This window comes from Pseudopodoces humilis, chromosome 1 (assembly GCF_049639895.1).
Source record: "Pseudopodoces humilis isolate 2021_Gansu_Grassland_sample_001 chromosome 1, ASM4963989v1, whole genome shotgun sequence".
Lineage (NCBI taxonomy): Eukaryota > Metazoa > Chordata > Aves > Passeriformes > Paridae > Pseudopodoces > Pseudopodoces humilis.
Window position 1 is genome coordinate 120,788,092 of NC_142200.1, and position 101,771 is coordinate 120,889,862.

General features: G+C 37.5%; 1 protein-coding gene across 1 annotated transcript; it reads right to left on the reverse strand.

Annotated features, from left to right (window-relative positions):
• Positions 1-4,593: 4,593 nt before the first annotated feature.
• Positions 4,594-79,891, reverse strand: LOC102108981 (dynein axonemal heavy chain 11). Its single transcript, XM_088054355.1, is given in 25 exon segments — positions 4,594-4,727; positions 4,730-4,799; positions 5,242-5,291; positions 5,294-5,401; positions 5,404-5,410; positions 6,034-6,097; positions 6,099-6,169; positions 6,689-6,755; positions 6,757-6,844; positions 8,146-8,266; positions 8,268-8,352; positions 15,518-15,640; positions 16,999-17,232; positions 27,721-27,806; positions 27,966-28,112; positions 36,534-36,680; positions 71,979-72,056; positions 73,432-73,604; positions 73,708-73,816; positions 75,946-76,083; positions 76,964-76,973; positions 77,646-77,788; positions 77,900-78,053; positions 78,887-79,047; positions 79,703-79,891. Coding segments are annotated over 25 exon segments (2,757 nt in total).
• Positions 79,892-101,771: the final 21,880 nt, after the last annotated feature.

A 101,771-nucleotide genomic window follows, 5' to 3' on the forward strand; every position in this document is an offset into this window, starting at 1 on the left:
ATTCAAAACTGTCCCTCACCACGTGGAAAAGGGAAAAGGGGAATGGGAGAAGAGTGAGACTTCCATGTCACATTACATGATTGCAGCCTGGCAGCACCTGAATTTTCATATAGGCTGCATCCATCCAATGCAAAGTGGAAGTGATTCAAGCCTTAATATAATAACAAAAAAACCCATTCAATATATCAATTATCTGAATATGAGATATTAATTATGAGTGACATAAGAGTTAAATTTGACAAAAAATTGAAGTCAGTCTTTCTTCTTCCAGTTTCTAAAACACTGTGCCAACTGCTTTTGCTAGATCTGAAGCAAAAGTAATTTTTAATGTATTTCCCAGGTCAGTTAGAATAGCAGGTATAGGTTGATTTGGTTTTTTCTCTTTAGTATCTAATTATGCATCCTCTAGCCTCCAATAAAATTCATAGTAAAATACTTCATCTTTTTGCTCCAAAATTTTTCTGAAATATAAGCTTACAGGGGTTTTGGGCCCAAATGCAGAAGACTAAAGCTTGAGAAGCACCGAGTGCATCCAAATCCAATAGTTTTAGATAGATTAGCACCATTTGGGATTTAGTCCAAAGTCCTTATGCAGTTTCCTTTCAGACTTCCCATAATCCTCCATTATCAAAAACCTTTACAGCAAATGGTTGCCTCTCTTTTCCTTCAAAAGCCAGGCATAACAGGCTGGAAAACTGAGCAGATCTGTAACACAAGAAGCTTCTCAGATGTTCCCCGTCCATCCCTGTGGCTTCAGACAAACAAACACTGCCTCAGCCCTCTCCTGTTTTTTCATTCTGCCCCCAGAGCAGCTGAGAACCCTGAAATCCCCCTGAAAACCAATTTGACTCTTCCCTTCACAGCATTTCTATGCAGGGCTGTTCTCAGACTGGCATGATTAGCTCACTCACATGAAATACGGTTAAACACACTTCCAGTTTCATGGAAGTTCATGTAAGCCAATGAGGGGGGGCAACTTGTACATGCTCCCACAGTGCCTAGCACACCAGGGCCCCTCATTAATCCCATGGTGGTTTTGTTTCGTCTGGCAGAAAACACTGACTCTAAGCCATCTCTTCATTTGTTGTGGGCAACCTGGTTGGCAGACAAAGCAGGCTGCAGAGGTTCAAACCAGGAGAGGAGAGAACCACCCCATTCCCATCACCACCTTAATGCCAAGGCCTGGAACGTGCATTTGTTGTTTGGATTCGGGGCTGACAGGTTGTCACATATAAACATTGGCTATTTAGCATGAAAAACTGGGGAAGGAGCATCTTTTTTCAGTGGCTTTTACAGTTGCAGTGCCCCTGTTCACTCTGTTACTGTGCTGGGAAGCCACGGCTTGCCAGGGCATCCCACAGATCTCTGTCCACTGCAGAGTGGGTTCTTGCTCCATACAAAGCTGGCCAAAGCCATGGCTGCTATCTCAGAAAAGCAGCACTCCAGGACTAATTATACAGCTTCCCCAGGGACAGTAGGACCCATTTCATTAAAGTCTCCATTATGGCCTGCTGAATGGAATAGGAGCTCTTAATTAGGCAGGGGAAGGGTGTGCCTGAAGGCAGTCCTACCCACCCACCAGGGGCTTTCTGTTTTATCTCTCCTGTTCCTCCTGGGAGAGTGCACTGTTCAGCAAAACGTGACATACAGCCTATTAATATGATGTTTATCCTGCTACAAACAAAAGCAAAAGCAAAAGGCACAAGATTATTAGCTGTCTGGAAGTTCTGCTGTAATCCACACCATATTTTGTGTTCTGGGAACATCCCTCCAGCTGAGGAGATTTTCCCCAACAGAGTGGCAGTTTGACACTCTTGGAAAAGAACCCAATGGCCATGTGAGCAGCTTTCTTTAGTGCCTTCTTTGCAACCATCTCCTGCTTTAATCCTAGATGTTATGAAATCTTCCAGAGTCTATAGTGAACTCAAGCTTTTTGCCTGCAATAGAAATAATTGGGGAAGGGTGAGTGATGGAGGGGGAGGAGATGAGAAAGTTAGCAGAGCAGAAAGGAAAAAGAGTGATAATGCCCCCATTAATTTCACTATCACTTGTGCAATGCGTATTACTTCCTCTGAAGCACTTCACTAAACCCTTACAATTTCAACAAGCAAAATTGCGAGCTCTCAACAGCGGCCTTATTGCTGGTATTAGAAAAAGCCTGCAGAAATCTGTTCCCTTGGTTTTAAGATAATGAACCTTTTGACATTTTGATAGATGCTCAGCATTGTTACTGAGCTTTAGAAACTCTTATGGGGGGTACAGAGCAATTCCCTCATGAAAAAGGGAGCAACATGTGGTAGATATCACATCAGTTTTTTAACTGATTGGTTCAGTGGGTAAATGCACAAGCCTCTCACCTTGTGGGGCCTGAGCTTAAATTGAGCACAGTGAGGTCACAGCTGTATTAACCTGGTATTCTCACTATTGTCTGTGGGGAATAGTAATCCTAAGTATAAAGCCACAGAGCCCTATACAATTGAATATAGTTTGTATAATGACCATTATTTAGTCACAGGGGGCACAAGATTACATGAGCATGGAGAAAATTGCCCTCTGGCCCTCATCTAGTCAAAAGGTAGAAAACAGTACAAAGGAAACCTGCATTATGCCAAGCAGAGGAATGCTCTAAAAATTTCTTCATACTGTTGTGCTTATGGCCTTACACTTTTCATCCACCCCATTGCCATGAATATGGTGGGGGTGGAAGAAACTTCGGAACTTGAATCTTCTGCTGAAAATAAAGTGTGCCAAATTTTCCCACAGCAAGGCATATTCCATCCCAGTGATAGATGAATCCAGAAGGCTTTGTTCTGTTCAGTAAAAAAAATACATCTACATATGCATGTGTAGAAGCACATACACACAAGCATATAACCATACATCAATCATTCCGCATTTCTACCCTGCATGCCCCATTTCACTTTCGAGCTCAAGTGTTCTTTCTTTAATGGGAGGACAGTTAAGTGGTCCTTGAACTAGAAGCAAATAGAAGCTTACGTATTGTCTCATATCTTCAAGTGGGTCTAGCCATGAAGACAGGATGAAAAACACAGGAGTGAGTGGCTGGACTGCTCTCTTCTTAGCATTTTGCTAAATCCATCCTTGTGCTTTTCACACAGCTTGAGCCAAGTTTTTTCTCCACAAAGTTCCTACACGTGACAAAATATCCATTAAACACAAAAGATGTGCCTTGATAAGTACTTCAGGTCTGCACCATTCTCAGACTTGAGCATCTGACCCTGATGGTCATTTCACCAGAGAAATCATCAGGAGAGTGAACTGAAGGCAAGAAGGGAAGCAGGTGGGGAAGCAAGAGAGAAGATGATCGTTCCCATTTCCCTGCAGGATAGTGGTCACATACAGAAAACAGCAACTTCTGCATGCAAAGGACCTCATTACATGCAGGCAATGCTGTCACATAAAGCTGGGGCACTTGGGCAAAAGAAATACCCAGAACCAAGCTTGCATTTTCAGAAATCATGTAAAAATGAATAAAACCAGTGGGGTGTGAAGAACAGGTCTCTAAAGCCATCTAAAGACAAAAACAGTAAAACTGGAAAACAACTGTGTCAGTATTCACAACTGAATATACACAGAATCTAAAATCATAATAAGAACTAACACTAAAAAATACAGTTTTATTAACAGAATAGCTTACTGTATGCTTATTTGTCAATGACTATTCTCCTCAGGTACCTATATTCAATCTAAAAGAAATCACAAGCACAGCTCTCCAAATAGGCTGTGACTCATGTCTTACCACACTACCTCTTCATAAACTTGTCACCAGGAGAAGAGGCTGGGAAGGACCACAGTAATTGATCCCAAATTCTGGTGGACACTCAGTTCTAGAAGTTATTTGCTTGCATCTTAAGATCTGAATTTGTCAGACACATGCAAGGCACCACCCTCACACACACTTGCCATGAAAAATGAACCCTCAGATTTCCTACCTCATTCTGTCCTGATGGACAGTATTATTAGTTTTTGAAAAGAGGGGGTTTTTTTTGTCTATTCCCAGGGGAATTTATCCTTTTCTGGATGCTTTGAGTCTGCCCAACTCTTCCATTCCTTGGTGGATTTTTAAATATCTTTATCTGTCCCTCTGAACACATCCATCACTGCCATAGCCTGGAAGCATGCCAAATACAGATGTCGTTCCCTTTGCATGATGACTGAAACAGGATGACACTGATAATTTTGGGGGTGTGTAAAATACCCCTAGTGCAACCAAGGCACTCAGGACTTGCATTAAAATACTACATTACATGTCTATACAGACAAGCGCACATACATAATAATTGTATTATTGATAAGGAGTTACTTTGGTTGGTATTGCCATTGTCTGCTCACTGTTAAACATCTAGATATGACAAACTGGAAACCCTGTATGGGACATTTACTGCACTAAGGGGTGGCATGGAGTTAAACTCTGTTCTTAGGGGAGTGGACAACTTATGGTAAAACGTAACTTCTTCACAAGATACAGTCAGAATGTTCTGTCTAAGGAAAAAGGCACTCAAATAGTGAAGAAAACTCCACTTTGAAAACATCACTAGTTCTATTAAAATAACCATGGCAGAATGTATGACTTTATGGGAAATTGTCTAGTTGAGGCACTGTGTCTGGAAATAATGACAAGAAAAGATCTAGAACTGAAAAGCTGTTTTCCCAAACTACTCTAATGATACTCCATGGCTGAGTAGTTAAAAAGTCAACTGGACTCTTTCATGTTCAACTCTGAACTGAAAAAGGAAATCCAGTTCAAGGAGTTCTATCTCTTTACTGCTTGGAAGAACCTTGACAGCACACAAAATTGAAAAAGGTCAACAGACTTGCTTCAGAGATACCTCTGCCTCCCATGACACCTGAGTCCTGACTTTTTCCAGGGTACACAGTCACTAAAATTAAAAGGAAAGGAACAGCCTGAATTTGGATATGTATTATTTACTCCTTACTTATATACAAGATCAATTTCAACACTAATTATCCAAGTGCAAGCAGCTAAGTCATGCTGTTTATCCTGAACCTAGCTTCATGAAGCCATTGCAGTATTTTAAACTAAAAGAATTACATGATAGCATCTCTGGAATTTCTGCAATTATTATTGATAATGAAGCAGCAGTCACCCTGTGTGAGAAACTGCACAACCACAGGGTTTGGGCACAGGCATCACCTTCCAGAGAAGAAACAAGAAATCCAGTAAATGTCATCATCACCAATATGAAAATTTTTCCTCACCTGAAAAGCCATTTGGACCAGGAAAATGAGTTTATAATTTTCAAAAATCCTTGGCTTGTGAAAAGATAGGTTGAATATGTGACAGCTTCTTTCAGGCTAGAGATAAAACATAGAATATCCCCTGATTTTGCAACCTGTTTAATTGCTTTGTGGAAGACGAATTGAAGGCCTGAAAGTCAGTACAATCATTTTTACGTATTTGCATTTGCTTTTTTTGCTTTACTACTCATAAAATAATTGGTTTCATGCTGTAGGCTCCTATAAAGAGCTGGCCTAATCAGTGTAAAATGCAAGAGGCTGAAAAGAGGCTTTTAGAGGAAACTTTCAGCAAACCAGGGTTGAGGGCTACAAACAGCAATACTCTTCTGCTTCCTTATTTAACTCAGCATGGAGACTCTCTCACTCGAGCAAGCTGGTAATTTTGCAGTGGGTGATCTCCCTTACTCACAGCATTAGATAACTCGGTAGATTTACAACGGGGAATTGTTTATACAGAATTCCTCCAAACTCTTCCTTCCTGGCCCTGTGGGATGGCTTAGCAGAAGGAAGGTAAACTTTTGCAAGCCCAGTCAGAAAGCGCTGTCAGAGTGGAGGCAGCCAACAAAGAGAGGCGTGGGGATGTACAGTGTTCCAGACCAGCAGGAGATCACATCGTGTTCTCCTTCCTCACACACGCAGCCCTGCCAGTGTAAACATCTGCTACAAGGAACAACTAATGGATCAGGCATCACTGCTGGAGGCAGAATTCTGTTTCCTGCACTTGGAGAAAAAGTCAGCAAGAGACGTTTTCACCTTCAGTGAAAACTGGTGGATGGGGTTGACACTGCCCAGGCTGATACTCCCAGGGTAAAGGAGCTCTTCTGGCTGTCAGTCTCTAATGCTCTCTTTTCGTGTTACCCTGACCTTCATTTTCTTTGGCTTCAGCTATCTCAATGATGACAGTTGTCCCGTCTATTTTTTAATATGTCATGATTATCCTGCACACTTACCAAAATATTCCTATCCATACAGAAAAAAAATATGGATATACCCTAGAAAACTGATATTATTTCAGACAGTAGCAAATATTTAAAGTAAGTAAGCTTCTTATCTTAGACAAATATTAGGGAATAACTGTCCTCTGCAGAAATATGCCTGTTTACCTGTGAAAACATGGCAATCATATATTAATACCTTTGTTCAAATATCATGTTGGTATTCATTAATTTTATGAGTACTAATTCAAGCACCTAAAAAAAAAAAATCAAACATGTGACAACTACATTATTGTAGACATGAAAATGTGAAAATGGACAGGACAGCCCTTTCTGGAAAGATAGCAATTTGACTATTCCTGTTCTAGCTCATAGAAATGTTACTCTTAAAATAATAATAATAATAATAGAATAATAAGAATAGACGTTTTACAGAGACTTTAAGTTGTTAGAAACAGTTCAATTGTTACTGCCTTGTGTTGTATTTCTGCTGCAGTTGACTTTGCTGATTTGATTTTCTTTACAAGTTCACTGTCACTAGCTGCCCTGGGCAGCTGACAGGCTGAGCAGCCTGTCATCCTCCAGCTGCCTGAGCTCAGTGGTGAAACTGTTCTGTTTCTTGCTGAGGACTGACTAGCAGAGGATTTTAAATGTTTTAAACAAATGTTTAAATTTAAATGTTTTAAATGTTTTAAACAAAAACACTGTGTTTAAACAACCACAGCAAGAAAAATGTTTTATAGGATTTGTGAGATATATTTTCTGTTTAGTTACATCAGTTGATTTAATTTCTGTCCCTGTATACTAGATCTAAGGTGCTGGACACCCAAAGTGAGAAGGTTTAGGTCATCATGGACTAGAACTTTATCTCTCTTCTAGTGTCCTTCCTCCTGAGATTACACAAAAGGACTGTGATCTTGCCAGGGATGGTAAGTGGTAATCTATGTGGCAGCTGAGAAAACCAGAGGATAGCACAAGGCTGAAGAACCTCACTTTGGCAGCAAACAGAGTGGGAAAGCATTGTCATAGTCTGCTCTGCTGGACTGACCTTCTGACAGTGCAAGAGCTTGACTGGTCTTGTGGGGAGCTCTCAGTCAGCCTCTGACTCACACCAAAACCCTGGGTGATACAGGCCTTGTAAGCATGCAGTCCCAGGTGGAACAGTGTGCAGATGCAGAGGTAAATGGACAGCTGTTTTCAGTTCTCATTCCCATGTATATGGCTTTCACTCTTCAAGGGATAATTAAACTCCCTCACCCAGTTTGCCCTTGCATGAAGCAGGAGTAACTCAAGCAGGTGGAGCAAACCTTTGCAAATGAAGTTAGTTAATTATATGAGATAACTGAAAAGACACACTAGAGAAACACAAGGTATTCTTGTTATTCATTCCCCAGCCCTAAGTATTTTCTCTTCATATTTTATCTCATAGATTAGTCTGCCCAAAGTCCTTCCTATAACCACATATAAAAGCATTTCTCCTCATACTATATATTGTTATGACTGCAGCAGCCACAGAACTGCATCCTTGCAGGAATAAATTGTGATTTATTAACCAAATGTCCTAGCTCCTAACAGTGCAGTTATGTCCTTGTACAGACTGGCATGGAATTTTATTTACACTTACTGGCTGAAGCACAAAGCACTGCAGAGGGCTTTAATCCTGCACTGTAAATTAAATGCAATGCACAGAGGAAACCAAGCAGTAGAAAGAAGTGTGGGAATAATATCACAATAAATCTAATTTCTAGCAGAGCTTTAGGTCACGACAAGCCCTTTGAGAGCACAGATTTTAACAAATCAGTAAAAGAGCTTGATACACTTTCCAGACTCTTAAAATCTTTCTAATATGGGCTATTAACAATTACAGTACAGTGGATTCACATAGGCATATTCAGAGCAAGCAACAGCCAAATCAAAGTATAGTCCTTACCTTATGTTTTCTGTGAGTCTTGCCTTTCAGCATTAACAACCTCAGGTAACAGCTGGTCTTCCAGCCTGTCCCTGGTGACAGTGAAATTAATGAAGGTGGTCTGAACAGGCAGTTCTGGCTTGCAAGTGAGAGTTAGCCAGATTAGTGTGAAGGATGAGATGAAAATTCTTGTTGAATTCACATTTTTTGTCTTCAGTCTTGGTACATCTGGGAAAGAATAAAATGCGCACAAGAATGGGGTTCTCACTAAATTAAAACCTCATAGGTATCTCAGATTGCAGACGATGGGTACTGTATGATCTTAGCAGCATAGCAAATTCATACAAGCCAAACTTTAGGTGCCTACAACTTAAGAAACAAAATGATTGAACACACCAAAAGTATATGAAGAATACACAGAGCGTTTATTAATTGTTGCAGTTTCATTTGCATATACAGCAGACACAGGGAGATTATTCACTGCTGTACTGAAAAGTGTGGCTTAGGGATAAATGTCTATCATCATTACTTACTGGAAACTTAGGAAAGTTTTCAAACAAATATCAGTGAGATAGTTCTTAGTTTTTACTCTCATTTCCTTAAATATGTAGCCTAAAAAACTAAGCACGGACATGTATTTATAACAAATGGATAGACTAGAGGACAGGGATTGGCTGGCAACTGAAACAACAAAAATAATGATTTTTTTAAGGTAATTTACTAAATTTTTTGTTCCAAAATAATGTTTTTTAAAGGTAATTTACTAAAATTTTTGTTCCAAATTAATTATTTGCTGGATGAAAGAACTAGTTATCCTAGGTTCACCTTTTATTTACTGAAATCCCTTACTGAAGAACTGTCATTTCCTGATCCTTGTCTTCAGTGAGGGGTGAAGCCCATCCCATACAGCCACTCTGCTACTGCTGATTTACCATTTTGGAGCCCAGCAGTGAGGCAACATGAAGTTCACCTTCCTACTGCTGTGGCATAGCACCAGAAAAAATTGAAAGGTTACTTGTAGACTACAGTGTGTGCCATGTGTCTGGTCTGATGTGACCCAGAGACACAAATTTGTCATTGACTTGCCCAGTGAACAGTCTGTCAGTTTCCAGGATTCACTTGCCACACATGAGAAGAAAACCAGTATTTTCTGTACAACAATGGTTTTGAATGTTCTCTGGCAAGAAAAGAGATTCAAATATTAGTAATAAAACTCTGTTTAAAAAGGGCAAATAGGGCAGTTGTAACATGGAACACAAACTCTTTTATAAAATTCAAATTGACAGTTGTTAACTCAATTTTCAAAGTGATTGCATTAACATAGATATGAAACACGTAAAATGTGATTTATGAAAGTCACATCAGAACATGAATAAAACCAGTACTTTCTGTAGGAATTTTAACATTGCTTTCTTCCTAGGCTATCACAGAACATTGCCAGAACATAGGTTTCCTCTCCTAAGATCCTTTCCTGCTTCTGACATGCCCTTAGCTATAAGACACAGCCTAAACAAAATGGTGTGCTGAGACCCTTCTGCATTTCACCAGGGAGAAGGAAGAAATGAGAGCTGCTTATGACATACTCCAAGTGAATTCTTTAAGGAAACCTACTATGTCTAGCACTGGGAAACCCATAATTCTACAAAAGTCAGCATCAGACATGTATGTTGTATAATACTGTCTTGCAAACTGATGGAGATGGGTTTTCCAGGTTTATGCTTGTATAATTGCTTCAGATAATCCTTCAGATTATCCAGCCTCTCTCAAATGGACATGAATTCACTGTCCAGTCCTGCAACATGGTCTCTCCACAGCCTTCAAAACTGGTTACAGCTGGAGGGAACAAAACTGTAGAGTTTGACATGGAGAAAGCAATCTTGCTTTGCTTTCAAGACACACACACAGAGATGAAACAAAGATCTGACAAAAGACAAGTTCTTCAGTTTGCTTTGTCTGAAGAAAAACCTTTGCTAAGGGAGCCACACTATGATTCAGACCATCTATGAGGTAATATAACAAGTTTTAGAGCTCTGGATTAAAATATTTCCTTTAGGAGTTCTCAATTCACAGAAGCAATAAATAACCAATTTCTGTGATTATCACCTATGAAAGGCAAAACCTACATAATGACTTTGTGGGTTTTATTACTGCAGCTGTTGTAGGTTTTCTGTTAATTACAGATTTGGGAAAAAGGAATGTTCTGTTATTGCTCTCGCACGGTTCAAGAGTATAAGCAACAACGATAAACAGAGAGGTGGAGAACCCAGTAGGATAACTTAATTTTTTTCAGTAAAATATATCTGTTTAGAGGTTAGCTCTGGATTATGAAGAAATACAGCAAAATAGGCATGAATAATAGAAGTCCATGACAGAATGAATATCAAAAAACAGTCACCAAAGAAATTTCTAAAGACAAGTTCTACTTTTGGCAATATTTTCTTCATAATGTCCTATTCCCTCAGCTGAGGCAGGCAGAATGGATGGAACTAATGCACCACTCTACCCAGGAACAGACATAGCATCTTGTATGTGAGTCCCAGCTCCCTGGTATTTAAGAAAAAACAAAGTAAATTAAAAAGAGATTGTTCCCCACTAGTTTTGGGTTTTTTTTTTCCTGTTGAAATTCTCATAGATTTTGAAATAAAGTAGATTAAGGGGTTCAAAAAGGATTTAAAATTTTTTTAAAAATCTGTATATGCCTTGAGTGTAAATGATTTTTAGCCAAAGCAAATATAAAACCAAATAAATTCTAGGAGGTAACATGAGCACTCAGCTATGAGAAGACCAGGACGTGTGTAACATCTTTTCTGATCTGTCAGACTTGATTGATTGACACAAAGACCTGCTATTCCCTTGTGCATGTTCTGCCTAAGGTAACAATGCCTAGGACTTTCAAAGGCAGCAACTCATGAATTTCGAGTATAGGAACATGACTTCATATAATGCAATGACTTGAGAGTTTACATGACGTCTTTCCTTATCAGACAATTTCATGCAACGCAAAATTAAAGTGTACCTTTCAGGGCAGATGTTCTCCAAAACACACCATAACTCTAAATGGTAGAATGGTAGGATAGATTCCTGTAGTGAGATGTTTTGGATCAGCTCAGCAAGAATGAAATATGTGATAAATTTTTGGGCAGGAAAGTAAAAGGAAACAATATTTTTCAGTGGGAAGAAAGAGGGATAAACATATTTTCCAGAGGAGCTTTCATTCAGCTCCTGCTGCTTAAAATTAAAAGCTTCTGGAACAGACTTGCAAACCCCAACAACTAATGTAGAGCATGAAGTTGAATAAATCAGGTGAAAACAAGCACAGAATGGAGCTGTTACTAGGCAATCTCAGTAGGCAAACTGTGCAAGTTGGTCAAACTAGTTCAGTGGGAAAAGCACTGCCTTGAAGCTGCACAGCTGACGAGACGTTCAAGGCAAGGAAAGCTTCTCCCTGTGGAGAAACTGAGTGAGTTTTCTTGCTGTTTCATGAATAATAGTCATGCCTCATAAGAATGGAAACTTGTTCATACAAGCTACATTTGCACATAAATCAAATTTCAAGACGTCTTAAAAAATCTCTTAATAACCTAATCTTGCAGCTGAAGAGACATGACTGCCTTTTTGTGACTGTGCAAAGGAGTTCAGCAAGGGTAACAGCTCATGCAAATGCAAATAGGAGCCTTATGAACAATCAATTTATTCCTCTGCCTTCTCTCCTATGAGCCAAAATAACATTGATCTGTTATAGTTAATGCTCATAGCCAGTGATTTCCAAAAGAGAGGTGCTGGGGAAACAGGATAGGACACACACAGGTAAAAATTAAAATATTAAGGGCCATCCATATCAAATCTATTCAATAGCAAATTTCTTTTATAGCAGGTGAAGGCCAAAACCCAGCACCATGTAGAGTTGGTACCTATTTACTTTTGTGTCTTGGTTTAACTGCTCAAAAAAAAAATCCAAGTATTTGCATAGTGGATAATTTTTACACACAGTGCTAATGCGTTGCACCCAAATTTTGCTTACTTTTTCTCTTGTGTACATACAGAATAGTATGTACTACAACTGATATTTTCTTAAAATTATTTTATATTTTTTCCTTTTCTCCTCCTTCTCAAAGCAAATATCTTGAAATATTTTAACAAAAAATCTTAGCATTTTAAAGCAATTTTGAACATAAGGCCGTAGTCTAAAGTGCGTTAGAAAAAACTGAGCAGTTTTGCCATTCCAAAATTAAAAATAAAAATGTACCCAAATTTGAACACCCAAAATTTGTTAGGCTTCTAAATATATACTAAAGCACTTCAGCATGAAGTCTGTTTTTCAGAGATAAAAAGTACCTTTAGTTCACCCTATTGTGACCTGGTTTTGAGGAGAATATTAATTTATTCATTTGAAGTTCTCTAAGGCTGAGAATTTCTTTTGCAGGCTTCATTCAGAATCAATACCAAGAGCTGGTGTTGCAGAATATCCAGGAGTGCAACATAAGAGCCACCTTGCAAAGAAGGAAGGGGAGAGGTACTTTTATGAAGTGGTTCACAGATCAGCAAGTTCTCTAATAAACAGGCTAGTAAATTTGCTTTGGAAAGAGTACAAGCTGATAAATCTCCCTTGCTATGCTTTCTGTCGATTGATATGATATATTTTACTTAAAATTAGGATTGTCTGAAGCTCAGTGGATTTAATTATTTGTAATTATCCAGTTGTTGTCAGTATGTGGCCATTTTATGACAGTGGTATCTACTGTGTGGGTCAGGTTCAACTGTACATCTTTTCAAACACAGAATTAATGTACTATTGATGAAACCATTACTAGAACCAAATTAAAGTCTGGGCTGATGTATTGGTCCATGGGGTGCTGTCAGACATGAAAGGAGTAATTAGTATTCATTACTTCATACTCTGCAACATTCCAATTATTAATGAACTTCAACTGCTGGACTGCACCATATCTATCACAAACAGTCTTTCTAGTCTTTCTTTATTAGGAAAAAAACATTCAAAGTACCCAACAGAACTACCAAAATAAAAAAAAATAACAGAAATTAATCAAGGATGAAGCAAACTCTGCTTATTTGGTAATAAATGGGGTATATATTGTGTGGGTATATATATAGTGGTGTATATATATATAGTGGCGTATTTATATATATATATATATATATATATATATATATATATATATATATATATATATATATATATATATGTAATTCTATACACAGACACACATGTGCCCCTCAAAGGTGACATGTGCACCTTCAGTTGGGCACAGAATGCCACCTCACATAATGCTGCCTAAAATATTGGGCAGAAGAGCCTATTTTTGAACAGCTTCATATATTTGCTTTTGTGTCCACATACACAGCTTCATTGTTCTATGTGGAAGCCTTTGCTAAATAAATTCAAAGCTATATTGCTGTGACCCTTGTCCTTTTCAATTCAACTTATTTCTGTTGTGTCATATCCCTTCACATCCTCCCATTCCTTAAAAGTCTGTTATCTTGTGAAAATTCTGATCTCTCTTTTAGAGAAGTATAATACTAGTTTTCAGCGAAGTTTCTTCACTCTGGATTCTGAAAAGCAAGCTGTATGCTCTCACTATGAAGTACTTCAAATGCAGCTATAGAAAGGTGCAACAAAGTGGGATCATTTCAAGGTCTCACAGCACAGGGCAAGAGTGCATCTTCCAGGAGCTTCATGTGTACAAGGAGATCTGAGCTGGTTTTCACTGCTTAGATTTACTGAGCAGGCACCAATGCCTGAAATACAGGGAGGGAAGGAGGGAAAAAAAATATTTGGTATCCTGTCTAAAATGATATCTTCTTTATTTATAATTTCTTTCATATTTTCACTTTCTAAAATGTGAAGCTGTGCAGGCACTTTAACCACTCTTTGACTAACATTTGAGATCCATCCAGAAATGCCCCAGGAGTATGTCTGGTATCTAAACATCATATTCTCCAACATGAAAAATCTAGCTTGTTGATGTGTTGCTTGAAAACAAGAATAGGAGGGAGGAACACATTCAGACTTAAAAATAAATTTACATTTGAGCAGAAACAAACTGACGTGGCATTTCAGTTCATTAGATGAAATATTTAATGAGGCTTAATAAGTTTACTCTTGAGCAACCACAAATCAGCATTATTCTTTAAGCTGACATCTGCATTGAGGACTCAACAATTTCATCCAATGTTTTTTGTGAAAAGTTATGGGAGACATTACAGACTGAAAGTCTCTTGCAGTAAGTACGAACTTCTTTATTTTTCCCCATTATTATCCTGAAAATGTGTATCTAAAAAGTATCTAAATAAGATCTTAAGAAACATTTTTAATAGTATTTTTAAAGTTTGATAATTTTTCAAAATATAGAGGAGAAAGAGGGCATGGGAATCAAAGATGAGATTCACAGACATCACTCCAAAAAGGTCAGAACATAAGGTTACCTTCCCTTGTACCATCTACCACTCCTGCCACTGCTGTGTCAGAACAGAAGAAACTCATTAGGTCAGCCTTGTGTCACCAGTTTGAGTCTCCTACTGGAATGGTGCAGAGCTCCAGGGTGGAGCTGCAGCCCTTCCCTTGGGAGGGAGCGCCCAGAACGGGCCCCAAATTTGAGTATTCGGAGCACCCACATGAAAAATGAGTTTTGGTGCTAGCAGACCAGGTTTAGGGGAAAACAGAGTGGGCATTAACACCTCCATGACATCTGCCTCCATGAATTCCTAACCAGGATCAGCTGGACTGGTTTGGTGCATGGGAAGTTGGCAGCAATATCAATGTAAGCAGTCCCCATCTCTGGCTGACTTATTTCTGCCCTGTGTCCAGCCATATCAGTTTTTCATAGTTTGTCTTACTTTCCAGGGTTTTTGTTTGTTTGTTTGTTTGGGTTTTTGTTTGTTTGTTTTTCCTTTTTAAGCTGCTTCATTATTTAAGAGGTGGGCAAAAAACCATAGTGAAGGCATGGTTTTCTTAAGCTGATATTGCAGCTGGAAAACCCTTTATTGTTAAATCCAAATCTAGCTTGTAATTTCCAATGCCTTCCCCCTTGCTATCAGTGCCTAGCATGGAAAGGAAATTTCCTTTCTTTTGAGCTGAATTATAATATATGCAGCTCCTTGTTTTACTCCTTTCTTTGAAGTAAAAAAGTAAGGCATTCCACTCAAGCAATATAGTATTTTGAGTCCAATTTGGAAGCTGAGAACATTATTTTGCTATCTAATATGATACAGATACTAACATTTTAAAATCCACTCATCTCCAGATTTTAGCCATTGCATTTTAAAAAGAAATCATTTGTTACATGAGGAGTTGAAGCACTAAGTAAAATGTAGCGATCAAAGCAATATAGATCCAGTTGTCATGGAAAAATTCTGATTACTCAAGCATACTCACCTTCCCTTTTTAACTGCATGTCTTCCAAGCAGATGATCAAGTATGGGATCAATACAGTCACACATGTTTTCAATTAATACGGTCTCATCAAAAGCTAAAGCTCTTTCAATGGTCTTCAGAAAACTTTACCTGAAAAATAAAATTCCCCCCTGCCCCAATATTAGATAAATGCTGGTTATAGAAAGATTTCCTTTATATACTATGAATAACAAAGCTTTTCTAAAAGCACATGGTTAAACCATGGAAAACTGCTCACAAAGAATTGCCCAGTGTTTAAGAGTTTGACAGTTTTGAGTTTAATATCTTTCTACCTATGCTCTTGCTAGTCGTCATATTAAAAAAAAAAAGTATATATATATAGCTGGGGCTTTTCTTATAAGCAAATCTGAGGGTACAGCCCCACATTGTGGACATTGGAATTGACATAGAAATGTTGGGGGAGCATATATCCATATCATCTATATCTATATCTATCTATATATCTATATCTATCTATACCTATATATATCATTTGTATCTATATCTATACCTATCTATATATATATAATCAATATCTATATCTAATCTATAGCTAATCTATATCTATATCTATATCTATATCTATATCTATCTGTCTATTCTTGTGTTACAGCTTTTGTTATTTCCTCATTTAAATTATAAACACTTAGAATCTGAATTACTTGGGAGAATTCTGTTTCGAGGGGCATGGTAAAAGGAGTAGATAATAATGGAAAGGTAAGTAAGTAATCAGACAATATAGCTTCACAGAGCAGGGTACTACTGAGTGTGAATGGAAAATCATGATTAGTTGTGAGGGATGGAAAAAGAATGAAAAGAAGACCGGGACAGGTGAGGGAAAAGAGCTGATTCAAATGAGCAGACAGGCTAGATAATTAAGATCTATTTTAAAAATCAGGCATTACTGTGATCATTTACTCTTTTGTGTAGTTGTGTGTTATATCTGGAATTTAGTAAAAAAATCTGAAAGCCCTTTGAAATGGAGAATTATCTCCCTAAATCTAAGCAAAAATAAGAAAATAAGCGAAGAGATCAGTTACATGCTAGTGCTATCAGCTATAATTCAGTTATAAGAGTAAGAATTAAAAACATGGTTGTTTACCAGGAAATGACCCAATATTGGCTTTTGCCTTGAATGCTGCACATGCATGTGAGGTGCACAATGCTGTGTTCTGCTGACTAAACTGTAGAGTTTAGGGCTTTGCACCTTACCTGTTGAAAAAGTGATCTGACCCTCACAAGAAGTGCACCTCAACCTCCATTTCCTCCTCATCACTTGAAAACAACGTAAGAAGGGTGTCTTTTCAAGCACCATTTTAAAGGGAAAATAATGCTATGGATAAGTGAGCAGAACTGTTGTAATATTTCAATTCTTTAAGTAAGTGCATTTCAACCAAAAAAACCCTTAGGAAAATTAGGGGAGCTTGAAGGCAGTAAACGCGAAAGCCAATTCTTCAGCGAGCACGTGTCCTTTCTGTCCTAGATGTACCACTTTAAGGTCAGCTCCATATTTATTCTTTATCCATTTAATTCCCTGTTGCTGGGGATCTATCATCAGAGGTCAGCACTCACAGTTTGTTAGAATAGTGGCATTTTCTGCTGACAGCCTATCACCCTCGTTACTCGACGCCACAGCCGGAGCATCATCTGTCAACGTGGCAATTGGGTCCAGGCCCTCCGCCACAGGAAAAGGAGCCCTAGAATCACAGCGCAATATAATCAGCCAGCAACGTTACAAAGAGGCACCACATGACTCAGTGAAATGCACAGGATAACTGGGGGGATATAAATTAAAGTAAGGCAGAAAAGTAAGGAGGATCCCTGTGGAGTTTCAGATGAAAAGAAAGTGACGAGAAGCAGTTTATCATATTTATAACAGATTTTTTAAAAGTGTTTTCTCTTAAGGCACTTACTTCATAAAAATATTTATAGTTCAATAAAGTTAAAAATGCATCATATATTATACATCTCAGTGTAGTCTGATATTGCAAATTCAATGCTTATGTATGCTCTTGAGCACCTATTTCTGGAACATAAATCAGTATTTATCCACAAAATTATGAAAGCAGGATTCCCATGGCATCTTATTAGTACAGCTCAGCCACCCTCAAAAGCCAGAGAATGGGGCCATCTCTGGGGGCAGAGGCAGGAGTGGGGCTCCCTGTGGGGCAGCAACTGCAGCCAAGCTGTGCTGTGAGTGTCCCTTCACCAAGGGGGGCTGTCAGAGCAGCCAGCTCACAGCCACGCTTGCTGGGTCCCTCACAGGTAAGGAGATGGAGTGGAATGTCTGAAATCAGTGCTCAGCAAACAGGTAGGGGTGGAGGGAGAAAAGCCTAATGCAGCACAACAGAATAAGAGAGAGTGAATAAATAGGTTGTTTGGAACAAGCAAGAGGGGCTGGTGGAAGCATCATAGTAGAGCTACACCAGATGCATGGAATTAATTTTTTTCCTTACTGTAGCAAAGGGCAAACCCCCACCAGTTCCTTCATGGTGTTATTCCAGGCTTCCTTATTAGTGATTTTTGGATTGAATTCAAAAGCCTTAAATAAAGGACAGCACTGCATCATCAGTATTAAGCCTGAATTATCTTGTCCCCCATTCAGAAATATCTCAAAAACTCTTCCATCAAAATTTTCCTTCTCCCTGGACATGTCTAGTCCTCATTGCTGGCTTTTAGACTGACAATTCTTCTAACAGTGTGCACTGAAACCAAAAACCAACCCCCATGTATACCTGACAGTTGTTTATAATGAAAAGCATTACATATATTTGAGCCAAATTTGCAAAATTGTTAATAATAAGAAGGGCACCATGCCCCTAGTGCAGCTTCTGTGGCACAGTTACCATAGTATTACAGAACACATACCACCTTAAATTGCCTAACTCTTGGTTCTGATCTCTGAGCCCAAAATAAACCTAACTTTTGATGCATGCTCTGAAAATGCAAGCACAAGGGTCCCAGCAGGCATACACTCCCCTCTGCAAGCGAGCAACTTATCTATCTCCCATGTGTAACACATTCATCTAAATATATCAAACGACTGAAAACATAATTTGTTTTATCTCTGGACTGTAAGACAACCAATACAATAATTTCCATGAGCTGAAATACTTCCTTGTGAAAAACAATACCACTGGGGTATTATCAGGATTCCTAATATTAATTTTCACACAATGCCAGAAAAATATCAGAGTATATAGGTATGTCTATTGTCACTGTATCTGCACAAAGCTGATACTTAATGACATAGAACTACTTGCTGTTCCTTCTATAGAGGACTATTAATAAACACCTATTTTACATAACTTTTCAAGTGTATTTGTCTCTAATTTTCCACTCTTCCTCACTTGCAGGAAAACAATCAAAACTGAAATGAGGTATTTTGTCTCACTGCTTCTCAGTGAAAGCATCTTATAAAGTAAAACATCACAGTATGGTTTATTTTTATTCATAAAAATGTTCAATCCAGTTCAGAAGAGTCTTAAAAGAGTTAAGAATGACATTTAGTTCCAGTCCTACTATTGAAAATATATGAGGCAATTTTTTCTACCTAGGCTGCAAGGTAGAAGGAAGTTTCTGAGAAAGGATTTTGATCTGCAAGCAGGTTTTTGGTGGAAAAGGACAGGAGAGGTTCCAGGTAAAGCAGAGCTCTAGACAAATTAGTGACTGTCAAACTCTAGCACAAAGCAAATGTCTACAATGAGATGTCCCCACAGCTCCGAGTGCTGACCTTGGAAACTCAGATTTAGATTTAACTGTATTTCCAGAGGGTCCTCATAACCCAGCTCACCTGCTGTGTCATAGATCTATGATTGAAAATGAGGTAAGTGCTGCCCATTTCACATATTTTTGAGAATAAATGACATTAATAATTATATAATATACATAAGAAATAGGAAACACATAGGAGCATTTGCACTAAGGAAGAAAAGAATGGTCCAAAGCTTCAAAAGTAAGGAGAGAGAAGGTTTTGCAGAGACAGCTGCAAGGATTGGAACTTCTATGCATTTAGTGAGTACTATCATGATTTCTTCTATGTGCAGAAAAATGGGGATGATCATAACTACATGCTTTTCCTGGAGCTGACAAGCTAAGCAGAATAGGTCTCTGTACAGTTCTATCATTTTTACAGCACTTGCTGTTACAAAGGTGTCACAAAGAACAGGCTTTGGCATTGAGAATTGGAAAGGGAACGGATATTCTTCTGCCAGAGTACATCTCTCTTTTTCATTTCCCTCAAAAGATACCTGTAATCTGAGGAAAGCATGCCTGTGTGCACACACACTGTGTGTATATATATATATGTAAGTGCATGTATATACATAGCCTGCAGAACAAATACCTTCAGTGAGTTATATTTGTTTATACACATCTGTATTTCAGATTTTACCTTTTTGTACCTTTAGAGAAGGAATCCAGAAAAGTCCCTTTGCCTCCTGGTGATATTGTTTTATGAAGGATCCAAAGCAAGACACAAATGCTGCTGTCAATAAGATGTTACCACATAAAAATTTTCTTCTGTGCTTTGAGGTTTTCAATGGACTGTCTCCAACAGGTTTTTGGACTGCAAAGCAAAATTAGAAAATGTTATCTCTTGAGCACCATGGAAGTGACAGAATGTTTAATCTCTGTGTTATTAACCAGAAGCACACAAAAGTACAACAGGAGAAGAACTCCATCCACAAGAGATACGCTTCCAAAGACTGCAAAGGCTGGAAACAATCCAGAATTTCTGGCGGTGACTTGAAACCTTTGAAGCTGTAAACAATAGGACAGAACACTTTGTCAAATGTTCTGTCTACTGATTTTTTCAGTAATTGGTGCTTTTGTCTAGATCAGATACAGCATGGTGGACACACTTCAATATTGGCAGCATCTGGTGTCCTACTGCCAGTGCAAGCATTTCCAGCAACATTCAGAAAATCTAAGGAAACAAGAATATTAGAAGACAAAAGAAGAAGAAGAAGAAGCTGTTTCAACCTCAATAAAGATGTCACCTCTATTTTTTTTTCACGCTTTTTTCCAAGGGGAGGAGAAAGGCAGCAGAGTTGGTATCCCTGCCAGTGGCAGGGGGTTTAGAACTTAGATGGTTCTTCAGGGTCCTTTCAAACCCAAAATTCTGTGAAGACCTGCAAGGTTTTTTGCACTTATTTATCTTTCTTCTTTTACCTACTACCTTACATCTTACTCAGCTAAAGCTGCAATGATTTGGAATTTTGACAGGAGAAAAGATGAGGGTGGCCAAACATACAGGCTGCCCAGAGAGGCTGTGGAATATCCATGGTCCTGGACAACCTGGTCTAACCAATCCTGTTTGATCAATGAGGATGGACTAGAACATCTCAGAAGGTTCCCTCCAGCTGCAATGATTCTGTCAAAGTTTAACTCTAGAACAACTTTATGAATTATTTTTTTGTTGCTGTTTTTTTTCCTACAGAGAGTCCTGGTTTCCCTTGTTCTTTCGCAGAGCTCATTTTTAACCTGGGATATTTAGAATGAATAGTCAGGAGTGGCCTCAGATCTTGATGATTTATTGCAAGCAGATATGTGGAAAGCTGTTATTTTATTCCAGTTATGTGTTAAGGACAGCACACCATCTAGCTGAAATTTAAGCTGGTTACTAAAACATTTCAGAAAATTAAAGCATCTTCTTTAAAGATAATGAACACTTAAGATATGGATCCTCTCTTTTCAGTCATGATTTGTGACATGGCATAAACCCCAAACTAGCAGTTTTGGCACATTATGCTTTGATTGTTCTGTGTGTACAATTCCCAGTAAAGGAATGAACGTATGCATAAATGCATGCTCAAATAACTTTGGCACAGAGAGGAAGGTGAAAAGTGATCACTCGTTAGAGTCATCTTCAAATGGATAAAAATCTAGGTGTAAGATAGGAATAAAGTGTCATAACCTTTCCTCTTTGTACAGTTTGAAATGCTGCAGATAAAATAGTTTCATAGTTTGTTTGCTTGCATTAGGGAAACCCCAGGAAATCATTCTCCAGTGAGTGAAGCAGAGAAAAGACCAGGATGAGAGAAGGAAAACACCTCAGAATTACTTATAAGGACAGCCATTTACACTCTGCCATACAGACAATTGTTTTTCAGAGCAATGATAGTAAGCAAATAATATTTTTCCAGTCCTTTACATGATGTAATCTAAATCAATGAAAAATCTCTGAATGGAAAATATCCTCTATGTAATTTGATACTAAATGTTTTTTTTTTTTCTGGTGCCATCTGCTTAAGAGCTTAAAAGAAAACTTTTAAATGTGGTCATTTTTGAAAGCTGCACAGATTATAAAATCAATCTCAAATAACAACTGACTCTCATTTAAAAAAATAATTTTGTATGTGTAAAAGACCAAAGCAATAAAATAATTGTTAAATTTTATATTCATGAAGCATTTTCCACTTACATTTTCCAGAAAAATCAGAATTACTTACTGAAATAGGTAAACATTCAATCCTAGGATGACAGACACTGAATTCAATGATAACAGAAGACTCAAAGTCTTTTGTTATGAAAGAGGAATATAGAAGACCCACTAAGAAAGTAGAAGTATCTTTAATAAAAGTATGCTGCTTAAAAGAGCTAGCATGTTTATGTTTCACAGTATAAATACAGGAATTTGGGGTGTGAAGGCCTCCTAAACCCCAGTTCCATCCATAAGAGATGCCCAACGACTGACAAGTAAAGGATCATTCCTGTTAAAATTTCTAACAGCAACGTTTGCAATGTAGCAGTTTTGCTTTGAAGCATTTTAGACATCCATTTTTGCCTAGAGAAGTCATTGGATTTTTCTTTAAATCATTAACTGAGGGCAACAAGACAATAAATCCTTTCATTTACAAGAGGGCTTTTTGATTTATCCATTCTCTCTTCTTGTCACTGATGGGTAAGTCATAAACAATAAAGAGCACCCACCTCATTCTCCAAAATAGCTTTGAAATTTGAAGATTTGCTAAACATAGAATGATTGTCTATTTAAATCTTCAGTAATTTTACCATACCAGCCAAGCACCATAAATCACTAGTGACATTGGCTAACAAGGGTTTAAGAGTTGGAACATGCAGTGTAATAAATTTCCAGACAGTTAAAAATCACTATAATTTTATTCTAATGCATTATAGATTGCCTGTAATGTCATCCTGGCTGGGGTGACCCATTTCTAATTTTGAACAGCTGTTCAGCTCGGGAGTTAGTTAATGATTAAATATAAATTGCCTGATTTATTAGTCTGAATGGCTGAGCTTCCAGGTCAATGCTATATAGACAAAATCATCAGTCTTGATGCTTTTCAGAAGTTAACTGTCTCCTGTTCTAGTCAAAAAGAATTTATTCTCAGAGGAAAAGACTTGACATTCTCAATTAATCCTTTCCAATATTTTCCCCCTTAACTTACACAATAAGATCACTAATAAAACCTCAAATTTTGGAGATAAACTTCCTTTAATTATGTGTAAATCTTCAAGAGCTGGAGACCAACTATGGGCTAAGGCTCCTGACTTGCATAGAGATTCCAAAAGCTTTGGAGGGCTGCAAGGCCAGGCTAGTAGGGACCATCTCAGGTGTCTTGGGGCAAACAAAAGTTTTCATATGCAGATAGTAACATCAGCTTCACTGCTTTTCTATCAGAGGAAAGATTATTTACATATTTTACATTTCTAGCATAGTAATTTTAGAATTAGAGAAAATATATATATATTCTGTTTTAATTGCATTGGGGTTTTTTGATTAGTTTTATGCTCATACAATATTTTTTTCCAAACTGATTTAATATTGATTGCTAGCCTCTGCTGAGATATTTGCAGAAACAAAAGTATCCACACTTTGACCTTAGACAGAAAGGTCGCAGGGATTTTAAGAAATCCAACTTAAAATATTTATTCAGACTGCCTTGGGAGCTCATGTCATAGTGTAAATATTTCTTGTACCTTCTATTTCCTGTCATATACACTTATTTGTCAAAAAAGGAGCTGCTAAAATTCCAGATGATGAATTGAGACAGAAAATTTCTGTAAAGACCTAGGAGAGGCTGCTCAGCAATGCTGTAGCTGACTCCAATGGTTCTGTTAAGTAGGCATGCGGTAGCTTTAATGATGTTTGTCTGCAAATAAAGCTAATAATCACACTGAAATATATATAATTTTAACATAAATACATTTCATTCTTATTTAAAAATTATTAGTTTCTGTAAAAAACCAAAAGCAAATAGCAAATATCTGACGGGTGCCTTCCACTTATTTGCAATCTAAAGTGCAACAAGGGCAGATGCAGGGCGGCTCCATCCTGACCTAGAGAATTATTCAGTCTTTCTGCTCATTAACCAGAGGCTGCCCAGGCTGTCACAATGTGTTCACAGTTATGTATAAATGTGGTGACTTCGTTATTGAGATTTCTCTCTAGCAATCTTGCCAATATCAGTTTCTCAGCAATACTTGATTTTTAGGAAATACAATTGTGGTGCAGCACGTTTTATTTCATGCCATTTTATTGAGAGTTTATTTGTGGTTTGGGGTTGTTAGGTTGGCTCTTGTTTTTTAGGTTAAAGGATTTCTAATAATTGTCATCTTGTCACCTTCATCCTCCCCTGTGCTCCCTCCACCTATTTTCCCCACACGATCTTCAAGTGTTCAGGCCTAGCCTCCTGTTCAACAAAAAAAATTTCAACAATTAAAAAACTCACACTGAGATGAACATTCATGCAAAATCTTTTTAGATGGGTCACTTAGCCAACCTGTTGGCTAGCCCAGTAATTTTGTTTATTCTGTTTACATCATCTTGACATAGGACTGTTTCTCCAACTGCTTTCTCCAGTGAAGATGTGAGCTTATGCAGGAAAGGGATGGGTAAATAGCATAGCTAAGATTTGTTGTTTGGAGGTTTTGTTTGTTTTTTAAAAGTATCATTATTTTTATATCAAATAATATATTTTAATGACAATAATTGTAAGCAGTAGCTTTAACTTTGAGGGACAAAAACTTCAGAGGAAATGTTTTGCTAAATTCTGTGTTTTATCCTACAGCTCCTTGAACACCGTAAGTACATTAACTAACAATTTAAACAAAAACAAAATGCAAGACAGAATTATTATTTTCATTTTGCATATGAGCAAATATGCAGAGCCTGGAGACACAAAAACATTCAGTAATTTGCTCATGGGCAGATTTTCTGCATTCTGATCTGCACCTTCAACCACACTTCTCTGCACTCTGCTCAGAAGGCAGCAACATCCCTGGCTTTGCGTTCAGGGTCTCACACTGCATGCTGGCCTCAAAACAAGTTGCCTCAAACCAATTTCTTTCTCTAGAGTAACATACAGAGCTAAGTGACTTCCACTCGAGGGCAAAATTTTCCTATGTGGGGTTTAATGAAAGAACAGCAGCAGGAGCAAGTTGTGCATAACTCTACAAAAGCTGGTTTTTACCATTTTCTTGCAGGATCAGAGATTTGGATCTCTTCTGTCAAGTTTGAGGCTTGAATTGGTGGTGTGCAACCAGGAAATTTATTATAAATTTAAAATAAGAAAATTATTGGCAAAGGGGAAAATGCATCTTATAGATTAATAAAGAAGGTTGATTTGATTTCTTTAGGGATAATGAGGCAGCCAATACACCTCTTATGGTGATGAATCTTAAATTGAGAGACTAATGAGGGCTTATACTCAATAAGTACTCAATAAGGGCATCTAACAGAGATGGGCTATAAGTAAAATTTCACCAATCTAGTATTCAAGGCATAAGAAGAACAAACACAGTAACAGTTCTCTGACCTTTTTCGGGAGAGACTGATTTCTAGACACCTCAAGTTTGCCTGCATGATAACGCAGAGCTGACTATAGCTCGAGTACACTCATCCATCAAAGGCTCAGGCAGTAAAGATGAGAGAGTGAGACAAACAGTAAGCAGTGCCTCAGTATCTGTGGGATTTGCTTTTTTGATACATAATAGTCTCCTTTATCACAGCAGTTCTTATCCTATGACTTCTGAATAGGAAAGTTGTCACTACAAAAACACACCATTCCCTTTTGTCATCTTTTCATAGCATGCAACATAAATAAAGCCTTGCAACAGCAGAATCACATATTGCATTTTATACCCCAGCACCCTAAATTCCATGGGATAAGCCATGTATTTTAAATACACTTGTTTTTGAGGAGCTGATGCCAGGAAACTGTGCTCCACAAATCACAGCAGAGAGCCATTACTCCCCATAGCAAGCCTGCTGGACTGTGCCCTTGTATAACCCTTGTCAGGCACAGAGTATATTTTAAGTGCTCTCATATAACAATGATTGTTGATAATGATAAATAATATAAATTGCATCACTTCTGCAAAAAGGATCAGCTTGCCCCAACTTTTTAACCTCAGCACTACTAAACTTCTCTTTTTTTTTTTCTTGCATAGTATAGGAATACTTATTGAGAAATATATATGAATGTAAAAATTGTAATTTTCACAAATATTTTTAGCAGATAACTCGCCTCATGAAGGATGGAAATCTGATTTATTTCCACTCAAAATACTTCTAAAATAATTTTGCTTGTGAAGAAGCAATGCTTTTACATATTTCCTAACTACTTTTTCATTCAATTTACTGCAATCAATTTATATAGCAATGGTTGGACTTGATGGTATATTAAAAATTTAACATACAAGAAAGGATTCATAACCATCATCCTCCAGAGAATGTTTTTTAATCGTCTTCAGAACACTGAAAATGTTTGAATTACATCCTGTATTTCTATTAGTACCAGCCTGATTGTATTTACCATCAAAAAAGATTACTGTAACAATATTTATTACAATGCTGCCCACAGACCATAAAATAATTTTGGTCAGCAATTACCTTTAAGATCATTGAGTCCAACTGTTAAGCCAGCACTACCAAGCCCACCACTAAACCACGTCCCTAAATGCCACACCCCCACATCTTTGAAATACCTCCAGGGATGGTGACTCCACCCGGCAACCCTTTTGGTGAAGAAATTTTTCCTAATATGCAATCTAATAATTTTCTGACACAACCTGAGGCCATTTTCTCTTGTCCTTGTTGCTTGGGAGGAGAGAGCCTGTCCAGTTCACTCTGCAGAGCCTCCCTACCCTCCAGCAGATCAATACTCCTGCCCCGCTTGGTGCTGTCTGCGGATTGCGGGGGCAGTCGATCCCCTCATCATTTCTCATTTAAAGATGTACTCTGGAGCCCATGAAAAGTGAAAGGAGGTCAGTCCAACTGTGCTGCCTCGACTGAAGGTGTGTTATTGATTACTAACAGCTGCACTGGTTATCATTGCTGAGAATTGCTGGCCACAAAACCTTCCATATGAAAAATATGGAACAACTCTCCTTCCCCCTCTCTCCTTGCCAACAGAAAGAAGCTGAATTATGACTCAGGGAGCACAGAATACCTGTGAATGCTGAAGCAGAGATCACTAGCATCTGATGCTCTGCCTCCAAGTTTATTCTTTGGAAAATTGATAGAGGGAGATGGAAGAGGCAAATAAATGACTGAGAGGGAAAAGGGCAAGAAATGAACTGAAGAATAGGGAGCAATCCCCTATCCTGACTGGATACAGTCAGCTGATAGCCCAGAGAGACAGGTACAGAAAAATGTCCATATATAGAGAGTGACCTTCCTTTATCATGAGAAGAATTGTTGTTTTTATGGACACAGCTCTGAGCTGTTTACTCACACAGCTCAGATAAGCACTAAGAGCTTTCTACAGACTGATGGGCTACACGGGGTTATCAGCCCCTAAGGTAAGTAAAATCTAAGTACCTGTTGCTAAGAAGTGTCTGCATGGTTCGTTTTTCTTTTCCCAGAATAAAACACAAGTTTGCCTTCCCTTTATATTAATTTCACAGACTTTCTTACACAGTGAATCTTACCTTTAAAAAGCCTGACATGGACCAGCTGGAACAGGTTGCATAGGCCAACATTACAAAATACTGAATAAAGAACTAAATCAAGCAGATCAAGAAGTACCATGGTTAGAAAAATGCAACTGCTGAAACTTTGCTAGATGCAAAACTCTCTAGAAAAGACAAAGAAAACTGCAGAATATGTCTACAGCATTTTATTCAAACTCTAAAGATGGATGACAGTAAAATGTCAATGTTTCATGCTGAATTTGCACCTTTTCATCAGCTAATTCTGGTTAATGGCACTGCTGTACATGACAGTCATCCCCATGAGCAGCGTGTTGCACACTATATCCTTCAGCATATGGATTAATGCAAGTTTCCGGCTGAGGAAGCCGAGCTGATTTTAAATGTAACATTCAACAGTGCAGTTCAGGATCATTCAACAGGGATGAAAATCTGCAGAGAAATTTATTCACTGTTGACCATGTTGTACATGTTTAGGTGGACAAAAAGGATGAGCCCAGAGAGCAAAGACAGGAAGGGATCCTGTACTCACCAGTCTGCGGACTTCATTCCATCTACTGAACTTTTCTAAGGAACTCAGCTTCTCACCATCCTCTAACATTTCACAGGTAGGAAACCAGGCACTAACCACCACAGCAACTGTATCTCTCAGCCATACAGTTTCCTGTAGGTGAAACTTCTTGAATTAACATTTTATAAAGTGGGTGTCTCATTCACAACTTGTCATAGTTCTGGAAAAAAATTTCCTTTTAAGCTTCATAGATGGTTTGAAGTTCTGGTGCCTGCTAACTTGCAATTTATTTTATTTTTTTTCCTTCTAGTTTCCAGTCCTGAGGAAGCTGTCAGTGTCTCTGACATGTGTCTTATGCACTACTTATAGACATTTTGATAATTTCCAGTCAGCCATACAGCTGATAAAATTAGACATGTAATTAAGACTAGGTTACTTCAATCACTTTCAAATATTTTCTTTAAATAACATTTTAACATTTTCTCTCCATTAACAAGACATTATATGGTTTGAGTACAATAGATAGAGAAATCATTATTAGTGCATGTGCATAGAAGCTGTTTGGATATAGCATATATAAGCAGTTTGTGGAATTCAGTGACTTCAATCACTTCACAAATGGAAAAAGGATGACACATTAGATAAGAATCCTATACCTATCCGGAATTTGCAAGACATTAGAATGAACAATATTTTTCACTGGTCTGTGCAAAGGATTGCACTGTAACTGAAGCTTTTGAAGTGAAGTGGTTGGAGGCTATAGTAGAGCACCTAAAAACAGTGACTGTACATTCTTCTGAAAGATTAATTTTATTTTTTCTAACAATCCTCAGTAAGGAAATGGTAGATAAAGACATGAATTATGTAAGTGTATACAATTTTTAAAGGTTTTTCATATAATAAAACTGAACCCCTTGGCATTTTCAAGTTTCTGGACTAAGTCACAACTCAGTTACAAGAAACAAGTCAAACCCAAGTTTTCCTGAGTGACATGTGCTGGAGTTTTACTAACACTCATTTAAATGTTACAAATACATCTTAGCATATATAGTATACACACTGCATAGACAGGTATTTTCTTTTTATTCTTCAGATTAAATTAATCTTGTAAAATATTACTGGATGAACTAAATTTCTGCTTACTTCTGGAATCATAAAATGGTATAGCTAGAAGGATCTTTGGGGGTAATCCACTCCTACTCTCAACTCAATATAGGACTGACTTCAAAGTTGTCTTTTAATTCTTCATGATCAGCCCCAATGTCTTTCTTCCCTAAGATACTAATAAACCAAGAGTAATCAAGAACTATTCATAGAAAGTTCAAATATGTATTATTTTGCATTTGTCAACAGTGAATTTGACCAACTGTAGAGTTATCCATTCAACAACCTCATGAGCTCTGGAGCTTATTATTGTTATGAGTAATACCTGCTAGAGAATTAAAAATTAAAGCTGCTGTTCCTTAGAACAGCTCATCAGGTGGATCAGCTGGGGTATGAAAATAATAGTTTTAATGAGATCCTCCCACCATGTAAAGAGAATCCTGGCTGAATATGCAGTATGGATTTTAAAAAGTATGGATTTTAAAAAGTAAAAACATGCATAGTAAATGACAGCATGACAAGTCTTGGCCTAACACAGGAAACAAATGCAAAGACAAATGCAGAGGAATTGCAACTTTGCCTGTAGTGCAGAATTCCTCCTGTTAGGAAATAAACATAGCTGAGAGAAAGACTGCTGCTAACAACCCTCAGAAAAAATGCATGAGGAGAGGAAAGGGGAAGTAAATAAATGTAAAAAAAATGATGATTTGGATTTGGAGGCTGATTGAATGCAAGGTCACCTAAACCAGGAAGAGGTTATTTGAGATACTGTCAAGCAAGGAACAGAGATGTATTGGTGCTTTTTTCAGAGGAGCAGATTAAAACAATAACAGATTCCATGAGTTTCAGGGGTGACTGCTGTATATTGAAAAATTAAAAAAAAAAAAACAAAACAAAAAAACCAACCAAAAAACCCCAAAAAACCCCAGCTTCCTAAAACAACACTAAAAGGCTATTTTTGTCCAAAAGTGCTTGTACTTAATAGACATACCTCAGTAGAGATGTGTGAAATAAAAAACCATGATACTTCCATAAAGATGTCTTTTAGTGCAGATACAAGCTTCATTAGGGCAAATTTTGATATAAATGGCAACTCCAAGGTCGTAAGGCTAAGGCTGATACACATGGAAGAAAAATACCTGCTGTAGCAGCTGCCAGGATTTTTGGGGTGGAGGTCAGAGGGGTCAGAAGGGAAAGTGAGATGGTAAAAGCTATCTTTGTTTATCCATTAAAACTGCATGTCCTTCAGAACAAGAAAAAAATTGGATATTAAAATAGCAGGAAGAAAATCAGGAAATTCCTGAAATAAAGAATTAAGTTCTAAAATACCATAACTCACAGGCTTCCAAGACTTTCCATAAAAGTGGATGTTTGTCATTCCTTTAAAATGCTAATTCCAGAGAAAACTGTGAGAATAAATGCCACATTACAGATTTGTTCAGCCTTCGTTTGTTGCTTGATATCTTAAACTGTGAGGTTACAGATCTAAATGTTACAACAAAAAAAGTCCTAAGCCAAGTCAAAGTCTTTTAAACCTAATTAATGTCATAGTTTTCTAAGCAATTGAAGATTTCTTTGCTAAATAAGGTTGATAAGCTTGCAGCAGAAATTCCTTCCACTCACCATCTCCCAAGATACCATAAGACATCTTTGTATCAAGAGTGCTTTGTGCAGCAGTTGCTCCATTAAATGCATACTTAAACAACAAATAATCCCTCTCAGAAGTTCAATAGGTACTTGATGACAAGTGCTGTCTTCAATTACATCATTAACTCAAAAGACACTTGTCAGTAAAAGACTAACCAGAGTTTCCTCTTGTATGTGTATGCGTGCACACATGTGTACCTGTGTTTGTGGGTCTTTCAAAAAAATCAGAGGATATTTGATGCTGTTTTTATTGCATGTTTAATGACAAAAGTTAACACAAACGAGCATGAGCTTCTAAAGCCCTTTCTGGAGGTTATTGCTGTACTGCAGAAGGTCATTACAGGTATAAAAACTTGGCATATATTCCTTGTAAAACTCACAGTCAGTTACTTCTATCAAGCACCATTTCAGTTGTTAGTCTATGGGTTATAATGTGCCTTGATGGCTTCGAGGAAATTCAGTCATTTTGGGTTAACAGCTTCATGTGCTGCCACCCAAACTGCAGAATGTTCTTCAGTACATTTTTGGGGATAATAGTAATAATCCCTATATGAGACCGTGCCTTTAATATTTAAACTAGATAGTAATAAAATCAATACAAATAAAACATGTTAAAATAAATAAATCAAAGAAATTAAATGGGCTCAAGGAGTTAGAGAATTATTAACCTAGCAGTACTTACAAGAAGCTTTTTCCTGCTGACTTATAGTTTTCCTGTAGCTGCTGCTAATTCAGTGTTAGCCTGAGCCAGCACACAACATTTTGGTTCTCTCTCACAATACACCTTGAAAAAGACATAGTGCATTGGTACATTACAGAGGAAATTCGTCTCACTTTATTACAAAAATTACAAATTACTCCTGATGAAAGACTTATGATTATCCTAGTTGTCCTTCATTACAAATCTTTGCTTTAGACCCATCTTTCTACACAACAGTGAGTCAGGCAAAGATTTCTCTCATTACCAACTACAGCAGATTTTATGATAGACTATAGAAGGATATCTTAAGCAGAACTGAATGCAATCGTAGTGGGTCCACTTTCCTACTAGAATTAATTTATATGTATCACTATCATGATTTTAGAATACAGCTGGAAATCAGACAGGCACTACACTTGGGTAGATTTCATCTACAATTGATAAGTTTTTTACTATTCTGTAACTAAATGATCATGCTATAATGCTAGGATGAATGGAGCAATCTTGCTGCCAGGTGCTCCAGGGAATCACAAGTGATAAGCCCTGTCTTATACTCCAGACAGCCAGACCCACGATGGATGTTTCAAGTGAAACGTGTACATCTGGAGAACATTTCCCAACTGTTGCATTATAATGACAATTGAAAAGCCCTGGACAGCTACATCTTTTTTACCTCTTCCTACTAAGAATAAATACATGCCAAATACTGAATACTTACCACTTTATCTCTGGTGGTTTATACATGCCCCCTAGAACACTGAGCTGAGCCTACTAAAATAATTAAAAATTCATTAACTGAAATTCCCCCATCAGGGCCAGTCCAAGAACTGATATATACATACTTCACTGAATTTTACTATATTGATGGCCCAGGCACAGAGACCAGCTGCTGCAAAGGATTTTGTAGGAACATAATTTGGGTTGAAGTCTGGATCCTTCAAGTAATGTTTCTTGGCGACCTTCAGACAGTTCTGAGAAATATGCTCCTTATCATGGTCGATTATATCTCACAAAGAGTCATCAGCATGTGAGAAGTTCCTGTGTATATAATGTTCAATTTTTTGAGAAGAAAAAGCTAAATCCTACTTTCATCTCAAAGGTAAAACTGGATTCCTGCACTAGCTAATTGGTTTAGAAATGTTATTCAGTAAAGAGCAAAAATATTTCCCCCAAAACACAGAAGTATTCACTGTCACAAGCACTATTTGTGATTTATGTCTTGCTTGAGATATTAGGGGAAGATAGGATAAATATAATGAAATGCTCTCCCTTTCATTTTCTCCTGGTTCTGCATTCAATAAATCCCAGTGGTGCTCAGGCTGGCTTGAGTTTGTCACCAAAGGTACACAGAAAAGAGAGATGCAGGGTTATATCTTCTCCCCCTAAATTCAAGCTGTAAGAAAACGAAGTTACGGTTTTCTTTCTTTTTCTCTGACTCCCTTTTTAACTATTCTTTTCTTCTTTCATCTCAGATATTATCTGATGTCCCTTTGATAATCACCTTTGTGGCTTTCCCAGGTTCCATCCTTGGGCCCTTTCCCTTTATATGGCAGGATGTTGGTTTTGGCTGGGGTAAAGTTAATTTTCTTCATGATGCCTGATATGGGGCTGTGTTTTGGATTTGTGCTGAGCACAGGGTTGATAACACAGAGATGTTTTTGTTATTCCTAGCAGGGCTTACACAGAGCCAAGGTCTCTTCTGGTTTTTGGACTGCTGTGCTGGTGAGGCTGGGGCTGCATGAGAGGCTGTGAGGAGACACAGCCAGAAGAGTTTCATGGCAGTGACACAGACAGTGGGATCAAGCTCACCGTCAGCAAATCGGCAGATGGTACCAAAGTGAGCAGTGTGACTGACATGCCTGGGGTTGGGGTGTTATCTCATAATGCAGGACAGGAGAGCAGGAAAGGTGTTTGTACAAAAAAGCTGGGGGATATTAGGGCACTCTGTTACTGCTGAGGAGTTGCTGAACACAGGGAGGAACTCTGCAGCCTATGCCATTGCCGGAGGTAAGCTGCCAGCCTTTCGTGATCTGGGTTCAAATGCAAATGCTGGAGCTAAACAAGACTTTTTGCTAAGATTTTGAGACCCATGAACTTTTTTACCCTCACTCCCCCTTCTTCCCCTTCAAAGGGCTTTCTTTCAGATAATTAGAAGAAATACCAAGAAGGCAGTGACTGGTAGTTTTGCACTGGAGCTTTCCCTAAATAGTAAAATATTCACTCCAGTTTTGATGTATAGGAAAACATATAAAATTTGTCAAACCAGCCTCTGTCATTTGCCAAATTTGTCTTCTTTTTATTCCTCAAGTCTGAAATCACAGGTCAAAACAAGGGAGGGAATGGGAGAAATGGAAATATACTGTATGAAAACACTGTACTTACTTAATTTCAGGTTTGGAAATTAAACAATCATCAGTTCAAACAGCTTTGTCAAGTCACTTATTTTGGCTTAACAGTGGCTTAGATCAGTGACTTTACATCAGTTAGCATCAATCCTACATGCAATCTGACTGCCTCCACAACTTTCTGCAACAATTTAATTGTCTGTTTAAAAGCAGATTATTATTTCATTGGTGGAAATTTATCTGGGAGAGTAAACCTGGGGGGCATTCTGTATCATCAGCAATTGTGTATTTGGCAGATTACCATACATTCTTTTAAAGATACATTGCTTGAGGCTGAAGTCAGTTATACTTGGTTCATCCTTATCCTTGTACCTCATGCTCATCTCACCGGCTCATTTCCTGTCAGGTCTTGCTTAAGCCTAGTTTAATTACAGAGAAAGAAGATATTACACTGATCAAGATGTTAATACTTGGATCAAGCACCCTGCATTGGCAGTAAAAAGCCTCTGTAAGAATTTAATATCCTTACAAAACCTGTTTCTACAATTGTCTGGGATATTTTCCATGTACACATTTATTAGATAGGACACACACAGCTGCTGTCTGTGGAAATAACAAATATTAAAAATCAATATGCATTAAATTACAAATAACAAGTTACTAATCAAGTTAAATATGTCCTTCATCTCCTGTGATGTAGCTTTTTGATTTGTTCCTAATCCTCAGCTAGTGTCACTGTCACACATATCACACCATGATCCGCACGTTTTCTGTCTTTGAAGGGGTAGGTCCTGTTTTAAAAGGCAATGGCATATGCACCTTCACATGTAAGCTGCTCTGTCTGACAACATTCAGTGCACAATAAAGGCCAGTAAAATTACAGCACTGTTACTGTCCACTATTTTAAAACCCTACCAGTGTCATGCTCATGGTAGAACCCTTGTTTATTATTGTACAGTTGTGTAGCCCTACCACAGTCATGCAGAATCCTGACTGACCTAATAAGTCTGATCTCAAGTGATTTCCATTTTTCACCTATTCTTTCTTAAGTAATACTTCACTCCAAGCCAATACCTCCAAGGTATTTACTTGCTTAAGGCTGTAAAACTCAAAAAGCTCTTGTAAACTCCAATTTGAAATCTATAGAACAGGAAAGCAAAAATAATTGTTTAAAGGGTGACATATTTTGATCAATTAGGAAGAGTCTTCACAAATTACTTAGCTAAGATGTATTCTCATTTGCTGAGCTTTTTTTGGTAACAAAAAAATGAGAGAAGATTAGTGTTTAGAAGCTATTGTTAGCCTTATGAAACAGTTTCAGATTAATGTAGCACAAAATGACACTTTCATTTCCAATGAAAACATTTCAGAAGTGCAATAAAGCAATGAACAGTGGAGTACAGTAATCATTAGTGTCAGGCACTGAACTTCATCCTTGAAACAAAGTGGCCCAAAGATGTGATTATCTCACAATAATCACTCTATGTGTTTCACCTAGCTGCTTAATGAAGTAATTAAAATTGTGTTAAGGGTGTATTTTGAACATCCAAATTTATCAGAAGCATATGGAACCAATACAGGAAAAGCATCACTGAAAAGTGTTTGGTAGACTGTTGAACCGTTGGATCCCATTTGTACAAGTTTAATTAATTGCACTATTTGGACTTGAAACTTCATAGCCATTTTTAAGTCCTATGTGAGATAAGGATCAGCAAAAGGCTGAAGTCTGTAGTTAGCATAATCCAGAGAAATATAAAGGTCCTGATCACGTCTTCATCTATCTCAGTATCAAAAATAATTTTTCTCTTAATAAAATTAGGACTAGACACAAGATTTTTGGAAAGGTATTAAATATCATCTAGTCGTAAGTATTTAAAAAATAATACAGAAGAAAATGAGAGACCATTTTTGAATGTTTAGACAGGACAGTCTTCCCTGCTGGTCAGTATCTGGAAACTACAAAATCCTAGGAAGCTTGAAGTCTCTATATCTCAAAATGAGGCATTTACATATATTACAAGTCAATTAAGATCTTCTCTCTGCACTATTGGATGATTACACAACGTACATGAGATTTTGTAGCAAAATGCCAGACTTGAATGGGCCTTCCAGACTTTAAAGGCAGAGGAACTTCACTTTACAGCACTCCACACTGCTGGTACTTTATTTCAAAAGCCGTGCTTGCAACTGTAGATGGAAATTTTAGACTCCTGATGAAATTATACATTTCATTCTGTGGTGAGCAGTAAAGCATGTGAGCTTCTGCATTTCAGACACAGATGTTGATAACTAATGCTAACAGACTAAACTGAGAGCAAAAAGAAGGAGAGTCAATGCTGAAGATATATATTATCAGGAATGCTATTATAATCTTAAGATTCAAGGTTTGTACTTTGTAAAATGGTGGAATGAACTTTTGTATCAATTGAGTTGTTCAATTTACCTAGAGTCTCAAAGCCTTTAGAAATGTGAAGTGCTAAGAGATGACTCTTTGACCTTTCCTGTATTACAAATAGGTCTGATTCTCAAGATCCACATCCATTAAATGCTTGAATGAGCTCAGTATTTATTGTTCTTTCATCTCATTAAAACAGCTAAAAGGTTAGGAAAAGGCATAATGTAAAGAAAGGTCAAGTGGTAATCATGGTGTGAAATGCTGTTACACGTGTAAGTATAATAATTCTTTAGATTTTATCCTCCCTGGAGAGGAAGTTGTTCAAAACTGTTCACCTAAGAAGGTTTATTTTGTGCTAAATATAGCTCAACATCAGTAAACAGGAGAATTAGACTGACCTTTAGCTCGTCTGCATCTGCAATGGCCTTTTCTTGGCTCAGTTTCTCAGTCTGAAACCCTATCATGGCAATCAAAGCTTCAGTATCTCGATTTCTCAGTTGCAGTGCTTCCTCCTGAGTAGCAAGTTTGGATTTTAGATCTTCTACCTACAGGGCAAAAGGTAATGCATTATTCAGGTCATTAGGCATGGTTCTGAAACCCAAAAGCTGAACTGAAACCAAAATTCATGTTTTGTGTGTCTCTAACAAGAAGCATTGTCTTTTCATTTTTTAGCCTTTTTTCTGTTTGTACCTGACATAATTTTGTTGACATAAATAATTTACTAATGACAGTCTAAGTGCACTCACCACAGACCCCACAGCTCACCTGAGATGCTCAGATGTCTGTCCTGCTGCTGAGGTTGGGGCTGCAATCAGGTGTCTCAGTGGGGAAAAAGAAGGGCAGCTGCTGCACGCAGCAAAGGCTCCAACCTAAAGGCAGAAGGATGTTATGAAAAATGCTTGGTATTCACTCTGAGCAGATAATTCCAGCAGAGCTTTGCTGTAAGGTTAAGGCACTCGCAGAGATTGATGAACAAAAACTACCCGCTAGATTGCTGAAATAGCAATTTATTGCCTACCAGTTGAGAAACTCATATAAAAATATCCAGCAACAATATCTTTTCACATGTAAAGGAATTGTTTCAAATAACTCTGAGTTTGGCAGGGTTTGGGTTTTTTTTGTTGTTCTGCTAACCTACCAATCATTTTGTCTGGCAGCTAATCAAGATATATTTTAACCAGAGGGACCTTGTTAATGTGATCTGGATAGGGCTGATAAGACAAAGTGGAAGACAAATATTAGAGGGCTTAAATTTTAATCACATGGAAGGTCTTGAGAGCTCTCCTGATTTGGTGGGCTCCTGAAATCTTACAAAACCTACAGAATTCACCTTTTCAAAATTTGACCATTTGATCTGACAAAGCTGTAATACTGAGTTTTAACAGATGACTACAGAGATCCTAAATCTCTCCACTCACTTTATTTTTCAGTTTGTTTGAGCTAACTTTATATCTTTTTCTTTAAGAAAATATTAAACAGTGCTTCATTTGATATTCTTCTGTAAAGCTCCAGAGTACAGGGTGAAAATGGCTTGATGTTCAAGTGTCTGGCTAGACAGTGCCTGGAGCTGGAGGTCTGTCAGCCAGCAAAGCAGGCAGCATATGAAATTGTCCAATTACCATTTGGTCCTCATCAAATTAAAAATCAGAGAAAAAGAGCATTTTAATAATTTACTAGCAGAAATAGGAAAAAAACAGACTTTAAAACCTTGGCCACTCTTGTCTGTTGACCATTTTTTTGGAAGGTCTTCAGCTGACAAAGTGGGAGTAAACCAGCCAGCTCCCATTATTAACCTGATGCAGCAGCATCAAGATGCAATGTTATGCAAAGGCTGCAGCTGAGCATTTGATTTGCATAAAAGCACACAGAAATTTAGTTTTTAATAAAGAAATCACTGGATTATGGTATGTCTTCAGCATTTGCAAAGGGGATTAGGGAACATGTGTGGGTGGGATGGGGTAAAGGCTTCCAAGCAGTTTCCTCTCCTTTCTGTCTTTGTGGGCTGAGCAACCACCAAAGCACAGCAAGCAGAAGCACTGACTGGGGGCTGTGGCACCAGCCTCACGAGCAGGTGACAACACCTCATGGAGAGGCTTCACCCATGTTCCTCCTGCTTTCATTACCCCTCAGCTGGTCACTGGCCGTGCACAACATCCACACATATGGAGCTGCCTTTTCTCTGTCCCTGGGTTCAGCTTTTACTGTGGCACTTGTTTCCTTCCCACCATTTCACAGCAGCCTCACTGCACTCCTCCTCCCTCCAGACTTTGTCCTTGTTTAAATGGATTGTCTCCTCTTTCCAAAGACAGCTAAATAACTCAAAGAGCTTCTATAAAAAAAAAAAAAAAACACAACAAAAAAACCCAACAGAACCAAACCAAAATAAAAAAAACCCAACAAAACCAACTGAACAGAAAAACCCCAACCAAGCAAAAAACCTCCCAACAAACCAAAAAAAACCATGCCAGTTTCAAAAATCAGGTAGTTTCAATGAAACACAAAAATGCCACTCTGCAACTCATCAGTGTAATGTAAAGGTGATGATGATTTGCAATAAAACAAAGATAATTTATAAAGAATGAAAAAAAAGGTTGTGACTTCCATAGTTTACCTGGAAATCTGCTGCCTTCCTCATTTCTGAAGAGAGCTTCTGCATGCCATTTACCAAGTGCTCCATGTGTCATGACAGCCTCTTGCTTTTTTTTGTCTAGGAGGATATTATAAAGCACTATTTGCTCCAGAAAACTATTTGGAGTGGTGTAATTGTACTGCCTCTTGTTATGATTGTACTTGGCACTCAGGACACTCACGCTGGTGTGGGCAGAAGCCATGAAATCAGCATAAACCATGGAGTCCTGCATGAGTGGCTGTACATACCCAAGGAAATGGAACAAATGGAAACACAAGAACAAAGAAATCCTTCCAAAATTCATTGTATCTGTGTAACTTAAGCACATCCATATATGTTTCTAAGGATGACTCATTCACAAAACTCTTCAGTCTGCACTAAATATAATGTTGTCAGCATGAAAAAAAACATTAAAGAAAAATGAGCCTTCCCCAACTGTTTTGCACATAAATTAATTAATTTTGCACTGGCATTCATCAAGTCTTCATTACTACAGAAGCTCAGTGCTTCAACATACTTTATTATTTCTTAATAAACACTCCTAGAAACTAGGAACAGAGATTAAATTAGTTCACGATACTGCTACATGCAGAGTTTATATTCCATGGATTTTCTACTTCACTTCTGGAACTTCTGTTGAAGAGAAATCCTCTCTAGGTTACAGAAATACAGTAGAGTGGTTGTTCTAATCACACTGGTCCTCACACACTTCATACATCATCAAATTTCTGTTTGGAGTTAAGTGCTTTCTTGCCATCAATTTCAGTTTGAACAGAACTGGACACCACAATTTAGATTTCCAAAGTTGTACCATCCCTGCTTATCTGTGCTTCTAAAAGATAGACTAAAAAAATGTAATGAGGGCACGATTTAGACCACTGTGGAGTGCTCCCTAAAGCTGAGCCTCTAGGTGTCACAAAATGTCAGAAAATCAGCAACATTTCTGAGCTAAAATTACCTTCTCTCAGCTTCAAGGGGTATTAACCAGAAAAGCAGCTATGACTTCATGGAGTTCAGACCCACTCCAGGCTGTGACAGTGGAGGGAGGCTCTCCCCTGTGTGCAGCCAGACATCAAACCACCAACCGTAACTCCAGCTGCAAGCAAACCTCAGCACACCGCAGAGGGGACCCCAGAGCACTACTGTGGCCCTGTGCTGGGTCCCACACAGCACCACCTGGGGTTCCTCTCTCATCACAGAGACCAGAATGCAGCTGGAGACTGGAAATTTCTCCTCACATACTACATAAAAATCAAAACAGGCCAGGCACATTTAAAACAGCTAGCAGATGGTCATTAAGTCATGTGTTTCTGAGAAAAATGCAGAGATAAAACGCCTGTCTTTATTCACCTCCGACAGCAAGAAGAGGGGGTCAGGATGGAAGTTTGAAGGTCCTTTTTCTAAATTTGGTGAAAACTAAACTAGCAAATACAAGATACCACTACAGTCCTTTGAATTAGAGTATACTTTCCCAGCATAAACAAGAACTAGGAAATCCCCAGAATTAATTTTTGTTTGTTTTAAAGGACTCTATCTACATATATTAATAGAATAAATTCATATACATGTCTAAGCAACAGTACTGTATGCAAAATTAAAAGAGAAATACTAAGAAAACCCATTTAACTCCATCACTGTAACTAACTTTCATTTTGTCCTCTATGACTTCTAGCACACTTAAACTTTATCATTTGTGGAGTCACATCTCCCTCATTTTAATGATTATTTATTGCATTCTGTACAAGACGAACCCAGTTCAATTAATCAAGGGAAGTCTAAAAATCAATTAATATGAATTAAATGAGCTACACCAACTCTTAGGAAAGTCACACATAATTTACCAAAGCATTGTCAATAATGCTTAGGGAACTTTGGGAAAATTGCTCATGAGTGGCTGTTGATGCAGTCAAATGTTTTAAGCCTACATCATTAATATTACAATCAGGTTGATGCAGAAAGGCTTTCCATTTTTCTCAGTAAGAAAACTCATTATTTTCTTGTGCCTTTTCAGAGCTAGTTTAGAAGAATACTTATTTCACCTACAATCAGAAAAACAGAAATTAAAGCAAGAACTAAATAAACAAAGATTTGCGTTGGGGAAAAGCAGAGGCAAATTGCTTTACAAATAGGAAAAACCAGAACATCATTAGTGGAAGCAAAGCAGCATAAATTCATCTTTTAAAAAACTGCTTGTAAAAGCAAGGCAAGTCAGCAGGAATAGACATTTTATGCAGATTTGAGAAGCATTTAGCTTCCAACCGAAATGCGTTTCAGCCCTTTTCTCCTTTTTTTCATTGTTTGTGACACACACGCACCCTGCAGCACAGCTCTTCCCGGTGAAAGACAACCTCCTCACACATGATCCTTATGAGAGGGCTCTACTCAGCAGCCCTGAAAAGCCCTCTAACAACAGTTTCATTTGGGAATCAGTGAGGGACGGAGCGGGTTCCGCTGGAGCTGGAAGTGGCCCGAGACAACTTGTCTCAATGGGGCAAAATAACTATTGTTATGGAGCTTAACAAAATGGCACAGCATGGGAGACACGCCGAGCCAGAGAGCAGCTGGTTGTAATTCACACTGGTTTTCAGAAAACACTAATCGTTCCCCAACAGACCTCTTTGAGGATTGGTCTTCCCTGCATTTTCAATTTGTCACTTTCTCTTATGATAAGGTCAGCGGTGACAGCACTTCCTGACATTAACAGCTGTGGCTTTTAGAAGGGTCATTGTGGAACTACTAATTGCAGTAATTTCATTAGCATAAATTATTTATTCTGCCATTCATTTATCTCCAGGATTTTTTTTTTTTTAATACTACATTGTACTTTTCAATATATGGCCATTCAAGGTTGTAGGCAAAGGAAATTATTATTGCTAATTTAGCCTTCTTTATGGGGGAAAAAAAAAAAAACAAGCAAAAAAGAGTTGACACAGTTACAAAATCTGATTTAACAGCAGTTTGCTAGAAAACATAAAGTAGCTTGAAGTCAACAATGAAGATTAGGCTGGTACAATTCAAAACCATTCATTAGTGCTAAAGACAACTGAGCATTAAACTTATATATATTTTGAAAGAAAATACGAGGATGAATTAGGTTCATTCTTACACAATCTCTTTACTCCAGGCCTTGGCTGATTGACTTTAAACATTAAAAAAACCCAAAAATCCCAAGGCAAGTTATGAGTAGTTTATGCAGGAATTTTACCTGCATCCTCCCTCTATCTTTTCTCAGGATGTGAAATAGTCATTACTATCAAATACATAAATCTTAACTCTTTGCAGTTAGATTGAGCTAGCTGAAACATGCCAAGCAAAGAACAAAAAAGACCAATATCACTGAAAATTAACACACGTGGCAGGCAATTATCAAAACTGAGAAAAAAAGCCAAGTCAGTGTTTGCTAGAAGGAAAAGGTAACTGGGAAGCTTGAGTGGGTGGACAGGGAGGAGTTTAAGAGGCAAGGAAAGAAAGCAAAATATTACTCCAGGTGACTTCTTTGCCACACTGAACATTGTAAAACACCTTGGAGTTCGATGAACTAAGAGCATAATGAATTTTTCCTTGATATGCTTAACAGTGTGTGCTGTTTGGTGCTAAGCAGCGGAAAAGCAGCATAAAAGACAGTATGAGAGTAGACAAGAAAATACTCAAAGATCATAGAGATGTACAGGGTTGCTGTTTTCAAAGAAGTGAATTAAAGAATACTGATCTTTTTATTCTGCACCGAGTGGTATGTGACACCAGATGAAAGTAAGAAAAGGGGGGTGTCTGTCATGCTGGATTTGGACACAGATTATTTTAAAATACTGTAGATCGTGTCTTACATCAAATGAGGTATAAAAGCACCTTTGTAAGTTCATGAAGTTCAGTACATGGATTTCAGAACTGCTACATCCTGCTCTTTTCTTGTGGTCTTTTAAAATGAGGTTTAGCAATTTCCGTACTGAAACAGAAGAGGGCTCTTTTCCTCTCCTCTCTCCCAAGAAATCAAAGACATCAGAATTGATTAATTTTTTGATGCTTTCCATTTCCCTTCAAATAGCTTTGAACTCCCTGTTTCTTGTCCTTAACCCACACATTGGCCAATGTCCTTCCAGGTGAAAAGTGTCTTGCAATGCCTGCTTCCAACAGGCAGCACGATTCGGGAGGATCACTGCTCTCTCTGTTCAGATGCTTTCACACAGGGTGAAAGGGATGTTCACAGCAGCACCCTCCACAGAACATACTGACCTGCAGCTCACCATCTCCCTGCTGAGCTCAACCTGACCCACTTCCTTCCCCAAACAAACTCTATCTTCCAGAAGGGTAGAATTGTTTTTTTAAAACAATGATATAGAGGAAAAAAACCCAAACTAAACCCCCCAAAACTTCCTCCTCAGTTCCCACAATCACTGGGAGCTTTTTATGGTTTTTCTTCACCATTTAAACACAGAAACTTTGCATTTTTTATTAAAGCCATATAAATAAGATCACATAGTTGTTTTAAGAGAAAATATCATTAGTACAATTTCAAGATACCCTAACTAAAAGTAATCTGTAATATTGTTATACAGCATTAAACAAAAAATCCTTTATCAACTACCATTGCTCAATTTTTTGAGAGTGTGAAAAAGACAATTAGGAGCTAAGTGTCAATTATGCCAAAACAAGTGCTCATTAGCAGACCTCACACTGCTGATCAATGATAAGGAACAGCAGGAGCCAGACACAGGTGAGCACTAGCTAACAAGATTTCTGTGCTAACAACAAAGGACTTTCCCGAAGTATCTAAAATGGAGCAAGCAAAATGACACATTAACACACCAGCACCAGAGAGAGAGAGAGGACACCACCTCCTATAAATCTTGGATGGAGAGGTGATGGCAGACTCTTAAGATTCCCTCTTCTTCAGGGTGGTCCTTTTCCACCCAGCCCTTCTCATTCTTTTGATATCCTAATACATCTCTGCAATTGTTCTGCTGCCCCTCCCTTTACTCCCTTGGTCATTCTCTCTTGACTTTCTTTTTACTCCTCCTCAGACCCTTTGCTTTACACCTCTCCCACCATTCTGGTTCAGTTTTGGTTTTTCTTCCTGCCTCCCCTTTCCTCCCCACCCGAAACACTGACATAGCTCCTCTTATTTCAATGCCTCTGCTCTGAGTACCCTTCCCTCATCACTGATGTGTACTCCCTCTGAGTACACATCCCTCAACACTTCTCCTGCCTCATCCTATTATTTTTTGGATTCTGCTCTTTGTTTTTTGGTCTTCCCATCGGCTGCACGTGAGTCATGCTACCAGTACTGCTTTACATACATTGATGACACAAACCTCTTAATTTCCTGTCAATAAAGTGTCATGTTATGTTTTTAGTTGACATTTATTTTATTTGCTGGGAATCAATCAGGAAAGATACTTAGCAGGAGCAGTTAACACCAATGATGAAAAAAGGAAACTCATTAACAGTTGCTAGGATCAGAGAAATCTTTGTTAATTATCTAAAAAGAAAAGAATTCTTGAGGAACACAATGTTTAAATTTTTTTTAAAAAATAAAAATCTCTTTTCTCCATGAAATCATACCTGCTTCTTTCAAATAAGAACTTGGTATCACATTAAAAATTAATTCAATTGGATATCCCCCCCCAGCTCAGCAGACAACAAATAACTATCCCGATGACACTACGAGTCTGTTGAGACAAAGCAGGAGCAGCTGATGGAGCATACAAGTGCCAGGTTGATTTGCAAACATCTCTCCCTCCCCCGCAGGCCTACAGGAGGCATCCGTGTGCCGCAGGAGCCCGGACCGGGAGCATCCCCGGGCAGGGCAGCCCCAGCCATGCCCTGCCCTCCCTTCTCCTGCATCTCAGCGCTACTGCTGTGTTCTGTATGGCTCCGAACGGAGGGACACGCTGCAAATCAGGGCTGCCTGCTGCTACGCTCAAACTAAAACCAGGCGGCACTTCCTTGGGATCTCCTGAAATCCTCAGTCTTACCTGGTTAAAAACCCCTACACTAATAAATGCTCTCAAGTGTAACAGCACTCGAGAATGAAACTTGTGCAATGGCAGTCTCTGAAGGAGAGTAAGCATTTTCCAGATCTACAGGAGTAACTCCAGCAGTCTCACTGTCAGCATCAGGTTGCTGTGTGCTGTTCCATGCTAGGAAAGACATCAGAGGCAGCTTGTTAAGACTCCTAGAACATGAGAATATTCCTTTCCCCTGAAGAGAAACTCACTAATGCATGTGGTTTTGTTTGGGTTTTTTTCCTGAAAACAAACATGTCACGCTCTGCATCAATCAGCAACAAAAAAAAGAATAATTTACCAGATATTAAAATGCTAAATGCATTTGTTGTGTGGTGCCATGGATTGTCTTTCCAGGGGAAATTTCTACCTGTCTTATTGCTGAATAGATGGAGAACTCTTTGGTTCATCTGAACTGTGCACAACAATATTTCAACCTTACTTGCTAGAGCTCTAGTGAATATGTTTAACTGCATGGGAAAGGGTTAAATAAACTCTGTATCTATAAGATCCTAAAAAGTTTTGAATGGAAGGATTCTGCAAAGACGGTGTTATGAATCAAGTGCTTCTCTTTCCCTCACTTCTCTGCCTGTGCTAGACAGCTCCCTTAAATCTCCTCAAGGAATCAGGCAGTGACATATTAAAATTCAACTTTTAGCAAGGCTGAACTTGGACAGCACCAAAGGCAGTAAGTGCAGCAAGGAGTAAAAAGAGGGTTGTTTTTTTTCCCAGCTTATTCAATTGTCGGTCTTTCAGTGATCTCCACTGCTTTCTTAGGAAACTGATGAGCTTGAAACTGTACCTCAACCCCCTCAGGTTCCTCAGTGAACCTCCTGCCGCTGGAGGGAAAGGCTTCCCATGGCCACTCATGAAGCTGGTCACTAGCACGGGAGTTAACTGCGCCAGGAAGTTCCCAGCTCGTGCTCACAGCATGGCACTGATGGGACAGGAACACAGGACAAACTGCAGAGAGGAGGGAGGGAACATGGAGAGAAAAGAACCACAGTGCAAGTAGAGGCTATCAAAGAGAGGCGTGCAATAAACCATGGTCCAGCAGCAGCCAGTACACAGCTGAGGCTCCAAGCCAAATTTGGCACCTGATAAACTTTGCCAGCAGCCTTGGGCAAGTAGGTTTTGCTCCTTTTCCCTTCTAAAAACATGGCACTTTTGCAGCTTCCTTCTGCTCTCTCCACTCTGGTATCAGTTAGTTTGATAGCTATAGGTGATAAGGCAGGCACAGGGACTGGATGGCATGCAGACAGCCAGAAGGTTCACTTGCAGCTGGTCATGGTGACAGAAACCCTGTTACTGAGTTTCTAAACCTATTCAAGCCTCTTTATGTGCATTGCGACCCCTCTAAAAGAGCAGGAAGAAAAGGAGATTTGGATCTTAGCTTGTGTGGGAATTTTAAGGGATCATTCTTACTAAGAGTGGAAAGAGATGTACAAAAAGGGTAGGGCAAAATATTCAAAGGAAAATAAAACTGTGACTGGGTCTTGATATCACCAGGTCTACACAAAGCAGCTTGAATTTTAGAAGGAGGGGTTATTCTAGTCCTCAGCCAATTCTGTGAACTTTCGTACTGCTTTAGCACACGCTTTGGCCATTGCATATGCTCTTGGCTAATTGGTAAAATGACAGACATCAGGCTGTTAAGACAGGAATGGAGTCTCTCCTCTATGCTTCTTACTAAAGGAGTTTTTTTATTGTCTCAAACCTCACATCACTGATGCTGTTAATTCAAATAATTACCAATTATTGGCTAATTGGTTAATTCCAATAAAACCAAAAGTTTTCAGAAGAGTTTATAATTTGTCCAGCAGCCACAAGAGCCAGGACAGAGCCCCATCAGGCATGCCAGGGATGTGACAAGTTTACTCTTCCTTTAGGCTGATTGAGAATTGACATTCTTATAAGAGAAAACTGGATAAAAAATGGAAAAAGAGCAGAAAGTTGAAAGAAAAGAAGAAAAAAAAAAAGGAGCGATGAAAGGAAGAGGTTGACCTGGCTCAATACTTCACTGAATTGTAAAGCAGTCAGATAGAAGAGGCAAAGTGATGAGGAGATACTAACAATGGAAAATAGTTAAATGGTATCTGGAAGGAAGATAAAATAATGATGAAGATGGAAAAGAATTGCCACTATCTCATAGTTTCTAAAAATACATCTCTGCACTAGAAAACACAGAGAAGAAAAGACAGGAATTTATGTAAATAACCTAGATAGTGGAACCAAGTCAAAAGAAGAATACCCAGGTTCTCCAGAAATGTTTACAAAGATGGGCCAATCAGCAAGTCGGCTTAAGGTACAGAAGAAATAATCTACTTTGAATATTTGAAGAGACAAATGGCAGAAATGCCCATGTAGAATTCCAGCCAAGTGAAAATTATACTGAAACAAAGTAAAAAGTACAAAGACACAGAAAGATCTTGTAATTTACTGCTGATGATAAAAATGGGCACACACAGAAGAAACAATCAAAGAGATACAAGAATAAATGGTCTCTACCACAAAACTCTGAATTAGAGAAGAAAAACAAATGCAGGGGAAGAATCTGCTAGGTCTGTTTCATGACTCGAGCGCTGTTGAGTTTTCTGAATTTGGCTCTTGGTTACACTATGTATCCTTCAGTCAGACATTTCTCCCTCGTGTCACCTCACTTTCTGAAAAAATTCTATGCTCAGCTGTAATACTAAGACTCACAGTGAGCAATGTTGAAGCCTGGGGAACCCAATTTTCTCTTCTTTATTCCTCTAGTGGCCACCTTTCTCAGATCTGCACACCATCCCTGCTGTGGTAGCAGCAGCAAAGGAGAGCCTGGAGAGATCAGTCCATGCTTTGATGTGCTGCCCACAAGTGCCCTTGCTACAGCACCGGTGCCAAACTGAACCTATCACACCTCCAAAGCTGCAAACCATACACAGACTTGCTTGAAGTTTCATCTTCTACACCCTCCTACGCTCCTCACATTGCTCATATTTGGACTTAACTCTCTAAGTACTGGACTGCAAGAAGAGTTCAAATCAAAGTCTTGCGCCGTTCACCAGAAAAAAAAAAATCTGAATTTAGTGTTTTCTTTAGTCTTATATCCCAAGTAATATTTTAATCTCCCTAAATATTGAATGATTTGTTTGTATGGGATGATTACTATTTACATCAATCTTATGTTGGGCTTTAGGGGAGAAGATGCTTTCCCTACCCAATGTAATTTGTTAGAAGTGATTTAGAAGAATTACTTGTGTATATAAGGAGCTGCATTAGTTTATATGAACTGCAGATCCCTGAGAAGGCAGTACTGGGCTCTTAGGATTGTTTACTTTAAACCTTACCCTAGCATCTAAATTCTAGATTTACTAAGTGATACCCAGAACTCCTCTGTTCTCTCCTTGCCTTGGCAGATGTATTCAAATGTGTAAGTACCGTTTTATAAGTACAGGTTTACAAAGTAACAGGTAACAATTGAATTAAACTGTTATGAAGGCTAAGACTTGAGAAAGTAGATGAATTCTGCAAAACTGAATTCTAGAAACCTTACAGGGAATGAGTGCAGTAATAGGTAAAATGAATTAAACAAAAATTTTGGAGATTATTGTGACAGGATGAAGTGTAGAAGAATAATTTCTCAATTATTTAATAAATTACTTCTTGAAATATCTGGTCCTAGAGCTCAAACTGTGACATACTAAATAATTTCCATTATTTTTCCTTAAAACACATACCCAAGAGATTCTTACTATACTGTATTGCTAGGCAGGAAATTCCAGCACAGCCCTGGATATAATGTAATATTAGATAACTATCAATTTGTTAATTACTTTTTGTGAACAAAAATATAGGATACAGCATATTCTTAAAAGGGTAGTCACAAAAAGAATGTAACCAGATCCTGACCACAGCATAAGCCTTCTTTCTCCTTTAGCTTTAGTGAAGTTTGGTAAATTCACACCAGGCATAGATTTGATATGGCATGTTTTCAGGGCTCATTTGCATTCTCCCCAGTGAATTCCCCATACTACAAAGAACCTTGTGCACTGCTTGCTTTGCACACAGAATAATGAAGATGCCATGTGATCTGCTAGCAAGAGAGCTGTGAGGAAAATTGAGTAATTATTACTGACTACATTTTGAACAATCTTTGCATAAGCAAGAAGGCCTTATTTTGAAAACATTTATCTATTGTCCAAGCCATACATTACAGTTTAATTTGACAGAGGGGAAAAAAACCCAAAGAATAGGAAATTCTCCATTTAAAAAATGGAGAATGTCTTGCAAGACAAAATATAAATATCACAGTGAAAATATTTCATCTAGAAATAGAAAGAGAGTAGTTAGTTCTTGAAGACAGACACATCCCTTTCTTTGAGGATTTTTGAGATTTAAACACACACAATGGAGTAATGAAGACAATCACTGTGGAAAAAAGAACTGTTATCTTGTGAAATCAGTATCAACTTCCATGTAGCATTCACCACACCTAAGAACACAAACCCCCTGTTTTCTTAAGTGTCCATCTGAGCCTCACACATGTCACTCCCACTACAGATGTGCATCTTACACTTATTTTTTTGGCTCAGCCTCCTCCTGCTCATCTCAAATACCCAAGCCCTCTAGGTTCACTAAGTGCTTCAAACAGAGCAAGACAGAAAAGTAAAGAGCACCTTGGCACATACTCAGTCACTGGTCTGGCAGGGCCCATCCTACTTAAGTGTTTGTGTAAACAAACAAACAAACAAACAAAGATGTAAAATCTCATGATTTTACCATATGAAACCAAGCAACTCTGTGGCAGGAGTGAGGAGCTGCACAGGCCAGGAATTAGTGCTGACCAGCTCTGTGCCATCACCATCGTTTTGTGAGCAGAGCACAGGAAAAGCTAAGCCATACGGATACCAGCCTTTTCATGCTACTAGTCCTCAGGGCCACAAAATGCCCTCCATAATTTTACTAATACAGATGTAGCCTTGAAAGTCAGCTCTCTGAGTGCTCAAGAAGATATGGCTGACATCCAAATCAGAGAAGCCTGGAGCTTTTCATACAGAAACAGGAACTCTGTAAGAGCCTGCCAACTGAAGAAACAGATGTTTTCTGTGTTACAGAACTTAGAAATCCTCGATAGCTACTCCCCACTGAATCAAACAAAACAGACAACAAAAAATAAACCCAAACCAAAATCCAAAACAATCTGGGGGCAGTGATAGTTTAACATAGAACCATAAACCCTAAAAACATAGTTCTTTTTGGCTGGCATTTAAGCACTCAAGCAGATAGATGTGTATTAATGCCCTCAAAGGAAAAACCATGAGACCTGGCCAAAACTGAGCTCTGATGGGGTTTCACAAGTTCCTCTCAGACTCACAGATAAAGACAGATGTTCTGCCAGTAGCAAGACAAACCACAAGGAAAAGGCTAATGTGTCCTAATGAAAGAAGATTTGGAAATGAAAGACAATAATTTAAAAGAAATCACAAAAATATGGACAAGATTGCCTGTGGCAACACAGGACACCCACTCTGCCTATGTTTGACTTTAATTCTGGTTGAAGCACAAAATTACTGTACTACTAAATTCAATAGAAAATGGGGAGCCAGGTAAATCCTGACAGGACTGTAGAAAGAGGAGATCATTATGAAGATGTGATGACTAAAGTAGTCATGCCAAGCTGGAAGGAAATTGGAAAAATGACATTCCCATAAAACTAGAAAATTTAGTTCTTAGTGCTGGAACTTCACAACAGCCACTGAGGGACTGTAAACTTTACATGAGGAAAATACACTGTGAAGAAACTTGCTCAAGGATGGAGGAGCAAGTATTTGAAGTACCCATCAGCAGCTCATGAAGAAAACTGGCTGCACATGGTGGCTGAATAACAGAGATTCAGTTCAAAAGAAAAGTCATTTAACATGTCCAACTTTGGAATATATAGTAATGTTTAAGAGCACTGAAGTTAGAACCTGGAAGTCATGCAAAGATGGATTGCTGCAAAGAGTATACTTACTAGAAAGAGTTCATTTGTGGGAATCATTGTGTAGGGCATGAGGGATGAGAGGTATTTAGGTGTGGTGTTTGCATCTTTGGGGAAAAGCTGAAGGTTACCATGACAAGTAAAGTAAAAAGTAAAGTAAAGTAAATCAGATGGAGCTCCAGAGACAGCAAGACTGATTGCATCATATTCATGCTTTTGAGAAATAATTGCTTCTTCTGACCTTTACTTTTCCAAGAAATTTTGGTCACGTGCAGAGTATTTAAGAGTGATTACTGCATGAAGATTTGGGATATTGAAAAAAATCTGGAACCCAAATAAATCACTGAGCTTCAGAAACGTCTCATCTTGTGTATGCATTAGACCCATCAGCACATTAACACTTACAGTGTTCATCAACTTTGTTTTCCTGAGCATCATTCTTCCTGTATAATTTGTTTCACCATTCCTTATGAAAGTTCTTGAAATTCTCAGGTGCTTATCTTTCCTCTTCTACCCTTCAGTTGTGGACCCATATTTTATAAAGATGCAACCCATTGTCTTCACCTGACAAACTTTCAACTCAGGTTTGCACCTACACACATGGCATGTTCTCAGTACACTGGCAGTAGAATTGATTGCAATGTCCAGATTGAAAACAAGCAAAACAAACCCAAAGAGATTCAAAGCACAGCACTGTGTCGTTTTGGTTCCTGAGCTGCAGATTCCTCAGCATAAACAGAACTGCAGGATGTAAAATTATAAGTGAGCTCAAGGGAAAACGTGGCTTAATGTAGGATGTTGATTTTTCTAAAATGAAAAGGAAAAATGAGACTATATCACTTCACTGAGCTTTAACATTATGAAACTGTCTAAATTCACCCTTTTGTTCTCTTTCACCTTATATTAGTCTTTTCTTCTTCAAATCTAAGGAAATGAGGAGGTGATAGGTTACCCTGCACTAACTAAAATTTCATTTAGATATCTACCAGTGTGTTAACTCACAAAATTTATGTCTACTTCAGTCCTATAATGTCACTACTTTGCTTCCCTGAAACATGAATAGGTATGTCCTGTTCTTGCCTCCAGAAGTGCTAATTTGCACAGTAGGGGACTGGTGAAATTGTTGCAAGGTAAAAGGAGTCCGAAAGCTGGCTTTCAAAAAGCCCTTAGAAAGAAAAGAAAAAAGAAAGGAAAGACAAAATTATTGTGGGAATAAGGAAAACATAAAGGGTAAAAACATGAAAGGAGAAAATGAAGAGAGATATTAGAAATAATTTTTTCCCTGTCCTTTCTTAAATATATATATATATATATAAACTCAATAGCAATGAAACAGAGTGAAATAGCACTGTCAGAAAGAAAAATGCAGAAGGTAAGCACCACTATTGACCATGTCACTGAAGTCTGTAAAACTGAAAATGATACAGAATATGTCACACTGGATTGTATACCAGTCTCCATTGGCCTTTAATTTGCAGAATAAATTTGTGGAATGAAGGAATAATGGCAACAAAATTAGAGTTAGGAGGGAACTTCAGCAAAATTTAAGCAGGATTGGAAAAAGAGAAGGGGAGGGGGGAAGAGAAAGTGGTATGTTATAAAAGCACAAGAACTTGATAAAAACTCAGCCAAATCAGAATGCTCTTTAGAACAGTAGTGGTTAAACACCTCAGAAATAATCTGGTATAGGAAGGTTCTTCTAATCCCAAATCAAGCAGATCATTTTAATACAAAAAATATGAGGCATATATCCCTTTCAAAACATTCTCTTTCTTAAGGGTTAATGGTTTTCAGACTTCTCATTTTCTTATCAGCTACATAGATGTTTCAGATGATGTGTGAATTGAAGCCTACATAACCTGAAAATTCCTAAAGATGCCACTGCCAAACCAGTTTTCCCAGCTACTGCTTTCCAGCTCTCAGGAGAGAACCACAGTTTCCCACCAAAACAGTGCCTCTAAAACAGAGTTTAGGAGAGACACTTGTTGCAATTATGATATCATATTATGTGTATTGCTGAACAATTTTACGTCTGAAAACACCTACATGGATACTTTAATTTTTCCAGTTTTATACGGCAAAGGAAAAGTAGAAAGAATTAACATTTTCTGTGAAATTTCAATCATTTGTGCAAAAGTTTAACAGTTGAGTATATATATATAGTATAATCAGGAAGAGTATTTCCAATTGCATTAACAGCACCACAAACCCCTCATGAGCACCTGGTTCTCTCTGAAGGGCCTCATGATGTCCAACACGTGAAACTAAGACACAGAGCAGATGTGTGATTTTCCTATGAACAGGCAGGCAGTCAACAGCCAGATCTAGGAGCAAAACTTGGTGCACACCAAGCCTCCACACAGGCAGGTTATTACAGGGAGGCAAATCTGGTGCCACACATCAGCAAGTAAGCTTTCAAGAGAAGTATGCCAACATATGCTGGGTTATGAGATAACTGAAATGTGTTGCTATTTTGATCAGCTCATCACTGTTTCTTGCCCCTGAAATATGTCTTATTTTCTACTGCACCACACTCTGAGCAATCACCTCCAGGAGTGTTCTCTGATGTCCATCAGGCCCAGGGCTTCTTTTCTAACTCCTGCAACTATGACCTTCATGACTGAACAGATCTGGAACCTTTCCTGTGAAAAGACAAAGGGGTAGGTAACAGCTACAAATAGTCCTCGAATGTCCTACATGGTATTTAGCCCAATGGGATTTAAGAAGATAACCAGAGCTATGGTATGATGCTACATATATCTAGCAACAAAAGTCTCCTCCTGTTCCCTATGTCTTTTTGCCTAGAAGGAACTTCTTTATTGTTTTTTATTTTTTTAAGGGTTAGGAAAGAACTTTGTTTTGAATTTTCCCTGATAGGAAGTTTACTTATAAATTATGTTCCCCTCAGAAAGGCTCTTTTTTCACAGGCTGTTGGTAAATTGTTTACTACTCTGGTTGCAAAAGCAAATATAACTTAAAAAAAACTCTTTCAAGATGCACTCCCAGCTGTGCAGATGTGCATTTTTGTTCTTCCATCCTATCCCCATGTTCAAAGTCCAGGTTCTCTAACCTTCAAAACATTCGTTGCTACATGCTACACTTGTGCAGTCATGGGGACATTGCTTGAAATTAGTAAAATCACACCAAAGCAAACACAGTGTTAAGTCAAAGGGGCACTCTCATTTCCCCCAGATCAGTGCACTTATGGATGATAAGCCTTAGCAATTTGTCTCCTCAATGGACCACGTTTCTTAACCAAGTTTGACTCAATGCTCAAGCTGGATGGCTTGACACAGATCTCTAAAATATCCCCTTACAAATACCTGAAAGAGAAAAAATCTCTTTAAAGTTCAATGAAAACACAGATCATTTGTCATTGGAAAAGATCTTTCAAGAAATTTGTTGGTTTAATCACCTGATGCCAACAAGTAATTAATCAGCACAAGAAAGCATTCATCTGGAACTTGGGCATCTGTCAGCAAAAACACTGTGGGCATGTTCTTGGCACCTGTCTTGATGTACAAACTGGCAAGATCTACCTGTAAGGAAAGGAGGCAATCACTCATATTCTGTTAAAACGTTGGTACAGACAAAGTGTGAAATACATGTTTGTGGTGGCAACACATTGCTGTCTTCTCCTTACGTTTTTCAGCTTATTTACATATCACTAATTTGTTGTATAACATCCAAAGAGAAATGCAGTTTGCCTTTCTTTTTTCCTGTATCAGACACTGAAGTTTTGACAAGACCTAGTGGTAAAGATTGAAGAAATCTCTCCATGAATGTACTTTGAAGCTATGAAAGCTCCCATCAAGAACAACCTCTACTGTACCAAAAATTGTGTGGGAATGGCATTGAAGAGTCAGATCCATTATAAATTCAGAAATTTCTGAAAGACCTTTTTTTATATATTTTGTTGTTGTTGTTGTTGGCGGTGAATTAATTTAGGAAAGCTTTCTTAGCTGCAAAAAAACCCCAACAAAACAGAGGTGTGCACTTTGCCCTGAAGAGACATGGTGTGGGAACATGTGGTATAAACATGGAATGCTTTTTGGCTTGTCTTTCCAGAAAGAAAACAACCCACATGGGTTGCATTTGAGTGTGACCACATTTGAAATACAGAATAAGGTCAATGCTGGCTGTTTTGACCAAGCTGTCACAAAATCTAGCAAAGCAAATTCTCAGGCTTGTTAACAGAGGCTTAGAAACTTTCCTGCTTGGAAACAGCAGGGAGGAAATGACCACCTAAGTCCACATCTTACACTGCACCTCGTTTGACCAGGGAAGGAGGGCACAAGAAGTTAGACACCAAGAACACACTGAAGAACACGCTGCATTTTTTAAAGCAGAACAGCATCCACCTCCCTCTGAAAACCAGAGACTGACAAAGCCTTGAGCTACACACGCTGTGGTAGTTTGGCCACGGACCAAGGTAACAGAAGGGCTTTTTGGGGACTGGAATCCACCAAATTTGGCCACAATCAGATCCTTATTCAGGCACATCTGAGATTCAGAAATAGTGCTTGTCCATATAGAAGGAAGACGAAAATGTTCCCTCTTCAGTTTTCAAAAATAGAGGTACAGCTGGAAACCACAGGAACCATAGGAGTTAGTGTAAATTCCAGTTTTGCCTGTGATTTTATCAAGCTTGTGCAACAACAAAACACATTCTTGAAGTCACGAACTCAACAGACTCAAATAATATCTATTAGTTTACCCTGAGGCCTTGGTTTCTTCTGTGTAATTTGGAAAACCTCCAGGGAGCAGATGCATCCTGCCAGTTCAGACAAGCTCTGTTTACCACCTACTCCAATCAGAAGTTCATAACCCCTACAAGTTTATAGGATAGGACTGATTCAGCACCTGATGACGAAACATCAATAAAGGAAAAGTAACATAAAGTAGCTTCAACAGCCATCAAGTTTCTCAATTCCTTTTTATTGCACAAAGCCTGCTTCCCACTCCCCCCATTCTTTTTTTTTTTGTCTTTTTTTGACATAATGTTCTCCTGGCATCTAAAGGTGAATTATCTTCACCTCAGAATTTGCTATTGCTTGCAATATTTGAGCAAGTGGAAAGAAACATTCTTTTCCTTTATCAAATACTGAAGGTTACCAGTGACCAGAGCTGTCTGGTTACACATTCTTTACATTGAATTGCTCCAAAGCACCCCACCAAGGTTCTGATGGGCCTGACTGAACTCAGAACAGAGACCTGGAGAACTTGAAGGGAGCTTGACTGGGCTGTAGCACACGAGAATTTCACATCTGGCAGTTTGCCCCACAAAGGCTAAAGGACAATGAATCACTTAATGACAAATTTGCATCAAACTTTAATTGACTCTTGCAATATCTCTCCCAGACTAATTAAAGCATATTGTTATGTCTTGATCATAGGACTTATCCTCATTAGAAAAATGAAAATTAGGAAAATTACATGAGATCTAATAATTGCTAAAATTTTGAAACGTAAGTTGAGGTAACTCCTCCCACAGAAACCTATGTTTGACACATTGAAATGAATCTCTTGTAGTTTATATTCTAGTAATTTATATGAGCATCTAAAGATTATTTTCAAAATTTTGTTTTTTAAAATCAGATGCAGATTCTAAGGGATGAAAAACCAGAGCTTAGAGACAGCAGGTTGGACGTTTTGCTTAATTTTTCCTACATGTATCAATGAAATACCCTCTTCATTCTCTTTATGTCTCATTCCACTGGAAAAAAAAAATTAAAAAAAACTTGAAAAAACATGGATGGGAACCTTCTTAAATAAAGGTATAATGTGCCTAATCTGGTTGCATCTAATAAAGTGCTAAAAACCTGTCCAACCAAAACATTACTGAGAGCCAATTCTCTTTGACTTCACTGTAGAACTTTGTCAGCCTTATTCATGATTTCACAATGGATCCATGAAAAAAATCCCATAAAAGGTGCAGAAAAAACTTACGGGGTTTAATTTCACAACCCCTTTTCCAGGACTGCCAAACTGTAAGCCTAAGACACCCCACCACTTTGTTTGCCAAACTGAGATACCACTCTCAGTCACCTCAGAGAGATGATAATAGCTTACCAGCATTTTCAAGCAAAAGTAGCGATACCTGAGAAGCCTTCTGTCTGCAGGTCTGATGATTATCACATCAACCTCTAAATCAGCCTAACAAAAAAATCTACAGTCCCTATGAAAGGTCCACATGATTATCTTTGAAATTTAAGAGTTTCTTTAATCCTTTTGGAGTGAAACTCCTACAATAGATTACTTTGTCAAGAGTGCCTTTTCTCATACAGTTCCTGTCTGATTATGTGTAAAGTGAAAAATGATGACACTGAAATCCCAGTACAACCCACTGAGAAGAAAAGTTTGTGTGTTAAACCATCTGACATTGCAAATAATACAAACAGCTTCAACAAAGCTAATCTCTGCCAGCAGGGGCCTCTGTCTCTTTCTGGAAATCACTGATAGTACACATGACCAGAGTGATGGTATCTGTTGAAGAAAGGTTACAAATAATGATAAGGAGCAACAATGAAGTCTGTGACTCACTTACTCAGCAAAACCTTCATCTTCTGAAAACTGGCTGATTTTCTTCTGGCTAGGAAAACAAAGCAAATGTAGTAAATCAGATTTTAGAAACAGAAGCTGAGATTTGAAGCCACGATGGTACTAAAATACTGCCTGACATGAAAAATACAAATTACATTAAACTGAGGTGAGGGAAGCACACATGAAAAAAATGGTATGGATAAATAAAATAGATCTGTGATAACACTTAGAAGTCTTGGCTAGTTTAGATATTAAAAAGTACAAGTCTAGGCAGCAAAGCAACTCCAGGTCTGCCATGCAGCCACATTATTTACTATTTGCTTAAGGTATTGTCCTTTCTTTGAACTAATTGAATTTTAAAAGCATTTTCACTTTCTTGGAAACAAAAGACAAAGATTGCTTTCCTTATAAGGGCCTGATACATCATTAACTAATTAAAAGAGAAGATAAAACTATCTACAACATTACAGATTATGTCTCCAGTCTCAGAAAATAAGTGCTGTTAATTTCTGTGGAGCGCAAAAAAACCTGGTGAATGTCTGTTCAAAGAAACAAAATGGAGGTTATTTTTAACACAGAGCCACAATCTGCTCTTCCACAAGGACACCAACAAAGCCTATGTACCAGCTCTATTGCTGCCTGGTGCCCTGCATAAACCTTCCATTAGGAGTGTTATGAGTTTGCACAGCAGCAACTCCTGAACAGCAAAAAGCAAAGACTTCATGCAAGCATAGTTAGCATCAGAATGGATTATATGTTCCCTTTATAGGTATTTCAGTTATACCCACTGCATGGAACCCTCAGACAAGACTGGGTTCACTGAAGCAGGCATGTCACTGTAGGATCCCTAGGAGCTCCTCAAGTAGCTCCCCACGGCTTCATAGAATTCCAATAAATAAGAGTTGTCACCACTCAGTTTTTAACTTGCTAGCACTAGGTAGAATACTCTCCAGCCACCAACATACCTTAAAATACTTTTCCATAGTGTCCATCACCATTTTATAACAGAAATTACAATCTTTGCTTTCCACTGTCCACAATCTTTGTTTCCACAATCTTTGCACTTTCCCATAGACATGTGCCAATCCATGATCTAGAGATAATGAATTTCATTTGATTGCTGTAAGCACTTGGGTGTAGTAAACCAAATGCCCTAAAGGTAAAAAAAATATTTTCTTTTGTAATGTTGTCATCTGGCATCAAAATAGGATGTCATAATGAAGACTGATATATTCTGCAAAGACATTAGTTACGCTTAATAAATATCCAGTAGACATTGTGCTTGAATCTATATATTCTTGAACATGAACCAGGATGTCTAAAATTAGCAAGCTCTCCAGCCAGTTGAACATGTAAAATACAGTTAAAACAAATGTCTGCTCTGCACTGACTGGCACACTTAGGTGGGCCCTTATGGCTTGAGGCTCCAGGGCAGTACAGGACACACAGAAGCATCAGCACTGCCAGGAGCTTCCATGGTCACTAGCCCTGGTTTTCAATACTGCTCAAGAAAACATGACAAAATTAGCACTTTCTCAGCTGCCGCCTCAAACTTCTTTATTTCACAACTTCCACGCCAGGATGGGTGCAGACATGCATGAGGGGCCAGTGCAACCCCACCAAAACAAGGTGTGTGGTGTAAAAGAGGACCTGACAAGTCCTTGCCTCCTTGCCTTCACAGTGATCCACGGGGTGGGTAGAACAAAAATATTTTGTATAAGAATAGAGCTGCACTCCAAGGAACAGGAAAGCAGATAAAAACAAACCAGGATCAGACTCACCTGATTTTACAACAGAGGCCAGCACTTGCTGATGCTATTATATCCTTCCCTCTGTCTTTAATCTCAGCTCTGGTGTTCAGCTACCCTTTGAAGACCCTGCTTCACAGAAAGGGTTGTCAAGCATTGGAACAGGATACCCAGGGATGCAGTTGAGTCACCATCCTTGGAGGTATTTAAAAAATGTGTAGATGTGGCACTTAGATACGTGTTTTAAGGGTGGATATGGCAGTGCTAGACTAATGGTTGGTGTCATTGATCTATGAGGTCTTTTGCTACCCAAATGATTTTGTGATTATATGATTATTGTTTCAGAACTTCCTCAATATCTGTTTTATTCTACCTAGTCTTACAAAAGTTGTTTTACCCTTTGAAATGCTGACCTTCTCTTCTCCAAAACCAACCAACCAAAAAAGTAAACACAGCAAACTTTGCCAACCATTGCTCTGTTTCCACTAAATACATTTTCTGTCTTGGCTTTCTACCCATCTGCTCTACCTGACCATGCTCACATTAGGGAAGGGACTATCTTCTGCTTTGTACAAAAAGTATCTGTTCTTCATCAGCCCACAGTTCAACATCCACCATTAGACTGTAAAGATCAGCAATAATAGTGTTGTCAGGTACATTAGCCCATGGTATAGACCTGAAAGCTGCTGGAGAGGTCTCACATATTAAAGATCTAATGGAGCTTTGTATCAGTTGGTGGGAAGTTTTGAATCCCTGCCTGGTGAAGACATATGTCTGCTTGTACTATGGCTCAAACATTCCTGATTACTGGTGGAACAAAAGCTTGTTGCTGCAAGTGGAAGCAAACTATCTTTCTGTAGATGGTAATCAGGGAATCTGAATTTCAATTCAGATTCCCTGGTTTCAGTCCAGAGCAAGTTGGAGGCAAATACTGCAAAATATCCCTGAAAATAAAAAAGGAAAAGGAGATGAAGATTCTCCAGCATCAGACAGCAGATAAGAGTCAATGAAGTGTTAAATGACAACACAGCCTGCTGAGCACACAGCCACTTGTGTGTCACAGAAAATACTTCATTTCTAGCCTCATCCTTGATGCAGTTCCACAGCAGTTGCATGTCTGGTTATGAGCCCCAAGGGCACATCTGACAGGTGAATGACCACAGGAGACTGCAATTCAGGGAACTCTCAATGCCATAATAAATCCAGTGTGTCTCTTTCTGTTTAGCTATAAGAACAGCAAGATTTTCAACCTGTACTAAATTTCTAACACTATATTTTCTCCTACTCCCTTTCATCTGCCACCTATTGTAGTGGAAAGCTAAATAGAAATTATTTCATGTATTAAATACAGGATTGCTATAATATGACATTTCAAACCCCAGCTGCAGCTCAGGCTTGATAATGAAGCTGTGAGCAGCTAGATTCATATAGACAACATACTGAAAATTATGAATTTATTTGATAGTTAGCTTCTGCCTATCATAATTGAGAAAGAAATTGTAACTTGATTAATATTAGTTACAAAACACTGAAGCACTGTACATTTCCAGGTTTAACCTCAGTTGAACAATCAACAGTTCTGTCCTACAGGAAATCTGGATTATAAATATCCATGGAAGCATCCAATTGGGATTGACATTTTAAAATTCAGAATAATCACACAGTTTCCATCAGATAATATTTTGTTCAAATTTTCTGTTGCAATTAAGATACCACATTTTTACAAAGCTTCTGATAGTAAGGGGTTTTTTGTAATCAAACTGGCTCCAAACACACCTGGAGATGAGTAAAGCATGGTCAAAAGAAGTACAAATCATTTTGAGAATGCACACAACCATCACTCATCACAGAGAAGGGGAAAATTAGCTCATGTCAATAAGAAAAAAAACAGAAAAGACCATCATGGAGTATAAGGGGGTGTGCTCCTCTGCTTGCTGCATTATCCAATATTCTTTCTGGCTCTCCATATGACACAACTGGTGAATTAAAAGGTGGCTACCTAAAAAATTTAAAAAGAGAGAGAAAAAGAAAAAAGGGCTCTGGAGTTGCTGGCAATTTGTATTCTTTTTGTCCAGATGGGAAGACAATCTTGTTTCTTTAGACTTTAGTGTACATCTCAACTAGGACAAGCAGGTCTTTGAAAGAAATACTGTAAAAGGAAAACTCATGAATAATGCAGTTACTCCCTACTCAAACCAACAAATTCTTTCTTCCCAGAACTTCATAAAATAATGTGTTATCTTACTTTCCATGTGTTTGCAATGAATTTTGCTCTATTTTAGAATTCTTAAGCAGTTATATTAAATTCCTGAATTGTAGGGTCAACATCTTTCTTGATTTTATCTCTTTTGTAAAAATTGAAATTTTGAATTTTTGGCTAGGTTTTGTTTTAAAAAATTCAAAACCATTCAAAAGAAAGAAGCACCCAACCTTTTAAGCACTAGGGATTTTGAGATCTTAACTCTGAAATCTTTGTTAAAGAATAAAAGTTCTCCTGTCTCAAAAAGAATATAGTTTTGGGAAGAAAACAGGAGAGCGTTGAGACATTAGCTTTGCACGTCACCAAATTAGATCTGACTGATTTCTCCAAGCCAGAGATGCTTCAGATTTGAGTAGTCACTTCCTTTTTTTTTTTTCTTTTTACATCTTTTTGCTTAACAAGGTATTCAGCTGATGCCTGGTGCCATTCCTTCATGAGAGGAAGGATGACCCAGTGAAAAAAATTATCCAATTCATCTGCATTAAAAGATGCAAGAACGGTACAAATCATTCAAATTGTTTTTTCTGTAAGTCACATATTTTCTTCATGTCATATTAGATGACATGCTTGTATCTGAACAAGAATCTAACACGTATTTATGATAACAGTGAAGTATTTACACAGAATATTGGTATTTCCGTAACAGAATGAACTAAAACACTAATCTGTTGATTTTGGACTGGAAACTTTGTTGTGGTGAAGGAATACAATATATTTCAATATTGAAATTAAAAAATTAAATTGTCATTTGGAAAGTAAGAAGGTTGTCACCTACTCTAGGCAGCGCTGCTTTGACATCTTGGACTAGATGATCTCCAGAGGTTGCTTCCAACCCTAACAGGTCTGAGATTCTGTGATTCTGTAACTATCTTAATCGTCCAAATCAACTGAATTATCCTTCAGTGGCCATCTTCTATGTTTTTATTCTCATGGCAGAAAAAGACTGTTCATTTGAACCAGTATCATAAAGTTTCTATGGATTTTGTCTGTTGTCCTTACAGGTGAAGAAAACAGGTGTTCCAGGTGAAACACCTGCAATTTAGGGAATCAGTTTCTGTATCTCAGCCACCCCTGCTCTCTATAGTCCATCAGTGGGGCCAATGTCCAGCAGCTCCATCAAAAGCAGCTGAAGGACACTTTCCTTCCAAGACTCCATAGCCCCTTCACTTTCTGCTTCTCTTTTCTAAAACAGTTTATAACCTCCCAAGAGCACATGCTTTTCTCTTTAATCAATTAATTTCAAAGCTTTCTATTTTCTCTGTGGTTTAGGGTTGTCATCACGGACCACAGCACAAAAATTATATCATAACATTAAGAAGCAAAAGCTCACCAGTATTATGATTAGTATGCTGACAAATCAATGCATGAGGCTGAACCATTCCATATCTATCCACTTCAGGCATATTCAAATCACCAACAAAATAGAAAAGTTTCTCATTGTTTTACTGGAACATAGGTATGACCATGTTCTTCCTCCAGCTTTTTTTCCAAACATCCCTCAAATGTAATAGAAAGACACAAGAATTATAACCATATGAAGCAACACTGAAATTAAATAAAATGAAGAATTCAAAATCATGCTGGCTAAAATTGATGGAACATTTCACCATGTACAAGGTTGGGGTTTTTTTTAACTATTGAAGGCCTTAGCAATCAGTGAAACTCACAGATAGTATTTGAGAATATATCACCCTGGGATTCTGAATCCCAGAAAAGTCGTGTTGATTTAGTTGATTGACTACTTCACAGCTTTTGAAAATTTCACAGCATATCCATCTGCATCCTTTGAAACTGAAATGCTTTGAGTGTGAAATCCCCAGGTATCCTGGCACTCAAAAAATTAATCAGTGAGTAGATTATTTTCTCCTTCTCCTGGGAAGGATTAAATAAGATCTTTACCAAAATACATAAAGTGCAAAAATATGAATGATAGATATCATTTAATCAGGAATCTAATGCAATGTCATCTCCCAGACAAAGGCACATTAAGGTGATTGTAATAAACTTCTGCCTGTTCCCCCAAATGTGGTGGTCACACGATGGTCACTGCAGACCATCAGGTTACAAATTTACTAAGACAGTGAACAAATTAACTAAAATGCCCTTATGTATTCATCAGAACTGTAAAATATTGAGACATAAACTTTGAGTTTTTGCAGTTCTTATCCAACTACACTGTTTCCCTTAGATGTGCAAGGGGAAAAAAATAGCTACAGAAAGCTGCTAAGTCATGTTGAAAACACAGAGGAACACAACTTTTGTTAAGCATTATTATAATGCTGAACTCTGGTACAATGTGATCCTCAACTTTTGCCACTTAGTGAAGTATTCCACAGATACCTAAGACAGGATTCAACATTCACAGAAGTCTGATTTCTAATTGCACTCTTTCAATATTGTGCATGGAAACAAAAACCTGCAGAAATCATCAGGAATTTATTAAAGTAGAAGTAGAAAACTAAATCTTCCTTCCTAGGTTGTGTATTTTTTTTGTTCAAATTATCACAGGAATATTTTGCTATTATTGCACAAAACAAAATCACAGTAATAGTTGGACTTCAAGGAAAACTGCAGTATGTGACTGAGGCTCTCACCTTCAACAAGCAGCCTAAATTCTTTGTCTCAGAGCTGGGATTTGAACCAAAGGAGGTTATGAAATTTAGGGAGTACAGTGGTTAAAATCCCTGCAGCACATCAGAGAATTTAATGCAAACTCAATACTGTTCTGCAAGAGAAAAGGTATTTCTCAAAAGTTTTGTACATCCAACCCAGATTTTTTTTGTTCAGTCAATAATGTAATGAATTTGGGATATACCTGCTATTGATTTTGAGATGATGAAAGCCAGAATTTAATAAGACTTTAATATTTGTCAATAAGAAATGCCTATATGTATTTAAAAAAAAAAAGATCAGTTCTATGTATAATAAGTAGAAGAGGAAAAAATGCACACTACAGATATTTAAAATTTTTTTTCTATTGCACTGTGTGTTAAAATACTTTGGGATGGCCAAAAAAAAAGAGAATGAAACATAAGTATATGGTTTTAAACTTGTCTTGCTTATTTAAAAACTGGGCAACGTGTTCATGAGAGTTTGTAGGAAACAGAAATTGCGCTTGCACAGGGATAGCTGAAAGCTGAACATCACAGCACTGCCACGGTCCTGACACCCATCAGACTTATTAGTTCCTTGGGCAAAGCAGGATAAACAAATACATCACTGCAAGCAGTTTCCAGAAGGGCTACAGAAGTATTGTCATAGATTTTGCAGTGAAATGAATCATCTGCAAACCTCAACAGTGATTTTGACTGGTGAACTCAACAAAGGTAGCAAGTGCTTCCAAGGCCATTCCTGTCTAGTCAGTCAGCTGAAAGGATGGTTATTGGCTGGAGAAGTAAAACAAGCAGAGAAAGACTGAAGGTGTGCTGGAAGACAGGACAGAAATGGAGAACCTCAACATATTTGAAACTGGAAGATCATAAGCTTTGGGGGGAAAAAGCTGTGGCTGCACTTACCCTGATTTCTTATCACAGAAGGGAAAAACTTTTTGCAGAAACTATGCGCATATGAAAGGCTTAAAGCCTCTTAATTGTATAAAAGACAATTTTGGTCTTTTAGCTCAATGTGTACCCATAATTTTAAACCCCAAATTAGGAATCATCCCTCTTGATCCTTAGCCTTATCTAAATTTTAAATAATGTCCAGAATTAGGAAAAAATATTGCACATTTTTATTCTCTGTGGCAGCGTTCCAGACTTCAGCATTATTGGGGACCCCAGAATTAATGTACCAATATTAGTTTGCATCAGAACATGCCTCCATCAAGCAACATTTTGAAATTTTCTGCTGTTCTAGAGGCAGAGCGGATGAGTCATATGCCTTGGGGAATGCTAAATAAAACCCTACACTACATGCTAATCTCACCCACTCTAGCAGATACCTCAAAAGAAGTTATGTGGCTATAGATAAGATGAGAACTGACAGAAAATACTGCAGATTAAAAGTGATATGATCAGTGAGAAAAAATCTTTTAACCTCTGAACTGTGGAAAGAACACAGCAATGAATGGTACTGAATCACTGTACTTTAACAAGTTCATCTCTTAAGCTCTTTTTTATGAACTAAGACTTAATTTAAATTGCTCATTTGTGCAATTTGCTGTGAATGACTCTCCATTATGAAAACAATCCACAATTTGACTGTTCCAAATAATTGCTTGGAGTGATGGCTTCAGATACATGAAGGCCCTTCAGTGTATCACTTGAATGCATTTTCCAGGAGGAAAATATCGGTGCACACAAACACAAAAATAATGCAAGGGGCCATCATTTTGATGTACACATGACAGTACAAAATCATTCTGTCACAGCTCACCGAGACAATGCTGTAAACACAGCAGGAAAGGAACACGATATACTTGTTTCTGGATCGTCATGCAGTTCACCTGGTGCGATTAGCAGAGGGGCTTGGTAGAAGAGCACTTAACAAGAGGAACTTAGCTGAAGAGCAGTGGGCAGAAGAAAGACAATGAGATGAATCCACTGCTTTGTATATGTCTTAATTTTTCTTAGAAGGAGCATGGCTGGCTTACAGAAGTAGCAGGGTGGCTTACAACACTGACTTAAAATGTGAAGGAATACTACTAAAATTTCACATCAAATCCTTACAGGTTCATAAACTTTCAAATTTTATGCCACAAGACTATTTGTGGGTGTAACACTCTTGGAGAACAAGCCTCTGTGATGTTGACTTCACATCTCTGGTTTATTTAAGAAGTTTCCTGCAAGAAGACACAGCCTTTGCTGCCCAGGAGCTCCTTTCCTCATCTTCTCTTTGCAATGGAAAGTGTTATGCTTTTGTACTCTTGAACCATGGCCATGGTTGCTACTGGAGTGGCAGTCATTAGCTGAAAAATCCCTCCCTGATCAAAAGAATTTCTGAAGCCTTTTAAGGCTGATTCCCCATTAAAGGAGCTATGACAGTGTACAACAGCTCATGATCTCACTCTGATGCACAGCAAATTTCTTTTCTCCTAATATTTGCATTCATTTTGATGGGCAAAAAGGCAATTAAGTTCTGTTAATGCAGGATTCGATGTTAATGTGAATTTGGAAACACTTCAAAGAATAAACTAAGGGATAAAGAAGACAAAATGGTCTTTATCTGACGTGAATACAGAAGAATTTAACACAAGACAAAAGAAAAAACATGGTGAAAGCTTATTCAATTAAGATTTGTTGATTTATACCTACCTTTTTAAAACAGGTAAAAATGTAATCCATTAGCAGCAGTGTAGATTGGCTGGAAAATTAGACAACTGATTAAAAAAGCAGTTAAATTACGTATCAAACACACTTAAATTCTTCTAAAGATTTTATCTGAAGACCTCTAAAATCATAGAAAGTTTTTTAAAACTGAAAATATCTTTTGGCATCTTCTCCCAGACATTTAAAAGGACAAGCCAATGTATTAATTTACTTCTCTAGTGTTTTTCATGGCATGAAAAGTTGTACTGCAAAGAGGGCACATAGGGTTTTTTTAATAGTTGTTTCCTGTTCAAGTTACAGGAAGGATAAAAAAGAGGGATGGCAAAGAGGGCACATCCACTGATAGCTGAGCTCTCCCTTGATGGTGTTGTTCATGAAGAGCAAAACAGACAGCTTTTATGAACCTATTTCCTTCCACCACCTGACTTCTTGTTCCAAAATCTACCACTAGTATAATATTTTTGTCCATACATACATACAGCCCTCTCCGTTTGTGTGTTATATTAACATTTCCCTTGATCTGCATCCATCTCATCTACAGAGACTCCAAACTCCACCAGACAGGAATTAACCCTCCTTGGATGTTTTATGGTACCTAGCAAAAGTAAACTCAACTTCTGACTGTCTGTTTCAGTACACCTACAGGCACCATGCAGAGATACCCAGGCTATGCTGAAGCTGGCTCAAGCCTTCTGGTGAACAGAGGAAATTCCAAATTTTCTCATCTGCAATCAGACAGCAGCTTTTGGGAGCACAGTCAGTTCCAGTTTGCATCAAGCAGTTTCATCCTCCTCTTTTCCCCTCGCCTGGCACAACTTTCAAAGTTTTCCAGTTTGCAAAGAAATGAACTTTGCAAAGTCCCAGACAAGAGCAGTAGCCAATGGTTGTGAAAAGACTCTAATCATTGTGGAATATATTTTATCACTGCTGTTGAGGGAAGATAAGTTTCTCACATCTGCATGGAACTTACTCTGGAGCACTGCTGGTGTTGTGTGGCAGTAGAATGAATTGTTGGTCTGGAGCTCGTCTTCAGAGACAGCACCAAGCCTATTGCCTACAAACACTGTTTTTCCTACTCCAGCATTTCCAGCAAGCAAAACTACTTTGCCTTTTATTGCGAGTAAATCAATAAACTACTGGAGATGTACAGTCTAAAATGTGTGAACAAAGATTGACTAACATTAAAAAGGAAAATATTCCATCAAATACATTACAGTTTACTCTTAAAAGGAAACTGTAATTTCTGTTTCTCTCTCTGGCTAGGACTAAATTCTAGAAAGTGATGAAACAGGATACACCATTCTTTAATTCTCAAAGAACTACTAAAATTTTTTTTTTAGTGGATAACTTTTTATGCAGTATTTTTACTTTTTATTTAGTATTTTTATATTTTATGAAAAATTTTATTCAACTTCTTCTAACAGGAAGCTTTTGAAATCTGGTTGTAGCTGAAACGCATTCGTTCCACCTCTGGCTTTACAGAACACAAGTCTCCCCATAACTGTAAGAAAAGCAAAGTCTGATGAAAGATGTAGGTGGTTTAATTTCTCAATTATTTCAATGTAATTTGTGGCCTGGCTTTCACCTTACCTAAAACCATTTGGACAAACAGCTGGCAGTAAACAGCTTTATTTACTGTGAGCACCTAAAAGCTTCCTTGCCTGATAACTACTTCATTTCTAAACTCTGTATTTTCCTATCATATATTAACCCTCAAAGGCAACAGGAGAGTTTATAATGGATTATATCTTTTGATCACCAGATCCATGTTTCTACATCCATAGACTCCTAATCTCCCCAGGAAAATTCCTACTCATCTAAGCATTAAAAAGTTGTACAATACAGGTTAATGCAACCATAACACCATGACTCACTTGAGAATATCCTATGCAGAACACACTGAAAAAAAGTGCAAAAATAACCATACTTTCAAACTGAGGCAATCTCAACTAACAGCTCATGCTTTCTATTCTTCCACTGACAGGTATGTATCTTACTATCATACCTTCTACAATTTGTCTTCCACAAATATAACTCTGCAAGTTGTTCAAGAGCATAGTGGAAAGGTGATGAAGTGATTTGCTTCCTCTAGATCTCATACACTTTGTTTGTGTAAAGCTAATTTAGTTGGAAAAAAAAAATTATCTGTGTATAAATGTGGCCATAGGAAAAGGTTAAATCTTCAGTTTGTGGTGTACAAGTTGCAGCGGGCATAATTCTCAATGATTTAAATGGACCTGGAGACTGAATTTCTCTTACTAAGGATAAAAGGTCCAAAAAAATCTGGGAAAGAGGGAGGAGTGGAAGGAAGGTATTTTTAAGAGTTGGGGTTTTTTTCCCACTACCCTACCCTGATTTGGTTGGTAATAAATAAAATGAATTTGTCCAGGATGAGTCTGTTGTGCCCATGACAGAGTGCTGAGTATTTAATTTCCCTGTCCTTATCTTAACCCAAGAGTCTTTAATCATATTTTTCTCTCTGTCCAGCTGATGAGGGGGAGTAACAGTGGCTTGGTGGGAACCTGGCATTCAACCAGGATCAGCCCTCCACACTACTGCTCTGATTAAGCAGGACACAGAGGAAAATACCCCACTTAACTGATGGCAAAATTCTCTGAAATGCCTATTTGAGGATATATGTGGCCACCAAATAAATAATAAATTACCAGAATAAAAATTAGAAGGAAGACCTAGTATAAATAATGGAGTTTATACCAATTAATCTTCAAATTGGATGTTAAAAATGCCAGCCAATATTATCAGATGCTTGCAGGTTCTATTCCAGGTCCTGGGGTCTCGGGAGATGAATACCAGCTCTGGATATTGTAGCTGGGGCAGCAGCTCTTAGACATGTACCTCAAACAGCAGCCACATTGGCAGAGTCATAGGCACACATGCATTGCTTGTAAGGGTCAGAACCTAGAAATCATCAGTAAACTTTTCAGAAAAACGAAGTTAAGATGTATTGTTTAACAAGAACGTGGTCAGCACAATCATGTTTATTACAGTCCCACAGAGGATTATCTGCAACACAATGCATACACTATTCCTTGAGCAAGTTAAACAAACACTGTTTGAACAAGCCTAGAGTTTTTTACCAGAATCACAGGGGACAACAAATTCAAAAGATTTTACTTGACCTTGTATGAGCTTGTTAGAGTTAAATTAATTCAAAGGGTGACGAGCCTGCTTTGCTGATGTGAGTTCTCCTGAAAGCAAGTAAATGCAGAGGAGGGAAAAATCTTCCTCAAGGTCAATGGAAATAATTAGAAGATGATTCAGAGCAGGACTCTAAATTTAGGTGCTCAAAAATTTTTATTGAAAAAGCCACTTTTTGTTTCTCAGATAAAGTTGGTTTATATGGCTCACTCCACCAGGCACCTTGCTGAGTAACCAGAGGGTTATTAGGGCTTAAGTTTGTAAGATAGGAAAGCATAAAACTCCAATCCCTTTCCAAGTGTTACACTCAGATCTCAGATTTGGATTTTGTTACATTACAGCATTTCAGAGGGCCCACAAAATTGGTTTAGTAGTATAATTAATAAGAAGGAAAGAAGAAGTCTGTATCCTACTGCACTTAGACTGACTGATTCAGGTTTTCTACACTAGCCTTCCATAGTACAGTGATTCAAGGACGTCAATCTTAAATGTATTTTACTGAGAGACTTTCCAAATACCAGTTTCAATAATCTTATCATTGATATCTTGAATTACATCAGCTCACATCTAGGAGGCACAATAAGCATTACAGTATTCATAGGCTAACTTAAGGCTTTTTGCGATGCCAAATAGGCAAGACATAAAAGCATTAATTAGCTACTAAAATATTACTTAGCAATAGTGAAAAGCAAAGAAATTATAAGAATAAAAGAAAAAGGGAATGCACACTGCAAAACTGTCACCAGAAAATAGAGGAAGAAGAAAATGGGAAAACAGGTAGAGAGGGAGCCAGTGTAACTGTGTCTCAACGGCTCACCTTGTTAGCATTCATAGCACACAGAATCTGTATCCCTATTTAAAACAAACCTTTCTGGCCCCTCATGGGTAATTCTGGCTTGTCCACTCGGAGAAGATGATAGGTGAACTGAAAATTATATTTCAATAGAATCTTATCACTTAAGTGCTTCAACAACATTGCACTGCAATTAAAACTTCAGAAGATGACACATCACTGAAACAAGAAACTTTTGTAACATCAAACCCATGTTTTCTTTGCTTATTAGGTGGCTATTTAAAATAACAAAAAATTCAGTGAACACTCAATACAGCAAAATTAAATACAGAAAAAAATATATTGCATTTTATGTAATAATGACCTATTTCTGTTTTTATTACAAGAGAGTTGCTCATTAGTCTTAATGATATGGGTGAGATAAGGGAGGTACCATGGGTCTGGGGAGGAAATAACAGGCCCTTCAAGGCAGCTGGATCAGCACTGTTCAGGTAAATACTTCCTGTCTACCAGCATCCTGCCCTCCAGCCTTTCCAGAGCCACCAGTGCTCTGCACTCACCACTCGTTACATCATAACCTCAGAAAAATGGAAGAATTCTGTCTCTTACATGTTTGTATTGTCCATTTTGGATGGAGAATGATATCCTAGCAAGAGCACATCTGTTTCTTGCCAGCTTTCCACTTTCAGGTTTCCTGGGGTATAAAGCCACACAGTTTATCAGCTGTCAGAACTTCTGCATTAACTTCATTCCAAATGGGCATTTCTTTTGTGTCCACATACATGTGATGATGAACTTTCAGAACCTGAAGAGAAGGAACAGAGTGAATGTTAGTGACACTAATTTCACCATTTTCACATAGTAGGAATTTTGGACTTTTTCCTGAACTGGATCCCTGACTGAATCCCTTCACTCAGCTGACAGTTTTATATTAATTTACTCTTGTCTCTGTGCTAGTTTAGTCCCAAATTTCCATTAAGCCTAAGGATAGGAAAGGAGAGTCCCAGTCTGAAATAGCTGTATTCTGCACTAAATTCTAATAGAAAGTGTTAAATGGAGAAGAAAATCTATGCAGCTGCCAACAGTTAGTAGCAGAAATAGGCAAGCATTATGTATTAGAATTATTTGTCTAGTGTTTTGGCAAGAAATTCCATTATGTCTGTCTAGAAGCCTAATTAAAACATCCTGCTTCTCCTTCCAGAACAAAGTATTACTTAGTCTATCTGTCAAATTGAATGTTCATTACTTCATGCCATGATTAACTGTCCTTTGGGACATGCAAACAACACATAAAATGTAGAATTTGCTTGCAACATTTGAGCTTTCTATTGCTCATCATATGGCTGACCGAGTGCCCTCAGCAGAGTGTCATTACCCTGCAGCCTCAGGCAAAGGCAACATGAAGAATTTTTTATGTGAGAGCTGTGGCAGTTTCTTTACAATGAGAGATGGAAAACATGCTACACAGGCAGGCAGGTACCTTGCCCTTTCCGTTCCCTGCAATTCCAACCACAAACACTGAGGGACACACTGCTGGCTGCTCCTCTAGCTGAGCATCCTACCATGCAGGAGGGACACACAATGAGCACCTTTCCTCTCCTGCTGTAGGTCTTATCACAGAGATAATTATTCACAAGATTTTTTTCACCCTCCACATTCTTATTCCCTTTAATAGGAAAAAATAAGCTTGTACTTTCTTGGCAGATTTGCCTCAGCAAAGCTAATGCTGCATCAAGCAACACAGTCTCTCAGAAAATGATAAGAGAGTTAGTGGAAAGGAGTTAAAGCAGTTACCTCACCAAGTGAGAACAAATCCTATTCTGCCAGACTGCCACACAGTCCAGCAGGACTGTGAAAACCCAAGTACACAGAACAGTTATCACAATTTTGCCACTGCTTTAGCAGATCAGATTCCACAATCAGTTGTACAGCTGTAACTCAGAAAAATACAAAGTCAGTCTCCTTTATGAGTCACAGAATAGAAATAGTTTGGCTGCTTGTGGATTTCTGTTTTGGTGAAGAATATTCTGTCTGATTTTCCAAAGCCTAACAGGAACATTTTCATGATGCTTAGTGTTTGTTTTCTGATTTACCCAGTTGGAAGGAAACAAAGCACTCTGTAGAAGGCTGATTGCAAAGTTCACATTACCCCAAGGCATACCTTTTAGTTTTTCACCCTTCTGTCAGCATAATGGAACAAGAGAGAGAAGACCACAAAATCCTTTATAAATCTTCTGATCAGTCACATTCAACCAGCCTTGTTATTTCCAACATACCCCAATAAAGGTAAGGGGTGTGCTGTCACACACAGCAGATGTGGATGTTCATTGAAGAAAGGTGGGGATGTATGCAATTTTTATTTGGTCTGTATACTAACCAGTGTTTCTATGTTTCATTTTTTCATCCTGTCTGTAATTAAACTAATTTAGTGCTTAAATTTAGCTTATGGGCAACTAATTCTTGTGAGTATACATGCATACATTTAATGTGTATAACACAACATGCATGATACTATACCTAAAAGCCAGAACACAAAAAAGTCACATGTAGTCATGTACATTCCAAATACACACCTTTTTATTTATGTTTTTTTTCCCTTGCTCTTCTACCTGACTAGAAATATCTGACCAACAATGAATTTGCTGCCAAATACAAATTTTTCTTACTGTGCACGAACATTTTTGTCACTCTAGATTGCCACTGTACACAGCTTTTCTGAACAGGACACATGTTTCCATATGGACATATTTATCATACTGAGGAACATTACTGCCACAATGAAATGCCTTTGAAATACTGACTCATTGAGAGACAATTTATCAGTGCTTTAATATATTCAAAAATAATCTTCCTGTCTAATACAACTAACCCACTGGCAATTATTTTGATCAAAAATCTTAAGGAGAATAATTAAAGACAACAAATTATTTTACTTTGAGAATAAAGTTCTCTTCTGGCTGCAAGTACAGCTCCAGGGTAGATTGTTTAACCATCTGCTCAAACTGTAGGTTCCTCGTCCTCAGAACATCCAGAGCTGGAAACAGGTCACTGATCAGGCTTGTGAAAATTGGGATATCATCTGTCACTATTTTATGCAAATTGAACTCTTAAGGCTCATATAAACACATGGAAAAGGAGGGTAAACAATGTATCACAAAAATATTAAATAATTTTTTTTAGGATTCTGTTTTTATTCAAAGGCAAAACACCAGAAACATATTTTACCCAATCTTCAGGTCTGTTCTTGTCTCCTTGTTTCAGGGACCCTGCAATTACCAAAACTGAATTGATAGTATGAAGTTCCCAGTGATAACAGCTCTACAAAAACATTTTAACCAGTCATGTTAGCACATGAAATAAAGCTAAATGGAAATGTTTGTGAAGAAAACAATTTTACACAGAGTGAAACAAGACATTTTTAGTCACAGTCTTTCAGTGGCTTTCAGTCAGCCTTAGAGATCGACTAAAAAATATGAAAGGCTGAAATATAGATATATCTGTATATCCATTTAATTTTCAGTATTCCAGAATTTGGTTCCCTATTCTTAACTGGCTACCAACTGGGTAAAGTTTGAAAACACATTCAGCAGCTACACCTAGGAGTTCAATATAAATATAGCCTATTAGTATTATCAATTTCCCACACCCTCAAAAAAAAGAAAGACACCCCCCCCTGCAAAAAAACCAACCAAACAAAAAAATCCAAAACAAAAACAGAACTGGAAGCAAATTCACAGCTTAAAATATACCATTTTAAGTTGTCAGATGCCATGCCTCTGTCCTCTACCATGACAGTGGTAACTCTGTAAGTGTGAATCAAATGCACTAAATACATCACAAAGAATAACTTAAAAAAAGTAATTTTCAAACTCAAGAAAACTCAATTTTCAAACTCAAGTTCATGATCAGTAAGAAAAAAATTTCTGAGGTAATAAAGATGCCAGTTATCTGTACTGAAAAAGAGTCTCCACATTTTAGAAATGGTACATCTGGGCAAAGAAGTTAAACAGAGTTCATAATGAAACCAGGAAATTTAGGAATAAAATGTGTTTAATAAGATTTTGGTTAGATTTAGGGAAGTTTTTTTCTTTTGTTTGTTTGTTTCCAAAATTTGTTGTTTTTCTGTCTGAAAGGGTGTTAAAGAGCAGGATATACATCTCAACACCAGCCTGGTTTGTGGCTTTTCCAGTGTACAAGGACTTTATTTGCCATGGTATGGCAGGACCAGAAGTCCCTTCACAACAAGGAAAGCCTTGATAACCCTTCTGCAGCAGTTTCCATAGGCTAGGATCCTCGTGCCCCAAAGGTATATTTAGAGTTCTGAAAGTCCCAACACTGGGGCAATACTCTCAGAACTGCTGGATATTTTGTGCAGAAGCCCAGAATTTTTTCTCAGAGATACTTGATTTCTCCCATTTCCATTAAAAGCAAACCAAATGAGAATTAAAAAGTAAACAAAGAACATTCCAGATTTTGCTTCAAACATTAATGTTAATATTATTATTATAACTATAATTAATAATGAAGTGGCAACCAATGCTATAAATTACTTTTTTCAATTCAGAACACGCCTCTGGGACAAAGTAATCATTAGACTCAAGGAATCCTTGTTCTAGTGAAGCAAACAGTATTAATTATCTTTAGATATGCATGGTTTAATTTCATTATCTCTAGAAAATTGCAAGAATGTGTCAGGAAATCTTCAGAATATTTAGACATAATTTCAAAATTATGCAGGCAGGAAAATCAAGTTGTTTCTTATTTCATAAAGGCTCTGCCTGCTATTTGAGTTTATGGCTTAAGGTTGAAGGGTTCTTCAAGTTTTTATTCCATTGATAAAAATGAATATTAGGAATATCTTGTGAAAAATTATACAGCTGGAGATGATCAAAACAGCATACATACATGGAAGAGATCAGAGTTTCTAGGGTTTGCATTTTTAAGGTAATATTTCTGAACACAGATTCTTTCTAGTATAATAATTAAATTATTTGGAAATGCTTTTCCACCCCTTTTTTTTCAAACAGTTGCCAGTGTTTTTACTGGGGAAAGTTTAAAGATATCTTCATTCAATTACAATATGCTATTTTTCAAAGTAATTTCTACTCTGTTATTTTCTTCTCCAAAAGATAGGTATTTACATGGGTATTACACAGCAGCACAATGTAGTCAGTCATCCCAGGTATGAAGCGGTGATGTACTGTTATTTAATACAAAATTAACACATTACAAACATCCAAAGGTAAGAAGAAAGGGCACTTTTTTCCAAATTCATGTCTGACAATTTATTAAGGATGGACATGTAATTTAAAGTGTCTTTAAGACAGTAAGACAATATGCATAAGTCCCTCCTATTATACAATAATATACTATTATACAATTCAGCTGCACTGTTATGGAGGAGTGTGTGTTAATGGATATGTGTCAAATCCAGAAGCCCAAAGAACCTTCAGCTGTTCAGGGAGCAGCTCCCTGCAGAGGGATTACGAGGTGATGAACTTCCTGGCTAACAGACAGGTGTCAATAAACCCTTCAGCAGTTAACATCATTTCAGAGACCAGCTCAGGGACAACCTGACACAGCTTCTAGGGGAGCAAGAAAAAAAACAACCCATAATACAAATACACAGATTAGTATATAAACATGGTAAGAATAAGTCAGCTAAATCAAATGTGTGCAAACATTTTTAAGAACAGAGCTCAAGAGAGTCACAATTAAGAGTGTCAATCAAAGCTGACAAGAACCTCAGTTCAAAGCAAAATGAGCTAATTAGGCACTGTTGATTGTTAGTATTCCATAACATTGCTGCACAAAAGAGGCATCTGAGAAACACAGGCAGGTACTGCCCAAACTCAGAGCAGGCACAGGCTGCAGTGGCGTCACTTGCCACCAATCACAGGGGCACAGCCAGCAGCTGCGCAGGCTCTGCAAGTCAAGTGCAACACCACCATTGCTAAAAATGCCATCCTTTTGAAAAGCACTTCAATTTTTCTGGGAGAGCTTTAGTGCTTTTATTTGAAGTCTTGGTTGCCTTTAGAAGTTTCACTGGTTTTTTTTTTTAAATATAAATGCTCAAACTTTTAGAACAAAACCCCAGAAATTTTAATGACACAAATGAAAAAAATCTCATTAAATCTCATTTCTAAAGGAACACAAAATCATAATGTCATTGCTAAACAATTTCACAATTTCCTCATTAAAAATCTTAAGTTACATACTAGCAAAGACGGGATCTTGAATTTCGTGTTCATGCCAGTTACAAAACAGCAAATTTGTCCCTCAGAGTTCTTTCTTATTACTGAAAAAAACCAAATATTTCTTTTTTCCCCCCTTTCAGAAATACACTGCTGAACCAAATGATCAGCTTTAATTTTGCCATATTTAAGTATGAATGGGGAACCTGAGGTTCTCATGTGGTTCTGTCTGACCTGAACATCCAGGGACAATAGTAATAAATATTCCAACTCTGTTAAATCTGTTAAAAGAACGATAACACAAAGAAGTGTTAAAAGAAATATACTACTTACAAAAAAAGAACACCTACTAGACATTATCAAGCAGAGGTATTTCACTGGTAGGCATCAGCTTTTAGTAATCTGTCTGGCATTGAATTCAGAAGGAAAACACTGGACTATTAGAGCCACAGAGAGTGCCTGCGGCTGAAGCATGTCAATAAGAAGAATCATCTTTTGAAACACAGAATAAAGGAGACTAGTAGGGATGCAGAGGGTTTGAAAAGGCCAGGAGACAATATTGAGTAAAAAAAAACGTGAATGGAGAAAAGCAAACATAAGACAGTGGAAAAACACTTCCCAGAAGTACTGGAAAGTCCTGAAATCACTGAGACTTGCAAAGTTGAATCCCTCCAAACTTCTCACCCATAGGATGCCATGATCTCACATGGTAGGACTTGAACCAGTTTCAATAGCAAAACTTAAATTGTAATCTAGTAGGACCAGGATTTACTCACATTTATCCCTACAGTTTGAAGAGAAAGGTGTTTTTGGGTAATACATTACACAGATGATTTTGTGTTACCATCTAGTCTGTCATTTACAAATAGTTTCACAGGAACTTTGGAGGAAGATACTATGGGTTCAGTATTTATAGCCTGCAAAGGACAAAGAAGCACTCCTAACATACTCACTTATTTTTCTTCCTAATTTTATCATGGATAGACGTTAGTTGTACTGCCAGTACTGACTAGACTTCTACCAAGAGATGATTGAATTCCTCAAAGCACCCTCAAGCTCCTGTCTGGACCAAACCTTTATAGATATTCCTTACAGACTAAAATTAAAAGATTTGGCATCTTTTTCTTGACAGCAACAGTTTCCAATGTAGTTCACATGAAAAAGAAGCTAAACAACAATCTCCATACTGCTTAACAGAATATCTCACCTTGTCATCCATGTGTTCTGGAGAGTTGAAAATTTTCACTGTCATACCAAGGGCACAGCCTAAATCTTACAAGGTCTCTTTATCTGTGCCAGCTGGTGCTGCAGGCGCACCACTCACTGCTAGGTGGAGAGCGTGGGTTGGGGTAATACAGCACCTTAACATATGAAAAGGGATTCTTCACATTGCAATGAACTTCTACAACATCAGGAGCATTTTTATAACTCTTATGTTTCATGGATAATTTATTCCAAGTCCACTTTCTCATTATAATTTAATGTCCTAAACCACAAATATATCTCTTCCATATTAATCTAAAATCATGGTACTACATGTACTACTAGGAAAGTGCTTATTTTAGAAAAGCAAACTAACTACAACATTTTTTATCAAGAAGGAAGATCCTATCAGTGATCACATAGGACAGGAAACAGGAGGCTGTAGTTGCTGCTTTGCCTATTTCAAAAACTTGAGCCCCAGAATTTGGTCTCCCAGCTGAGGGTTGTAAGCAGTAAGCAAACAATGATGCCTGAGTGTATCTTTTTGGATCACTTGTTTTAACAAGAAATTCCATATTGAAGCCAAAACATGCCCTGAAGAAAAAAGTTTCACTGTAGGTGATGTGAAAAAAACAAATAAACCGATGTAGACTTTCACAAATGAACAAAAAAACTTTGCTGAAAACTCATGATTAAGCTTGGCAAAGATCTGCTCATCATATTTTTCCCTTCAGACTAGACAATTAATGTATATATATAGCTTAGGTTATGCAAAAAATATTTCAGTTATTATAAATATAGTGGCCATTAAAATCATACCATTTCTTAAGTACACACACCTACGTGCACATACATTCTCAAATATGTTGTGTCTTGATAACCTCATAATATACATATGAGGTAAGAAAGAACTCTGAACTTGTAAGAAGCATTTAACTTTTTATTCACTGAAATAGATAAACCAGGCCCTGTTATTTGTAGCAGTCATTACCTGTCAGTCAAGGGTGTAATAACTTAACAAGGGGTATTTCCCAAGTACTCATAAAAGTACTGAAACCAAGCATCACAAGTGTTGGCAAAGCAGGGTTTCTGGCCATCATCCCATCTCTGACACACCTGTGACAGCCAAGCAAAAGCTCTGGAACTGGAGACCTAAGAGTCATCAAAGAGTCATGGTGCCAGGTAGGAGCTATTCAGGTGGTATAAATGCCACCCATCACAAAGTTGCAGCTGTCATCAGTAGGTCTCACAACTCATTCCTAGACACTCATGACTAATAATTACTACAGTCTGTTATAAAGGATTAGATGCACCTCGAGGCATTTGTGCTTTTATGCAGATGTAAGTGTAATAGAAGGTAATTTTAATAGAGCTATTGCAGCAGAACACAAGGCCTCTCCATACAAACAATGCAGTCTTTGTAAGGGAACTGACCTTACTTTGACCACAATGAGTTTCATTTTACTCCTCAAGCCTTGCTCCTTCTTATCTGAATGCCACCTTAAAAGGCCATTTCATTTCTGAGGCTCAGGGGGAAAATAAGAATTCTTTCCTATTTCAATTCCAATCCGGTGAAACATTTTGTTCATTCAAACCAACAGCATTAGTTTCACCTGAAGTTATACATAAACACTTTGGTTTAAATAAACATTCAAAATTTCAGTTGTCTGCACTTATAAAAGGTCACCACAGGAAAAGGAGATGCTCTGGAGATGCACAGGCCTCTGAAAGGAGAGCAAAACACACTGTGAATTACTGAAGGCAGAAGAAACTGCGGATGCAAACTATGGGAGATTCAAGCATGCACCTTCCGGGCTTGAAGGCTTGCTGACACATCTCTGCCATGAACAGCTTCGGTGCAATTGGCCATGATTTTTACATGATCACCCAAGGAAAGATCTCCGAGCAGGATGGTAATGAGGAGCATCCAGCTCAGCGACCTGAAAAGATTCATGTGAGCCTCTAAAACCAGATGGCTTCCAGTACCGTCTACCATTATTACTACTAGAAATCAGTTCTGCCTACATCATGAACTAATTCACCATAAAAACTGGCTTGTAAGTGTACATTTTTTTTATATTCAACATGAGATGCCAGAAGAAATCCTGGTTTAAGCAGAAATCTGAACCATCTCCAAAACAACAAGAATCCAGGTGAGCTCAAATGTTGCAGATGGTCAGCTAGGCAGGGTAGGAGGAATGGATGGATAAGAAGTTGTACATGAAATAGAACTGAAAATTCTGTGGTTATAATCTCCAGAGAGATATGTACCAGACTTTGCCAAATTGTACTAATTGTACAAGAACATTTATTGGCAAACTAAACACAGCCTTCAGGAAAGGTCATTTCAAAAACAGACAAAGCAATAAGGGGATGATAACAAAATACAATATAAGTGCCTATACAAAGTTATGCAATACAAAGTGACCATGGAATTATTCAGGTTTCATATTAATGGGGGGAAAACCCCAATCTCAGCTACTGCATGCAATTCTAAAGAGAAAAATATAAAAATACATAGAAATATCAATAGAAAGATATAATGCCTTTTCTCTTACAGGGAAAATTTAGACATTTCTGTCAGATATTCATGACCCCTTTAAATTTCCTATTAATAAATCTTTCCTATTTTGTATTTCCCTGCAGCAGATATTCTATGTTGAAAAACAAAACCAAAACTACTGAAAGTTTTTACAAAGAGAAAGACTACTCACAGCAAGAGATATTCCGGAGAAGTTTAAGGTAAAAAAGGGTAAAGCAAAAAATCAAATGGCACAAGGTAACCTACTGAAATGGGACTAAAATTAAACATAGATGTAAACTGCTTGGTTTGACACAAACAAACCCAATAGTTTTGGCTTCCTTACACAAATATACAGATGTAATATTTGTATACATACTGAATGTGTACTCTGTTTTCTTAGCACACCGTTGTGGCAGTATCTTCACTTTTAGCTTTTGTCTCAGTTCAGACCAATCCCACAGAGCCCCAGTAATTAAGGTGTGATAAAAATGCCCATGAGGTAGCAGAAACTGAAGAAAAAGCCACGTTTCTTTTTTCAGTAGGTGCACTGAAACTATTGTTGAGTATGTTATAGTAATATGATAGTAATAAATAATAATATAATATATATAAAATAATAAATATATAATAGTAATATGTTAATATGTTTAACATTTATTTTGCAAACTATGTGACTATTTTCACACTGTATTTATTTTCTCTGAATGAAACAAAAAGGAGATATCCATACCTGCTTCTTGTGGCAATCCTTCAGGGCTGTTGCCAAGCTCTCTTTCAGCCTACTGGATGACATTTCTGCATCTAAAACCCATGAGGTTTGCAAAGCACTAAGTTCAACCTGGGCTGGGTGGTCAAAAACTCACTGTTCTCTCTGTCTCTCTTCACAGGCCAGGATGGCTTCCATGCAGCAGAGATGAACTGCATTGTGTACAGTTTCCTCAAAGCATAGCAACCAAGACTTCAGCTTTTGCAGCAAAAAAATCCCCAACCATGCATAAATTTATGCACATAATATAAATGGTATATTTTGTACTAAAAATAAAGGAAGTCCATCTCACTAATCTTCCAAAGGATTTTCTTTACATCAGCACTTTTTACAAACTTGAAATGAGAGTGGATTTTCCCTCCATTTTCTGTCACTGTACTTTCAGTAGGATTTAGATGAGATATCAGATATTGGATTTTTTTACATATCCACTTAAACACAGACATACTGTCTTAGAGCTACAAATAAGAAAGTCGGGAGTTTTTGTGTCCACAGCCCAGACGGTAAAGCACAGACAATACAGTATTTTTTTGTCTCCATGAGCTCAAACACAGCTGTATCTTGGAGAAACTACCTCCAAGAGGCAAGCTGCATACACTTGTGCATTCAATCTGGGGCCTCCCTGCCGCGACAATCAATCATTAGAACCACAAGCAACATTGATTTTATGCAATGTGAATGCATTCAGCACTGTTCTGAGAACAAGAAGTTATTGTCTCAGAAGTTGCTGATCTGTTCTCCCTGACCTAGCACTATCCAGTTAGCACACATCCTGGCTGGCCAGCTGGCAAAGATGAGGCTCAGGACCAGCTGAAACCCCATTCAGCTGATAGGGGATGTGTGAGAGCGCTGGAGGTTTGGAGAGCTGCGTGCTAAAGCATAAGGCAGAGGGGACCTGAAACTATAACAGAAGGCAAAGCAAAAAAAGCAGAAGAGAAAGTATGAAAAATGCAACATTCAACCATAGTCTTGATCAGTAGTACTGTGACCTTTAATACTTGTTTTTCCATTTTCATTACTTCCAAACAGTACTCTCTACACTTCTTCTAAAAAACATTTTATGTACAAGAGGAGGACAGAAAATGTATTAAATTATTAGTAAATTACACAGTATTGGGTAACAAAGTGTTCTGGGTTTATTATTATTTCTTAATTTTTCCAAATTTATATAATTAAAAGTAGCATTTCACACAATTGAAAGTATCTATTTAATCTACATATCCCAAATAGGGCAAAATTCAAGGAGACTTCACATAACATATCTGATCATTAGGTCTGCATTTGTCATGGAACAGAATATGCTTCTTTTCTGTGCTGTATATCCCATGGGCAACATTTATATACTCCTCTGTATTCTCTTAAAATGTAAGATCGGTAACATTGTCAAAAAGTTTGGTAAGATGACAGGCTATTTGCATCCAAAAATACCAGATGTATAAGGAAACCATTTACATAAGATTTGTGTCAATCACGCTAATCACGCCTCTGTTAAAGCTGATGAATCTCTGACTGTTGCATGATTACTACACACAAGGTTTTTATGGGGAAAAGCTGGGCCAAAATGATAAATCAGTGAATGGAGTTAATTACACTTCTGTCAGTTGTCAGAAGAGTCTAAAGGACAATGCTCAATATAAAACTGAGGAGTCTTGAGATTGTTATTATTTATGGCTAATGCTTATTTTACAAATTGCCTATTAAGGTCTAAATGCCTTTTGTAGCCACACATCTCTCCAAAGACCATGGAATTTGAAAATCACTGTCTACACACCAGCATGCTCTTTTGCCTGACACCTAAAACAGAAGACTTGTTTGCTTGCCTTATGTGTGGATGAAACAAATCCCTGAGATTTAATTAGGTGAAGAATCTATGAGGGCCTACCATAGTGTTTGAAAAGGCTCCATGTTCAAGCCTTCGTCATCTCTGAAAATATCAATTCTTCTGTTACAACTCACAGTCCTTCAAAAAAAAGGTTTTGCCTGAGGCACACTAAAAACCTGCGCACTCAGAGAATTGATGGCTGTGGCTGGATAGCAACCAAGGCCAGGAGTATCATCTGGCATGTAGATAACACAGTATGAAGCTTCTGAAATACATCAAAGTGCCTGTGCTTTTACACAGATTGGTGTCACAAAACCTAGCAGGTCATTGTTCAAGAGAGGAACACAGAAGGATAGCTACAAAAACATGCCTTGTGCAAGGGTCAGCAGCTCAGTCAGTAACAGCTACCAGACACCATAGATCGTTCAGTCTTACTTATCATCACTACGCATTGCTTGCCTGAAATTTGATCAATCCTTGCTAGAAGAAGAAGAATAGACTTGATGATCTCATTGACCTTTTCCATTTCTAACTCCTGCAAACCTACAACCCAAAAATCCAAACAAATGCAACTTCCACGTGGCTAAATTTCCAGCAAAGGCAGATTGGGATTTGTAACGTCTCTCATCTCTTCTTGCTGAACATCTTGTACTTGTCTTAGCTGGAGGGAAAAAGTATTTACTACCTTCCTTAGGCAAAATGTTTCTATTTTCAAAGTAAATTAGAAATTTGCTCAGAACAAAGGTGCAGTTCAATGATATTATCAGCTCACAAGGTTAGCTGTAAAACTTCCTTTTCTGTAGAGAAAATTAAGTACATTAATACACAAAGAGGCTCAGCTGATCTGGCTGTGTTCCTCTTCAAAGGATGCCTAGCAAGTCTGCTGAAAAAACAAGATAGAAGAGAGGAAAAATTATGCCCTTGCTTTCTAAGTATACTGACAAAGCTTTTTCACAAAGAGAGACAGATTTTAATGACACATGCCTTAAATAATCTTAAAGCCTGGAATTCCCTCTCAGTTAAGGTAAAAATCAGACCAAACATTAAAACAGAACAATAGAATCCACTATTGATTTAAAATGATAACTATGAACGCAGCTGTAAGGATCAGAGATGGTGACAAGCCTTTCACATTTCCTTTCCAGAAAACAAAAGGGAACAATTTCATTCAGACCAAGGAAGCCAAGGGAATGGAATTGTGCCAGAAAAGTCTCCCAAAAGGTAAGTCTGGCCGGGGGAAACACCTCTTCAACCTTCCGAAGAATCCAGCCTTAGGAAATAAGGGATGAGAAAAAAGCTTTCTAACTCAACAGGGCAGTTATGTGCAGTTAAATTTAAAAAGAAAACCACCAAAGCAACAAATGAAAAAACAGATAAGAATTAGTTCAGTGGGTGAGCAAAGAAAACACTTTTACAAAAGACACACATATTTTTGATGTATGAAGAGTTAAAAATATGAAAACACATGTTAGTATTGACAAAAAAAGTATTCAGATTCAAAATATTCAATTATATGCCTATCAGGAAAGAAAACGAAGCCATATTTATTTATGCTTGACTGATGCACTCCAGCTATTAGCTTTGTATCTCTCAGAACAAAAGTGACATCTCAAGAAACGGGTTTGTGTTGGGTTGTTTTTCACTTCCTATTGCAACATTTTCCTGAAAGAAGAAATGGACTGTGACTCTAAACACGGTTACTTCTTAAGGGAAAGCTTCCCTCTTCTAAAGGTGGGAAGTTCAAAACATTCCTTCAAGTGTGTGTTAGGACTTTGGTTGCACAAATCCACTACCTCCTGTTGCAAGAGTGAAAGAAGGACTCCCAGCTCCCAGAGTGTGGATAGGGAGAAAGTGAATTTGATCCAAACAGAACATATTTTTAAGACTTTTTTAAATTTTGACATCATGCCATCCCTAAATAATGAACCAATGCCTCAAGTTGAACTGGTCATGTAAAAAGCAGTAGAAATCCAGTATGTCAAATAGAAACAAATGACAAAAATATCATCAGAACATCTCACACCTGTACAAAAAGGAAACAATCTGACAGCTTTCATTTCCTGCTTGCTGCAGAACTACATTTTAGAACAGTTTGTAATCATACTGGAAATTTTACCTCTGCTGCAGAGCTTCAAAGCTTTCATACACTTTCGGTTTTCTTATAGCTTCCATCACATTTTCTTTATTTGTTATGTCAGTCACCAAATGCTGTACAGAAAGAAAGGGAGCTACTTCAACTCTCAAATTTATTTTTTCTACTTCATATGGTTTACTACACCGAAAAACATGGGGACAGGAAAAACATGGGGAAAAGGAATACATGGGAATAAAGAATATGCTTAATCAATTTGTTTTAAGTTCTATTTCTTAGATGAGAAAAAAAAAAATTAAAGCCACAAACACCTATTTTGACAGTGTTAAGACTGAATATGAAGAAAAAGTAATATTAATGGAGAGAACTGCAAATATCACTGATGATACCAAAAAAACTCTTGAAGAGAAAAATGGCAGATTTTAGCAGAATGATTAGAGTATTTCTGCTCATGCAAGCTCAATGCCTTTTCCAATATGCACCATGAAGAAACTTATGCATGTTAAACACCACAAATCATTTCATTGCTCTTAGCAGGGTTCACAAGTTGTACAAAAAATACACTTTTTTTGGCATACAGTGAGACATGTTGCTGTCAATATTTCTAAATTGCAGATTTAAACAGTTAGAAATATATTTTAAATTTCAAAGCTCCCTGTAGAGCATTATCCTATATTAGCTTTTCAGAATTGCACATGATGAGAACTTTCCCTGGCATCTGTGGATTGAATTACAGGTGTATTGGCAACACAAAATTATCATCTTTACTATGCAAGGGGTCAGTGACTTTTTTTGGTCAGAGTGAGCAATTAAGGCATAATTCTTTGTGTCAGTTCAAGTGTTTATGTTGATTGTTATAGTTACCTTTAGACATTAATAAATAACAGACCAGAAACTTGTATTTCAACCACCACTTTCCTAAATGATATGGAGTTTGATGAAAAGATTTCCTCACCTCAGCAGTATTGTATCTCTATGTGCCTCCAGGAGGTTAAAAAGCTAACAAAGATTAAATACAAGAAGATATTAAAGACATGTGAAAGAATGACCTGCAGATCTTTGTCTCAAATTGTGACACCAGCAACTCACTACAGGTCCATGTAAAAGGAAAACAAGGCAGATAATTACTTTGATGAAGATACCACATGTGTTGAAATTCCATCCAAATAGAAATGTCAGAATCTGCCATGTTTTATTTACTTTTCCAGCCTTTCACTTGTTCAATGAAATGTTCCACATATTTACTTTTCAGAATCACTTGCATCTGAAACTAGAAAAACAAACAAAACAAAAAAAAAGCCAGAAAAAACTGCACTAATCAAAATAGTTTATCAAACAGAGGAACTAAAGCTAAAAAGAGCCTAAACAAATTCTCCTGTAATTGTTGTTCTTGTATATCATAAGAGAAGACATCTTTAAACACTGAAAATGGACAGCATATTATTAAAGGATTTTTTTTTAAATTGAAGGAATTAAAAACTTAGAAAGCTGTTATTTTTTTTAACTCCTACAAGGAGACAGGAATGTAAAATAGTTACACAGTGTACATGTAAATTTCCAGTATTAACATCTGGAGAAAATATAAATCTGCAATCAAGATTCAGGAAAAAAAGTTTTAACTTGCCAGTTACATCAAGGGAGTGAATAATACTGATACAATAACAATATTTATAATAATTAAATTCTTATTTGATTGTTACCTAAAGTTTCAAGCAGCTGTTCATTAAACTTTAATAGAGGATTTTCTATTTTTTATGCTCTTGGTAAGAAAATTCCATGGCAGTCCATGTTTGGCAGATTTCTTCCAAAATCTGGAAATAATAAGAGTAAAAATAATGTCTGTCTATATATATGTATATCACATTTCATATTTGGAATTGAGGAATTTAATTAAATTACATATAATTCACAGTGATGGTAAACTACACCACAGAAAAGAAGTTCATTTTGCTAGGCTGTGAATTTTGATACCTAGGAAAGTCTCATGAAAATATTCAGTTCTATGATTAATTTCTTGCAACAAGACCTAAACAAACAGTTTGTTACATACTATTCTGCAAAACCAGAAGAAAAATAAAAATACACCTCTCACCTTCTCAGTACTCAAGTCATGCACAGCATCGACAGCTACACTTTGGACTTCATCTTCTCCCTTTACAAAACTGGAGTCCCAGAAGGCCTGAGAAGGTCTTCTGCTATTAAAAGCCTGACCTGTAGAGAAAAGACACAGCAGGAAGCAAATTAAATCAATGAAAAAGTCTGACATAAGTACATAACAAAGTATTCAAATGGAATCTAAGTAAAAAACACAATTAAATAAGTTATATTTACTCTAGATGCCAGATATACTTTCAGATCTTCCACCAAAGTGTGGAATTAATCAGCTAGCAGAAATACTTCTTGATGTTGTCATAGGTTTGGTTTTCTGGTGGTTTTTTTCCATTTTTTCTTTTACTCTGATGTTTTGTACTTTTTAACACTGAAGGTAAGTTTACTTGCACAGCTGCCATTGAAACTGATGTAAGATACTTGGTATTTGAAAACTGGAAACCTTGGGGAGTGATGGGGATATTTGCAGTATTTTGTTGCTACTTGTTAAGATTAATTAAATTCAATTTAAAAAAAAACTTTAAAATTTTTATCTATGATTTGAAAAAAATGACAGTTGATTATTTTTTCATTTTGTTAAAAAAATATCACAATTTTTTGCTAATCCTGTTTAGGAGCTTCCTGCATTAAAAATAAGTTTGAATGTGCTTTTATTAAAACTGTGTGGTATAAATCATTGGTATATTGAAGAAAAACAGAAAAATTCTGTTACGCTCTCTTCTACACTTTCAGCTTCACAGTTTTTTCATTTTAAAAATGGAAAAAAAATATGGAAATTTGTCTTCGACTTTTTTTTTTTTCAAAATGGTTTAAAATAGTTTTATTCAAATTTTTAAAACCAACAACTGCTCCATGTTACAGCCTATGTACCAAAACCACAGGAATTTTTTTGATAAAAAAAGTATCAGAGCTGGGTAGGTAGAGTTAACAATTTTGAAGCAATTTAGGAGAAGACATCTATGATGAAGTCTGATTTTTCTTTTAGAAGACTAACAAATGGGCATTCAATAATTTGTTTCTGAATGAAACAAATGTGTAAACAAGAAAAAAACTTTATATCTGTTAAGTTCAAGACTTCCTATTCAACCACTCTACTGTCTGTGAAGCACAGCTGTAGTGTCCTGAAAATAGCCTGGGGAGTGAAACTTTGTTGTTATTTTTACTTCATACTTCTCTCTTCCCATTGGAATTTTCTTCTGTAGGGCTACTGTCAACAAAACATTGAAATACTTCAGGCAAAAGAAGTGCCCACCCTTTAGAAATGAGCACCATCCCTGCAGCTCCCAACTCTCTGGAAGCTACATCTGTGAGCAGAGCAGATGAACCTCTGCAAATTCCACCTGTAAAAGAGATTGCTGTCTGGAGAGGTCTGTCCTAAACCCCCACCCTCTTTTTTTTTATTTCCCACACTGCCTCAACTCAGAGAATCATGATTTTACATATAACTCCACAGGGGCTGGAAACGCATTCAGAAAAATAAAGTTTTAAAGGAAAGTCCCCAAAACAAAGCATGTTCCAGAACATTCAGCTTGGACATGAGTAATAAACCCACCAAAGCATCCAAGTGGGTGGGAAGAGTGAGGAAGGGGTGGCACTGAGACAGATAAATTGCAGAAATAGACGGCTGTGGAACCTGCCTTGGCAAACCTTCTGAGCTGCTCATCCATCTGCTCCACATTAATCTCTCTCCACTGGGTTTTAGTCCAATCATCAATGCTGCTCTGAAACAGAAAGTACAGATAAAAGCATCAACAACATTTGGTAAAGACAACCTTCTGCTACAAAACAGATAAATGGATGCAGGCGAAAGCCCATCCTACAGCCATAGCTCACGGGCCTTAATTTTTTCCTACACCACCGTTACTTAGAAAGCATGCATGATAATGTGTCTTCTCTAAACTCAACTCAAAGGCCAAGCATTTTAACAGTTTTCTGTTTCAGTATCTGATAAAAACACACATGCACAACTTACTTTTGCTATTAAACACACGTCTATATCCACACATAACTCCTGGGAGATTTTGGGAAGATGCCCTGCAACTCCTCGTGGGGGAGCTACAAACAAAATTACAGAAAGAAGATCTAGCACATGTATTTTTAACCTTGCCTGCGAAAGGCAGCATCTTGAGGGAAATGGAACTTTGCAAAACTGATTCCCAACACAGGTCTGTACACTGACTTTTCTGGACACTTGTTTCTAGATTTGTAGAGCTTTTAAATGTACAATCCTGAGTTCTGAATTAGATTTATGGAGTTCTGAATTTTTACTCAGTCATTTTAATTAATCAAGCAAGTTCTGGGTATTAAGAAAGCTCTAAATTAAACTACAAAGTTTGTTTTGCTTTGGGATTATCTTGAAATTGGTTGACTTGGGAACAGAGATATTTTTACTCTGGCTATCCTAAAACATAGCAACTATTATTTCAAAAACAAAAGGAATAGTAACATCTTCAGTATTTAATTTTTTAAAAAATATATAGCACTTCTAGGATCAAATTAAAAATAAAACATTCAAATATATTCCAAATTTATAGTTAATTTTAAGAAAAATCTTATATTAATGTAAACATGAGTATCCCACACTTTCTTGAGCAGCTGCACTTCTTCCAACATTGTTTCATGTGCTTGTAGCCTGGAATAGATACTTCAAATAGTTCTGTAGATAGATTCCTGTATTAGAAGCATTTCTTTTTCCAGCATCTCAAGCTCTTGATTTGCCTGGAAGAGGGAAGGGAAGGAACACTCCAAGTACAGCTGTAGGATATATTGAGCTTACTTAACCTGTCAGTGTAATCTGTAGATCCTGCATACATGATTCAAGGTAAGAAAAGCTGAGAGAATTGTGGCAAGGAGGCTACAAACCTGCATTTGCATTGCCTCTGAAAGCACCCAAAAGCATACAAAGGGCTCTGTATTGAAACCACAAAAGAGAAGCTGCATAGAAAGAAATTAATTTATATTCCTGTATTTTTTAACTTATTAAACCACTTCTTCTTAAAGTTGTATAAATTTTAACAAAGTCCCCCCATGATGTTTTAAGAAAGAAACACTTAATAGCCTACTTTAAGCTACTCTGCTCAAGAGCACATTATGATGACTGTGTAAAGGAACATGAAAGTATTCTGAATTTTTTAATTTTTTTTTTCATAGGCACTTGCAACACTGGAAGAGAAACAAGAAACCTGATTTTGGTGGCACTAGAATTACACCAGCATCTTGAAAAAAAAATAAAATAAAATCATCAAACCAAAAAACAACAAACCGCCCCAAAACAGCAGTAAAACAAAAAACCCTCCAAAAAAATCCCAGTGGAAAAAAAAACTAACAAAAACCTAGAAGACCCAATTCACAAATATTTAATGTGAACATAGAAATATCATTAGCTTTTGTACTGAAACATTACAAGCAAATATGTTTTATCTGAGAACACTCATAGCCTTATTGAGATGATCATATGGATTTTCTACATCAAAATGAAAGGGACCTTCCATTTTGAATCTTTCTCTGAATTCCATCTGCTTAGATGTGAAGAACAGGTAATGTCACTTGTCACTAACTTTGTTCTTATTAAGAAAACCAGAAATAAAAAGGACTGATTCCAGAATTCAACATACATCAAGAAAGTGCATTTTCTTCTGATTAACTACTGTGTCAGATGCCTGAAGAGGAATTACTTTGTGCCATACTGACAGAGCTGTATTCTCAATGACATTCCATTCTTTGGACAGTTCCTATTTAACAGAGGAATAGCAGAGTTCCTACTTACTTTCTTTAAACAAAAAATATCACACGTGGTAGAACTATATCAGTAAAATCTGTTTATTAACAGTGAGAATACTCCAGCATCTACTTACAAATAAAAAATCATATGAATGAATTATTGAACTCAAACTGTACTCTATGTCATAGTTTCTACTAGAATTTTTGTCTAGTAGACATGAAAATAATTATTTTTTATGGATCATTGGTAATTACAAATTAGTTGAACTTAATAAACTCAAGTTATTTTATGTATAATCACATAAAATTTCATTTTAATTAAGCCGGGAATCTTCCACAAAGTAAAACAATTCTACATCTGCTGCTTTAACACACTTTCAAATATGTAAAGATGACATGGAAATGGCTTTCTCATTCCACAAATCTCCCCAAGAAAAAAACATCCAGTAAACAATGTGAAAAAAAACTCCATCAGGATGGAAAAGATACCTTGATGGGGAGTTTATGTCTGTATCAAAAGTACAAGAAAGGGAGGCCTAAATGTGAGTCACTTCAGAGTAACTAGAAAACCAGCTAAAGGTACACACCAAAAATCCTACTAAAAACACTAGACCAGATGGGCACAGAAATAGAAATTTCCCCATGCACTGGAAAACTCACTGATACTGGAGAGAAGTTCTAATTGTTTGATTAAAAACATTGGTTTAACTTTCACCTAACTCTGTTTGACAGAATTTACAGTTCAGTGCATATCCTGAAACAGACCAAGCAAAATTTCTTATATGCAGATGCTGCTCTTAAAACAATGGTTTAATCAGTTCTTATAGTGTCAGTAGGAAACCCTACAGCTGCTGTGCTTTTCTATCTGTTCTTCTAACCAGATTTTCCCAGTTCAGGGAATTCCACCAAATTACATTTGCCACTCACAAAAATTGTAACTGGGATGGGTGTGTGGCAGAATATATAGGGAAAAAGGTGGCTGAGGATGTCTGTAAGACAGCACCACCTGACAGCCATCAAATTCTACCTTTTGAATCTGTATTTGAACAGTCCCAAACTGCTGTTACCTGTGATATGGTAGGCAAAGTATAACACAGTCACTGGAGTTTCTATATGGGTCTGGGAGGAGGTTGATGAAAGTGAACACAATTTGGTCATTATTAAGAAAAATGCAAAAAGAGACCATGGGCCCCATTACAACAAAAGACAACATCTTTTTTTTTTTAACTGATTTTCCATCAATTATATAAAACAAGTCTTTAAAGAACAAAAGAAAAGATACACACACCTCCCATATCCCACAATCAGGAAGATTTGTATAATTACTCCTTTTCTAACATATACCTAAAGCAGAATCTGGAATGTTGGGTTGGTTCAACATCAGCAAATATTTCACCTCTCTCAATAGAGGAACAGCCTCTCTCTAAAGGGATGGAAGAAAGAGTTCATCTTACATTTATCCTTTCAGAAGCTTCAATAAAAAGATGTTTTGTTTACTTTTCATTTAACCTCAGATACAAAGGCATTAAAATACCATTTTAATGACTGAAGTACGAGGAAGTATACAGGAGACACAATTTAATTAACATTCAGCAATCTAGGAGTAAGGATTTAAGGGCTTTTTGAAGTTTGAAAAGTTAAAAGAACAATTGCATTTTAGAGGGTAAGAGCTAACTGTTACCATCACATTCCTGCACGTGTCTCTGGGAAAACCATTTGCTACAGTAATGGCCTTCTTCACTGTTTGAGGAAAGAACTCTTCCCTGAGCAGGTAGAGGGCAACTAGATTTCCTGACTGGAAAAAAAAGACAACAAGCCTGATGAGGAGCAGCTGAGGGAGCTGGGCTTGTGCAGCCTGGAGAAAAGGAGGCTCAGGAGACCTTATGATCTCTGCAGTGCCTGAAAGGAGGAGGTCAGTCTTCTCTTCCAGGTGACAAGTGACAGAACAAGAGAAAGTGGCCTCAGGTTGTGCTAGGGGAGGTTTAGATTGGATATTAGGAAATTTCTTCACTGAGAGAGGGCTGTGAAGTATCAGAACACACTGTCCAGGGAAATGGTAGATCACCATCCCTGGAATATTTAAAAGGCACATAGATGTGGCATTTAGGGATGTGGTTTAATGTTGGACTTGGAAGTGCTGGATTTAAGGCTGTATTTGATGATGTTAGGGGTCTTTTCCAACCTGAATTTTTACATGATTCTATAAAAATATGCAAGGCTTAAGATGCTAAGATTCATTCATGCCCTAGAAGATTATTGTCATTTTTTGACTATGAAATCAAAGACAAACATCAGAAACACGTTTAGTTACTGTTTTGAGTACACACCTCAGGATCAAAATTCACCATCAGGAGTCGGTTTTGAGGATTGTACCTAATTAGTTTGGTTTGAGTTAAACTGACAAGTTTAATCCACCTGAACGTTCCATTTACTGTAGGTTTGATCTTCATACTGGTCAATAGATTTCAACTCCTCCACATATTTCTGAGAAATAAAAGGTATTTTCTGGAATTTCTAAAAATGTGCAAAGCAAAAACACACACCAAATCAGTTTTGTTTTCTTTTACTGATAGCACCTCATGAACAAGTTATGGTGAAAGTTTTAGTTTTCCCCTCATTGCATGCTATTATCTATGTCAGTTTTCAGTGCTGGAATCATTATTACTCAATAATTTAATTCATATGTGTCTAAAGCTCTCACAGGAGCTTCCATCCTTCGAATTCCAACCTGAATGTATGTTTGCTTAGGATCAGGACAAGAGGAAGAGACAGAGCACAATTTTCAAATAACCTGGATGTCTAGGTCCCCCATGAGTATCTTTGACAACCTCGTCCCCATAGAACAATAAAAACTCTTTATGGACTCCTGGTCCTTCTGAGAAGTAGGACCAAAATTTCTTTACTTGTTCCTTCAGTTCTTTAGAACATTTAAGCTTTTCCAAAGTAGCCAGTGTATTTTTGTTAATGATTTAATTATAACGTCCTCCTCATACCCCCACTTATTAGACTATAAGTTAAGGTATTATGAACCAGCAGGAAAATGCACTTTCATTTTTACATTGTTCAATACCTTTTTAATGTGTTCATCATGTTCATTTGCAGTTATCTAGTTCTTCACTAAACAATTGCAATGAAATATTGCAATTTGAGGTAATTATCCCCACAGATGGGTTTTTTTTAGAAAGCTTCCAATATGGTTGAAAGCTTGAAATGAAAATAAAAAACCCAAACAGCAGAGAAAGCAGTAGAGTTCTCTTTCTGCTATACTCTCAACATGAAATTCCATCCAAAATATTTCTGGGGAACAGAGATCGGCACTGTACCAAGCTATACTGCTGGTATGTGTCATGTGCTTACCAACAAACCACATATTTCTAAATATGCTCTAAACATGTCCCCAGCAGATGAATTCTAGAATGCTAAAGAATGGCAGATTAGCTCATATCCTAAAAAGTATGGAACTAGGCTTCCAGATCTAGACATATACCCCACACTCTTGATACTTTCTAAATCACAGAATATTCTGAGTTGGGAAGGACACACAAGGATCAAGTCAACTTCTTAAGTGAAATTCTATGCTGTACTTTTCTAACTTGTTTGTTTTCTCCCCAGATATATTCTCTCTCATAAGTCATTGGGCTCTTCCTCCCAAGTCTCATAAAAATTCTGAGTCTTACTTGTAAGCTAAAGTTTTCTAGAGAAAAAAAAAAAAAAAAGAAGCACCTACACCTGTAAAAGCTGACCAAAACAGTGGCAAGCAGAAGTGATTTCTTTAAGTTGCCTTCCATTCACATTGATATGTGTAAAATTAAGACAAGTTATCTGCCTTTTGGAAGAACAGATGTAATAATGTATGTATTATCTGAAATCAGAGAGAAAACAAGTTTAGAAAGAGACAGGGTAAACATTAAATACAAGACACTCATTTAATTGCTAACAATGCCAAAAGTGTCAATGTAAGGAAAATTAATTTATTCAAAATTGGTAGCTAAATATTCATTATTACTGCTTTATACCCACAACTAATTTACAAAACTCTTCCACAGTTCAACTGTAATACAATGTCACAGAAATGTACATCTAAAAGTGACTTCAAAAATAATTAGTCCATGTTCCTGCTCCAAGAAGAGGTTTCCTGTACCTATGCAATTTGCAAAAGAGGTTTCTCTAGCTCTCCCTGGAAGATTTTTCAGTAATGAAGAGCCTGTCACCTCCTCTAGCAATCTGTTCTAGCAATTCATTATGCTTGGCATAAAGTGGTTTTCTCAGTCATCAGACTTGAGCCTTACACTTTAAATTAAGTTCAGTATGTTCTGGGTGTAGAGAATAGACTATTTCCTTCCTGTATGCAGAAATCCTTATTGTACTTGAAGATTTATGCCTGTTCTCTCTCTTCTTCAGCTTCAATGACAACCAACAGATCCTTTTCCTGAGCACAATACTCCACTAGGGGCTTCATCAAGACTGATAGAAATGTGAGATTGCACATCCTTGTGCCTTTCAGGACAACCACTCATTTGAACATTTACATACTAACCTCTTTATTCACAAGATGACTTCTCTTACTCATGTTGATGTCTTATGACTCCTAAATCATATTTTGAAGACCTGTTTCTAACCAGTTTTTTCCTATCTTGAGTTTTCATTATTCCTGTGTAAGAATAATGTGTGCTCCAGCTATCCAGGTTAACTATGTGCTACACTGGATGGAGAACCTGGACACACCTGCCTTCTATGCATTCTCTGTGTCTCATGCAGAAAAATGCAAAATACAGTATGTGTAGTGAGATGAAAATCTCCCTCTTTCTTAGAAGTGCATTTTAGATCTGGCTTTAGCTATGGGTCAGCTTCTGGAAGGAACCTGCTGTCAGAACATCACTGAAGCAAGAACAGAATCATAGAACACAGTTTGATTCCCAGCTGCAATACATATGTCAGTATTTCAAAGCATTCAATTCACAAATAGCTTAACTAAAGCTGTAATTTAAGCAATGCACAAAACTATCTTCCTAATAATAAATAAACAATTTCGTGTATATAGGTACTGGCTTTGAGCAGAGATTCTAAACTAGAACAATCATGAAATCCTACACAAAACTTAGGCAACACATCTGTTAGGATTCAGTGTTTTGACTTTAAAATCAGTATAATCATCTTCAAACTCTTGTAATGTTAAAAAATAAAAAATAAAAAAGAGAGAGAAAAGCATAAAATACATGTTTTTCCAATGGCAGAAAAGTCTGATGGATGGCATATGGTAGAGCTAAACACTTAGCTCACTTTTGTCACTGAGCACGCTTCTGAGATTTTTCAGTTCGCTCTTAACCAATGAGCGATGGTCGATAGTGTTAACAGTGATACTTGTTTGGGTTTTTTTTAACAGAAACTGAGTTGGCAACTGAAGCATTTGCTAGAAATACAGATTTATTTTAAATAACAGTTTAAGATATAATGCAAGTGTAGCACTGCAAAATCAATACGTGTGTGTACTAGTGACACCTCTGTTTAAGAAGCATAGTAAGAGGGATAGCCATCTATATTGCTCCATACTTTTATACTGTTTCATCCTGTTAACCCTCCTGTTAAATAGAGATCTTCTCAGCAAGTTTTTACAAGGCCAAATTATGCATTAACATTAAGAAGGTTATTATGCACATCAGACTTCAGCTACTCAAATACTTGAAGTCAACTCACTAAGTAAACAGTATCTTTTGACTCTGAATCATTGTTACATTTAATTAGGCTGTGGCTACCACATGTATCAGGCAACAGAACAGTCATTTTCTACAGCACAGATGTACTCTATTAATACTCAAGGTAATTAACCATGTACACAGATGAGGACTTTAGGAAAAATAAGAGCAGAGCAGAAAATAGAAGTGCATATTAATGGAGCTCATGTTGGCTCTAAAGGGAGAGCTCCAGCTTCTGCTTTTTTCCATTAGCAACACAAACAGCAACATGGAACACGTACATGTAAAGATACATTGTTACTTTGCTAAATATGTTAAATGTTAATCATCCCTGAGAATATTTTTCTTTGCAGTTTGCATCTCTTTTCTAGAGCAAGCCACTTGAAAAATAAATAAACAAGTAGAAGTATCAGTAGCCAAGGTGGACATTTAAATAAAAACCAGCATCTTTGAATAGGCATATGAAATTCACTTTTTTAAGAATCTTCTTCCTTTCTAACTCACTCCATCCCTCAACTAACATGGATTTTGTTTGTTTGAATTTTTTTTTTTTACATACACAGTACAAGACCTCTCATATATACACAAAACCCATGACAGGATGAACTACTGCACTTCTCCAAGGCAAATAAAGGAATTTAGATACAGTTCTGTGACTAAATTAGAATATATTCACTTTTAAAAATCTATATATTTAACTCATCAAGAATTGATTTAAAACAATTAGTCTGAGAAGCCCACATTTCTGCCCTGAAAGCTGAGCATCCTTTGATCCTCTTTGGGATCAGACCCCCCAGCCCCCAGTCACACCATAAATCAGATCTTTGCTCTGTTCTGGTTTTCGGGAAATTCCATTCACATTTTAGCCAAACACATTCCTGCCTATCCAGAAGCATGTAAGGCTTTTTCCTGGAAATATGTGGACACTATTCATATATCATGCACTTAACAGCATGAACTTTGAAACTTCTGAGAAATAAATTAGCTGTAAGGTGACAGCTATTGTTTGATAAAGCTCCTGATTAGAATTGTAAAACCCAAAGGCAAATAGTTTATGAAGAACCTGGAAAATAAATATTTTAGCGGTGACAGTAAAATGGGTGCAGTAATTGGTGCTTGCCATTTTACCTGTGCTTCTGCTGTCAACACTAAGATTGCACGCATGAGGAAGAGCGACTCAAACTTGAAAACCAATACTCACTGACTGGGCTTTACCTGGCAATAAGCTGGCAAGTCAGCAAATTTACAGTGCAGAACGCTCATTCAGAACCGTGCTAGAAAGGCTGCTTTTGTCCTGAGTCAGTCAAGTCACTAAGGAAGCACTCATTGCCTCAAAAATGGGTCCATTCAAACCCTCTTACAGTCTTCATCTAACCAAATGTGGTAATTGCTGTACTCTGCCTAGCAGCTTACAACTGTTATTCAAGCATGTCACCAAATTCATGTTTATATGTTGGGTGTGCAGGGAATCCTCCAGAGGTAAAGGCAAGACCAGGTAAACTGCAACAGACCTCAGAAGGGTGTCTTGAATCCCCATCTCCCACAGACAAGGCTGGTTCAGAGCATCCTGCTGCTTCAGAGGAAGAAAAGGTAGCAGTAGGTCACTGCTGCCATTCGCTTCTCCTTTCTGAGGCAGCTCTGTGCAGGGATCAGCAGGAATTTACTGTGAATCCTAAGGGATTTTATCAGGAGCAATGAAACTCAGAAGTACAGTAGGGCGAATCCTGACCCTGAGACATAGAAAGCTTTGCCATGGATTTGAAAGCAGTAACAGGATTTTAGTCCAAAGGCATTAACAGCTTTACAAGGCTTCTGCATGAACTAAGCATGGGCCATTCATTTAGTTGAGATCTGGTGTATAACCATTTTTCTGGGTTTTTAATTACCCAGATTAAGATATATACTTGCAAAACAAAAAAATAAAAAAAATCAGCGTATGCACACAGAGAATATACTTCCTACCCCATCTAATGGAACAGTAAATCTCTATATTCTGCTAATAATTTTCTTGTAAGTATCATTAATACGTATTTTATCAAATTGTTTTTATTTTCTATTTTAACAACTTTAATATTTGTGTCTGTTTCCAAAAACTTGCCTGTTTATATAATACCTTACCAAAAAAAAAAAAAAAAAGCATTCCTCGCACATGTAGCAACCTCTCTCCTTAGCACACTGCCCAAATTGCCACACTGCAGATCCAAGCCTGCAGAGACCAGCAAAGCTTATAGCCCACCTTCTAATGGTCTGCATCTGGGCAAACCCTGCAGCCTCGTGGGCACACAGGTGCCAGGAGCACAGGGAAATGGCAGGGACACAGCTAGGAGAATCCCTTTCTGGATCAGGATAGTGAAGAAGAGAGTGATCCCAGGGCACCCATTACATCTGCACCTGGAGCTGGATGCACCTGGGCTTCACCAGCCCCCTCACTTCAAGTGGAATTTAATCAATATTACCCTGCTCCACAAAGCTGCAGGGTAAAAATGAAGGAGAAGAGGCAGAATTTGGCTGCCCTCCTGCAATCTAAGTGCTCTAGCCAGCAGGCAGCAAAGCCAACTACATAGTATGGTATTTCTTCTTTATTTGAATTTGTGTTAGAAGGGGATGAAATCCTTCCAAAAACCTAATTTTCCAAGTTCACAGATATCTATAGCAATAATTTAACACCAAATTTTTTAAAAATAATAAAAAAAGTGTGTAAAAAAATTACAGTAATATTCTGTTTTTTCATAAAGACATTCCATGACTGGTGGTGAGCATAGAGCTAGGAATTATTTGGGCTTTTATTGCAAGACACTTCTATAAACCAACATTTTAAAAACATTCTCTATCTTCTGAGCAGAATTAACTGATTTTGTATCTGTACCAGAACTGCATGCAAATTGCATCCTAACACACAGGAAAAAAAAGTTTATATGTGTAAAATTTAACCTTTTTTCTTTTTTAAAAAAATATTTGGGAAATGGTGCTGGGGAACTTTGTTTCATTTTATCCAAATTTATTTTATTCTCTAAAATTTAGCTTATCCACTAAAAATCTTTGGCAAAAGCCATTTGAATGTGTCTCTACTAAATGTGACACTTCTAAAAAATTCACCTGATCAGGAAAATCAGAAATCTATCCTTAAGAAAATTAATTTTTGTTCTAAAGAACAAATAATAGACACTGTACCCAGCTGTGTTGGGAGTCTTTCTCATGCCTATCTAGTTCAATTCAGCAATATAACATTCCCAGTGTCACATCTCTTAGTTTACTGATACTTTTGAATAAACAAGGAAATCATAATATCTTGTGTACAGGGTGCAATGTTAACATAATACTGCAATCTAAAGGATTGTGTATTTTCTTTCTGAAGAGCTTTCCAGAAACTATTCAGTCATTCTGCTCTCTTTAACTATGCCCCTTGAGTCCACCAAAAAAAATGTTTTTTTCAGCTTTTGAAATTGCAATATAATAATGGAAATTTCCTCAATCAAATTAATAAAAGTTAATTAACCTCTACAAAAAAGTCAATGACAAACCTATGTTTGAGATGGTTTTTGCCATTTGGCCTTTTCTCTTCTGGTTTGGCAGAATGAGCCGTTAAGTTTGTGCTATCTTAAATAATTACTATGAAAGAAAAGGTAGAGGAGCAACAGATATTTCCAGCAAGGCTTCATCCTGATTGATTCATTTCCAGTATTAAAACACAAGTGGAAATGTCCCATAGAACACACACACTTAACTCCATTTCAATTTCAGCAGACTGAGTTAAAAAATACCTAGTTGAAAAAGAGAAGCTCTCATAAACACGTACTTTCATGTATAAACACATGATTTATTATAATAACAGAAAATGTTGCTATGAAAATTAAACTCAAATCTTTCCCAGAGGAATAAAATTGAACACACTTTAACCTCTTTTGTAACATGTGCCAAATGAATTTCTATGGTCTCTGATTTCACTTGAATGAAGTAATTTTTCTATGCCCCAAAGGGATGAAAATAATTTTTTCCTTGTATGTTTAGAGCTCAGCAACAGCTATTCTCCTTAGGAGCAAACCGGTCATGAGTTCCCCAGGCAGACCCCTGGTCACTGCAGACCCCTCTTCTCAACATTGTCATTACAGACTTCCCTCAGCCAAAGCACCTCAACCTGTCTTTCTGATGACAGACAGCCGAGATCCAACACATTCACCCCAAATCTCTCTCACAGATCACCCTGGTGGGCACTGTCAGACACTGTAAGATTGGATTTCTTACCCTCAGTATTTTGAGAGTGGGATGGATCAGCACACTGCCTCAATAATTGCAGAGCTAAAGCACTTAATTTTCTATTTCAGACCCCAAAAGGGAGCCTCACATTTCCTGGAAGGGCATGGGTCCAGAAGAGGGCCACAAAGATGCTGAGAGGGACGGAGCACCTCTCCTCTGAGAAGAGGCTGTGAGAACTGGGATTGTTCAGGCTGGAGAAGGTCCTGAGGACACATTATTGCAGATTTCAGTGCTTAATGGGGACTTATAAGAATGATGGGGAGAAACTTTTTAGCAGGGCTTGTTGCTACAGGACAAGGGATAATAGTTTTACACTAAAAGAGGGTAGATTTAGACTGAGTATTAGGAGGAAGTTCTTTTTAGTATGAGGGGGTGGTGAGACACTGGAACAGATTGTCCAAAGAAGTTGGGAATGCCCTATCCCTGGAAACACTCAAGGCCACGTTGCATGGGGCTCTGAGCAACCTGACCTAGTTGAAGATATCCCTGCTCATCACAGGGGAATTGGACTAGGTGACCTTCAAGGTTCCCTTCAAACTCAAACTGTTCTATGATCCTGTAATTCTAATCAGATGCCAGTCCTGACTCCTACTACAACCCTTCCAGTTCCAGTAAAGAAAAATAAAAAGGCAGGCCCCAGAAGCAGGAACCAAAACCTGTGGCTGCTCCGATCCTACACAACTGACTAACCACAATATTAGACAAATGTTCTGCACTTCATTCCTGACCTCAGATTTTTCATTTTCCCATGCTTAAAGGCAGAGATTTAAAAAGGGAGATGAAGGGTGTTCTGTCTCATCCAAGGACTAGCCTAAAACTCTCCATTTATAGCTATAAATAGATGAATCTTTAGTTATTAGAGGGAGGTGCCATGCTCAGGAGAAAGTTCTAGACAT